A 144,179-nucleotide genomic window follows, 5' to 3' on the forward strand; every position below is an offset into this window, starting at 1 on the left:
GCAGTTAAGCTGAACCCAGTTAACCATGGAGGAAAGGACTTGCCACATAAGTTCCAAGTCCAGTCTTTATTGTAGCCAAACTGACCACTTTCTCTCTCTTGCCCATCACACCCAGAAAAAGAGCTGACTCATCATTAGTGGCAGAAATACTGGAGACCTGAGCACATGGTTCTTCTCCCTTTTGGCTACAACTCGATGTTGCCCTCGTGTGGCACTCTCAATCATTGCCCCTCACATTGTTTCTGGACCTGAAGGGAGTCCTTGCAAATGGTAAACAAGACTGAGCCCCTTGATTCCCTCTTGGAAGCCAAAGCTCTCAGTGGTTTGCTGCTAGCCCTGGTGGATCAAAGGACAGTTCTCAAGAGGTAATCAGTTTTTATTGTACTGACATTCTTCATATGCAGTTGGTGCTTGGTTATGCCTGGCCGAAGACCTACATATCAGCTGGACTTTCGACTCTTGGAGGGTTAGGGTTACTTACTGCCATTCAAACTGTGTGCATTCTGTCCTTGCCCTGTTTTCACTGTGCTACAGCCCCTAATGAAGCCTATGGATCTGTCCTTGTTGCTGGAGATTTATCATGACCTTGCTCAAGTCTTTAGGAAGCTTCATGCCTTGCCTCTGACAACTCATTGCCCTTACAAGTGTACCATCAACCTTGATCCCAGGTTTCCCGACCCAAGCAGGAGGCAATGGAAAGGTACGTACGGGACTTCCTTGGAATCATCCAACACTATTCTTCTCCAGTTGGTGCTGGGTTCTTCTTTGTTGATAAGAAGGATGGGATTAAAACCAAGAACCTGCTGCCTTCTCTATGGAGCCACACTAGTCCACATTCGTGAGGTGGAAAGCAGCTTTTAACATTCCCCTGAGACGCTTTGTTTAAACCTATCGCCATTTTCCAGGCATCGTTCAATGACATCCTCAAGACATGATCAACCAGTTTGATTTCATCTATCTTGATGACCCTGGTATTCTCCCAATTCTTCACATTCCTCATATTGGACACCAGAGGCTGAATCAGCCTTTGTAGAACTCAAGCACTCTTTTGTCTCTGTTCCAGTCCTCATCCAACCAGTTCCAGTCCTTCAGTTCACTGTTTAGGTGGATGACCTACACACTGGGGTAGGTGCTATACTATCTCAATGATACCCATCCGACAGACTTCACCCCTGTGCATCCTTCCCCCAACAGAGAGCTTTGTTTGGGAATGTGACTCCGAGTTACTGTACAAGTTCCCAGTCACCAAAGAGACTGGTTCCAGTCCAGATACTGTCCTGCTGTCCAACTTTTTGTTCCTGACTCTGACCATTCTCATGTCTAAAGGGCTCATTCTGCTCTACTTGGCGGCCATCCTGGTATCAACTGGACTCTCACCTTTCTCCATCAACTGTCCTGGTGGCCTACCATGGATGCCCAGTCCTTCAGTCCCCAGCCATCCTTGAGCTCAGTTTTCCTTGGACTTCATCACCAGTCTCACTCTGTGAAGACAAAATGGACATACTCAGCATCATAGATTGTTCTTCCAAAGCTGTCACTTTCTTGCTCTGCCCAAACTTTCCTCTGCTAAGGAGACTGCAGACCTCCTGGTGGAACACATCTTTTGGTTGCATGGATTACCATTAGTCGTTTTGTTCAGCAGTGGTTCTCAGTTTATCTCCCAGGTGTGGAAGGACCTCTGCACTGGCCTCGAGGCCACTATCAGCCTCTTCTGGATACCATACCCAAACCAATGGCCAAACAGAGAATGCCAATCTGGAGATGAAAGCTGCACTGCATCACCTTTGCAAACCCTTTCACCTCCCTTATTCCCTGCACAGGAGGAGTGTTCTGTCTGTCAAGACCCATATACACTATTGCTCTAGGACTAGCACTCGTGCCCACACTGCCCTGCTCCATGCTCACACAAGAATCCAGAACCAAGCCAACCATTGCCACCAGTACCCCGACACACACCCCCGACCAAAAGATATGGCTATTAGGATCTCCCACTCAAGAATCCAAAAAACTGTCTCCTCACTATGTTTATCCCTTTGAAACAGAATCAATCATAAATCCCTGTCCATTTTAAACTCTCTTATTCCCTTCGTATTCACCCCACATTCCAAGTTAAACCTGTCTCCACCAGTCCACTCCCTGCAGCCCTTTCTGCACTGACTCCATCTCCAGCCCTTCGCCTTGTCAACCCTCCTCCTTTGCCCTGAACCCCGGCTCAGCTCAGCTTTCCATTCACAAGATGCACTGCTCGACTCAGCCCTGGCTTTTCCAGCTGCACAACACATACACAGACTTCAGGTAGTAGGAGATCCCTCAGCCACTCTCTCCCTCCCTCCTTCTTGCTCTGATTCTGTCTGCCTGTTGAGTTTGTTTTTAACAGGGGAGGGGATGATACCATCCTCAATTACAGGGGAAGTGCTTTTTTATGGGCCTCTCTGGCAGCACACATAAAGGCACAATGTGAGTGTGAACTAAGGAATTCAGAACAATGTACATTTCTTTACAGGAGAATTTACAATATACTCCCCCTGTAGACTTTAGTTCTCAGACACCCACTGATGAAGTTAATCTAATTTGCACCTTCCAGTGCTAGGGTTATTATGGGTGTAATGTGGCTTGTTAAAAGAAGGGAAATTATCAGTGATGGGGGTTGCAACTAGTGGTAAAATTTGTGAAAACTCCCACTGAGATTTTCAGTGAGGAAAAGGCTAAGAAGTGTGAAAAACAAAGAAGGGGGGAACTTTACAGCAGCAGATTTGTTGAAAGATGAAGAAAAAGTGGACAAATGTACACTATAAAATGAGATTTTTCCCATTGCTACTGATAGGTGTGAACACTAAAGTCCCCTCCAAGACAAGGGAAATCAGTTTAATTTCTCCTCAGTGCATTTTCCCGCTCTCCACCTTCTCTTATATGTAGGCCTACTGTTCCCCTCCTCCTTTTCCTCAACAGTGGGAGAGTGGAGGAGTGTGGATCCCGTCTGTTCTCAGGGCCAGGGGTGTAAATTCCAGTGCACCCCCAGGGCTCCGGATAGAAGGGGAGATTGAGCTCTGTCTGCCCCCACCTCCGCGCAGCCCTCAGGGGGTTGGAAGGTAATGAAGACTGGGCAGCAGGGGCTCGTCGAAATGGAGACGCTGCAAGAGCGTTTGTGTTTGTGTGTGCAAGGGCTTTTTTAGGGGGCTTTCTTTGCGGACATAAGGGAGGGGATTCCAAGGCCTGCTCTCCTCATCACCTCTAGTGACCAGAGGGCTAATTACACAGCAGGTCACACATACACACATACACTTTCTGACACACACCCCCACACCGCTCTCTCACATATCTATTTTTTTGGACTTATACAGTTTATATTGTTCTTTCATATTTGTCATGTTTTTAAAATATTTTATTAAATGGCTTAATTTTTAGCCATGCTTGCAGCATGGCTCCAGGGATGGCAATGTCAGTCAATCATTTTTTCCACCTCTTTTAAAGTCTCAACAACAATGAGATGGATTGCCCTCAAATTTTGTACAGATATTGATGTTTCTCAGAGGAAGAATCCTAATGACTGATGATTCTCCTAGTGTTCTTCTATGTCTTCTATGTGTGTCATAATTCAAAGAGATCACTGTCTACAGCATACATTGCTTGCAAGAACCGCACTTACAGAGAACTCTGGAAAGGCTAACATTTGCCAATTTTCAACAATCAAACTGAAAGCAAACACTGAATCAAAGCTGGATTACAACAGAACCTTCCTACAATTACAAAGAAGTTCATATGTTTCCTAAGAACCCTCCTTTCAATCATATCCTAAAAGAGACACTTTCTTTTCCTATTTTGTCTGTAAAAATTAAAGTGACTTAGACTTGTAATGTGAACAGGGGGTTAACTCTCAAAAAACACACATGAAAAACACCAGCCTTACTAGTCTGAATCAGGCCTTCTCTCTCTTCCTCGCCCACCACGCACACACACACACACACAGACACACACTAACACCCCTGTCTCCATAAAAACACATTAACACTAATATTGTGTTAACATGCTAGTCTCCAGGGGTGGGCTATTCTTTGTCAGGCGGCGGCAGAGCAGAACCAGCAGCTTTAACTGTATTTAATTACTACCCTCAGAATTGTTTACTAGCAGTCAACTACCTCAGGCTATCCCATTGCACACACACTTAAACATAGTCAGACAGACATACTGCAAACATTTACACATAAATTCATTCTAGTCAAAAAGAAGATACACAAACACACATGACGTGGCTATACCTTGGCTCCATTTCCTGTGCAGTGTGGGCACCCACGTGCAGACAATACCCCACACACAACACCCACAGGTATGGCCCACAAAGCAACAAAACAGCAGGAAGTGTACTTTTATATCTTTTACACCTATCTGATTCGCCTGTGAGACTCTTTGCGGCCTGGGAACACCTACAGATAAAGCTTTGTGGAAAGGAGTTTCACAAGCTCATTGCACTGCTGCAGCACTGGCACAACAACCCTGGGATGAGTTATCTGAAGACTGTGCTGTAGATATTGATATAACCCAGCAGTGACTCAACCTGTGAACTGTTGCCCTTCTAAACATAAAGTGTCAGCTGGGAAAAAAAAATAAAAAATCTGCTTGCGCACATGAACACGTTCTGCATTTGCGTCAGCACTAACACTTCTTTGTTTGGAATAGCTGAAGAGAAGATTGATACAGAGCAGGAGCAGTGATAACCACTATAGATGAAAAAATAAATAAATGAAGACTGCTTCTGACAGCAACAACCTAATCACCAAGAGTCAAACTAATACTTTAAACTCGTGATTGCGACAAGCGATAAAAGTGGAGATGAGCTAGAGCTGACTTGATTTACCAGCTAATTGTGTGGCAGGAAATTAATTGGTAAAAATCTGATGGCTGATTAGTCTGTTAGCAGCTTCTTAGGTGAGAAGATTGTGTGTTTAAAAATTAATTTTTAATAAATTGTTAGTTGGTGAAAAATAAAAGTTGTGGCTTCATTAAATCTATTTTCCAAGTGATCAGTACCACAACAAAATGGATTCTGTAAGCTGTATGTTTGTGGAATATGTGCAAAAGAAGACTGGAAGTCTTTGAGTTTTTACGTCATTAGGAAGAATTATGAAGACAGGAGAAGTGTGTGAGATTTCATAGTGATGGGGGAGGGTTTGTACCAAGAATCCCCACCTGAGACAGTTTCCAGAGTACCAATGTGTGTCACCTCTGTATTCTTCTGAACTGAAGAATTGTTTGGTTGATTAAAAAAAATAAATAAATCAGCAGGTTTGAGTTTTCTTTTTGTTTTTCTCAGGGCAGTTTAGCATTGAACAGTTAAATCTTAAAGAAAAGCTACATCTGTAGTCTATAGAGGTAAATAAAACTAATTTCTGAGCAGGGTAGTCATCCTCCTGTGTGGTGAGGCTGCCCGATGTGAACAGGATGAAGGCAAGGCGATAGGGGGAAGCAGCGGATCTGTGGTTGTGACCACCATGTTAACTCATTTGTCCCTCACAGTTTAGAGCCTGTGGAGGGAATACAGCTCTTCTTTCATGCTGTTACGCATGAACATGCCATATAATGAAATCAAACCTTCTATTTATAAATATATGTGATCATAAGCGCGTTCATGTCTCTGAGTGTCTGCGAGGTCGAGGACTAAACTGCTGTCTATAAAATTTGTTCTGCAGTGATAGTCTGTTTTTCCCTGTGGAGGGGGATGGCAGTTTTACAGACACTGGAGTAATAGCGTGTTCTTGCTTGAGTGTAAGTTTGAGTTGTATACCAGGGAAAGTGTGTGTGTGTGTGTGTATGTGTATGCGTGTGCTGTCATGCCTTCAAAGGCACAGGCCCTGGAGCTGACAGCCGTGCAACGATTGGATGTGATTCTGAAATGGAGGACCTGACTTTTATCTTGGCCAAGAGAAGACGGCTGCTCTTGATTTAACCTTTTAAATTTCTTTAACTTGTTTACCTACTGTAGGCACATGAACAGAGGTTTGCTGTTTACAGCATGAACTACCTTCCAATTTGTCTAAAACATTAGTAGTACAACATTACTGTAAAACATCCCATACTGTAGTATGTTATGTCTGTGATATTAAGTAGAATCAGTTGGAATGGTTTGTCCTTCAGGGATGAAATGTCCATTTTATCTCTGAGTCCTTGGGTGGCTTGGTAAATATCATGTTCTGGCCACACACACACACACACACACACACACACACACACACACACACACACACACACACACACACACACACACACACACACACATTCAAATACACATTCCAAAAAGCACATTAATCTCTGCAAAACCTCCATCATACTTCCACCATATCTCAAAGGGTTAGTGAGTCCTTTGTGGTTATGTTTCTGGAACATGTTAATGTGAGCTGGGTGGCTTCCTGTCCCTTTCTCCGTCTGTGCTGTTCCAGGAGAAAATTTACAGTGACACGATGAACTCTGTCGTGAGTTAACAGATGATGCATCATTGTTGTATTCATGATATTCCCACGGGGGAGATGATGCTGTTGAGTAATTTTAGTTGTTTCATAAGACAATAGCAGCAGTTTAGTGGATATTCTCAAGGGACTGTGTGTGTCAAGCTGGAAACAGACCTGAAGATTTTAGAAACCCGCAAATTCTAGACGCCCAACGTGTAACAATTTCTAGTAACCATTTAAAGCCTGAGTAAAAAAAAAAAAGTGTGCATGCGACTGTAGGAAACAAGAAATGGACATTCATTAAAAAACAATTTACTCAGCTTGCTTACGCTGCAGTTTGAATGGAAAAAGCTAAGAAACAGATGAAAAAGGTAAAATTTGGGTGAAATGGTGGATGGAGAGACGTGGCCAACAAGCACGAAAGTTAGAGGTGAGTGAACTTTGCTCTCCACTGAAACTTAGATTAAGTGGATTTAAGAAATAATCCTCTTTCGTTCATGGCAACAACACTGATCACTGATTTGACTTTTTAGGCAGCTTTTTAAATGTTGGGTTAAAAGTCAAAGACCTTATGAGTTTTAGTTGAAACAATGTCTGTTCTGTCAAAGAACTTTGACTTTTTAGAGCACTTGTTCAGTTTTTCCTTCATTCATCACTGGTCTTTTTCTTGCCATTATAGTATTTCTCTCTCTATCTTTAATTGTCAGTTCTATGGAGCGATGAGGACCAGAGGACCCTGTTTGATGTCACGGAGGCCAGCAGAGAGAAATCCCCTGCCTTCCCACTCTGGTGTTTGTTTTTCTTCAAACATTTGAAGAGGAAACAGGTACCAGGTGCCTTGTGAAAACGTCTGTTTCCTGTGGAGTCCAGGGACCAGACGGGCACAGTGTACAACCAGCCTTCCTGTGATGCTGACACTGACACTTTTAGTTAGACTCATACACACTGACTGCCCACAAACACTCACACCAGACCAGATGAAACAGTGTGTGCCAGACACAGACACAAACACACCGTTTGGATAGGCAAAGTGGACAAACATGTAGCCTATGCAGATTGTTGTACAGGCAAGTGCAAGCTGAGACTCAGATGTATTGATGTGTATGCATGACTGGATGCATGAATGAATGCAAAGATATACAGCCTCATGTAGCTGTTTTCATATTGTAGCTTTCCTCTTACTGCTATAGTCACACAAAAATTATGCTATTGATCGATTCTTACCTACCAAGTCTCCATATGTACTGTTAGACATCAGTATATCAACTGTAATGTGCCAATAAGTACACAGTGCCAAGCTAATAAAGTCTGGTTCCTATTCTGAGAAAACTCAGGTGAATGAGAGAAAATGGAGGTCATGATGGTGATGTCAAGTTTTCAACACCTCTACTTGAAAGGAAAAAAAGGACGATCAGACAGGATATTATCTAAGTGCAAGTAATAAATGTAGCATAAAGAGATGGAGAGAGAAGGAATTTGAGGGGAGGCTGCGGCTGGCGAGGAGCCTTTGAAAGGTGAAGCCGGCAGCTCCTGACCATGCAAGCCACCGATGACAAGGCCAAGATGGCATCTGCTGATAGGGGCTGCTCATCAGCACCTTTATTTCAAGGGCCACAGATGAGGGGAGGAGTTGGTGGGGAGGGCGTTCATGTATGGGTGTGTGTCATATGAGTGCGTGTGAGGCTGGTTACCAAGGAAAGCAGGGATAAACCTGACTTTATCTTCACCATTTCGCAATCAGTCACTGCCAGGTTTATGACATGCAGGGAGTCTTAGTAGCGTTGTGTGGCATCATAAAACAATAGTAAACATATTGCTTACAACATATGATGAAATCAAAGACACCATGGTTTGAAAATGCTCATGTGAAAATGCTCATGCAGAACTTACTCGTCCTTATTGTCTCGAATTTATGGCAAACTTTGTTAATCTCTTCCACCAATAAGGCTGCAGTTCTTTAAGAACTGATCTCTTATTGCACCTGAGTTCACCCAGAGTACCCTCTAACATGATTCTGATCAGATGCAGTGGGTGTGTTTCTGAGTGAGCAGCTTAGGGGGTGTGGAACATGTAAACAAAAGGTAAAGAGACATACATGGACTTGGTATTAATCTGGAGAGGGACACTCTAATCTTATGTACATCAACTCCCCCAGCCAATCTTTTTGCCTTCGACACCCCATTAATACACCACCTTGCACACACATTTTGTCAAAGCAAGTAAATAAACCCTGGGGACTGAGAATGGAGGTAATAAATAACATCAGGATGACGGATGTGGGAGGTAAGGGTTGACATACAGACAGGGGGAGAGGGTGAGAAGGAAAACAGAGATGTTGAGCTGAGAAAACCATCAGTAATGACCTCATGGAGCACTACATCTTCTTTTACCCCTGTTTTTGCCCATTGCTTTTCCTCACATTGCAAAAGGATGCATCTTAAAATTTTAAATTCAAGTATTTTATAATGTGCATTATAATGTGCCAGTCATCAAATGTACAGCGTACATTTATGAAAGACAAATATTTAGATTTAAACTCAACAATCCCATTATTAGAACTGAGAGCTAATTGATCCCATCCCTGCAAGGCGCTAACAACAAACACCCAGCAGAGTTTACCACTGTGCAAAACAGAGCATGTTTTAACTAAATCCAGTGGACACCAGAGAGCTGCCAGCTTTTTTTTTTTCTTGCAGGGAAAGCAGATACACCTCTTTGTTTAGTTTGGCACCAGACTTGACCTCTAGTCACGGCCAAACATGTTCTGTCTTGGACTGAACAAGCACGAAAACCTGCTTGTACATTCGATGACATAGATGTATTTTACACAAGCGCATATGTTCATACATACACAAGGCAGCAGGGGTGGGAGCAAACACACACTCTCTTCTAATTCTGCATTTTGGCACATTGTATCCTAACACCAGCTGCTGGGCAGGTGACATGTTCACTGTCGACCATGTGGACGACCCACAGTGCACAAGGTCTTTCTCCCAAGAGAGTCAGAGAGCTGTGTTTAAAAATGCATTTCTCTCTGAACGGGTTAAAAAAAAAATATCAACAGCATTTTTTTTTTTTTTGGCCGACAATCATCACATGTAAAATGATGGGATACTTACATTTTTGTTGCACCTGTGAGTGTAAAGGTTTCCCTGTTTATCTTTCAGTGTGTTAGTGTGCCACTGTATCCTGCCATTAAACTCCATTCATCTTTCATTTGGTGCGTTTATCTGTCCTCTCTCACATCCATCCGTTGATCCATCATTTCCACATTACTCATCCAGCTCTCCATCCATCCATTCACCCATCGATTTGTCACTTGACTTTGTTGTTGTGTACGAGTCTTCACTTGCCCTCCTGACAGACTTCCCATCCGTTTGTCTGTTTAAGTATCTGTATATCTGTATGTCTGCATGTCTTCCTGGTTGTCTCTCTGTCCGTCTGGCAATTAATTTGTGTGTTTGTCAGTAGCTGCTTCTCTCTACGCCCACATGTCCATCAGCCGTGTCCAAACAGCAGTATCCAAAAAACAAGCACTCTTCCACTGCTTTCACAATATAGTGCAGGACAATGGACAACACTATGGTGCAATAGTTAAGCAGATATTCAGTACAGCTTGTGTCCTTAGCCTGAAACATCAAAACGTGTTTTTGGGAGAAGACAGAGCAATTCTTCCTCCGCTGGTGTTTCCCCACATCACTGCAGTTTGACACAACATGGCAGCAGCAGCCAAAGGCCTGCCAGCTGTGGTCTCAGCCCACTGGGTCCACAGTTTGTTTTCTCATGAGTCATCATTAAACAGCGCTCAGGTGCACCTCTGGCAGTCAGAAATTCACTCCTGTCCCTTCCCTGTGTTCTCCTGCGTGCTTTTTTCTTCTTCTCAGCGCATTTTTTCTGCTCATCTCATCGCTTTCTCTTGGTCACCAAATGCAATAGCTTCCACTCATTTATTTTTACCCTTCTTCTCTCTAGGTTTCACCTTCGCTCCAGCTTAGTGGTATCTTGTGCAACCAAACTTCTGTCTCAAAATCACGCAGGTGGATAATGATACCTCTGGTGATCCTTAGGCAGCTCTTTTTCGACTGGGTATGAGTTGGGAAATGCCAGCCCTCAGAACTGGCACTGCTGGTTGGTTTATGGTTGGTAAAAACAAGTTCTCCACAAAACACAGTATCATTATGAGCAGAAAAAAGAGAGTTATGTTTAACGAATACAAAAATTCACTGCGGTGTTCTAAATGTTCAAGTCCTTAAGTTTTACTACTGCATATTGCATGGTCAAATATCCTGGTGTGCTGCAATAAGGCTGCTTTCTACACGCAGTTTGAACAAACATGACTAATGCTTGTTTTAATGGAAGGCAACCAAAAACATCTCTCACACTCCCGTTGTAGGTGTAGTTCAGGCCAATGTGTTTTCCAAGTGCTGACAAAGCACACATAGTGCAATACACTTAAACACAGAGGGCCAGCACAGGGTCAAATTGAGCGCTGCACCAAGTGTTAAAGCCCGAACGAAGGCATGCGTCCAGCAGTGTGACGGACAGCAGCGTAATGGCTGAGCACATCTCCCAGAGAAGGGAATATAACTGACTCAACTTTAATCAAGCGTATAGCTTAAGGCACCAGTCCAGCAGGTCACAAGTAACTCGAGGCTGGGTTAAACCCAGTTGCTCAGGTGACATGGAAACTTAATTTCATGCAAACATACAAATCTTACGTCTCAACAACATTCCTTTAGTTCTGGAACATGTACTATATGTGCAGAACAACAGACTAAATTCCCATACTCATGTGTGTCTTTTTATCTAGATGTAGAGTTGATGAAATCCAAAAACTTACTCTTGCTGTCTTTCTCTCCCTCCCTCTCCTCAGCCCTCCACTTTCTCTCTCTCTCTTCTCCCTTTTCCCTTAAAAATAGTTTTTTAAACAAGTGGTTCTCTCACACGGCCAACATCAACATCTAATAAAGCCCAAAGATAAACATGGGCCTCGGTCTACGGCAGAGTTGATTTCATCCCCAGGGAGCATCAGCCAACTCCCGTCCATCTGCCCAAACACAAACCTGCTGTTTTTCACGGGGGAAAAAAGAGAACATCAAAACAATGCTGTCAGATCAGCATTACTTGGGCTCTTAAAGAATATGATTATGCAGCGGTTTGTGAATATCAACTACCATGGCTTGTCTACGGCGTTAATACGTCTGCTCTGAACAGTCATCACGTCTGGTTTCTGGAAATCATGTGTTATTTTGCAGCCAAAAAGAGAGAAACGAAGAGATGAGTGGCCAAAAAAAGACAGAAATATGAAAAGAAAAAGGCTTGAGTTTGGTAAACATCATCACTATCGCAGTCTGTCTTTCAGTGTCCTTGACTCTGTAACAGTGAGAAAAAGAAAAATCTTTATGTTGGAATGGAGTTCAGCACAGTGCATGAACAGCAGGTGTTCCGTGTCATCCCGAACAGTGGAAAATGGTTTCAGTCATAGATATACAACGTTCATAAAAGAAAAGCATGGTTTGAAAAGGAAAACATGAGGGGGAGAGGCTTAATAACATCTTTAGTCCTGAGAACAGATGCCAACTGGAACAGTATCACAGTTAAAACAATCACATCTGTGTCCTGGAAATTAGGTGATAACCTTTTTCCTGCTTTTGTGGTCTTTCTAACCTAATTTTGCTTTCACATCGTGAGGTTCTCATTTGAAGGATGTGCTAGCTTTGTAACAGGATTTGTCGTGCTTGGCTTTATTGTTTTCTGTCTAGCTGGCGGTCCCAAGGTGAGCCGAGTGCACGGAAGGTGTGCATGACTCTCAGCATGCCTTTCCAGCCTACACCTCTGTGTTGAAAGCTGACTTATTGAGCACCTGCTAAATACAGTCAATCCTGGAGCGTTTCTGGATGTGATTATGTATGCGTTTTCTGTGTGCGTCTGCGCACAATCATGTACGTGAATATGTGTGTGTCAAGCATTTGTTTGCATAAAGATGTGTGCATGTGAATGTGCCCGCATGTTTTTCCATGCACAATACCAATCTGCTGCAGACCTGTCGCTGCTCGGTGCCAGCGCACAGATGTTTGGCCACTGTCCTTTCAGCAAGAGTTCGTCTGGAATCTGTAAAGATAAACAGAGAGAACAGTTCACACAGAATAACAAGTCTGTGACGGCGGAAAAGTGATACTCGTGTATTGTGCTTTCAAAGTGTGAGCATCTACTTTTATCATTAGAGGACACATCCTGTTCTATTCCAGGAAGATGTGATACTAGGATGGTTATTTAACTACTAAGTAATACCAAACAAAGGGAAATCCTCTTTATAGTTTTTCAAAGTCAGGAGCTGAGAGGAAATGACTGCAGGTATGTAGATTGTTTGTAAACTAAATGTTTTTGTTTAAACATGTTTAATATTCTGTAATGTGGTGATAATATTTTTATGCACAGCTCAGAATGTGAAAGATTTACCTACTTCACTTGAAATAAAGACGGCTTCCCCTGACATCAGAAGACATTTTTTTTAATGAAATATGAGCAGCGATGCTATATCACACAGCTAAGGGCATATACTTGATGAGAAGGGCAACAGTTTAAACCTTTATCGTATTGTATTAATTAATCAAAGCAGCACATTGCAATCTCAAGAAGAAGTTTCTTACAAGTCTGATAAAATGGAGACAGTCCTGTCAGTCAGGCGCTGATGTGTACCCAACAGAGTCTGTACTGAGTTGAAGTGTGTTTACAGTTTGTGTTGACCTGCTGGTCTTACTTCAATCAGGCCAAGACCATTTTCTTTGGGAAAACCCTGGTATATTTCTCACACATTACAAACACACAGACACACACACCCTTAGCACAGCAGCAGTCAGTTTCACTGCAGTTTCACTGATTAAAACTAGAACAAATGGCACACGTTCTTTACACTATCAAAGAAAGACAGTACAATAAAGTTACAAAGTGTATAAAAGATAGCATCTGTGTTTTTGAAGCTAACATCTGCACTGTGTGTGTGTGTGTGTAGGTGGAGGTGTATGGTTGGGAAAGTTATGATAGGAAGCCAAAAGCTGATGAGGGGCCCTTAGAGTCTGAATGATGGATGGATCAACGTGGAGGCATCTCTGGAGATAAACTGCAAAAGAGGAGGCAGGAAAAAAGAGAAGGAGGGGTAAAGAAGAGAAGAGTCATAAGGGAGAGTCCCACAGCAGGAAATAAAGATAAAACACATTGTAACGCACAGACATGGGGGGCTTTAGGGCAGTAAAGGAAAGACAAGTAGCGCACCCTGTTTCAGACCACAAGGCACAGGATGCTCAGCGATTATGCTACAGCCCCTCTTGTACGATTGTCTCTTGTTAAGTCAAAACCGCGGTAGTTCAGCATTAAGCCTGGCAGGGGATGAACAAATAGGAGCAGTGCATCACAGCAGATGCAATGATAAAGAGAGTTCAGTGTACTGGTTTAAGAGGAAAACCCTCACGATTAAAACAGGAAAAACAGTCATGTTCGCAAAGAATCAACAACAATATCAAAAAGTCCTCCACCTGCCAATTCAAAACCAATAATCTTGGTGGCTATCTGGTACAGCCTGTGCTCTCTAATCAAATCCAGCCGAATCGTGCTGCTAATAGTCGTAGTCTGACTTAGAAATGCAGCAGCTGGAGTTACATGATGGCAGGGTTTTTTTGCCCAGGGTCACAACAGCCACTAAACACTTGTTATGCTCATTTTCGTGCAGACGCTTGTTCCCCATCAAAGGAAAAGACTTTCTTTTCTCTATCCAATGATTTAACGTGGTCATTCCGTCTTCCTTTCCACACACACACACACACGCACATAAGCCAGTCACTGTCTCATTCACTCTAGATTCCCTATATCCTTGTCTTTTCTTTCCATCCATCCTCGTATATGTCTATTTGTGTTTCTTTTTTGTCTCTTAGACATTAATGTTGATCTGTGATGAGAGGTAGGATTAAGTGGATATTGACATTATCATACATGCCAGTATTGTCTTAGTGCCAGCCTGGAAGAAAAAAAAAGTACAAAAAAAAAACAAATGGAAACCAAAACACAGTCATAATATTTTGACATCTTGCACAGCAAATAACATGAGGAGGTGACCTCAGAGAGTGCACTACTAACAACTCTAGCTCTGCTAACACATCCTAATTGTTTCATTCCTGAAAAATGTTGTACCTACCTAGAGCCTTTGCAGAAAACTACCTGATTTTTAACTGGCTGCAATGCATTTTTGATTTTAAATACAATTTCTGTAAAGAACTGTTTTTTGTTGTTGCTGTTTTTTCTTTTTTTTTTCACAAAGAAGGGTAAAAAAAAAAAAAAAGAAAAAAATGCACCTGCCAAACAGGCCAAAATATTCAGAGGCAATGTCTCAGACAAAGCTTTTTGCTTTTGCTTCAATTTGTTAGGCACACAGTACAGTATAGTTAGAGCATATGCAATAGATTAAAAAAAAAGCTGCTTAAAATGTAAACAAGTGAATCATGGACAGGAAAGCCTGCACTAGATTAAGTGGCAGTTAATGTCTAAGAATCTGGATTAAATTCTTTTCATTCTATTTTCCATTTTTTTTCCTGCTTAACCACGAGAACTAACTTACCGTAATTTATTTTGTAGATAAGCCTAACAGTTAAATGACATGGAAAGCAGTGTTTCCATATCATGCTGCTGTTATCAATGCTTATGAATTTTTGCAGTGCTTACAGGTTATTCATACACGTAAAGCACAGTCTGCATTTTTTACAGATTTTTTTTTTGTCAGACTGTTTAAGCTCAACAGGCTCAGTGGCATGAGTAGGTGTGGCACCATCAACCTATAGACTGTGAGCACAATAGCCACACACACCCTTAGCGACTACCAGTGAAAAGTTAAGTATGCCATCTCCATTCTTCTTTCTCTTTCCCTCTTCCTTTCCACTTTCTCATTGCCCCTCACAGTGTGAAGTGCATTGTTGTGCTGAGCTCATGCAGTGCCAAGCACCAACCGCACCCCCCCCCCCCCCCTTGTAAAACCCCCATGTCCAATTTCAATTCTCCAGTTCCTTCCACCATTCACCTTATCTAATTAAATCTGCACTCAGTGGGTCCTGGGCACTGGAAACTGCATTGTGGGGTCCCTGGACAAGCAAAACAAATGGAGACCCCAGCATGTGGAGATTAGAAGCAGACCCTCCATGTGGCTTTTGTATGCATGGAGAAAAAGCAAGAGGGAGAGTGAAACTGCACAGGAGGACGAGTGAAGGGTATACAGGGTGAAAAAAATTTGGAAAGGTGGAATGGAGGAGAGAGTTTGAGGTGGACGCGGACATGTGGGCATGGAGATGAGAGAGGGAAGGAGAAAGAATTGAGCGGCAGACCATGGAAAGAATGGTGGGAAGTGGAGAGGGAAAGTGAAGGAATTCAGAGGTAGCAGTGGAGTGAGGGCTGAAAGAAAGAAAGAAAGAAAGAAAATGTGGCAAAAGTTCCCCCTGCCTTCCCTTTTACATTAACATTAAACTGCTTGACCACAAGCGTCTCCCTATCAGTTCGTATCCAGCTGTGTAAATATGTGGATGTGTTAAATGAACCACAAGCTGAGTGCCCTGCATAAAGGCATCTGCTAAGCAAACAAATAAACACAGGCACTCTAACCTCATAACCTGCTGTTATGTTATGGTGAGCGCACAAAGACTTACACGCACACATAATTTACACACACGAGCTGTGTGAACAGTCATAGCAGCACTTGCACGTATTCATAAAATAACGTGCATGGACACATGTACAGAAGCAGATTCAAACACACACACACACACACACACACACACACACACACACACACACACACTGGTGTGTAACCAGATCAGGCATAACAGTGGTTTCTGTGGTCATGTTACTCTCAGCCCATTACCTGTCTAAACAACAGCTCTCTGAGGACTCAGAATGTCTGTCACTCAAGAAATCTTCACAGAGGGTGAACTTTTTTTTTTTTAACAATTTTATTGTTTTTTTTTTTATTTTATTTTTTTTTACCAAAAACAAATTCAACCATAATTTTCTAAAATAATGGAAATAACGGTAGATGGATGTTTTCTTAGATGATAGCAATCAATGTAATCAAAAATATAAAGTAAGATATAGCATAATAACATAAAATTATCTGAATGACATCTATCAACTGATGTTTGTGCTGTCTGATGATGTAAAAAAAAAAACCTACAACCTTTCACTAAATGTAATGAACATTTAGTGAAACACAACATTTTATCTCACTTCATTAGAGTTGGGAAATATTTTGTTTTCTGACTATGTTATTATGATTATTTTTTTCCTTGTACGATTGTTTTGCTGGTGACTGCAGCTAAAATCATTTCTGAAGTGTTGAATGTGCCTCATCATTTCTGGTAATCATGGTAACCATGAATGGGACTTTAACGTCCAATTAAAATGTATAATTGTATCTATGATATCATACAAAGGTTGTGTGGCTTTTAAGAGGGTTTACAACTGAACCTCAGCAGACGTCAAATAAAAAAAAGCAGGAAGGAAATAAATTAAACTTATTAGCAAGAGAATAATTAAACAAACTAATATAAAGTGGGGGTATCCTGTTTTAGTGGCAAGCACAGTGTTCCTGAAGTTTATTGTGTGACTAAGTTGTTGACTTCTAGCCAAAATGTGAAAAAAAAAAAACAAATCTGCAGAATAAAACCTTCCAAATGGCAAAAGAACGGAAAGAAAAGCAGCAAAAACATATGTGTTGGAGTTTGCTGTTTTTGATGAATGTCTTCGGTGATTTGCTGTGCCAAGTCTGGTTAGTTTCACCCAGCTGGTCACTTTTTCATCCGTTTCTCTCTCTCTCTCTTTTTTTTTTTTTTTTTGCATCTCACACTGTGTCTTGCCTTTAACTCTCTGAAAATGCACAAGTCAGGCAGAGACAGAGCCACTTCCTCCTCAAAGTAAAGAGCACACAGATGAATGGCGATCCACGGGACGGGGATGGGGAAGATCTTAGCTGCAGTTATGAATTCCCTTGGCCTTGGATGCAATTATGGGTCATGTTTGTCATGATTTACGGCCACATCTCCTGTCTCTCTCCCTGCTGTTATAAGACACATCACAGCATCATTTGTTATAGTTCCCTTCTTTGTTCAACAAATATATGTCTTCTCTGAAAGCACCGCTTTCAACCTTCCTGAAACAACAGAGATAATAGATGTGATTTGTGTGCTGGAGAGGTAATTGAAAGGGCATTGGTCACTGTAGTTTTTGCAGTATTGCCCTCTACTGGTGAAGTGCAATAGGCTTTTAATTTTAGTATACTATGTTGTAGAATGGTGGAAACCATCTGTCACACAGACAGCAGAAATTAGACTTTGTTGTAAACGAAATTGTTGGACAATAATCTGTGAAAAGGAAGGGAAACGTGGAGTAATTCTGACTAATTATCTTCCATGATACACTCATCTATGTACCTGTAAGGGATCTTCTAAAAAATAAACCTGGGAGTGTGAAGAACTTACTTACTTACTTACTTACTTACACACACACACACACACACACACACACACACACACACACACACACACACACAGAGGGCACACTAGATCAATCCCCTACTGCCCAATTAGGGCTGACAGTAGGATTAAGGAAGGCTGACTCCCCAGGTCACATGAACTCTGTTGTCTGATACAGTTTCCCTCTGGAGACACACACAGGACTGATAGCACACAAAGGAGTGTGGTGGTGTGGATGTAAGTGTGTGTGTGTGTGTGTGTGTGTGTGTATTTGGAAGGGGAGTACAGGGAGAATCATTTGTTCTCCCCATGACATGTGTAAGTGCTAGAGTATGTGTGTGTGCAACTGTGTGTGTCTGTGCAGGCACGCTCGTTCATACATGTGCACTGGTGCAAGTAGAAAACATGCATATGTTACCTTTTCTGCTACATCCTCTGGACCCCTTCGGGTGTATCAAATTACCATATAATCCATCATCATATCATTACAATCTATCATTATAACCTTCTATCATTTGGAACACCGCCCAGAGATATGCTCTCATATGCAAATCGCATACAAGGTATGTCTTTTTCATTAAGCTACAGTGATGTGCTACATTTGCATTACATGCCTACAAATTATCCATTTAAGCTAAATCTATGCAACTGCTGCAAAGTCTGTTACAAATCTACAAAATGTGGTGGTGACTGTGCCTGCAGTCTCTCTGAACCGCAGCCGTGTCCATGTTTCATTAGCAACGCACTATCCATATTTCATTACCATGCCGGTCAGTTATTCAATACCTAATACCTGGTCAGCAAGAAAGGCCTCGATGAACTTTCCTCATTTCAAAACCGCCTTTGCGATCATGCAGAAGATAATGGGCCTCAGTGTTGTCTGTGGTCGAGTGCCAAGTATTTTGTTTTCCACAACTGGAAGAGAGGGGGAGAGAGTCGAGGTGGTTACTCAACCGTGTGTCAGGATATAATGTATTACCCCTGTTAAGTGGCATAAATTGTTTATTAGAAGCTATTAAGTAATAGTGAAATCCAAATACATGAGGGCAGAGAGGGGCTGCCTGTAGATACACAAATCTGATAATGTCTTTGAGAAGGTAATAGTGCATGCACACATACACATGTACATACACCAACATTTCTTGTCTAGACACAGGAGGATACAGGTGTTTGTGACTCTCTTTATCTCTCTGTGGTAGAAAAAAAAATTGTTTGGTTTTGCGCTAGCAGCACTTTTAAACAGCCTCACAGTTATCAGAATCAAGAAAACCTTTATGTGACGTCAAAGTCGACCATCAACCAAACTAAACAGATTGAGATTCAGATCGAAAAGCCCAACTCCAAAAACTGAAGGCATTCAGTCCAACAACTTTTATCAGAGATAAAAGGACTTCACAAACCTCTGGTCAGAGATAAGAGACAGAGATGATGAGTGTCAGGTGTACAGGCTTATAAGCTGATGGAGAATGTGTTTTTATCAGTAAGATTTGTAGCAGGTCATAAATAAAACTACACAAGAAAGGTACTAAGTACAGTAAAAGACATATTTCTGCCACAAAAAATACTTTGCATTTGTGTGTATGGGGATCAACAAGCCGTTGAATGTATGTTTGTGTATGTTCCATAGGTACATCACTGCACCTTTTTAAAGCTGTGTGTTCAGGCAAGAATATTTACATGCAAGCTGTGCGTGTGAGAATAAGTTTTGGGTTTGTGTGTGAGTTTGTCTATGCGTACGTATGCATCTATCTGGGAAATTCTTTGGCCCCAGGAATCACCAGAGACTCCATTACAATCAGCCACAGAATGGGCATGAACACTGTGCATTTCTCAGGCTCTCCAACAAATGTAAAATCATGTTTTTTGTTTCGGATAAAAATCCCTCGTGTGATGAAACGCTCCCAGAGCTCACTGAGATCTCGGCCAGCACCAAAGTTGGACAGCAGCTCAGAGCACGCAGCGTAATCGAACATGAAAAAGGCCTCCTCTCTAAGCATTTCCTTGGCCCTGACAGCTCGCTAATGAGGGTATTGATTGCAGTAACACATGCTGATGAAGGATCAGTGGGCTAGGTGCTGTACAGTGACATGTGTTAACAATGCTGCATGATTAAATTAATATGTTGCTGGGAAACTCAATATCTCTCTCTGGCCAATCACGCTGGAGGTAGCTTCCACCAAAAAGAAGGAAATGCTCAAAGAAGGAAAGAATACAAAAAATACTCTACTTAAATAGAATAGTCACTGCACCCAGCCAAGAAGTAGTCCAGCATGTGAACCCTCATAAAATCACAACTTTTCATTTGTTATTGAACTTTTTTCGTACATATCAAGCAAACAAGATATAATGTGTTGAAAAGTGAGCTTTAGAGTCACTGAAAGGCAGATTTTTTTTTTTTTTTTACATTTGGACAGAGCCAGGCTAGTTAACCATCTCTTGGCTGTAGCTCCATATGTTATCGACCTTCTGATTTAACTCTTGGCAAGAAAGTGAATTAAGTCTATTCCCCAAAATGTCTAATTATTCCTGTGAGCCTTGACATTTTTCATTAAAATATGTAGGAATACTGGTGTGTAAGAGACTGGAAATCCTTTGGTAGTCTGCCTTAATACTATGACAACTAAACTATAAACCAAGCCTTTCATGCTGAACACAAAAATACACACACACACACACACACACACACACACACACACACACACACACACACACACACACACACACACACACACACACACTGCTGGATCTTCCCCCATCTCACCATTCTTTGCCTCCGTCTGGGATTAGACCAGGAAATTGTCTTGTTTTCAGGGTCTCATCCATCTTCCCCTGGCTCATCACAAGTGGCTGACCTGGGGGTCCTCACACAGGAACCACACAGGGTGCAGACCAATACAGATCCACTTGCATTCATGCTTACATGAAGGATTTCTGAATTGATTTTGTCTTTCCACTCATAAAAAAAAAAAAAAAAACTGTTCTCAGGAGCTTGACCATCATGTACGGGAGTGATCATCACTGAGATAATCATAAAAAAGTTCCACGTTATACATTTCAGTTCAATAAAAATCTGACAGATCAAAAAGCTTAGTCATGATGGACATGGATAGAGAAACACAGCAGGTCTTTAAATCATTCATGCTGTATATTATCAAAAATCTCTCGCAGCCAAGATAAAATGCATCCTTGCCCAAAAAGATGAAATGGCATGTAAGATCTTAGTGGTTTTTCTCTGATACCTGTTGTATCTGCTCCCTGCCCTTTCAGCGGTTTTCAATGCTCCAAGTCTCTTTCTCCCTGTTGAAGTTTTTAGACAAAAATTAACAACTTTTCCTCTTTGCTTTGCTGTACATTTTCATTGATCCACCAAATTCAAAGTTCAGTTGACCAGTTCCCCTTCCTTTTTTTTTTTTTTTTTAATTTTTCATTAGCCTTGGAGTTTGTTAGATGGAGTGAATATGTCGATAAAGCCCCAGCATGAGCTGAGGTAAACTTATATAGAGACCTCCCTGTGCCCTGAGCACACACGCACAACCACAGATTGCCCAAATTTGACACTAACTTGGCAACAGTAAATTTGCCAGATATTTATCAAATTGAGCTTTAAGGCTGAGATGTTAGATACTGAAAAAATATGGACAGGTTTACACACACACACACACACACACACACACACACACACACACATTCCCTGTTTTAACACGCTGCAAATGTCCAGAATACCTCTGAACCTCATCCAAGAAAATTTTCCAAACTCTGCTAATGATTTCAATGGAAAGAAAAAACAAACAGGTTTTTCTTGTGTGCCGGCATGATAGCCATTTGGGTGCAATTTTAAGCTATTAATACTTCATTTTCATAATTGTGGGGTCATCTCTGGGGTGTCTGGATATTTCCCCAACAGCTGGCTGCAAAGCAGAGTTTAGTCTGGCCTGGGAGATAATCAAAGCTCAGAGTCTGGTTAGAGTTACACTGTCAAATCAAAGGTGATTTTTTTGGCACTTGTTTTATTAAAGTATACAATGAAGACTGACAGGTGAGAGAGTGACAAGAATAATTGTAATCTACTGAAACAAACCCCAGTGTGTGTAGAGTGCAAGATGAATTTTCTCTTACTCAGGAAAGTGTGACTTTTAAAAAGTGTGGCAGAGAAGTGCCATTAAAAACAGAACAATCAGATTGCATATTCTTACCCGAATCGCCAACAATGAAATGTCCAGTTATCATGTTCAGAACTCAAGCAGAATCCAACAGCAGTGTAACTGGACTGAGTAGAGGGAAAAGTTATCTTCATATTGCTGGTTTTCAGTACACAAACATACTCCTTCCATAACCTGGAGCAATCTGGCTAAATTCACAGAAACAATTTTGGACAAAATCTATGATTTTCTCAAGGTTCTCTTCTGATTTTCCACTAGATAAAGAAGCTTAACATCAAGTAATAAAATGAAATACTCCCCTACAACCACCTAAGCACAGTACTGCTTTCCATTAAAAGCTCTGTTATAAGAGAGCAAACAAGCAAACAGGCCTCAGTAAACTCTCATTAACCTGAGTGTGAATGATGACCTGCAGAGAGAGAAAGGAAGGGCTGAATGCAAAAAAAAAAACCCTGAGAAGCAGACAGACTCTTATTTCCCAAAACTCATCCATTTACTACTCAGCACTTCTCTACTGGTTGTCAGCGTGAGATTGTTAAGTTTGGAGTGTTGAGGTCTAGAAGATCATCTGTCTGTCCACCACTGTCAGTCTCGACTCAACTAGACAGAGGGAAGGCAGGCTGACAGTTTCACGGCTTCCTCTCAGAATGCTGTCAAGTGTTTTCGTGTTCAATCAACCATCAAACGTGGCCAAGGCCATGCCAGTGCAGAGGGAAAACAACACATTGAGCCCAAAGCCACTGCAACCACCCTGAAAGTTCTGCACATATAAACATGGAACAGGCCTCAGCAGCAGGACCCAGATGTAAAGTGTGCTGTAGCAAACTATAGTGTGACATTTGCAGAAGTCAGCACCCTTCCACTCTAAGAGGCCTCCACTGTTTGAATTCTTTTGTGATCACTCTATTCAGTATTTGTAATTTATAAGATGATGCTGAGGAAAATCTGCTTAAGCATTAAAATGGAAATGATTTATTAAGGCAGCTGTAAGCCAATCATGAGAACTGGGGTTAACAGGCAACTGTTTTTGTATCAAAGTCTAAATGAATGACTCTTGAACACTGCATTCATTCTTAAACCCAGTACCATTAAAGGCTTTTTGTGTAATAAAAGAGACATGAACACAAATGCTGGACTGACAGTGCTATAAGACTGGAGTCAGCGGCTATTTGCTGCCACCATTATCCATAAAAGAACATGTTCATACATAGAGTATTAATGGAGGCAGACACATAGCCAGAAACTTGTAACAGAAATGTACACGGGACAGAATAATGGCAAATTTTTACTGCACTTATAATGAACCCCATGACCCCCAGTGTAAAACCTGGAGGCACATAATGTCGACTAACAATGCCAGTTAAATCATGGAAAATATGTTAAAACTTATGGCACCAGAGACTAGATCAAACCAGGAAAGAGTGGGCAGTGTAAAAGAGCAATCGCTGTTTTCCTCTTTTTCTTTCCCTTCCATGACTTTATTGCTGGATTAGGCCCCTGTAAAGCACTGCACCTTGCAGACAGGGTCTCTTTTTACATGCAACAGGGGTCTCCACCTCAAGCCTTATAAAATCCAACCAGCTGGCCCTAGACTGATGAATTTAATTTATTACATTACTCTGAGAGGGAAAGGAAGTAAGAGTAGAAAGAAGCTGCAGATACACAGAGATAAACAATAAACGGAGAAAGCAAAGACCTAACTGAAATCCCAAATGTTTTATTTGCAGAATTAAATCTAAATTACTTCCCAGCAAGCGCTAGGTCAGTCTACTGCAACACAGAAGCAGCATAATAAAACTTTAAAAACCTAAATTCACAATCTATAAACATACAAAACAGGCAGTGCGAGTATTAAAACTAAAAACACAGGATCAGACCTGCTGCTGTCACTCTCAAACTTAGTGACTGGTCTTAATACAAGAGTCATGTTCAGTGATAACTGAACGTGATAAACATTACACCTGTTAAGCATGTTAGCATTGTCTTTGTGGTTATGTTAGCATGCTCTCGTTAGCATTTATCTCAAAGCGCCACTGTGACTAAGTGCAGTTTCACAACCCCAGCCAGCATGGGTGCACACTCTCAGTTTTGTGATGACCCTTTTTCAAACAACCTTCTCATTCTCGTATGTATTGTATGAAAGCTAACCACCAAGGCCACCGAGTACCAGTAAGACAGACTTACCCACAAAAACAACAAAACCCACATTTACCACATTAAAAATATATTTAATGTGTCTCATAACTTGAGTCATTGCTGCCCTTCCCGTCATACAGACTATACGTGCAAAGCACAATAACGCGTCTATAAACCCCCACTGACCTCTCTAAAGGCTGTACAGGGAAACAGACAGCATCTTCTAATTCCTCCTGCAACACAATGGGCCAATAGTTGCAACAGCGTGGAGGAACCAAATGTCAGATTCAGCTTTTACAAAGGGAGAAAATATTTCGCAGAGCACCTGTTTATTACTGTCATTAGCCAGCTATCTGAACAAGAGGCTTTAAGTGCATCTGGCATGCCTTAATATAGCACGCAAACTACTGCAATGGCAAGTAACCATAAAACCACACATGTAGTAGTTAATATCCACCTCACTCTGTGCCATTAAAAACTGATTAAGGACTTCAAACAGCCTCCATTACAGAAGCGGTCTTCTGCTTTGGTTTAGGAGAAAACAGTAAGGTCTCTATAAACAGTTCTGGTTTGGACTGTTCTGGTCTGATTGGTGTTCTACAGTATTAATGTGGTCAAAGTTAGTCATTATGATTGTACTGTACTTTGTCTGGGGCTGGGGGTGTTTGTGTATGCAGCATTTGACTTTAATGTGTTTTTGTACTTGTATAAAAGCACAAAGATGCACTGCCGGATGGATTTAATGACCAATCTCAACCTTTGCAGAGGAGACGTGGTTTTCAGAGCTATAGAGCAGACTGGTGACGCAACATTTAGTCACACAGTGTTTTATACTACTTTTGCAGGCCTCTTCTAATCCCAAAAGCATGGAGTTTAAAAACTGTCTTTAGACCCTGATGGTAACATGTTGATTGCGTTGTGTTGTGTCTCCTTTAAAGATACATGACATACTCATGCAAATCCTGATGTCAGTGTTCCATATCCAAAATACAAAGAACCAGAGTGGGAAGAAAAGCCAGAATGATTCATGGTTGCTTACTTAGATCAGTGCAAATTCTATCTCACACAACCTCAGATGGTACAAGGGAATTCCAGATAGACGTGCACCTGAAAATAAACTAAAACAGACTACACTTTAAAAGCTGCTGCATTTTTCTCTGCTACAAGTAAGTGAGAGGAAAAAAAAAAAGAAAACATTCAGCATATGTTAGGTACCACTACTATTCTTTCACATCCTCTCCCAAAAAACATGAGGTATGTGAAACATCTGCAAAGCATTTGCAGAATTAAAAATAAATTAATAAATAATAATGGGCGTCTGGTGCTGTGCCAGGATTTTGAGTCCAGTTTAATGGCACATGGCTTCATGGTTTGTATTAATTTACCCTGGGCTTTGGCGTTTGGCAGCAGGCTGAAATGAAAGAGACTGGCCCTGGGCAAAATACATCATATTTACCAATAAAAATACATATTGGAACCGGAGGTTTTTTTCTACCTCACTTTTTCCGTCCTCAATTACTAAGCTTGAAGTGCAAATGTGTCCGTGCCTGGTAAGAGGTTAATTTAAGTGTGAATATAATGTTCCAGCTACGCATAACAGCAGCGGATGATAAGAAGCCTGATAAGACATTAATGCTCTTATGGAAACATAACTCAAGCATGACAACTCAAACTTCCAACACTGTTGTTGAGATTTAATGATACGAACACTTGGTACTTATACTGCTTTTAAAGTTATACCTGTATGTTGTAGATCTCATATACAATATGTAATTCGATATGTTATTCAGACATTTAATAAAGATAACAATGGATCCAAAATAAGAGTATTTTGTGCTGTGGACAGATCCCCCATATATGTGACAGTTTCTTTTTTCTGTTGCTTTATATATGGACGCTACTTTTATGAGCAGGCAGAGTAAAGGAACCTGCCCTTTAAAGAAGGCCATTTATATACCACAGATGGTATCACATACCGTATTACTGATGAAAGGTTATGGAAATGTTCAAATATATTTTCTCAGTTTGGTCGAGTCAAGAGGCAGCTTGGTTGCAGCTGCTGTTCGTGTTTTATCTGTAACATAAATCAAATTGTGACTCAAAGCTTTAACAGTAAACTGTGATCCTGAAAATGAAAATTAAGAAAAGATCAAAAACTCTCAGACAAGCCCACATGTTGTTAAGAGATTGTTAGAGTTTAATTCATTCACATTGTATGTGCTTGGACAAACCAAGGAAGCTATTTTAAACTCATTTTGTAGATAACCACTATACAAAAAAGGGTACTTTTGATAATTAGCAAGTCATTTGCTGGCCTCAACACATTTTTCTACTTTCTGCTTTGCAGCGATGGTGGCTTAAGGCTCTGAAAGGCGATCAAAGGCTCTTCATACACCATTAACCAGGAAGTGCTGCCATAACGACTCGAGTCTGTTGCCAGTTTTGACACCCTTTCCTGAATTCTGCTGGAAGTTTGCGCTCACCCAGAATAAATCCTTTCAGTCCAGATACACCTAATCTCTGTCACAGATTTCATAAAAGATAAGAGTAAAACAGTGGAACAAGCTGCCTTGCAGCTATATGCTGCAGATCATAATAATGTTTAATTTATCACGGTAAAAATAAAATCTGTCAATTACTCTATGTTAAATAAACCCCAGAAAGTGAGGACATTTTGTTTGCTATCATAACCGATAGCATAATATGATGAAGCATGGAATAAATACATTCATTTGTACTTAAAATGCTACACATTGGTTGTTATCTTCTTAGGAGTTAGACAACGTAAATTTGTGATATTGTCTGTTATTGTAAAATTCTGTATGTAGGCACAAATTCCAGATCAATACAATAAGATTAAGATGCCTGATACCACCAAAACATTTTTTTTTTCCTTTCATTTTGGAGGCTAAAGGAGCCAACATGAAAGTGTTCATCTGAGAACTGCTGTAACCTTTTGTGTGATTCTGGTTCACCATAACTTAAATATTCAAAAATGTACATGCAGTATGTCTGGACTCAAACAGGATAATGATAATATATGTATGATTCAACTTGAGTTTCAGTGTATCCATTCACACCATACTTCCTCTCCCTCCCTCTCTCACATACTCTCGCTCTCAGGTGTTGAGACCCTTCTGTCTTGACTTTGGGCCTATTGAGGTGAAATGGTTTCCAGTCCTCTGTGAGATGTCTGATTGAGTGCTTCTGGATGTCATTTGGGTCCAAAGGGGGGCAACGTTAGGGCACCACACACACACATACACGCACACACACACATCATAGATTCTGCCTTGCTGGAGGGCTTCACAAACTGATTGGTTAACTATGTGACAAGTGCTGTGTCTACTCCAGTTAGAGGCCTCCATCAGATGAATACAATCTGAGTGCAACTCACTTACTTTCACCTACGATGACCAGAACATATACACACATTCTGACTAAGCACAAAACAACCACCATATCAAACAAACCAAATACACAGCTGTCAACATGTAAATGTGTAATGAATTTTGTTGTTTTAAGTTATTTATATCTCCTTGTTTAGGCAAACTTATATTGGAGTCAGAAGCAGACAGACTGTCTCTCTCTCTAGTGTCTAGTCTCTCCTTTTCTCTCTTACACACAGCCTGTAGGCTAATCCTGACCCTGTGAGAAGGCATCTGTTGACTATTGGACTCTGCAACCTGCTTCGAAAGACCTCCAGAGTTGATAGCTAAGGAACATAAAACAGGTGCATGCAAACACACACACACACACACACTCAAAAAAGAGAGGAAATGCCCCCCAGATTCTGACAGAGAATGTGTGAAGGGGGATTTGTTCCTGGTTCTGCTGAATATCAATGCGTCTTATTCTAAACACCAACGCACATGTGCAGAGGTGTGTGGGCAGTGTCTGAACCACTGTTTGCAAGTGGCAAAGTCGACCAGTGTTGGTGAAGAGCTTTTAGCCTGTGCTAACACAGAGCTTTACATCTAAAGCTTCAGAAATGCTCTTCATTTTGCCCAGATGATGACTTTTTAAAGGTGATAGGTGATTGTGATGTCCCAGTGGATGAGATGAAACACGTTTAGAAAAAACATAAAAGTAACACGGTGCTATAGTAATAATCTATTCAAATAAAATCTGTTTTCTCAGCAGATGGTCAAAATGTAAAGTACACATTATTGTTAGTTCTTTCATTTTATCATCAAATTTCCTTGCGGATATGTCTCAGATCACTTTACAATATACAATACATTACTCCTCAGCCTCTGATTCAAAGTGAGATCAGTCAGTGGCCTTTTATCTTTGTTCTTTTTGCAGCTGGATGAACTTAAAAACTGGCGTTTCATTAATCTTATCTCACAAAGCCTTCAGCATCAGAGAGTCAATTCTCTACCCCCTGCTGAGTATTCATATATGTATTTCTATAGTAGGCACACGCAGGTTATTGCAAATATTAGAAAGAGCAATTTGTCATGGTTTTAGAAACAGCAGGGGGCCAGACAGAAAGTGAGGCTTTTACTGATTTTGCTTGTCTGTTGTTAAAGATGGTTTCTTCAGCTTTCTTATCTATGAGAAAAAAAAGTATTAATGAATGACCAAAACGACAGGGCCTGACTTGAAATGAATACAAGTAGGATATTGGCCACGATGATGATTTAGTGCAGACTTAGCAACAAATCAAGAGTCCAGAGGCACATACCTGTACCCTGAATTTCATGTTATTATTTCTTGCAATCAGCATTGTTATCCTCAAATTACAGATGTGAATGTGCTGCCCATCCAATATCCAATATTATAGCAACATACTTATACTTGTTCAAGTTAAGAATGTGTGCATGAGTCTGTACTGTAATACAGCTAAATACACTTGGCTGAAACACATTTTAAGCCTTGATGAAATTATTTTTCTCACAATAACTAATTTAGACTCACCCGCCTGCTGTCAACAGCCATGCTGTTGGAGTTTATGCAGCAGACCACTAAAAACCACTAAAAAAACATACTTATACATACTTGTTAACATTAATTAAACTAATTAAGAACTAATTAAGTTTGCATGTCTTCATAGTTGTGAGTTGTGATAAAGATGCTGCTTTATTCATGTGAAATGTGGTAGGACTAAATCATTATTCCTCAGTAATTGCTATTTAGAAACTTCCTAAAGGATTTGAAAACACAGTTCCCCTGTGTGTTAAATGTGTGATTTGGTACCATTTCATGTGTTTGTCAACTATGATTTTTTTCTATATAAATCTCCTTTGTAAAAATAAACATGGTAAATGCTTATACATGCAAAGAAATAAGCAGGTAAAAGAACTGGTTCTCATGTACCTATCTAGATCAGACCAGGTCAGTAATTAAAGGAGCGCAACCATGATGAAGATGACAATATTGAGATTATTGATGACAACCATAACATCAAGCTGGCACAGATCAAGAAATCAGATCAAGCTGAAGATGCTGCGTCTAACCTTAAGTTGACATGGAAGTCAATCATCTTGTAGAGGCAGAGAAGAGAAGATGAAGTGTTTGACATCTTCTTACACAGCAACGCTGAGGACCCAGTATCAGTGTCCTCCTCTAGTCAATCACCTGGAGGATCTAGTAAGAGAGCAAGGCAAGAGGAAGATGGAAAACAAAAAGATGTGAGTGGAAGCAAACAATTAAGACACTGGCAGAAGTTTGTTGAGTGACTATTGCACCCCACCTCCAGAGGAGAGATCATTTAAAATGGTTACCCCTTAATCTGATGAGATTTATATTGTTTACCACTGACAAAGGAAATAATCAAACACCTGGTACAAACTTATAGGTTTCCTATAAAGTAATAATGAGTTATACCCGCTTTTTTCTTTTCTACAAATACTAAATAATGAAGTTGAAACATTAAATACATTTTGGGTTACTCTGTAACTAACCTAATTAATCTCCAAAAATTACACAGGCCTGTTTTCAACCCTAGAACTGTAACAAGCACGTTGCCCACGGTGCATACGTGTATGATACTTATGGCTCAATTCAATCTTATGTGTGTTCAAGTCACAGCTTGCATTTACAAACATTAGCACACATGGTTTTTTACAACATCATAAATTCTTCTAAATCAAATTAATCAGTAGTTTACTTATTTGATAAGAGTCTTGAATTACTAACAGGTTTTTGTTTGGTCTTGTAACTTTGTAACAGAGAACTTATGAGGAAATGAGCTCCAAGAAAATGTGTCTGAGAAGAGGTTTGCTGAAAGAGAAAGAGAGCTAGCAAGGGAGTTTGTTTGCATTCCCACATAGTGTTTATATCATCGGTGTGCCTCGCAGTACAGCCCTGCTCTCTAGGACTGTGTGTGCGTTTGTAATAGAGTGTGTGTGTGGATCATGAATCATTCTCTCTAGGATCTGGGACGAGTCTCTGACAGCAAAGTGAAACCATTAGACCTGACAGGATGTGGAACACGGATGTTTCATTCACAAAATTCAACACAGTTTACTTCTCTGTACAACAAATTTCTATTCCCCAGTTGTGGAAAACATATTTACAAAAGAAGTTATAACATAATCTACTTTATTTGATTTTTCTAACTTTTAAGTTTATGTTTTGCAGTAATCAATTTCAACTGTTTGCAGTAGACTCACTCCACATAAAGGACAGATAAATGAAAGTTCTGGGTTGGCCTTGTTAAAAACCTCTACAGATACACTTTTGTTCCGCTTCACTCCTGTTTGCTGTGTTTTGCAGATCATTTCTTTTATATGAAATCAGCTGTTGTCTTAGAATGAAGAATTTTTTTAGTATAAGTATGTTTTGTTGCTTGAAAAATATGTTTGCATGTGTTAACATATGAAATTCAGCAAGGTAGCATTCAATACAACCAGCATTTTGGACAGACAGAGCTGAGTTGATCTTCTCATCTAACTCTCACCAAGAAAGCAAATGAGCATATTTCCCAAAGTGTCAAGTCAGGTCATGTCAAGTAATTTTTTAAATAAAAGAAAAACACAGTAATTGTAGACTAAAATAAGTTTTCATTGCAGGAACCAAAAAAAAAGGTGCAACGTCCAAACTAAAATAAATATTTCCAAAAAGCAATGGCAACCGTTCTTTTTCCTCAGGTGAACCACATTCGTACAAGAATAAATCCACCTTAACTACCAGCCTACAACAACACAGCTGCAATAGCAAAAGCCTGCCAGTCCATTCCTGTGGTGTCAGGGTCCGGCGGTGTCAAGAGAGCTGACCCCCAACACACAGCAAATAAAACTGATTTACTGCTGCTTCGCTGGCTGTACCACACTTTATAAAACTGTCCTGGGCAGAGTTATGACCCCAGGTAACACATATATAGACACACACTCACAGGCACATATAAACACGCACATGCATACATACAGTACTTGAACACACAGACACACTGAAAGATGGATTTTAAAACAGATATGTAGAGACTCTCATACAACCCTTTTAAGGGAAAGAATAGCATACTCATAAAATGATGACTATCATGGGCATTTTTATGACCCAAAATATGATTTAAACACATGAACCCATGTTGCTCTTACTGTTACTCCCCATTTCTAAGATCAGTTTTTCAAGTAATTTTCAAGTAAAGGTGTTTTTTTTTTTAAACAAACAAAAAAAGGTAAGAGGAAGAGTTACACAACACAGTTAGCAAATGCAATGAAATGAGATGTGGAGACAGAGAGAAAATGAAGGAGAGAAAAAGCTGTCAGAGTAGTTGCATGCTTCCATGTGAGTGTGTGAGTTCTGTTCGGCAGCGCCATGCTCCAGGGATGTTGTGCAAGGCAGAGGTCCCACCTTCTGGAAGGGGGAAGAGTGCAGAGACAGGAAGAGTAACATGCGGGAAGATACTTTGTGAAGCTTTTTCTACTTTCTGTGTTTCATCACACTCTGAGAAATCTCACACAGAAACCTGATCTGCTCTTTATCATTCTGATTTACACTGTTACAAAGTAAACAGCTGAAAAAGTAGATAAACCTCTGCACATATGAATGAAACATGGCTGAGTTTTCAGAAACATCTGATGGTTTGATCCATTAAGTCATAATGGACATAAATTACATAAATGTAGTTACTAAACTATATGTGTCACATTGCATCTTCATCTTCATCACAAACTTGACAATATGCTTGTTATAGCCTGTTGTACTGTAATCGTCCAAACTTCATTACGCATTCTGGAGACAGTCCATAGGCCATTTGTCCTCACCGTCTGAAACTGCCCATAGGAGCATCTCCTTAAATAGCACCACTACAGGAGCAGGCGTACCGGACCTTTGACGTCATTGTTACAATAATAAACAGCCAGTTAAGGTTGTGGAAAAGTCACTGATATAAAAGAACAATTATGACCATCAGTTTCACTCAGGAAACAAACAGTAGTCTCCTGTGTGAAAGTTCTGTGTTTTCTGAACTGATCCATCCACCCCAACCTGTACCGCAGCACTGTCACAGACAGCGGTTACTTAGTTATTTTTCAGTAGTGATTCACAACAGTTTAACTGTGGCATAGCTCTTGCCACTATAAGGGTGCTCATTCACTTAGTTGGTGAGCAGTCTGCTCTTTTCTTAGGTCATATGTCAAAATGAAACTCTTTAGCACTTTCTACTGTATGCTATAGCCTACAAGATTTATTCCCACTCACTCACTCACACACACACATACTCATACACACACAGACATGCACACAGCAGAGACTGCTAATTAGGGGATGACTATGTGAAACAACCAGTGGTGAGAAGTACTGATGACACAGTGATAAACCTGAACCTATTAGTCAGAGGATGCAACTCCTCCTTGAGATGATTGTACTTTGCTGTGTCAACCTCCAACCAGCTCATGCAGGACAATGCATATACATGAAGTCGTATTGTAATATGTGTATGAGAGACTATAGGGCCACACAGACACACATACTCAGTGGCACGCATCTGCAAATAACCAGGTCGGTTAAAAATAAATTCTTTAAGTCATTCATTTCTGCTTCATCACTGCACAGTACCCAAAGAATAAACTATTATGCTAATCACAAATACTTCATTACTACACAACCCCTGGATAACAAAAAAAACAAAAACCAAACACACACTCCATTGAATATGGAGCTGTGCATTAAAGCCTCTGTAATTTTAGCTGGCCCCCTTTTCCGAAAGAAGAAAAGCAGAGCCATCAGCTCATGAGTTTAAATCACCCACCACTGCCACACACTCCGCTCGACTAGCTTATCCCTCCAACCCTCTACCGTGGCGGATCGCTGACACTAAGCAGATGTGCTGTGTTTTATCTTGTCATGACACAGAGCTACTGAAGGAAACCCTCAGGACTCAAAGGTTCAACTTGAATTTGATTTTCAATACTTCTTGATGCCTCATTAACTGCAGGATTGTGTGTAATGGAAATATAATAATCTGATGACAAAATGTCAGAGCTTTGACACTGAACAGATAACCACTGGAGGTAGTCTTAAATCGTCAGTTTCATCGTGGGTCTGGTATGCAGAAAAGTCAAACTTGTGTTTTTTGGGTTAACACATTAAAAGAGATACAAAATCCCACCATCTATACACACTCATGCAGTAACGTAAGCCTATTTTCACCTTCAGAAACACAATTAAACAAGTTATTTAGGTGATTAGATTTCTTGATTTCTTGGACAATGAGAAAACGTATGTGAGGCTTGACATTTGAATTATCCTATTAGAGCCTAAAACATTTCAGCATCTTAAAATAATGGTCGATCACGATAAAGTGTGGGTGCTGAGACTAAGCAGACGTGCCGTGTGTTATCTTGTCATGCTACAGTGCTACCAAAGTCAAACCCTCAATTTTCAAAGGGCCCTGCCTGCCTGCCTGCCTGCTGCCCTCCTTTGTGGCCCACGATGGGTCTAACAGTTTCCTGATTAACAGCAGCTGTCAGTGCAAAAGGGGGGATCCACCAGACCCATTATTAACTATTAACTCTTTCTAGTGAAGCCATTTGGAAATAACTGGATTCCTAAATATTGGAAATCTAACAGACACACGCACACAGTGTGTATGCTATTAGATTAGATATAAATGCTATTATGCTGTGTGTGCTATGTCTGTATGTATATTAGTGTGTGTGTGTATATATGTATTTATATACGGAATGTAAATAAATATAAGTATGTGTGAATGTTGAAAAATAGTTGCACATACTGTATGAAATACAGACCATGGAATATGGCCTGTGCTTGACACATGTTAGCCTTTTAAGCGTTTAAGTGTGTCTGATGTGATTCATCTTGTTAAGCTTCAGTATGTTGTGACAGTCTGATCTGCTGTATTACAGTGCATGTGTGAAGTATAGGTCACCATCACAGAGGAGATGATACAGACAGCATGTTAGCTATGAATGAAATGTTGCCACAAGCCTTGTTCACCTTGTAGCCTGAAGGACCAGACTGAAGACAATTACACACACAATACACACAGGCTCAGTTGTGTCAATAAATAGCAGCCACTACTTTCTAATTACATAGACAATATATAACGCATGTGTCGGGGTCTATCTCTGTCATTCCATCAGCCCTCCCCACCCTCCTACCTTTTCCTCTGTGTTGTGTGGTCCAGCCGTGAGAATTGGACTGGAGAATCCTGGAGGTGGGAGGAGGGCTGATCCCATTTGCTGTACCCAGCAATGAGAGGTGATCCTGGGATTAGAGCTCTGTTGGTTCAGGCTGGGCCACTGCAGACAGACTGGGGCTGGCATAGAGACAGCAGTGAGAGGGATGGGGGAAGAAAGAGATGGCGTGAGGAGACAGGAGGGAGATGGGTAAAAAATAAAGTAATATTAAGATGAGGAAGAGGGGGACTGGCTGAAGAAGGGATGGGAGAGAGGAGAAAGATGAGGGCATGTAAACAGAAACAGAACTGAGACTGTCTTTCTGAGAATGGATGAGTGGTTGATTTGAGTTTGTTATGACTATGGCTCAAGTAAAGTCACTTTGCAAGTCCCCACAGTCCACAGTATGAGTGTAGTTGGTTCTCCCATTTGTTTTTCTAACAGGAAGTGGCAAGTGGTAGGCATAAACTTGCACATCTGCTCTTTGTGCATGTGCATGGAAGACTCTACCTTTAAATTCTGTTCGATCGGCATTGCTTAATCTACGTCAAGACTTGTTTTGCAATTATTTGTCTCTCGAAAGAGAAAACTTCTATAATTGTCAATGTAATATATGACATTCAATTCATACTTTACCCTTTTCAGCCTGGCTGATACCCAAACTGATTACATACAGTCAGCCTGGGACCGAAGATCATCTGAGAGGAATGAAAAGGTGCTTCTGTCATGCACAGGGCTTCACACAGGACGACCTGTGATCTATTTTTGTGTTTGAAATGCACTGAGCTGCTTGACACAGATAATGAGGGCAGAAGAAGAAGTGGATCAAACTAGCCTGCACGGAACCTCCTCTCTCCACAGGTGCAGCGCCTATTCTGTTTCAGGCAGAGGTCATTGTCATCCTCTCTGAAGGGTGGACAGATGAAGGGAGGGATGAAGCGACCAGAGGACAGGACCCTTCAGCGCCTTTTTGGTTTGACAATGGGTTACTTCTGCCTGGCTAAACAGTCGGGTTGTGTGGAGGGAGGGGTTAGGGGTGTGTGTGTGTGAGTGAGCGAGAGAGAGAGTGCAAGAGAGAGGGAGGACAAGTTGTTACCACATGGAAGTACTATACTCCACACACACACACACACACACACACACACACACACACACACACACACACACACACACACACACACACACACACACACACACACACACACACACACACACACACACTTCCCTTCTCTCTGTGCTCTGACCTTGTACTGACCTGAGCCCAGTATCTGGTTCACCTGTCCACAGGGGATCTCCTCATCCTACTGTCAAGTCATCACTCTCTGTCCAACCATTGTATCATTGTGGCTGCAGACGTTGCTCAAAACGAACTACTGTTAACTTCTGTTTGCAACAACTGTGAATCAGCAAGAGAAGGAGGGTAATTTACATGATGAATGGACACAGGTAGATAAACATGGAACCACTGATGACGCTAAGATATTTGTCAAGATCAAGAACACTTAGAAACCTTTAAAGCACATGCGATTTTAAATCTAAGAAGAATTCCTTTTTTTTTTTTTAAAAGTGACTTTGCAGGTGTGGTTTTACAAAAACATATCTAAACTGGGACAGAGAAAAAGGGCCAGGAACGGGGTGTGGGGGGTGGTAATGAGAAATGGCCCTTTTGCTCCCTCCTGTGGGCAAAGCAGTCACATGTGACCAGCTGTCAATCTTGTTAAGTTCTCTAGTGCCAATGCAGAAATTGTGTGAATAAATATTGCAGAACAAAGGAAAGGAAAAAATACATGTATAGAGAAGTGCACAACAGTGAAGAATAAGCATTCAACTGCTTTTTTATGGTAATGCACACAACCGTCCTTACAGATACACTGTTCTTTGCCATGATTGCTGTAAAAGTTAGTGGAAATTAAAGTGCAGTGTTCAGATAGATGGAATAGATGAAACATAGAACCTTATTTTTAACCACAAAACCTGACTGCAATTTGTCTGACATCAGGCTCCAACAATCATTCCACAGGATGAATAAGAGAAACACTGCAAATAAACAGAGAGGTAAGAAGAGTATTGTAGAGTGAAATATGGAGAAAAGCAGTGGTCTGGAAGTAATAGTGTTGTCCAGAGTTTTCAGTGGCTCCTACAGCGAGGGCTGAGTGATGGAGAGAGGAGAGCACGGCCTTCACCTCTGCATGACACCCATCCATCCACTGCCGTAACAGGAGCGCATCAGAGCAATGGCCAACAAAGGCAGCTGGACTGGTTTGAGTTGTGCTCTCACCACAATAAAAGGTCATGGAGAATATCTGTGTGTGTGTGTTTCATGACAGAGACATCCATGGTCTGGTCTACTTAGCCTCTGTCCTATCATCAAAGGACACAGGTGAGAGCAGCTTTGTGGGTCCTCAGTTCTCATGTTACCCTTTCAGCTCAGGGAGTGCACATCAAAGACGGGGGCTTACAGAGTACAAAATACATGCACACGTGGGCACGCACAAAATCATAAAAAATGCAAGAACATATGTGCACACATACAATACATCACATACACGCACCAAGTAAGGAACTCAACAACATGTATCATTACCTGCATTGGTAGAGGAAGGCATGCATACACGCAAACATACACAGAAAGGACATACCAGCGCCTGTGGTATAAGCATAAATTATGTAACTCATCCCCTTTCATACCCAGCAGCACTTTTGACAAATTGGTCTTTCTCTGTCACTCAGACCTCATCCTGTCACACGGTGATCCCATTTATACTGTACGTCACTCATTCATTGTTGATCACAGCCTTAAATCTTCCACACAACCAATCACAAACTTGTCCTCACTGGCCGAAATGAATGTTAGAAGAATGAGAATGGAGATTCCTGGTATGCAAGCACCCAAAATAGTTAAGTTCTGCCCTTTCTCATAGCTCATCTGGCTGATAGGAAGCCACTAGGGAGACACTAGTAATGACCTGCCAACTCATCATAATTTAAGATCCATCTTAGAGTGTTTTCCTCTTCTGGACCTCTATGAAGCAGGCCTGTCAGGCTCTGTTAGCAAGACGGTGGGTGTATGCCAGGTGCTTCATAGCAGCAGCCAATGCACGCTTGACACACCGTTTGCAGGCACAACACACACACAAATAGACATATCAAAGCTCACTCACAAGCACAAACACAAGCACGCCGAACCCTTTGATGTATAGCAAAGAAAATGCAATGTTAATGTTAAATAGTTTCATCAACTTGAAGCTGTTCAATAGAAAGAAATATAAGTTGCAAGGCAAAAGAATGGTGCTGGCTTTAATCGGAAAATGAGTAAGTAGATGACATTTTCTAAATGTAGTAGTTTTTCATTTGGTTCTTTCTGGCCCGTGGATGAAGACAGATGATCATAACAATGCTTACCGAGCTTGAAAAGGCAGAGAGCCTGTGTGCTTTTTAGAGATCAGTACGTCAGAGAGATTGAGTGATACAGGTCGTATGTGTTTATGTGCTCGTGATACCTCAGAGTGCGCAAATGAAAACAAACCATGCCTCAACCCACTTTCCCAAAAGCAACTCAGAGCTAACATTATGCTTTGTTCCATTTTAGGTTTTCTCACATTGTATCATAAAGTTGAACCCAGTGAACCATCTGTAACTTGAGACCTGGTGTGAACATCCACACTGAAAACTGAATTTGCTTCCACATTGTGTTCCAACCTCAAACTCACCAACAGCTAGCCTCCAGACCACTTCACTGTCACGGCATTTAGTTGTCAGAGAAGTTGCTGAAATCACAGAGTGTGAGGAGTCGAGTCCAAGACCGTTTTCATGAAAACTGAAAGTTAAAAAAGTAGAAGAGTCATTTCATGATAATTGTCACGTTTCAATAAATGTGGCTTAAAGTAAAAGTTGGAAAACCCATTCTGGTATGTAGGTATACATGTGGGTTTTGCATACATTAAAAGTTGTCAGAAGAGGAGAGGGAAGCCTTAATAACTACCAGCATGTTTCTGCTGTTTGCTTCTATCAGTATGTTACAGGTCGGAAAGCAAACAGGCCTTTTGTAGGCCACACCTACTGATTCAATCAGGACATTTTACAGGTAACTGGACATAAAATAACCAAATGAATGATTATAAAACATCTCTTATTAAAATGATATGTACCCTCTCATTTTTATTTTTTATTTGATTTTACCATCTTGTTGAGGATCATAACATAAGGGAGATTTGTAAGGACTCGCACAGAGAACAAACAGGTATTTCACCATCAGGTAATCATCGGGTATTTTGTGTCCAGTTGAAATGGAAACACTGAACTGAAGCATTGTTGCAGCTGAATTTTTTTTATTTCTTGTTTGTCCTATTTACTAAACACAATTAATAAATATAGCACACTGATTAGGCCAAAATGTATCTCGATGCTCTGAGAAGCCAGAGTCATGGTCTTCCCATTTTTTTTTTTTTTTTTTTTTTTTTTTTTTAGCTTTTTCTGTTTCTCCTACGTGAGTACCTGTGGAGCTGGTTGAGAGCCTGATGTGCTCTTTCTGGTTTGTCTTTTTTAATAAATATTGCTGCTTGCCATGTTGTGAACCACTTAAAGTAACTGAGGTAATGTTTTCCACTTGGTTGTAGAGCAGAGTTGGTCATGACAGCGTCTGGCGCATTAATACAACTTTGAAGTCAGATCCTCATCTGATCCAACGTCTGCTTTAGTTTCTGAGACACTATCTGTGGCATCGTCACGTCTCAAGTATGCATTCAGAATGATATGATTCCTGTCCAAACTGTAGATTCATCCCTGTTGTAGGACATTTGTATTAAAATATGAACAAGGAGCCATTTACTGCTGAAAGATATCAACAGTCCTCCCCTTTGAGAATTTGAAGGTTTATTTTTTCATGCTTCCAAGAGCATGCATGTGGATACACGGATCTACTGAGTGCATCTATGTACTGTACCCTACTAACATGTACAAATATAGATTTTTAAGAATAGAATCCAAGTACAGTACATCATGTCGATCTGATGAGGGCTATGTGGAAAAACAATAACCAGTAGTTTGATGGAAAAGACAAAAGCTAATAATATAGCTAATGAGAATGTAAAATGTCTACTGAAAATGGTTTCTTCTATACATCATAAATGTTATTCAACAGTTATTGTTCTTCTATAAATCTCAGAACAAACATGTCTCAAGATACCATATGTAGGTTCTCTCCCTTATGAAATATGACAGATGTCATATTAGAGGCAAACTAAATCCATATTGGTGCTGATTGCAATCATCTGTGTTTACTTTACTGTGTTGTCCTCAGTCTGGTTCAAATGTGACAGAGCTCACGTCTTTCACAAAGTTCAGAGGTTTCAACAACAGGACAATGAGACACAGAGTGACTGTCCATCCATAAAAAAGACACATTCAACAAACTAAAAACAAACTAAAAACAAACAGGCTTCAGATACCGTTTTCAGTCGATAACTCCTTTTACTAATAAATGATTCAATCCTTCAATCAGACATTATAATAATGTTTGCCAAAACAATCCAGAAACCTAAACAATGTTTTTTGTGAGTGTTTCTTCTCACAGACACCTCCATTGCAAGTCCTTCTTCTGAGCCCAAAAAGTGATGTCATCATCTCTGATTGTTTTTCCTCTAATGAGGTCCACTACACATCAATGACTTGTTGTGGTGTATTTGTGTATCTACAAACACACATGTGATGAAGCTGGTGCCAATGTTGGTGTCTTGGCACAGCTATGACTGTGAAAATTACTCTTCATGACAAAATGACAAAGTTGCTGCCCCAGCTTGGTTCTGCATAGGTATCAGCTTAGATACATCACCACCAAATGTACTGCACACTAGATTAGGGATGGCTGCTGAAATGATCCAGGATCTGCTGCTTGAAGGGAACCATAACCAACCCCCGAGTCTGTTACACAGCAGCACTCTTGCAGTCTCACACATTCTCTCAAGTCGTAGCAGAGCAAGAGAGGAGAGGGAAAAACATAAGGAAAGAAGCAGGAAAATACTCAGAGACAAAATGAGACACACTGGCCGGACAAAGTGACTGCAAGTAGAAAAGAAAGTTACTGTCCTCTGCAAGCTGGAACATAAAATTAAACAAGGGAAGTTTAGAAGTTATGGATGATTTGTTGTATGTCCTCCACATACAAGTGTATGTTTCATGATAGACTCTGTAACAAAAGCTGTCACACACTAGCCAGAGATGGCCTGTTTGTTGTCTAGAATCAGATCACAGGAGCTGAAGAGAAAGAAAGCCAATAACAAACAGATTTCTTACACTGCACCTCACACTTGACAAAAACAGATCCTTCCAAAAAAAAAAGAAATGTTTTCCTCTTTTCTCCCTAACCAGTAATTCAATAGCCTTGCCTGAGTTCAACTTGTTGTTCAACCGTGCAGTGTACATTAAGTGTGTGTGTGTGTGTGTTTCTGTCTAATAAGCATTACCTCTCTGCAAGCACACTCATGGGTCAGCGCCCTCTGCAGAGATAGTTAGGATAACAAGGTGTGGCTGAATTTGTAAACTGTAAATTTGTTATGCTTTATGAAAAACGTGAATGATCAATTACCGACCATTACCATCAGTTAACTGGATGTTAAATCACAGAGCTTTGATTGCCGGCACATGTGCTGGATCTGATTCCCTGCTAAAGAGGGTGTCAAGAAGAAATACAGCACAGTAGTCCATTACCTCATGGCTTCAAAGCTTTTGCTGTATAATAATAAGCACAATGTGGATTTTAGAGGCTGCTTTATGCCAATTACTGTATTTCACAAAGCCAACTTTGTTTAGCTGCCAGGATGAATGGAAACAGGTGAAAATGATAAATTTACTATATGTGTTGACAAAAGATTAATATTTGAACAGGGTTTATTCAACCGTTTCATCTTAACCCCTACATTGTCTCATTTTTAAACAAAACATACTGTAGTCTATTATAGGGGTCCCTGTATAAATAGGACCATGATCCCCTGTGGCTGCTGCTCAAACTGAGCAACACTTAAAGAGAACCCACTGCTCACCTGTTCAGGATTATCCAAGGTAACAGAGTTAAAAGTCCATATAGGACAAAGACACTTCCGCACATCTGCTTGCATTGACCTGACTGCGTGTAAGTCACTTTTATGTGAATGACCTGCTCTTCCATTCCTGCCTTCACTTCACATCCCTGACCAGCACTCCTCAGTTTTTTTATTCCAAATTTCACACCTCTGCACCATACAAGATGCAAGCATAACAAGCATTACATGCATGTCTGCAACATTATGGATGGACAACACTGGAATGTCGGCAATTCCCTCAAGGAATGTTTTTTTTTTCTCCAAAGACACAATTAACAAAACTGAACAGTGCAAAATAGAAAGGATATTCCACTTCCTAACAGCCCTACACGCATGCCAGTTTTATTATGATTAAAAAAAATGTATATTAAGAGTGATAAACCATTTCTAAAATGTAATAGCAGCTATTTGCTTGTGCCCTAAACATTTCAACCTGCTTAACATGAGCCTTCATAGAAAAAAAGACTCAGAATACTAATCTGTCCAAATCTGCAAAATTTAAATATAGTTAATTTCTACCCTCATCTCTGTGATCTCAGCACAAACACTGTTTCCTTGCAGATGTTCCATCACCAACCCTTTCTGCCTCTTCTTAACGTTCTTTCCAGAGACATCTGCCTTGTGCTGGGCGTACATTCTCCACATTTGTTTGGTGACATCTTAACAGCGGAAAAATGTACCTCAGTTCTGGGAACATGGCAGTCAGTGGTGATGGCTATTATGAGCCAGCTCAGCACCAGTATGCTTGGTTCTGCTTGCAGCCTCATAAAAGCGAAGAGCATCTAAAACTCCCTCTTTGCATCCAAGCCTTAAATCATTCCTTATAATGTAATGTTTCCCCCCCACCACCATCACCACCGTGGGGAGTGTTGGCAGCAAATGAGACGTCACCTCTTTGCCTCCTACATGGCATGTCTGTTTTTTATTACAGGTTAAAAAAAATTTTTTTTGTCAAATTTTTCCATTTTTTTCCCTTCTGAGCTTTGATTACACAAATGGTTCTTTTTTGGAAATAACTATACGATGATAAATGACTGTTGGAGGCAAATACGGTGTTATGCTGCGGGCACATGTACCTTTGATGACGAATGGATGGAGGGATAAGAGGTGTGAGGCTGGTGAGGTGGAAGAGGGATGAAGTCCTATTTTTCCCCCTTAAAAATAAAGGTTCCCTCAAGACCATTTCAATTAGTCACCGAAAGGTAAATTAGTCAGTTTATTTGACTGAATGCAGTCAAGAAAAATGACTTCAATGCTTATGAAGTCAGCGAGGAATTTCTCGCCCAGCTCCCTCCCATTAATGCAATTGTATGCTTCTCATGTGGTGTTGGTCTTAATGTGTGGAGCAGTGTGGTGCAGACCTGGACTGATTAGCTTTGTTTCTACGAGTTTCTCAGACAAACTTCAAATGTCTGATAACTTAAAAGACAAAAATGGAGCATGGCTGCCATCATTATTACAACCTGCTTTACCTCATGAAAGCACCAAATGTTCAAAATGCCTTTGTGTTGACCGCTCTGATCATGGTTTAGCAGCTTTTAAAACAAGCACAGCCTGTTCCCAGTGTGGTGTGGACCATACCAGGAAACGCCACCGGTGGAAACACCCACAAACACCTGCCGGTCATGCTCACCATGGCTGCAGGTTGGCAAGCTTCCAATCAACTTATTTTTTTATTTTTTTTTTTTCAACAATTGTGTTTGGAAAGTTCTGATGAGGTGCTAAGTGTCTAGTAAAGGGAGAGATAAAACTTCTTAAATCAGGACAGGACTCCTTTAACAATCTCTTTATCATTTGCCAAGGAATGTACCCAATTCTAACTGTTTCAAGCAACCAAACCAAGCAACTAAATGTCAGGTTTGTTATTTGCTCCCTAATGACTATGGTCAACTGCATTGCCAGAACAGTCCACAAAGTACAAGTGAGGAAAGTCATTCACCTCCTGTTGTTTGCACTGCTGGATCCTGTGCTTGTGAGAGCTCAATGGTGGTCCAATTTCAAGATTTAATGGAGGGAGTGCATTTGTTACTAAAGGCAGCACGCTTTTCTCTCTGTGACACACGCGCACATAACCACAAAACTAAACTTATTTAAGTTGAGAGAAGAAATATATTTTATCTGGCAATCGTTCCAAGAACCCGTCACAGTGACATCCCTTACCCGTGAACACCCGTCACTTCAGAGCAACTTCATGATGTCTCTCTCAACATCCCACTGTGTTGCTGGAATCCAGAACCATCTGGCTCAGTTCTCAGAGAAACCATCATCAACTCTGAAGTGTGGAGATCACTGAAGCCTGCCTAAAGAACTATTTGAGGGCTCTAAATAAATGTCAGCTTGTATCACAGTACACAGGTCAAACAGAACTCAACCCTGAACTGGTATGGTCAAACAAAGCAGCACAAAATGAAAAGCCTGAGAGTTTTTTTTTTTTTCAAGCATTTATAGCCATATGGGAACATCTGAAGAGAAAAACAGATTTTTGAGGAAAATTCAAAGCAGGTATAGAAGCAAAAGGTAAATGTCCAAGCCTTTTCTACTGGCATGTGCAAGAAGAATGTTTAGCAATTACAGAATAAAGAAATGGACCATTTGAATTTAAACTCAAGATTTGAAAAGGAATCATGGTAAGAGACCTGATTCGTGCCATGCAATGATCCACTGTGTAAAAAGATCTTTTAAAAAATCTGAAACATTTGTGCTTTGCATGTGGAAAAACCCTGGACCACAAAGAACGACCATGTTACACCTTGATTCAAATCAAATCCAAATAAAACAGAGTGGTGGTTTTAGACTACCGGGGCTGGTTGCTATTTTATGGCAGATGCTGAATCATTGCATGAGTCTGGCAGGTGGGAGTTAAAAAGCATGAGAGGGGGGAGAGAACGAGAAGAGTGCAGATTTCAATGGGGGCAGCTGGAAGGAAAAACTGCAAGCAAAGAGAGAGATGTTCTGGAAAGCCCCCATGATACAAACTGTACTGATAGTCGAAATCACTCACACACACGCGTACAAACACTGTCGTGGGTGTGCAGACACCTACACACACTAACATGCTCCTGCATGCACACGCAGGAGCTTACACAAACACACATTTTATTTATTTAGATTCATAAGACCTCAAAATGTTCAACAAAAGCTATGCAAGAATGAAACACTAAAAAAAACAGCAACAAACTTTTTCATCATGCAATATCCAAACACACAAAGTAAACAATTGTAACCAACTTCCCACCAGCCTCACGTTACATACTATAGATTGTAACATGCAACCTACATTCACATCAAAGCCCATTTTTTTGGTTTCCAGGTTGAAGCGTGAGTTAGGCTTCGCTCGTAAGGTTTTCTGTTTTTCTCTTTCCACTCCAAGTCACCAACCACAGTGTGTAGAATCAGAAACACGAGAGAGCGGAAGAAAAAAAAAAACATACTCATTTTACATGTTCTGGATATCCCAGCAACCTGGCAGCCCAACAAGCAAGCCCTGAGCTACCAGCAGGGTCTTTTGTGGTCTGCAAATTGTTTATGGTGATACAGCAATAAGAGGTAGCATAGCAACATTGTTTAAAAACAGTAAGGAAAGAAAAGAAACCAAAATAAACAGCATTTCTTGTGGCTTGTTTGAGAATGTTATGTTTTTGTGTTAATCTACCCATAACACTTAATTTTATATCAACCATTTAAAATACCTCAAGAATCCTACTCTTCCTCCAGAACTCGGCCTGTTGTTGCTCAGAGGGGAAAATAAAGAACTTCATTTCACATAATACTTAAGTAGGATTTAAGTATCTCTCTGTTAAAACTTTACAGACAGCTGAAGCTCATAAGATGCCTTTTCTTAGCTACTATCTGCATGGAAAGACAGCTTAGACACATTTTACCAGCATTATAGTTTTCCTCGCTGCCTTGCAATTTAAAACAAAGTTGTTACAGCTCTGGGCAGTGCTGAATGCTACATGGATGAAAGTCAGTGTTGGTCCTGGCCTGCGCCAAGCCAAAAAGCTGTAACAACAAGAACAAGCACTAACTCAAATCTACAGGGTTTATTTGGTTTGAGTTCCACACTGTCAGATACTGGCGAGGCCGCTTTTGGCCACACAGCAGAGTAGAAAGAAAAATGAAGTTAGAAAAGGGTCTCATCCAGGCACTTTTACATGTACTGATTTATCAGAACAGAAAAACTGCTGGATGGAAAAATTTGTAAGTTGTCTAATTACTAAGGACTAAGTTGTTATTTTTGCCTTGTTTGAGTAGAAAATGTTTTTCTAGGTCATTATAAGATGCTGGATATGAGGTTATTTGTACAAATTTGTTATATTTCCTGTTTTTGCTTTTACAAAGCATATTACTGACTACATGAATATTCTTTTTTAAGGGTGCCTTTCCTGTTGTGCCTACTTTCTTCCTTCAGAATATTAAGTTAAAGGAAAGTTCGACATTTTGTGAAATTTGCTTTCTTATATATTTCTTGTGTTATATATTTCAAATATCCCTACAATTTAAGGTGAGAAAGGCTCAAGATGTACACAGATCAATGCAAGAGAAAAAGGAAAGAGTCAAACTGACAGAGAAAGTGCAGCTAGACAAAGGCAAAGCAAGGAAGATGTACAAACAGAGATACATCGGCTCACAGAGAAGCACAGGCAGACGCAGGCCGGCATGCAGGTGAGCTGGGCTCAGCCAGTCCTCAGCAGGCCCACCTGTGCAGGAAGGACAGGTGTGAGTGAGCTAGTAGCCAGGAGGCACCTCACAGATTGACCCAGCAGTGATAGGGGTGTGATGGTCTCCGTGGGTCCCAGAGTAGAAAACATTTGAGCATCATGCGTGTATCCTGGCCCCAACTAACACAAACCCCCATGGATAACACATTCCACTCAGCTAAACAACCGTGAGAGTGGCCGGTGTGATCGGCAAAGTACAAATCTACTCAGCCAGGGATGTTCACAGACACACAACTGCCCGTAGTACACATACATACACACACACAGCACCCCTACACCTTAGACAGACCCTCCCAAAAGGCACTGAGGTGCATCGCTGAAATTCAAGCCCTGCCTCGACAGCACTCTTCACTGCTGAGAGGCAGAGCAGCTCATCCTGAAAGATGTAATTTCTTAGGGAGATGGGTGATGTGGGGGATGCAGGGACCATGCAAAGCAGGGTGGAGGTGGAAGAGATAAAGAGAGGACCTCAGGAATAAAAAAAAAAGGAAAAAAAAGGAGGGAACGGGCGTCTGCTGGTACTTTAACATATCAGAGTGTGGACGATATAGTCTTACGATGCAGAAGGGAGGTTCCAGAAAGAAATAAAGAACTTGGCCATGAAGCTCTTGAAAAAGTCTTATTTAAAACGGCTGCACATATATCATGTAAAACACAGAGAATATTAATATTTCCTCTCTGTGGTGTTCTTCCTGCGTTCACAGTTATTTCCTTTGGCAGCTCCAGTTTCCTCCCACTTTGCAAATACATGCAAGTCTGGTGAGAGTGGAGACTCAAATTTGCTCATTAGTGTGAATGTCAGTGTGAGGGTGTGTGTCTGTACTTGCCCTGTGCGGACTAGTGACCTGTCCAGGCTATTTCCATGCATTGAGCCCAATGCACACTGGGATTGGCTAATAGTATCCCTGAATAGGTAGCTATGGAAAATGTATGAATGAATGAAAATGGTTAAATCCTCAATGGTGTCTTATATTAGGCCCAGTTAGAGACATTAGTGCTTTATGATCTTTGCTAGAGCAGAAGAGGAAATGTGTCAGAGCCACCATGTTTGCCATCTTGGCCGTGTGCATGTGGGTGAATGTGTGTGTACCCACTTGGCAGTTAAGAATCATTAAAAAAGGGCGTGAGGGAGCCATCCAGCGGTTTCTTGTCATTAATGAAGAACAGCAATGACAACCACAAGGACCCACAAATACACACAAACACTATAAACACAAAATGAAGCACATGTGCACACATCCAAATAGACCCATTGACTGTTTGTCTTTGGCTCATTGCTCCCTGCTGCTCTCTGCTACAAACACTTTTTTCTCTTCTTCTTTCCGGTCATAATAAGTGTGATGACCCCCATAAACACACATAGAGACATGCACACGCAAACAAACGTCATCTTACAAAAACAACAATGCATGTGTGAATTACTTTGGAGGACTTTAAGATCACAAAAGGAACACAAGGAGCTGCTTAAATACAAAGTGGGGTTTCTGGTGGTTTATTTGAAAAATATGAGTTGTAGTATAGTTTCCTTTAGCTCCACTCTGTGATAAAACCTTGCATAAGGATTATCTAACAGTCAAATATGGTCATTGTGGGTGGGCCGGGAATAGGTGAAGAATGGATGAGGAAGTTGTGTGACAAGCCGTTCAGTCACCCCCTTTACTTCCTGGGGCAACAACCTTCATCACTTCCAGGCGAGTATCTTAAAGAGGATGTTGTGTGCTCAGAGCTGCTCTGCACTTTCTCAACCACAGCTCTATCACTTCAAAAACTTAGCCCCTGAACTGTTTGTTTACAAGCTGCACAGCTTTGATTGTATGGCAAACAGTCTGTAGGCTGGAGTACAGCACATACAGCACACAAAGAACCTCTGCCTATCAGTTGGGGAAGTATCTGAATGCTTCCTCTGCTCAAGGCTGTCATCTAGTGGCACTAAATTCAATGGTGTTAGGAAAAAAAATGCACTGAAGTTGCTGAATCGATTATAAAATAACCGAAAGGCCTTTAATCACAAGATGTACTCCTTGCGCTTCTCTGACTGCCCCCTTTTCATTCCTCGTCTCCCTCTTCTGCTTTCTCCTGAGCATGGTTTGAGTTTCACACAGCTGTGTGAGATGGGACCCCTGTGGTGATTTGTAGCACTATAATGGCTCATTCTCTGCTGTGCTTCTCCTCCCAGACATTGAGATAACAGATCTCACCTTACCTCAATCAACAACTACTAAAGGGGCTGCGGAGGGTTTCCAGGGGTAGATGAGGGTGTCAGGGTGACCTGAGGGCGGGGGAGGCAAGGAGAGAAGGGGTGGAGGACTTGCAGGTGTCCAGACTCCCCTGGCTATGGGCAGGTGCACCGCACCTGTGCCCCATATGTTTAGTTACTCACATGTGTGTGAGAAACCTGGACACTCCTGAATACCAGCTGTGCACTATGAAGTTTCTCTCTCTCACCTCCACACACTTACCACCCTGCCTCCTAAAACACACACACACACTCACAAAGTTTTCCTTCACATACAGTCGTCCTGTGAAACACACACTTACGTATACATTCCATCATGCACCCAACACACTTACAAAAAGATCAGTTCATGTATAGACGAGTATTACAGGTCAGTAGGTGTGTAATCATTTACTATCCATCAATGGCTAACAGATGTGTGGAGCATCTATCCATCAAAGCTAACCAGGACTGATAAGGACATCATGACAGTCACACCACTCCCTCTGACTGCAGGGATCCTCCCACAGGTTTTGAGTGGGGTGTGCTATGTGTTTCCTTTTACTAGTAATAGTAGTTTCTAGTAGTTATATTTGTATTTTAACACTTTGAGAAGCGGACTTATTGACTCTGTTGCATAGAGTTTAAGAAGACTGACACCACTCTTGCAATATACAGAAAATATGACAATCATAGGAAAGGAGCTGGTACGCCCAGCTAAGCATAAAGACTGCCCTGTCTAGCCTGGCACAGTCTGAAGGAACAGTTCTAACTACCTGCACCTATCATTCACTTATTAGCATGCTATATCTTTTTCGTTTAATCTGTACAAAACCAGTGTAAAAACAAAATAAAAAATTAATGTTCTTATGCTGACTCCCCATTTCTTCATATTTAGCATGCAGACATGAGAGTGGTGTTGATCTTCCTGGCTAGTGCTCTGCAAGAAAGGGTATAAGCTCACTTCCACAATTTATAGATAACTTCTGGTTTTGTGCTCATTTGGCCCATAAAATATAATGATGTGTGTGCATATTGTGTTTTAATCTGAAAACAAATTAAACAAAAAAGTTGCTCTATGTACAAATGTTTTGGCAAAGTTCTGGCATTTTGGGTGGTTCTCTTCTTCAAAGGACTGTATTTGAACTAATTTAGAAGTTCAAGTTGTTAAACCTAAGTTAAACCTAGGTGTCTTGTATATGTAGGTTGTGTATATGTGCATGGGTGCGCACTAATTCTTTTTGTACACATGCTGATTAAGCAGTCTGAAGGTCTCTTTCAGACTTCAGACAGAGGGGAGTTTAATCAGGAGCCATGGTTCCAAACCAGCGGCCTTCTCCTCCTAAAGGGAGTTCCTCTTTGAGAGAAGGAGTGAGGAGTTAAGGGCGAAGGTGAAATGGGTGAGGAGGTGAAGTGGATGCTGGGAGAAGTGGTGGAGAGGGATAAAGGATTTGGGAGAAAGGAAGAATGGAGGAATAACTGAACCAGATTTAAATCCCACTGAATGAATGTAAAATAAATAAGTAGAATATATATGCAATGTTTGGATGCACATCTTTACACAAAGTATTAAAAGAAATATGGAAACAACAAAAGTAAAGGATGAAGAACAAAATAAAGAAGGAGCTACTTCTGTAATTACGAAGCTAACCGGTGGCTGTGGTATCACTATTATGTCCAGTTTAGGTCTCAAATCATTTTATTGTCACTGAATTACATCAGGAAACGGCTCTGCTGCAGTTAGCATCCAACATAAACCAAAACCAGATCTCACAAGTACACACATGTGCGCACACACACAAACAGAATTTCCTCAACGTCTGGACAGCATTACATGGTGTAGAGAGGAACACTCCCCCTCCCCCTCCTCCCCCTTCCCCTTCCCTAATTATAGTCTGCATCATTGGAGACTGAGGGCTCTCGAGAACACATTTTATCACTGTGCTGTGGCAGAGCCAACACACACGCACACACGGAGCACTCCTTGATCACAATAATAGACAGCGTCTGCATTAAAACTACTATTGTCAACATAGAAGGGTCTTCTGTTGTGGCAAACATAGTACTCATTTACATGTGACAAGAAAGGAAATGCAGAGAGAGACAAGACAGAAGTGATAAGTAAGGAAAGACGAGGCCTCTAACTGTCTTGCGGCATGATTTGATTTTGCTCGATGATGATAGACAACAAAAGGGCACTGTGGGAACTGTAAACAACACGCACCACAAACGATGGCGAGCCCCGGTATCATGTGATGGTGCCTGGAACTCTCTGCCTGTGAAGCAGGGCAAACAGGGAAGTGTGGTGGAAAGGCAGAGGCCCAACTGATAAACAGAGCGAAGGGGTAATGTACATAAAGGCCTGCTGCGTCGCTCTCAGGAGATGAATAATGAGCCAGGCTGCATGTAAACTGTGGTTGGAAAACAACAAAAGCTGCTGACTAACTGTAGTGGTGTGTGGTGAGGTGGGGACGCCCTGTCATTTGGGCTCTCGCCTGGACAGGGAGGCCTCACTCGCTTAAACATGTTTCCTTTGTCTGAATAAAGCATGACCGTGGCTCGAAATGTAGTTTTAGATTCTATTTTTAGAATATTTAGGCTCTACGACTGAGTAGCACCCTCCTTAAAAAAAAAAAAAAAAAGGATTAAAAATTGAGTCAAAAATAGCACTGTAAAATGTGACAAAATACTCTTTATGATTTCATCAGGATTATCTCGGGCTTGGAAACCTAAATTTTACCAGAAAGACTGAGAGAAAGACTTGGTGTTTTAATCTTTTGCAAGTCTTCCATCCCAACCTTATGGAAGTGTACACCCCTAAATCACTAGTCAGCACTAAGGAGAGACACATTTTATCCATTTATTTGCAAAGAAATAGGTACAAACATAAAAAACTATTAAAATATTGAGGAAGATTTAAAAAGAAAAAAGTATATATATACATATATACATATATATACATATATATACATACATATATATATATATATATATATATATATATATATATAAAAGAGTTATATAAGAGTTTTTTCCCTCTCTTGAATCCACTGCCAACCATGTCCCGATTCTTACGTGCGGTTGTTTTCTCTTTTCAATAGAGTTTTCTTCTGACCTTCATCTTGAGGCACTGATTTGTTTACACTCCATTTAAATCAGATTTGTTGTCCGCCTTACCACACCTCTTGTTAAGTCCGCTGAAATACTTCTCTCTGAAGGCGTTGTGTCCCTGGTAAGGACTGAAGCGTGGGTCTGCAAGATGAGCCAGGCTGTCTAACTCCTGTAAAGAAGTAAACATAGATCATTGTACTGAACTTACTTAACCTGACTGCCTGAAACTTTGTACAGCAGGCCGAACTGGAATACACATATTTATTTTTCACCCTTCAGTGTTTTAAAACTTCCTCATACAAAATGCTATTCAAGTTTATAGCTTGTTACAGAAAAATAAAAGAAATAAAAATAAACCTGGATAAGATACAGCTGCCAGTTACACTGTTTTCCTCAGGAGGAGCATGTGCTCAGACTAAAAATGTGATAACACTATATTTAATATAACAGTCATCAGGATGTAAATGTTGAAACAGTTCTTCTTTTTCCCAGTCAATGAAGCTCCTCCCACTAAATGTCAGTATCATATTGGCATCCCAAGGTTTGCATACCTTTTCCATGTTTGCATGTAGGAACAGGACTGCGCTCGTGTATCTGAACAATGTATATGAACTGTTATGAATCCCTACAACTAAACAGTTTGTCTTGGCTGTAAGGTAGCCGCTGGTCAACAGAGGGAAGAGGGGAGGAAAAGAGATGCTGGGAAGAGAAATAATGAGGTGAGTTGAGTTGGAAGTGATGACTCCAATGCTTGGGCCTGTAATTTGTCAGCAACACCTCTCTTTTTGCTTGCTGATACTGCCAAGCAACCTAAAAAGGTTTCCATGACCACTCTGAGGGAAAACTCCGGGTAACAAGACTGACAACCTAACCGTGACCCCAAATTAATAAGGACAGAGGGATATGGCTACAAGCGACTGAAAAACAGTGGAAATTACCACTCCATAACCACAACCATTCAGGTGGAGGGATACATATATTTAGTGTTAAATTAGGCAAGTAAAGAGTTATTTATGGCCACCAAACACATTATGCCACACCCCATAAATAAGAAAATGTGAGGTTTCAGAGAGGTTTCTCTGCACTAGTTTAACACAAAACATTACCATGCAAACACATTTAAGTGCTCGCACACATCGAGCTGTGAACCCTGGTGAACGAGTGCAGATAGGTGTGAACTGAGGCATATTTGGAAAAGAAAAACCTGAGAAAGATACCCGTCAGATAAGATCAAACAACTGTGTGTTTGTGTGTGCGTGTCATACGGGGCCCATTTATGGGAGCAATTTGGGGTTTTGAAGTGGAATGGATGACAGATCCAAAGATGGATTGTTTTCCATACGACGTGTGATTAAGCCATTTAGGGTTCCAGTATAAAAGAAATGAGCCAATCACAGCCAGATGGTGAGGATTAACCCCAGACAGACAGAGAGACACCATCACTTCCATTGAGATGGCATGTAAAAAACATACATAAGCATGTGCTACATACATGTACATGACACGTACTTATGTGGTTTCGTATACAAACAAGTATATGAAATACACATAAAAAACACGAAAGAACAGGCGGGTACACACATGCTCTCATTTTACCAAGTCATAACTGTGTTGCTGTTCATGCTCACACATACAAAACAGTAAACAAATTCTGCAGCAGACACAGGTTGTGCAGATCTGTTGTCATTTATAACTATGCAACCACAATAACTTAAAACAACATATTGCTTTCAATGGACAAACGATGGACAGAATTAGATTATATGGTCAACTTTTAAGTCACACACACATCAGAGGAAAAATGTGTTTTAAATCCTTTGAAATAACTTTTTTCCCCTGCACAATAACTGAACAACAATGACAGTAAATGTTTATACTACTTTATGTACCAAACAGTGACAATACTGTACAAAAATATCGACACATGCATTCCAAATAGGCCTTCACGCAAAGTACGACTGCAAATAATGATTATTTTCATGATTGATTAATCTCTTGGATTAGTGTCTCACTGTCCATTAAGTTAAATTGCTTGTTTTATCCAACACTCAAAAAGTCTATATTCCATTTACTATCATATGACAGAGAAGCAGCAAATCCTCAAATAGGAGAAACTGGAACTGGAAAATGTCTGGCATTAATCATTAGATGCCGATTAATTTGCTGTCCACCGCCTTACCATTTAAATGACTAATAATTCCAGCTCTAATGCAAACACACTCAGAAGAATATGTACACACCTCTGGCTCCTTGATCTTCTCCATGGTGATCAGGCGACGTGAAGTGTGGCTGGAGAGTGTCTGCTCACAGTTACTGATGAGCCGGAGACATGGATTAAGAGGAACCATCTCCTCACAGTATCTGGAAGGGACACACACACACAGACACAGACACACACACCGATTAGCCTCAACATTAAAACCAGTTACTGGTTGACATGATGCATTCTCTAGCCCCTTACCCTAACCTTAACCAACACAACCAATGCCTAACCCCGACCTTTAACCTAACCCTCAAACAGCCCTTTGAAGCCGTGATGGAAAGTGAGGACCGGTCACAATGTCCTCACTTTCCCAAAATGTCCTCACAAATATATAAGTACACACACACACACAGTTATTAATCAGTCTCCAAAACAAAAAAGCAAAGAGAGATAGAAAAACACAGGCAGACCACTTTATCTGGGTGTGATAAACTAACACACACTTAAAGGACTAGATGAGGGGAATTTCTAAGGCCCTGGTGACAGTTCGCTTTTTGTAAGGAGGCCATACAAAGGCTGTTGGGACTAACTTTTGCCAGCTTTCTCTGCCACCCACGCCGGCGTCCTTCTCTGTGCATGCCTCTTTCTGATTTCCTTTCACAGATCACTAATCATTCACCTGGTGTCATGGAACGACAGCTGATGAAGCTAAGTTTTAGCGCACTGTGTGCAAAGACGAAGCTGGAAAAAGTGACTGTGACCTGACAGGTCGACTGCTGTCTCTGTCGTCACCAGCCAGGCCAGGTTAGGGCCTATTAACAGAAGATGATGTAAGTGTTTGCATATTAGTGTCAGTAGCACTTTCTCCTTCTAACCACCATCACAGTAGCAATAGTCCCAACTCAAAGCCAGATTTGCACGTCACTGTTTGTCAGCCCTGTTGCCATAGCCACATGTGAGCTCCTGTGGTGACGGGATGTTTGGTCGTCACGGTGACTAGCAGAGATGCAGCCAGGCGATAATTCTATCCTGCCAATCAGGAGTCATTAGAGGTTAGACCGACCTGTTGAGGTGGTGTTAAAGTCTGAGCGGAGGCAGTTGTTGTCTTTCATCCTCAGAGCTTATTTTTCTAAGTCTATGACTTTATAAAGGGCACCTTCACATAAACTGCTACTGCTCACAAGCTCTTTTGTGTCGCACTAGTTTAAACGTCTTCTTTTTCGTGATAAGGATGAGCCATGAGGATGCTCTTACACTTGACACTTAAAACAGTCACATGTAAGATCAGTTTGATGATTACACAAGATTTTAGGATTTAAACTGTATTTATACAAAGACATAAGAAAGTGTATCAAAAAACCTTCCTAAATTCTTTTATTTGTTCCATAGTAGTTTAATAGATAGCCAATTAAATGTACTCAGTTTAACAGCATGCAGAATTGAATGCTGAAGCAGTGGATAATGGCCTCTCGTAAAAGTTCCAGTGCTAAATGAGTGATTGGCCAAAATGTCTGAAAATGTATATTCAAGTAAAAAAATTATAACCTGAAAATGAAAACCTGGCTCATTTATACTCTATTAGTGATACAAGTATCACCTTACTTCTGACAATACAGTCACTTTATGTCTTTGCTTCACTTGTTTATGTTGTAATTAGGTCACTTTATGGCTGCGATGACTGATGTTCTATCATCTGTCTTGATACTTTTTCTTCTGTCATTTATTATTTAAGGGGAGAAGGGGTCTGACCTGATCTAGATGCTGACAGGACTTTGTGTCACCTGTCATCACACACATGCAAACACACAGACACACAAGCGCACACACACTAACTCTCCTTTCTCATGAGGCAGACAGACACACACAATCCCCACTGTTTCTATCACATCCATGACCGCAGATACACATATATGTGGGGGTGACAGAAACCTGATATCTCGCCTATAGAGCCCCAGATTAGGCCCAGGAGACAGGCTACGTCTGGGCTTACACACACAGACACGCACATCCAAAAACACACATGCGACTGTGCACAGAGACACACACAAAGAGGTCAGCCTGCAGACCACAGGGACAGATAGTTCACATATCTGACTTGGCTGGCCTCAGACGTTTATTTTGGCACGGTTCTCTGATAGGCACAGAGTCAAGCACCGGTAGATGAGTAGCAAAGACAAATGTGTGAACATGACGACACATATGTATGAATGTGCTCATACGCAAGACCACACACATTCATGCATATGTACGGATACGTACACGTAAATACACAAATGAAAAGGCCTGTAAACACAACTCATTGGTTTGCAAGGTGTGTTTGTACATGTGTTCTTTTGTCTCTCTCACACACATAATCTCCTACTAAAAATCAGAGGATGCATCATTATCTCATCGCCTTCCTGGTCTTATAATCAGTGACCAAAGGGAGTTCCTGCCCTGAAGGGCTTTTCTTCCCCAAATGTTGGTTGCTGTCGCTGTCTGTTGTGGTTCATACCTTTACAGGCAACCACCTGCAATTCCAGTCAGCACTTCACTTTCTGCTAATGCACAGAACATTTAACAATGCACAACTTTGTTTCAGGAGAACCCTCTTATATGTGGTCAACGAGTTCCCTGCTGTCAGTTGTGGTTTACTGAGACCCAGCTGTATGGGTGGGAAAACCTCAACACACCTGTATACTACTGTGTATAAGCACTGTCATTCACACAGGTGGTTACACATGGAGGACAATGTTTTATAGGAGCGGGAATGGAATAGTGAAAAAGGGAAATGCTGGAAGGTAAAAATCCCAAGTGGAAAAGTGGGTTGGAAATTCCTTTGTGTGCCAGTCTCCTGTACTGAAAGAGAAGCTAATACCCCTCACGATTTTAACAGCATTTAGCAGCTTGTAAACTAATTGGTCAAAACCGATAAACAGTCATTACTACAGTCTCTGTTTTGTTAATATGTCCCCAAACTCATTTACAAAGCCTAGTTTAATTATATACGGTCATTAGATTTTATAAAATGTAACCACATTTACATTACAACCCCCCTCTGCTTCATGTTGTTTGGTTACTTAGGGAATTTATTAGGTCAACAATAGATTTAAATTTTGAAGGCTGTGCTCTGTATTGTAAGTGTGTATTGTGCAGTTCTGGTTTTTGGTATCAGTCTGCCCCCTATTGATAGAAATTATTATTTGGAGAATAGTGTCATTTCAGCAAACAGTTCTCCATCTAAACCTAATCTATTAGGAAATGTACACTTTAAATATAGTTTCAAAATAAAAAGCTTCATGCAACAAGGCATGTTTTTAAAAAAGATTATTAGTCACAACTGCAGGGTTCAAATGACAGTAATAGAAATCAGAGATGCTGAAGATATACTACAGAAAACAATGAATCTGTCTGCAGGCTCAGCATAAGTCTGTATACTCACTCTGGCCTGTAGACAGGCAGCCAATACACGAGCCTCCCACCCATGACCAGGTGGTGGGCAGAGAAGTTTAACAGGTCTGTGAAGATGTCACTTAGGTGGTACGCCTGTGAGACAGGGACGTGAGACTCTACATAGCTGGGCAGAAGATTAAAAGAAATATGAACAGGGTTAGAACAGAGAAGTGATTTAAAAAAAAAAATTAAGTTCAAATGATTTTCTCAAGTTTTACATTTGTCTAACTGGATGAAGTTGCTGAGATTATTTTGTTCTTTTATTAGAAAGTGATACAACAGAAAAGCCTAAAATCCATTCTAGGATCTAACAGAAATTTGTTGCTGTAGTTAATTGATGTTTTAGACATTTAGAAATTACAGCCAGCTAATCCATCTCAGAGACATTGGCCCAGATACTGATACCGTACAATACTGGTGTTGGTAAAATATCAGGCGAACATACGTGCCGTCAGGGGGTTTAGTGTTGGATTTGTGGGAGCCTGTGCGCCTTGTGGACTCGCGGATGCCGTATGGAGCTGATGACAAGAAGACCACATGGGAAAAAAGAAAACAAGAATAGAAAGAAAAAGAAAAAAAAGACAAAGTTTATCCTATGATGAGATTAACTCAAAGCCTGCACAGATGTAGCTTGAGAACCGGATGGTTGCAATACTGTGGAAAAAGAAAAACCCGGTGTTTGTTAAACACCAGAAATATAATGTGTACAAGTCAAGCTGACTATAGTCTAAAATACTTTAAGGTGGTTGTTTGGCCAAGCTTCAGGTTTAGAGACCAACACATGGTTCCTGATGTGGCTAAATGCATTTTTTCAGAACATAGCTATATATTTCTGCCAGCTGAAAATAGCAGGAATTACCCACAGCTGACAACACATGTATCAGAAACTTTCATACTCAGCATGCCTAAAGTCTTAATGACGGTCTGTTAAGAAAATACTCGGGACCTACGGTCAGTGATGATGGCATCAAACAGAGCAGCTTCCCTCCACACAGACTTGGATGCATCACACACCATTACATCCAAATACATCCTCTCTGTTCCATACTGCCGCAGGTTGGCTCTGATATTCTCATCAGGTCCTCGCCACTTCTGGTTTTTACGGCTCGACCGACCTGAAAGACAAAGGCACTTTGATAATAATAAATTCAGAGCACTAAGAGCAGGGTCCTGCTTCTGTTTCCAGCTGGAATTAAAATAACTTAAAGGGACTACAGTTGATGTGTCATGTAAGCTCTGAGTAGACAAAACTTACCTTTGCCATGAATAGTGTTATAATCAATATCTGTTCCGCAGACATAGGCTCCAAAATGAGAACATGCAACCAACAAGCTCCCTGAAACAGACAAAGACAAAGAACTGAAAGAATTCACTGATGATTCCCAAGTGTGTAGGTGTAGGAATACGTACATGTCTGAGAGGCAGTGACATATATAACTCACCTGTGCCAACAAATGGGTCAAACACAAAGTCATTCTCTTTGACCTTAGCATGGTTGGCCATGATGAATGAGAGGCCAGCATCCATACTGGTGTTTCCAATGAAGTGTCTGTTCTTCACACTGTGGGAGCGAATCAGTTCACGCTGACCGTCCGCTATCTGGTGCAGGAGTGTGAAAGGACGAAAAATTCAGTTGGGGATTACTTTTTTTTAGTCTCATGCAAACAAAGAATGGCATGTATCTCACCCATCGGCCAAAGTAGATGTAGTTTGGATGCTCGGGGATGTTGTTGGGGTCTGTGCCGTAATCCTCCAGCAAACAGAAGATGTGCTGGGGGCTTTTTAGGCTCACTGCTCCCTCAAAAGGAAGATACTCCAAAGCCTGACATGAAGGTACAGAACATGATATTCTGAGCATATGTACAGGCTCACAGAGATGAAAATACGCTACGCACATTTCTGAGCATATCATACCCATCTAAACACTCACATCAATCCTTTTGATTCTGTCTGAAAACTCCAGAGTCTTGTTGAAAGTGTAGACGTTGATTCTGTACGTGGAGTCTTTGTGCATGTAAGGTGACTGTAGAGGAGTGTATAGGAAGAGCACAAACACAAATTAAAACATATAAGTTTATATCCCATATGTTTCATATATAAAACGTTTCCTAAATTTGCATGGAATGCATGAATTTGTCTGTCCAACACAATATTACTATAAACTGTAGCATCACAAACCATGTTCTCTGATGGGTAGCTCAAGAGGGATGTTCTGAGTTCACTGTGTGTTTTTCCACAGCCCCATAATTCAAAGGCAGACCTGGAAGGGTAATGCAAATGAAACTGCATCTACATTACTGCCAGTATATCACGGAAAATACTGCCAAGGCAACAAAGCCACAGATTAACGGATGGACAGCAATATGTGCAGCATGTTAATGTCATTCCATTACCACAGGTGCCGGACCATCACTTACTTTGCACAAACGGATCTTGACATGATGCCGTGGACATCCTCCTCAGACAAACCATCTAAACACCAGAAAGGAGACTAGAGAGAGGAAGCAATAACATGAGAGGCTTTGAGGAAAGGGGGTCTACAGGGAAAAATCTGATCTCATGTTGCCATTGTCACATCATCTCTCTGGAGTCAAACGATTTGTTAGAAACAACGGGGAGGGGGGATAAGAATTAAAACAGGTGCATTAGATTTGCAAACCTTTTCTTTGAAGTTTTCACCAGGTTGGAACAGTTTTCCTCTGATAGCCAACAGGGCCTTAATCTCCTGCAAGAGGGGGCAGAAAAAAAAACCCAAATACAGATATACTGCGTAGCGACTTCGCAGTCCTAAAAATCGCTGAGAGACAGACCCTACAAAAAAAATCCACTGAGACTTCGAACCTAAATTTAACAGGCAACAAACAAAAGATAATATAACCCATGATAATATGCTCTAAAATATAACCAACAATAACCTCTGGGATCAAGGAAAATTATTGTCAACAAAAAATACGGCGTCCCACCCGCTCTCTCTCTCTCTCAAACAAAAAAAAAAAAAAAAAGACCAACAGGTGATATCAACTAATATACACGCCCATCAATCACATAAACAATATCCTTCCTGTGGTAGGCAGATCTTTGTTATTGGTCGGTCAAGGAAACTGCTCTTTGTTTTAATCCGGACCTGACGCACAAATCCTCTTCTGTCTGGAAAAGTTTGTAAAACTCTCCCCATGACCCAGGAATTTCGAGGTGCTGTGTTGTCCATGACAAGCACAATATCCCCTGGGATAATGTTCTGCTTCACTCCAGACCATCTCTGACGCTCCTGCAGCTGAGGTAAGTATTCTTTTACTCATTTTTTCCAGAATAACCCTGACATGTATTGCACCTGCTTCCATCGTCGCCGAGCATACACATCAGCCTCCTGAAAGTCTCCTGGTGGTAAAGATGGCACAGTTTTCAACAGCAGCAGATGGTTTGGTGTTAGTTCTTCCAGGTCATTAGGATCTGTGGAAGCTTTGGTAATTGGTTGGCTGCTGATGATGGATTCCTCTTCACATAGAACAGTGTGAAGACCCTCTTCATCTAGATGTTGAACATTCAGAGTGGAATTCAGAACTTTCCGAACAGATCAGATTAACCTCTCCCAAGGTCCTCCATGGTGTGAGCCAGCTGGAGAGTTAAAGCTCCATTTGATTCCCTTCTGAAGAAGTACATCATTAATCTGTGACTGATTCCACTGCTCAATGGCTGTTCTCAACTCACGCTCTGCTCCTACGAAGTTCGTCCCATTATGAGAGCGCAGTTTCAGGACTTGGCCCCGTGAGTGCATTTATGAAAGAGTCAGTATCCAGTGAAGACGCCACCTCGATGTGAATTGCACGTATGGCCATGCAGGTAAAGATCACACCATACCTCTTCACTACACTCCTTCTGCTCTGGACTTCAAACGGTCCAAAGTAATCTACTCCAACCCGAGTAAATGGGGGTTCATCCAGAGTAACTCTCTCAACAGGCAAGTCTGCCATCTGCTGGTACGCCGGCTGAGCATTCAGTCTTCGAAGGACCACACACTTGGACAAAACTCTCCTTATGGCTGTGCTGGCACCAATGATCCAATACCTCGCCCTCAGTTCGGATAACATGTGGTTATGACCACCATGCCCCACTTCACGATGAATATGCCTTAGAAGAATGTCTGAGATATGGAAATCATTTGCCAGTATCAAGGGATGTTTAGCCTCTGCTGGCATAGCTTACCTGATCAGTCGACCACCAACATTCAGAACACCATCTTCCACTAGTGAGCAGAGTTTATAAATGTGGCTGCAACCTTTCACAGCTTTGCCACTTTGCAGCCTGGCGAGTTCTTCCTCTGACAGAACCTTCAAATTTCCAGCTCAGCCTTCTCCAGCTCCACTTACAGACAACTTGAAACTGTCTGTCCTTTGACAGTGTCCATATCCTTCTCCAACAAACATCTTTCCTGCAAATCCAGACCAGACTGTGTCGAATCCATACTTAACTTTCTCTTCCTCTGGCAACGAGCCAAGAGCCACTTCTTAAATCTCAAGATCCAAGCAACAGATTTCCTCAAACCAGTCCAAGACGAGAAGTAATTGATCATGTGACTCACAGCATCAACCTCCTCTGCAACTTGTACAACATTCACTGCCACAGTTTCCTTGACCTCCGGGTCTTCTGCTGGAAGTTCAAGAACATCATCAGGATTAACAGGCCACACACTCTCAGGTTGAATGAGAAACTGGAGACCTGACACCCATGTCACATTCTTCAGAAATGCATCTACTTTAAAACCTCTGGAGGCCACATCAGCTGGATTACGTGTGGTGTCTACATACCTCCACTGAGAAACTTGTGAAACCCTGAGAATTTCTGAGACTCGGTTGGTAACAGAGACTTTGAACCTGGAGGTCTCATTCCTGAGGTACTTAAGTACAGAGGCACTGTCTGTCCAAAACACTGAATCCTGAAGATCCATGTGTCATGATAGAGAGATACTGCCTTTTCCTCCGAAGCCACTGACACCAGACAGTCATCAACGTAAAGGCAATGGAGAACCATGTCCACCACATCTTGACTGAACAAATTTCCTGAGAGCAAAATTGACACAGCTGGGAGAGGAAGTTGCCCCAAAGATATGCACCAGCATCCTGAAGTCAGCGAGATCCTGATTTAAATCACCATTAGGCCACCAGAGAAACCTCAACAGATCTGCATCTCCTGCTGGGATTTTACCTGGTGAAACATGGATTTAACGTCTGCCATGATCACGACTGGTTCCTTCCTGAATCAGGTTACCACTCCACTTAGCAAACTGGTCAGATCAGGTCCTTGTAGGAGCTAAGCATTGAGAGATGTTCCTTTGAAACTCGCTTCACAATCAAAGACAACTCTGATCTTCCCTTTTATTGGATGGTAGACACCATGGTGCGGGATATACCAGATTTTACCATCGCAGCGTTCCAGCTCCTCCTCAGGTACCCTCTCTGCATAACCTTTAGTGACCAGATCATTCATGAAGGCTACGTAGTCTGCATGGAATGCAGAGTCTCTCTGCAGCCTCCTCTTCAAGTATGAAGCACGCTGCTCAATAATTTTCCTGTTGTTTGGCATGTTGAGTTTCATGTTTCTTAATGGTAAACTAATCTAATAATGACCATTCACATTTTTTTTTTGTTTTTTTGACCAGTTCAACAAACTTTTGCTTTTGCTGCTGCAGCAGTTTTGCTTACTGCTGCAGCCAAAGTTCCTCCAAATTCACAACTGAAACTCTGTTTACCAATAACTCTGGTCGCTCACAAGCCAGTCATCTCAAATGAGGCCATCCATGAAGATCCCTTTCTGTTGCAATATTCCTCCTGTGGACAGGCATACGTTCCTGAGTATAAGTCTTGGGCAGTTCACAAAAGTTGTCACCTTCTAAACCAGCAACATCCAGTCCTGAAACAATGTGGTTTCTTACAACTTTCTCTTGACCCATAGTCTGCAAGAGAATGTGTCATCTCTTTCCTGTGAGGCCTAGTTTGCACATCAGTGCCTCAGTGCAGAAAACTGCTGTACTTCCTTGATCAAGAAACGCATGTGTTGATGATCATGTTGCCTTTCCTGGACTTAACCTGCACAGGAACAATAGGGAGTTTAGAATCATCATCACCCACCCCGGTGAGCCCACTTGACACCAAGGTGCTGTCCACTACCACCTCTGGTTCCATTTTGGCTTGACTGGAGTTATTTTCCTTTTTTGGAGGAATGTGAAGTATGAATGGATGTTGGAGACCACATTTTACACAGAAAATCTGTTTTCTGCAATCTTTGCTGATGTGTCCAATACACAAACAGACACCCCTTTCTCTTAAGAAGCCTATCTTCTGTTTGTGGGTTCTTTTCTCCAACTGGGGGCACGAATCCAAAGTGTGTCCTCCTCCACAGCAAAGACATGTCCTCCTGGGTGTATTTGCTGGCTGAATTTACCCCTTTTCTTTAATCCATGGTTGTGTCTTGTTCTCCATAAAAGCCACAGTGGTGGCAAAACTTGTTCCTTTGACTCCAGAACGAGATTGTGATTTGAATTTGTTCATGCCTTTATTAGTTGTCACTAACGGTGCATCCTGTATGTTCCCAAAGACTGGATCAGTTAAAATTCTCACTTGTCCTTCAATAAAATTGGTGATGTCACTGAATGTAGCTCTCTGGTTGCGCCTCTCTTTCAGTTCACAGGCTACAGTTCTCCATTTGTCTCTGAACTTGTAAGGCAATTTCTTTATAATGGTAAGCATGTTGGCAGGCAGATCAAGCTCATGCAGATATTCAATTCAATCCAATTCAATTTTATTTATATAGCGCCTTCCACAATCAAAATTGTCTCAAAGCGCTTTACAGAGACCCAGAGCCTGACCCCAGAGCAAGCACTTAAGGCGACAGTGGCAAGGAAAACTCCCTTTTAACAGGAAGAAACCTTGAGCAGAACCTGGCTCAGATGGGGGACCCATCCTTTGCCCAGCCTTTGGCTGTGAGTTTGCTTTGTCTCTTCCCACACTCCATTTCAGCAGGATTTAATTCACTCATTTTCCTTGATTTCCTTTTGATTTTCCATCCATGTATTGTTTGTGCATTTACAACACATCCACAGACAAAAGCTAAATTTATCCAACACAGATCATCCACACTGAACGCAGCAGCGGAGCAACATCAACTTCGGAGACAGAGCGCAGATTCATATTTACAGCTCGAAGATAATTTCAGCATCGGAATACACTGCGCCTAAGAATCCAATCCTCTATCAACCCGACAATCGTTCCCAATGAACAATCAGCAGTCAACATACAGGCCGCAATCCCTCCATTGACACGCGGCCTCCACGCGCACATCCACAGGTGAGCTCACCTGGCAGTAGTTCGCTTTGACAGCTGCTCCTTAAACTTCACTTTCACAACCAGCGCCTACCTCCATCCTTTGTCTCCGATGTCTGTATTTCATCATCTTCCTCTTTTCGTCCTCTTGATTTCGGCTCCCTTGCTCCGTCAGGTGCTTATGATTGTGACTGAGATTAATGCCTTTTTTGTTGACAAAATGTAGCGACTTCGCAGTCCTAAGAGTCGCTGAGAGACAGAAGGATGGGCCCTAATGTCTGACGCGCTACAAAAAAAAATCCACTGAGACTTCGAACCTAAATTTGAGAGTTTGTTAACAAACGAAAGATAATCAACTCATGATAACGTGCTCTAAAATATAACCAAAAATAATCTCAGTGATCAAAGAAAATTAGCGGTCAACAAAAAATACGGCGTCCCACCCGCCCGCTCTCTCTCTCTCTCAAAAAAAAAAGACCAACAGGTGATATCAACTAATATACACGCCCATAATCATGTGACCCTCTAACCCCCCAATCAACATGATCACATAAACAATATCCTAATAAACAAACAAAAAAACAAAAAAAACAAACAAACAAAGAATATCCCTTAACCTTACTACTAATAGAAGAAATACATAATACATTCATGGCTCCTACATACTGTATGCATTAAACTGTCTTGAAAAACATTATACATACAGGTAGATTAAAGGGGAGCAGTGGGGACTTAATGCTCTCATAAAGTACTGGGACTCAAGAGAGACATGAAAGAGAGGTCCAGTTTGTTGCAGCACAGGATGAAATATAACTTTAGTAATGCGGGACCATACAATTCCCATAATGCAATGAGGTAGCCTCTTTTTGTAAGACCCATCCTGTGTGCTATATGCCCATGTCTTTCATTATTTCCACCCTGAGTTGATCCTTTTCCATTTATTAATGTTAAGCTTCAAACCCAGTCTAAAATTATTTTAGAAGATATCAGAAAGCTCCTTCAGAGCCACAGAATTCATATTAGAACTGTTTTCACAGGCTGAGTAGTGCTCCTTGTGACCAGTCAACTGATCATTGTGTAAAATCAGAGGCATACCCCTTTAAGGTTTACTTTAACAAGTTATCACAGGAGCACAGCACAATACATTCAAAAACTAGTAAAGACACCAAAAGTGAACATGAACAAGCACGTGTGCTCTCATAAATACTGGTCCACCAGGTCTTGTTCAAGACTCACAGGTGGAGATATTATGGCTAGAAATGAACTATGAACATATATACGAGTGTGAAACACAAGTTTATATCCATGTAGATACTCAGTATCGTGACAAAACAACGAGTTTTCGCAGTTTGACTTAGCAAGTGCGTTAGCTAACACAGCACACCAAGGCAGGTGGGACCGTGGTCTGTCAAATCCTGCTCTTTCCACCCAACGAATTAAACTGACATTCACATAACAAGCCAGATAGAAGCGGAGAGTAGTTTATGGAGATTACCGGCAGCCTGAAGTCCAGATTATCTTGGGCAAGATGTAAAAGATGCTGGAGGCATGATCGGCTTTTGGGCGCCGCCATCGTTGTTGCGGATTCAAAATACGTCCGGCTTGAAACCGGGCTCTGAAACAAAGTGCCCCGTTTAGGTAAAACTTCCATAAATGGTAGAAGAATGAGGTCTTCTCTTTCGGCCTTCTCAGTTCATTATAATTAATTGCTTGAAGCTGAATTTGTTGTAGTGTTTACACAAGTTGCTGTGAGCTGAGAATCTGTATCACCGGCGTTTAACTGGCCAATCTATCGCTATTTTACATATACTACAATATTATTTGTTTTTAACCGAATTAATGACATGTCACTGATAAACAACTTTTTTTTTTTGTCATCAATACATTTTTGTATACATGTTCTTTGCGTGTATAGATAAAGTCCTCTCCTCTCCAAGGCTGTAATCTGCTTTATTTCAGAGGCACCTTGTTATCCCCGCCCTCTCTGCTCGGTGAATGGCTGTCAGGATCTTCTCTAACAGACACTGGCCGGGACAGATGTCCGTCACGGTGGTTTTGTCTCAGGGACGGAGAGGCATCCGCACTCTTGCTACAGTCAGCACTGCTGCAGTACTGATAAGTTGTATTTGACAGTTACGGTTTAACCACAGGATTGTTTTTTTTTTTACTCTTTGTCTACAATGAGACATCATTGCAGGTGAAGTGAGGATCGAGTCTGTGTGACATGTAAGTTGAATCATGTTTGATATCTGTTTGCTCCAAATCTCTGAAAGGTTGTAGGCTACTTTAAAAAGCAAGATATTTTTTCTTTAGCTTTTATGAACTGTCAGTTGAATTTGTTCAGGTTGTGGGCAATAACTGCTAATCATCACTAAACTCAGCCATCATAGATTCATATACAGATTTACGCAGCTGAATCACAAAAATCACTCAAATACATAACAGGATAACAACAATTAGGTGAATAATGTTATGCTTGTAATCCAAAGATTATTCAGATGGTTTTAGATAGCTGTTTTTAAATAACACATCAATAACAGTAACAGGCTATACAATATTGTATTCCTTTATATACAAATGACCAATTACAGTTATGTCATCTTCTCCTCAACAGAGCTAGTGATGGGGACGAACAGCCAGGGCACCACCAACATGGAAACGGGAGATGGCGTCTCAGCTCCTGCTCAGTTCAGCGACAACACTGCAGAGTGCATTGTTTCTGTGAAAGGCCTAAAGGAGAACTGGCAGAAGTGGTCTGACGAGCACCAGGAGTACCAGAAGCACAATCCCTTCAGTCACGACACCAGGCCCAATGTGGTGGTCCCTCAGAAGGGGCAGGATGACTATGGGAGGCCCCTGCAGGGCTCCATGACGGAACAACGGGGGAAGGATGCTCACACACATATAAGCAAAGAGGTGCAGGAGCTGTGTGAGGTGATAAGGAACATTGGAGAGCCGAGAGACGGCGATGGAGGTGGAAGCGATGGGAAAGTGATCACTGTAGAATTTGGCAAACTGTTTGAGCATTATGTGACTATCTCTAATAAACTGGTGGGGGTTCTGCTACGAGCCAGGAAGCAGAGGCTGGTTAACTTTGAAGGGGAGATGCTGTGGCAGGGAAAGGATGACCATGTAGTTATCACTCTGTTACAGTGAGCAGACACTTGGGTTAGTGTTGATGCCTTGAGTCATATCACATCTCCAGTAGCAGGCTCAGAGCTTCTTCATGGCAGCACTCACTGTAGTGAACAGATAGGTTGGTGATGACACTTTTTTTAGGAAACAAACCTTTTTCTTGCTTACACAACTAAAAACCTCAGTGGCTGATAATTCACACTGCCTCCCTGAGGAATGTACGTTGGACATACAAGTGCATTTTCCCTTCATGCTACAAACATAAAAACTACTGTCTAGGGAGTAGAAACATGCAAGAGGCTGATAAAATCCTGTAAAGACCTGAAAGAATTGGATTGGACTGAACGTAAGTTAATCACCATTATCTTTGTAGCATTATTTAAATGGGTAACATTTTCATCTATTAATTAATCTTCTAGATTTCACTCAAATTTTGCTCAACTACATCTGGTCTAAATAACAATGGGAAACATTCACAGCTTTTAATGTGGGGAAAGTGGAGGAGTGAACAGCTGAAAAGAAGTCAGAGTGGTTAATGAGCCAAAGCCAAAGAGAACATGAGGCTACCCTGTGACAGACAATATGGTGCTATAGGATGAACCTGATCCGTCTTGGCTTCGGGTGCCTCTGAGGATTCATCTATTACAAGTGTGCTTGTAATTTAGGGAACCTTGTTATAGTTTGAAACTCAGAATACCTGGACCACACTGAGACAGATGTACAATAAACTAAAATGCTGCTTTAATGGAATGAGCACATAGTAAAGAACTATGCACTTAGTGATTGATGCCATAATACATGGTCCTGCTGTTGAAGTGCAGTAAAAGCCATGCAAATTAACAAGCTTTCTTAACATGAGCAATAGTAGATATAGATTAGCAAATACTACTTTGTTCATATATTAAAGAAATAAAAGACCCATTACCCTGTTTGTTATTCTGTTACTGTAGGCTCTTTGTGACCCATAAGCACTGACTGGTGTAGTTAAACTACTGAATGCCAGAGAGAGAGAGAGAGACTGTAACCTGACAGTATTATCAGGACTCACTACATTAGAGAAGTCAACATATCTAAGCTAAAGTCACAGTGAGAAGCAGCAATATATTATTTATTCTAAATGAACATTTCTGAAATTCCATAAACATTTGTACAGTACGATTTGTTTACACTCCATTAATATGGTATAGTATAACAGTAGTAGTAATCACTACATGCACCATTCAGTTAGTTCATATAAGTTCATATAACAGTCATAAGATTCATTCAATCAAACATGAGAAGAGCAGATACCCTGTTGTATTTCAGTGCTTGTTGAGATCATCAAGCATACCGCACTTTACTTTCAGTGTCGGAGGCTTACTCAGTTGCTTCCGCTGTAACGGAACCTCATAAATTATTAATGAAGATGTCAGTCAGTGCTTAGATCCATCAGTAAAGAGGTACCTCACCACAGATGAGGAACCTGTGGCATAAACTGCTGTGGAATGTATTATCTCAGTGTATGTATTGCACAAATCCATTTTTCTTACAGCCTTTTAAATACATTTCAGTTTATACATGTATAAAGTCAGACCTGACAAAGAACCAAGGCAGCTCTGCATGACAGGAAACGTGTTTATGAATCATTTCTCTAGATGTGAAATGATCATTTTCATTATCATAAAGTCACTCCAGCAAATTTATAGTTTCATACAACTCACCTTTCCTTTCAGTAAAGACAGAAAATGGCCTCAACATTTTCTATGATGATTCAAAGCTCTGAATCACGCTGTATTTCACTTGGTCCATAAAGTGAATACGTGTTTTTTATTATGGCAGATTAATGGAGATTTAATTCACTTCTTCTGTAAAAACATTAACCAAAAAAACATATGTTCCTAGAATATCAAGCAGCAAGAAACAAGATTTGGCTTCATTCAAGCTTTTACTTGGCTTCAAGTCTGAAAAGTTTTCATAAAACTAAAAACCTAGGTGGTCGCTTGTAACGAATATCATAGTAATACAGTTGTCATTTGCTGTGATCAAACAGACAGCAAGTTATCATGTACCATCCAACACAGCCAAGTACTGCAAGAACTGGATTCTAAGTGATCAGTTGGTCTCTCCTTTAGAGTCGAGAAGCTCAATCAGCTGGTCTGCCTGCAATACATTAACAAATGTGGACAGAACAGACATTAGACTGACAGCAGAACTGCTTGATCTTAAAACTCCATCTGAATTAATTAATATATGGTGGCACCACTGGGTCGGTGTGAGTGAAAGAACTTCTAAACTACATATAAGTTTTATGTGTTGACTGTGTAGATATACAGCCCACTGCCTTCCAGCACATACTCCACCTTGTACTGGCTGAGTAGCTTAAAACTAATTTCAGGGTGAGAGTAAGAAATGTGCAGGAATAGTAAAAACAATGGGAGTGTTCATTCATCAGATAAAAAAAATTATTATTACACCAGTCTCTACACTTCTAAACTGTGGTAGCTGCAAGACACTTAAAAGCATTTTCTGTACTTTCTTTACTACAGTTTTCACATAGTAAGACAATGGCAGTGGATCTTCTTTGCTTACATGTCAGCCTGTTGGGGTACAAACTTAAGATTGTACCCCAACATTTCATTTATCTTTGCTAATCCTCAAAATATATAAAGTATCACAGTATTGGTGCAAAGTGCAAACATGAAAAGGGGGCTCACCGTGATAAACCAGTAGGAGTTGAGTCTGTAGAAGAGGCGGGACATGAAGCCCATTTGACTGGCAGGTGCCAGGACATGAAGGTGTAGGTGTGTAACAGAACAGAATGGGGGCCAGTGGAAACCAAACCTGCAGACAAAATAAAGGGTGTTAGCACAGGCTCACTGTTTTCAGATATGACAAGTTTTAAAGACTCTACAGCAAGGATGTTTACTCAGGCTACGCTGCTCAGCTGTTACGTCAACAAAGCAACAGGCATGTTACTAAAGCTGAATAATCAGTAACAATTACACAACAGTTACACAAGATTATCTGCTACAGTTTCCATTAGATTAAGTTCTGCTGCTGACTTGGTAAATACAGTTCATAGTTTACAGTATACCACAGTAGATACTGTGTTAAAGTGCATTGATACCTACAATGATTATCAATATGTGGCACCACAATATAGCCCACCTGACATCACTGAGATCTGTGACGTTGTTTTTCTGGAGGATCTCTTTCCCTGTCTCCACCATCCGCTTCACTGCATATGACAGCAAAAGAACATATGATACTTATTAAACAATTTGTCATTATAATAATACGGTTTGTGGTACAGAGTATTGAGTTTTACTCTGCAACTACATTTTATTCAGTTGCTGAATAGTTAGAACATGAGACACAACCAATGCATTGTCAGTGAAATTGTGTCTGTCGACATAAATTCAAAACAGAAAGATGGACTACCCAAAACCTTTTCAAAGTAGCAAACATTTCCACAAGCATCAGCCATAAGTCTAGTTGTTTAAACCTTACCTAAAGGAACATGCTCTTTGCTGAGTGATTTACAGTTCCCAACATGTCTGGTTGGGACGACCAGGTAATGGTGGGGGGCTCCAGGTTTGATGTCTCTGAAACATGTGATTTCTTCATCCTGCAGCAGAGATAAATGAAATCCGCAAATACAAATTAACTAATGAACTTCAAGACTAGGAGCACAAACTATAGTGTTTACTTCATGTTAGCTACCCTTTTGCTATCAGTCAATTCTGCAGTCTGTTTTCTTTTTTTTTTATTGTCACAGCTGTGGTTTCCAAGCTGGTGCCTACGATCAGAGAGGGAATCTCCACTAAAATAAATGGGGCTGAATTTGTTTAGGGTGGTTAATGAAAAAAATACGAAGCACACTTTGCAATACAACTACAAATGTCTATCAATACAACTACTAATATCTACAACTATGACAGTAAATAAAAATGTGATGGTTCAATCACGTGTTCAAAACGAAAATAAAACGTAGGTTACATATTAAAGTCAGTGTTTGTTAGAGAAAGCACAGATATTTGTTACCATGCTTATAAACACAGGCGCTCATAGCAGGAACCGGCTAACGCCGGACTAGCTAAAGGTGCTAAATATTATTAAATTATAACAGTATTCTCACACAGTGAAGAAGCTCCGTGCCCATTTCATTGTTTACAATCTTGCAGAAAATACATTTCTTGTCATATCCTTCAGCTGGCACGCTGCTAGTTTTGGAAATATCAACCTGTACAGGTTGCGTGCCGTCGACTCCTGCCATCGTTGTACACCGGACTGTCAACAGTGAGACCACCTCAGTCGATTCCAGAGGTCATCGAGCTCACAAGGGGAAATGGAAAGATTGTCGATTCTCACTGATCGCGTAAGGAAAGGAAACTGCCACAAGAGAGCGATGTGCTTCAGCATACTTAATTGATGTCATTGTACCTGGATGGCCAGCTGTTTAACATTAAGAAAATCTTTCAAAATCCTTGTCTTCATTTTTCCACCTTCCACTCATGTCATAATGTTCCTGCCTATGCTTCATGTAAAATAACCTTAAAGTAAACAGGTGAACAACCTTCGCCATGAGGAATGAGGTCTGAAGCCAACGGCATTAAGGATGGAAAATAGAAATTATGTCACATGTAATTTGTTAACAATCGTTAATGTTAGAGTACAATAACTTTGACCTTTTGATAGAAAGAGCATGAGAAAATAAGCCTCATTGGACTGATTAAAAAAATCCCCTCCTCCGGTGGAGTACAGTATCTGCAATAGCACCCACACCCATACGTCATTCACTGCGGTTTTGCATCTTTTTTTCCGTGGTATTTTGCAGGTAAACCTCCAAAGATCTGATATTGTTTTGTTCTTGCTGGAAATGAAAAGGGGTTGTACATGTTCTAATTCAAAGCTTCCTGCCACCATAGATTTGTCAACTCCACAGATGTCATACAAAATATACTATACAAAAAAAGAAGAGAAAACCTGTGATGCACATCTATTCTGCTGTCAAACACATTAAAATTACCTTACTAATTTTAATGTGGTCCTCTTGTACTCTTGCACTGTACAGAGATATTTGAGAAAAATAATTGCAATTACAACAAAACAACTGTCAGATCAGATCTGGAATCAGTAGATCAGGATCTAAAAAACCTGACCAGGGCACCTCTACTTTCGACGAATCGACTAGCATTTTGCTTGGTTCTGCTCCTGAGCCAGTTTGCTTGGTCCTGGTCCTGAGCCAGTTTGCCAAGTCTACCAGCTGCCTGTCGGATCCGGACCCCGAAGACCTTTAGCAGTCCCCTTTTTGGGGACTTTTCTGGCTATTGCCCCAAGTTAAGGGTCAGAGGGCCTAGACGGACGCTTAGGTCACAAAGACATCGATCCCTCAAGCTACCCAGCACAACGGAACCTCAGCTGCCTGGAACCATGATTGACATCCTGTCTGTTCCTTTCTTTGGTGGTTCTATTTATCATAATATATGCTTGTGTTTGTTATGTTTGCACTTATTGTAGCATGAGTATAGTAGCGTCAGTGAGACACTGATGCAGCTTGATTTGCAGTTAAACAAATATAATGTCTCACATTTATGATCTGCTTCCATTTCATTATTTGGAGCATAAAAAACTAATTTTTTCCCTCAGTGGAAAAGGTCATGTTATTTTATCTATATATATAAAATATTACCATTTTATTCAGTGTCACCTGGAAAGACAATTTTAATGTGTTCCACAAAAAAGCACACTGGCAGTGCCAGCACCGCCTGGCAGACTGATTTTCACAAAAACAAAGAAATGTGAAACAGACACACAGGAACAAGAAAATGTGTTTACAAATTTTCTTAAAAATACATTTAAATACATAGACAGTAAAACATTAAAAAGGTTTCCTTAAAATATTCCTTAAAATATTATCTATCAATAACATTTTGAGGCAGGTGTCTTACATTCAAAAAACAGAAGTGACAGTTAACAGTTGAGGTCCCTTCCAACACAAAGGGCATACACCACTGATGATAAGTTGATTATAGTGCAACTCTGTGCTTATACTTTCGAACCTGAGTCGTTAGGCCTTCATCCACTGATGTTGGAGAACATTAAAATCAGACCTTGCTGTACAAATGTACAAAAAACTCAAAAGTACAATTAGAGTCCAGATAGGGCACTTTGGGTCCTATCATGTTACAGTGTTTTGTTGTTTTAACCATAAATGAATGAATGAATGAATGAACCATAAATATGTAACTTGTCTTAACAGAACATATTCTCACTTGCGCATACAGAAACACATATGGTAAACACATATCTTTAAATTTCACAACTTTTTATACAACAGTGTTACTACAAACTTTGTATTATATTGCTCACCAAAGGAGGGCATGGTGGGCTTAAAGCTTCGGATACCAGTTACTTACTGGGCTTACCACAGGGCTACTGATGAATAGCCAGTAGTTTAAAGCAGGATCCTGGATCACAGGATTTCATCTAACCACTTCTCTTCAACAGGCACAGATCAGACCAGAAAGTCCAACCCAAGAACCACTAGAGCAGGCTTCATCCTGTGTTAGGGCCAATCTCAGCCAGGTACACAGATGATACAGTAGCAACTGCTCTATCAGGTTTTGTACAGTAGTGACTAAACCCCATGTACTCCTTTAAGTCTTGAAGTTCTGTAACTCCAGACAGTACCGTGGGCTCTACTTTGTTTTTATCTCGCCTTTTTAGATGTTCTTCATCATTTCTGCACAGTCCAGACCTCGAGGTCTTGTACAATAAAGTCTTCCTGTGTGGAGAGAGGCGCATTGTGGAAAGTGGGGCAGGAAAAACTTGCACCACGGTACAGGTCAGAATCCAGCCACAAAGCGAAGCCACCCCTACAGACCAAGAAAAAAAAGCACTTTATCACCAAATCTTTTCTTGCATATAACTGGCACTGTAATCTCTTTTAACTCAAAGATAGCAGGTAAAGCAATTACTTTATGGTCGTTTTATTATTTTATGACACTGGTAGGTGTAACTGCTGCTTTTTCCTTCGCTAAGCATGTCTATATTTTATGGGAGAAATCAGTAAACACAGAACTTACCCTCCTCCACCAATTTGCAAAGAGTCCAAGCTGCCGCTCACAAAGTAGGAGTTCTCCCCACTCCACCTGTATGCCTGGATAAATGCCAAATACAACACATTAGAAACTTATTCTCAAGCTCAGTGGACACGTTTCTAAATAAGTGAAACCTTAGCTAACAAAAATTTATTTTTTTATCAATTAATTGTTACTTTCTTGAGATTATGTTTAGTTTCCTAAACTAGAGAAGTTCTTTTCAGTGCTTCCTTTTCTTGTAATAAAAACGTGTTATCAGATTTACTGGTAGACTGACAAGAGGTAACAAATGATCAGTTACACTCTTACCTGAAAGTCAGGGCTGAAGCTGAATAGGAAGGTTTCTCCAGTGCCATAGCAGTATTTACTGACTCTGAATGGATGTGAAGAAAAAGCGCCAAACACCTGAAAAGACCGAGGCAACAGGTCATTAAAGGAGTACCAACAGACAGAACATTAATTTTGGTATCATTTTGACTATTAATTCATTCATTTATTTATTCATTCATGTTGAAAAGCCTTGGAGGGTAAAAATGAAGGTACAGACCTTTTTGTGCATGTCTTTGATGACCAGCAGCACAGGACTGTCCAGATCAGCCATATTCCTGTACAGGGTCTTCAGGTTGCTCCCATGGATGGCGGTGCTGTAGACCAGTTGCCATGGATAGCCCTGGGTCCTTGGTGGCATTTGAGCAGCAAGCTGTTGGAAAAAGAGTTGTTAATCAAAAGATGTCATACTGACAAGTATAATTAAAAAAAAGCGCAATTCATCAAGGCAAAACCTTCTGTAAACAAGCTGTGATCACCACAAAATCATCCACGTGTATAACTTACTTGCTCCAGGTGGTGGTCATCCAGCAGCTGGCTGTGGTCACTCAGGACAAGGAGAGCATCGTCCTGGTACTCAGGCTCCTCCGCTTCTGAGTCCTCTGAGCTACAAAGACTGAGGCGCCGTTTGGGGTCTTTCACACTGATAATCTGGAAGAAGGCACGAGATGCAAGGAGTCCGTTAGACAACACTTGTTGTCAAACATTTTGATACTCTCACTCTTCTCGCTTGTCTCTTCTGAAAATTACTCTCAGACTTGTGGTTAACTGACTCATGTAGTGAAAGGGCACATGTGCATTGTTATCATATTTGTACTGTCAACCTGCTAATGTTAACCTGTCAAGATGAAAGTGTAACAGTCTTGTGAACTCAGTTTCTGATTGTTGATGGCAAGCCCGCTTGTAAGAATAAATGGATGGATGCATGGATGGATGGATGATGAGAAAACAACCACTTTAACCCTCAAAGTAAAGGAGGCTCTTTACTGCACAAATACACAGAATTAGTTGGCATAGTAATCCTACCTCCACATACGGCTCCACACAATGACTGGCAAAATAGAGCACTTTGATGTTTTCTGGCAGCAGCTTCATATCTCCAGATTTCTCAGTCAAATTCACTCTAGACAGCCCGGGGTAACATCCACCCCTTTTATAGTGTTTGGGGTTACTCTCACCTCCTGTCTTTGAATGCCATTGGTTGGAAACATGAGTAATGTGGCTTCTCATTGGCCAGCTCTGATACGGAGCAGTTTCATTTTCCACAGAACAGGAAAGTGAAGCATGGTTGTGAATTGCTGCAAGGGGGTTGAGGAAAGGATGTCCATATATAGAGACGGTGGGATTTCCCACAAGCTCTGGGACAACAGCCAAGCATTGAAGTGCCTCAGTTACTGTAATTCGGGAATGTTTAGTGTGTTTTCATCTCAATCTGTTTAAACGGTAGAATACTTATTGCCTTGACCTAATGCTAACCCGCCGTTAAAGGGCCACAGAGGGCTTTTGTTTCACATAGGCTATGTGTCTGTGCATTAGTGCAGCCTTTACCTCCCAGTTTTTAGCAGCTGAGTTGACAGGGTTACTGAGGAGCTTGTTGATCACAGCCACCTTGTTCTTCTCTACGACTAGATAGCGGTTCTGATGTTTCTCTCTAATGAGTAGATGGGGCTGGTTGTGCTTCTTGTTGCCTTTAGTGTAGATGTCTGGTGACCACTGCACAAAGAAGGTGTAGAGGTGGTCAACCCTGCGGGAGCAAAGGGACAAAGTGCAATTTTTAAGTTAAAAAACAAATAAACATGAAATATTTTATACCGTAATAGTGTTTATTAATAGTTAATAGTGCTTAACAGAGTGTTCATTCACATGGTCTGCTATGGCTAAAAAAGGGCAACTTTTAATATGAAAACAGCCTTTAGTATAAAACACTACTACGAAGTTGCAATGTCATAATGTTATTAGAAAATGAATAATAAAAGAAAAGCAGAACACTGTACGTAACATCATCTTAACTGCAGTACAGTAAATAAATCTTTGACTTATACTGAACATGTGGTGTTTATGCAGCTTCAAAGCATTAATGACAGTTGGCCCTACCTACAAACTGTAAGTGGATTTACTGACATTAGACAATACACAAGTATCTGTGGAAACGTGCCTTGACATGAATGGCAGGAAAGTGACGCATGTTTTGAATGGTTTAAGCTCTAAAGCATGCTGCATTCTTCTTTACAAGTCAAAATTAGGAACCCCGGTTTGGAGTTACTGTTTCATTTGTGTCTCCTCCATTTACATTTCATGACAGAAGTTGTTCAGGAAATCATTTCACAAACCTGTTTTGAATTTAGGGATGTTTAACTTCTCTTTCTCTATCTTTCCTTCTCTTTCCGTCACCATCTCACTTTCTTCCTTTCACAAACACAGTCTCCAACTGCTTGGCCTCCATTTATCAGTCTGCCTTCTACCATTGAATGACAGTCTTTCAATCAATCTTTCCATAGATCTGATTTGGCTTTAAAAGTAATTTGCAAGATTGGAAAATATTGTCTGAATTAAATGGTCTTTGCAATACTAAGTTCATGTTGTCTTGCAGCTAAATTAGTGGAAACAAGCAGACCAAAATATCATTTGATTCAAATCCAGATAACTCCACCATACTCAAGACCCAGCATAACTACGTTTACAGTTGTAAGTTTTTCACTTACTCTCCAACGCTGTAGGCAACTCCCATGGCTGACTGAAGATGAAGGTGTTGAAACTGTAAGGAGAGAGTATTTGGTTTGGAGGCTCAGTGCTGAAGTTGCATGTCCTCTGGGAGTCTCTGCCATCAGCAGCATTTTATAACAGCAGCTTAGTTGCCGAGATAAGCCCCTTTGACCAAACCCTCCCTTTCTCCCCCTGACAGTTCTACACGTATTCACACAAGGATTTCACAATGGTGCTTGAAAGCCAAAGTTGGTGACACATTAACTTGACCTGCCCTGGGTCCCTGTCCTTAAGTTTGGCTGTAATTCAGACAGTTACTGTGTCAAGGCAGTGGCTCAGTGACTGAATAAAGTGACTTGATAGAAAGATAAAGACCTGTATGTTTGTGTGTCTGTCAGACTGACTGATTGACATTGTGCTATGTCTGTGCTTTCTCTCTTCAGTGGTGAAAATTTGATTAATTACACTTCCATTTAAGTGAATCCTGAGGTAATTGCACTTCACTTGTGTGTCCCCATCTCCTGTGACTCAACTACATTTCAAGGTGAAATAATGTCTATTTAACTCAATCCACCACATAGCTACAGTCACTGGTTACTTTGCATGTTATGATTTAAAAAACCTCTAATCAGCATAATCCAAAACATTGTCCTAAAGAACATCAACATACCTAACAATATTGTTAAAATTCTCTCCACCTCAACCAGATATAACATTAAAATTCACTCAAATATATATAGTGTAATAATTAGGGCTCTTTATGAATAAAGAGCGCTATTACTTTTGACACTGAAAAAGAATGGTTCAACATTTTGGGAAACACGCTTAACTACTGTCTTGCTGCTGGGTAGATGGGAAGATTCATAACACTCGTCTGTAAAGTAAATATCAAGCAAGTGCCAGAAATCATTTAGCTTATTGGCCTACCATAAAGACTTGGTACGTACCAAAACTGAAGTGTAAAAATAACAGGTTATGGTTTACTCGAGGCTTACCAGGGGTTATGTTATGGTTCAGAATGTCACCACGTGTAGCCTAGAAATGGTCTTGGCCTTGGCTTTTGTACAGATTAAACTAATCTTAGCCAGGCCTGAGCCAGGCTTGCTGCCCCTTCAGGCAGGCTTGTTTAGCTTAGTTTAGCTAAACTAAACTAAACTAAACTAAACTAATATTTTACATTGTGGTATTTCTCCTTTTACTTAGATAAAAGTTCTGGATACTTGTTCCACCATTGTGTCCCATCATATTTATTTCTCTCTCACTTTCTCTTATTTTGTCTTTCTCTTTCCTCTAGCATATTGTCTTTTTTTTCATCTTTCTCTCATAGTTCCCTAAGGGGTAATGAGTATAGTTTATTTGACCAGCCTAAAATGGCAGTTTCTCAGATTAGGCTAAAGAGTGCACAAAGGAATAACTGTGGTATGTGGTTCCTGGATATTGAGTAATCCCAAAATCTTGGGATATCTTGGAGCAAGCCTGTCCTGAGATTACTTAACCAATATCCAGGAACTGCATCACTCAGTGGAAGAATAACTATTGTTCATGCTCAACCGTGTATACATGGTATATACACATTGTTTTTGGATTTATTCTTTTTATTTGTTTTTCGATTAGTTTTATTTATTTATTTATTATATTATAGGTTTGAATACACACAATGAAGTGGATAGTTATCTCATTGCATTTATCATTTGAGGGCTTTATCTTAACAGTCTTCAGTCTTTCGGCATTAGTATCAGGCTCAAGCCATAATATCAAGATTCAATCAAAGCAGCAAACCTTGATTGGAGTGTTGACCATTTATAAATGATCAGTATTCAATACTAACCATTCAGACTTGATCAGTTTCGAGTGAAGGCTATTATCTCTCTGCCCAAACAGAATCACAGAGTTGTTTGTTTATTCTGTCTGTCGTCACTGGGGTTGCTGGGTAAACACCAACAAACAGACTTCTCAGTGATTTTGGATCATCTGAACGTGCTGAGCTGTTGAAGCGGTAATCCTATTTGGGAGAGCTGCTTTAAGGGCTTTATTTCCAAATATCTTCATTTTTATGACTGAGTCTTCTCTCTACTTCTGCAAATAATACTTTGTATTCTTAATAGGATTTTTGACTAATTCAAATAGCATGCAGTAACGAGGGTACAACATCTTCTATAAAGTTAAAACAATTAAGGCGCTACATTGGCAGTGACAGGACTGCATTCAGGTAAATTCAGGTAAATGATTGCTTATGATAATGGCTCCAGTACTCAAACACAGAGTTGTTCATATTCAGATATCAGGTCAGGAGATTACAATAAGGATATTCTGGGGTCAGCAATCAGCTGTGATGTTCTTACACAAGAGTAATAGAAAAAGATCAATTTGAGACAGTGTCCAGTCTGACAGACAAGATCAATAGGTAAACACACAGACACACAGATATGCAGATGTATGTCCTTACAAAGAAATATAGATATACGCATGCCTGTGTTCAAACACGAGCAGGCGTGCATGCTCCCATGGTCATGCCTGATGCATGCATACGTGCATGCATACGTGTCAGCACCACAAGTACAGACACATCCATTGTGCAGAGAAGTCACAGCTGAGATTTATAATTATGTGATTCATTTTTTGGCTGGTGATTACTTTATTTTGAGGATGTGGGCTTGGCCTGTTGGAAGTCATCTGTGAACAGTAGTGATGGGCACCTGCATGCCTATTAAAAGGTTTTAGTATTGAGAGAGGTCTTTATTGAGTTCCATTTCCATTGTCAATTCTCTATTCCTCAAATATTGCAGTAGGCGTGCATGGTCTTCTTCCATTAAAGACCATGTTTTCAAAAGGCCATGCGTTTTGAAAGCAAGAAAGAAAATATCTTGCTGCTGAAACCTGCAAGTAAACTTACAGAAGATGAGAAATATTGGACAATTAATGAAGAAATGAGTATACAGTAAATAAAAAAAGTGGCTTAGAATAATATTCTACACAAAGATATGTCTGGTAATTGTAAATGTAAGATAAATACTCAGTCTGCCCTCTTTTTTCTTGTCTGTCATTATAAGGAACACTGTCTTCATTTGTAAATTATGGAGGGAAAACAAATGTACATATTGATAGGTGTGATTGCATTTTTTGTTGTTACTCGTGCAAGGCGTACTTTTGCTAATGTCAGGTGTGATTTGTTTTAAAGGGAGAATGCAGAAACTAGGTATTGCAGGCACTGTGATTAGGGACAAAATGATTAGGAGTTACAATTCCACTGTAACTGCAAACAACTGTGTCCAAGAAAATGAAATGAATGTACACTGATTATCACATACTATTTGGGTCTTGTCCCAGGGGCTGTGTGTCTTCCAGAAATCATGCGTATACTGTACATTCACTCACCCTCATACACGCACACATTTGCTCACACACTCACAACCACACACGTATAGCCAAAGCATGCCTTCCTCGGTTTTTTGGCAGTAAGTCATGACAGCAGTTGCCGCAGAGCTGTTATTGCTTAACCTCTCCTCCAATTCCTGTAAATCCTTTCTGTTCGCTTCAAACTTGCTTCCCACCAGACATAGAAGAACCTCTATGAACCAGCATGCTCAATTCTCAGGGTTCACTATAAACACATGGACAAAAACAAGCCACTCAGGATCGCAGATACACATACACACAAACTGACATTACTCTGCAAGACGACACATTATGTTGTATTTACTCCTGCAAGCATTTTGGTTTTGCAGCCAACAATGCAAACACTTTAAACAGTGAGCATGCCATTTGTCCAAGTGATTCATTGTATTTGGCTTGTTGAATGCATTGTGTGTTTGTCTATACTGACCACTCCACAACATGGGAGGCAAAAAGGTCATAAAATAGGACAACATGATAGAGTTTAAGCAACATCAAGCTTCTTTTTTGTCAGTTGGATAACTGACAACATGTTTACCTCGTCTGTGGTTTCAGAGATTCAGAGAAACCATATGAACAGGAGAGCTTGTGGTTTCTGTTGGTGGCTAATGCCTACTCTTATTGGCTTTTACAGAGCAAAAAAAACAAACTTTTTTTTTCAGACACATTGCATGCACATTCTCTTGAAAAAAAAAAAAAACTGTTGTTGAAAATTAGCCAAAGGTTCATGTGAAATACTTTAAGGTATCTCATGGAGTTTTGGAAAACCAGTAGCAGCACGGAGCAATGCCTTTACGACCTGGACAAATTTCACTGATTAACAGCTGCTAACACACAAAGATGTGTAGTAATGTGCCTGCAAATGCAGTGAAAAAGAGGAACACTGGCAAGTAAACATGGATGAACATGACTTTTCACTTCATAATAAATCATATTGGTATAATAATCACAAAGTACGTCTTTATGACATTCAGTAATTCCATGCTAGAAAAGCGCAATGAATGTTTTTTTTTTATGTTTTACAAAATCCAAAGGATTTTATTTCTGAGCCAGTGCTTTAATTATATTTGATCAAATAATTTTCCATCTTCACTGCAATAGTTTGTGTGTTTCTGGTGTCCATATGAAGTTAAAATGAAGCAGTGCAGAGGTCATTTAAAGTAACATGACCACAAGTTGAACCTTGCATGGGCATTGATTTTCAGCCATCCAAAAGTCCATTACAGGTTACTGCGAAAACTCACCGAGTGTATGCATGTGCATAGGCACAGGATGTGTGCATACGTGTGTGTTGTCGAGCAATGTCTCCTTATGTTGCTGTTTGTGAGTGTATATTTATGCATAAAATAGCCTCACCTAATTGTGTGAAGGTGTACATACATGCAAGTCAACAGTATACGTGTCTAAATGATAATAAAACAGGACTGAACATTTGTCAATCAATTCAGAGAGCATGGCCACAGTTCACAGAAAGGTTACAGGTGAAAGTGTATCGGCTTGGGTGTCCCGCTGGTTCAGTTTCACATGTGAATATCTATACATACATAAAACTGTAATCTTAACAAAGATGATTCCGATGGAATAACCAAAACAATACAGTCAGTTCAAATCAGTCTTTTCCCTCAGGATACTCTTCATTGCTATTTTTTGTGTGATTATGTTTTGTGTTAAATAATAATAATGAAATAATAATAATAATGCTTCAGACAGGTTTCTGATGGCCTTCATCATGCATTTAGCTGAAGTTGTAGAGGGTAAAGCAATTTCTATCCCTACCTATCCAGCAAACTGGTGGCTTTGTTTCTTTCAGTGTAAAAAGGGCAGTTTTGGTTCAAGCTGTTATTGAGTCTAAGGACGACTCTAACATGTTTGGTTCTAGATATCCACATTGTGTGTTGATTATGTCCTCCTCCTATAGTTCAGAGTTTTCCTTTCCCTTCTCTGTTTGGTCGTCTATAGTCAATGACATTTTCCAAATGGCAGGTCATTGGAAAGTCTTAGTGCACAAAAGCAGGTTAATGCAGTTGTGCTTTTTTTTCTTTTTTTTCTTTTGGCCTGCATGATGAGAAGCCAAAGCTCACAGAGCTCCCAGAACTGGTTTGGACTGGAAACAGCACTGCTTTCATACTTGCTTTGTGCATCTATGCATGCTAATCTGTTTTTCAACGAGAAAATACAGTAGCAATACAAAGCTTTAGCATACAGTATATGCTATACCTGGGGATTGTAACACCACATGACCATATATGGAACCAATATTCTTTCTGTCTCTTCATGTCTTACGCTCTGTCCCTTCTTCTTCTCTCTCACCCGGCTGTAACACCCATGGAGGAAAACTGCTTACCTAGCACTCTGTTCCCAGGGACATTTAACTTTAAATGTCATTTAGTGACACACTTATGCAAGTAGGTAGCAGCAGGTAGTAAAGGACAGATTTGAGCCTGATGATGGTGTAATAGCTCTCAGTCTGCTGTGTCAGGAAGGGTTAATCAGTGATGTTTCAGAGAGAGTGAGGTTTCCATTGACCCACAAACAGGAAAAGATGCATTGTGGGACACAGACGTTAAGAAAGACCACAAGTTTTAAAGACACAGTCAAAATGGGACTTCCTCTGCAACTGTGGCCTTTAAGGGAAAAGTTCACTTGGTATCTACGGAAAAAAAAAAGCTAAAAATACAACGACTATAATACTACTAAATACACTACTACTACTACAACTACAAATACTAATACTACTTCTGCTACTGTACCACTACTACTAAAAGCAATAATAAAAGTTGTTTTATTGTAGAATTAAACTGAAACCTGTTAATATGATTTGAAAATGTCGCATAGGAAAAAGAGTGTAACCTACAGTTGACGAAACTTTTTGACGTAATTTAACAGTGATTTAATTAATTTCTCTCTAAACTGTTGAATGTTATCTGATTGAAACCTCCGTGACCAGTCATTGCTCGTATTTACTGTGATGATAATTAATATTCCAATCTTAGCAATGGACTAAAATTAGTGAGAAGCCTGTTTGTAAATCTATTTATATAACTATTCTTAGTCTTGCTCGCAAAGGTGGCTCTATGTTCTTTGGTCCACCACCGTCCAGCTCACCAGACTGAAATATCTTAACTACTGGATGAATTGCCGTGAAATTTTTTAATTTTAAATGTTTTATTGGTGTGCAGGAGATGTCACACACACACACACACACACACACACACACACACACATATATATATATATATAAAATATTTTTTTTTGTAAAGGATGTTGTACCTGTGTCAGCATCTCAGATTAAATGACTCTGGTGGCCTGCCAAAACCAACCTGACTTTCAGCAAACTGAACAGCAGTCACTTCTGCACTTTAGACCAGACTGGGCTTTACATAGCAAATAGCATATGCCAGCATTATGTTCACTGTCCATTTTGCTGTAGCTGTGCAGCCTTTTATGAAGTGGACTGCCATAAAACTAGATGGGTCTTTATATAAAGAAAAGGTCCAGTGGTAAAATATTACATCAGTTTACATTGTTATGTGAAACTGAGGTAAATTTATTTATTTATTTATTTATTTATTTAATTTTACATAAGGTAACAAAGCTATTATCTTTGTCTAAGTCCCTCAGTTACTGCAGCAGAAACATAGAAAAATCTAGAAAAATCTGTACAATTAATAGCATGTAACATATTTCTATCTAAACCATCAAAGGTTGTCTGATTGAGACCTCCATGACAAAGCATAATTCTATTGGTGATTAATATCCAATCTTAACAAAGAACAAAAAGAAACGTATTCCACTAAAAAGTGGAATACGTTTCTTTTTCCCTTTCAGTGGGAGTGAGGTGGGTGTGTTGTCATTTGTCTGGAAAAAGTGTAGGAGGGGATTGAAATGACAGTCAATATAGATGCACTTCCACTGGAGGAACTTTCCCCAGGGAAACACTGCCATTTACTCCACTAATTTTCCCTTCCTGCATTTTTACTCGAGGAGCAAGGGTCTGAATTTAAGCTCTGGAGAGTTTTATCCATCCAAAAAGGTCTTAGTGGTACTTTCTGAAGGTTCAGGAATTTTAAATAAATATATAGCACGCTGACTGCTCAAGCGTGCTATATAAATGACACCATAGGTCATTTGTGCAAGCAGCTTATTACGAGCCATAGTTACGTTTTAATTGTTAGGTGACCCTTGATTGCAATAGTAATTACGATGGAAGCAAAGGAGGAAGCCAGGCAATGTAGTATACAGAGCAAGAAAATCCACATTAGGAGGAGGCTGGGGGGGTTGACTTCACACTGGAGACCACTGTTTGTCTATGAACTTGAAAATTGTATTCTTCTTTTTTTTTTTTTTTTTTTTTTTTTACTGTAACTTTTGTTTATCTAGTCAGACATTTGAAAACGTGCAGGTTCACTCATCCTAATTTGATTTCCACGCTTGAGGGTAAAAGTCAGTGTTTTCAGTGTCCTGCCAGCTCTTTCTGGTCTGCTGCCATCTCATGTGTTTCACGTACAGGGCATGATTGCAGAAGTCAGTGGCAGTGACCTATTTCTGGTCCCCACACAATAATGACTTTGACTGCATGCAGGCTGTAGTTCTTGCTCTGAGTTTAAACTCATAAATGCTTATCAGAAGTATAGTATGTTTGTCTAAAACCTATTAAGAGACAGTATCATTATGCTTACATCACTGCTGATCTACTGCTGATCTATGCGTTGAAATTGAACCTTGGTCATTCTTGCTTGAGTTTCAGCTCTGCATAGAATCTTTTCAGGAGACCATAATATGCATATGTGCTATACATACAACTGTACAGTACCTCTGTTTGTTAATGAAGATTTAGATCCTCTGCAGATTGTGCTATTTCATCTGGCAGAAAGACTCATCGTGGGCCTCATCAGCCTGTGAAAAAAAAAATAAAAAAAAGTCAAATAGAAAAAGTTAATATCCATGTCAAAAGATGCTAGTGCTTGCATTTATAGCATTTTTTTTGGTCTTTTTGCACCGCATTTTTATCATTTGGTCTATTAGTACTGTAATTTTGTCACTGTTTAAAAGTGCTATATATATATTGTTGTCTTTACAAATATAGAACACTAACAGATATGTTGTTAGAAACAGTACTGACTGCAGAAACACTTTCTCTTTGTTAAGAAACACAGAGAAACCATTACGAAACCATTATGAAACCCATGCTCACTACTAAGACTTGGTATTTACTCAGAAATTCACACAGATTAAACATGGATGCTGTTTCCTAACAAAGTAACAGATTCAGGGCATATCAACAAGTTTGCTAATGTGATTACCTGAACAGCTGTGATGATGCCAGTTCAGAGCACAGCTAAAATCGAGGGGGATTTTAGCATTTGTTTGCGGATTAATGAACTACATTTTAATGAACAAACAAAAAACTGAATAAATGAATATAAAATGTAGTAAATAAATATAGTATATATATAGTATAATATATAGCAAATAAACATTCTATGATACAGGTTTTACATATACAGAACTATTTCATGTGTGATGGTTTTCTTTGCAGTAGCACACAGAAACATCTAAAGCAACAGGATGCAAAAACAACGATTTTCCCATGAGATCTCACTTCAAGATGTACGTTTTTTCTAAGTTAAAGATATTACCTAAGAGTTTCAGGAAGTATTTCACTCTGTTTCCTTTGGTTTAAAAAAAAAAAAAAAAAAAAGTTGTTCGCAACAGGCAACCCAGTATGAGGAGTAAATATCCCAAGGCTGCAGCATATCAGCCAGCAGATCTTCTTCTGTTTTTTGTCAGGGGAAACGTAGCTGCAAATAAATAAAATGAATGATGGCTGAATTCAATTTAGCTGCTTCAGCTTCAGGGTCCTGGTATTGTCATGACCTACTGGGACACTTGAATAGAACAGAACCATAATTTATGTTATTAGTAACACCTGTGTTTTTCCTACCATGACAAGTCAGAATACCTGTTGTGAGTGTGTTTCAGGTAGCTCTTGAAGTGATGTTGCCACTGGCCACAGGGATTTTCAGTTTTACTGAACAATTACTATACAAATGTGCGTGTGCCTTAATAGATAGGTTCACAATGTCAGGTCTCATCTTAAGATACTACATCAACTAATTAGATGATTTAATTTTTCACAGAAAATTTAATTTTAGATTTGTTATTACTAAAAAAAGAGTGTTATTCTACTGCAACATCTTTTATCATTGCTGTTTTATTTTCTGGAGTGTGTGTTCAGGAAGCTTGGAAATTCCCACCATCAGCAGACCCTGTGGATTATGGTTGTGTCTTCTTGAAATGATGTCCCACATGTTAGATTTCTGTAAACAGGGGCACAAAAAATATATTTAATGAGGTTTGAAGATCTGTGTTTTACTGGAAAATTCAGCAGAAGTTCATGACAGATAGTGGTAGACAAATAGGTCACTTCCTGTCACAATTGTGGCCTAGATTCAGATGCCAAAGAAGATCCCTTTCTCAAGGTGTAAATTAAAAACCCCTTTACTTTCTTAATTTAGGCTTTAAGATGATGTTGTGCCACCAATTCACTGCATTAATAGATCAGCAACTAATGAGTAATGATAGTGAAAAAATACGTCAGAGACAAAACTATGGAGTGAAACTGCTCTCTGCTGTAATATACTGTATACTGCGTACAAGGATAGATGAGTGGATGAGGAGCTGTTCACAGAGGTTAGATAATCTTTGGAAGCTCAGTGACGCCATCTACTGGCGAGACGATGTATGACATGACACAGTGAGTGAAGTAGCACACCAGTCACCTTTCACCATTCCTCAAAATGAAACATCTTGCAGCCAAACACTCTATGACAACGGACAATACATCCTGCGCAGACGATCGGGGCAAATATGTGGTGTCAAGCAGTGTTTGCAAAATGTATCTTTAACTGTAAAGCTTATGTCACTGTCCCACTTCAAATAAATGTCTCTCTTTCAATTGTGTCTCTACCTGATTGCACAGACATTAACCCAAGCAAATAAATTAATTAGAGCAGTATTAAGGGGTGACTATGCTTGACTAAGGCCCCCAACACCTCTCCAGTGTCAGAATTCATGCAAACCCATTTCATGCAGGTGGGCTGGGCAGGTGTGTGGAGGTGAGAGGGGTGCTAGGGTCTGAATTTTTCTCTCTAGTTCTTTTTTGTCACTCTTGTGACTCAGTGTAGCTATAAACAGTTCAGTGTATACAACAGCACAATGTATTCACTGGTTCTTTTCAAGCATACCTGGACCCCTCCAGGCACCCTTAAAATCATGGGCAAAATGTGAGTTTCTGTAACATCTCATGTTTTACAAAGCAGAGTCTGTGTGTGTCAAGATGATCACGCTGAGGTTATTTTTCACTGTTTTAGTTCATTTAAATGGGTGAATCACGTTCAGTCCATTGAATGTGACCTTACTGGTTTGGAGTGGTGTCATACACAAGATTTTATTAATTGTTTGTGGTTGTATCTTAACTGCCCAACCCAGTCTTCTACCAACTAGTCCAGTCTATTACCAACAAGGAAATGACACAAAAGTGAAAACATAATAATAATAATAATAATAATAATAATAATAATAATAATAATAATAATAATAATAATAATAATAATAAATTGCATACAGTTACAAGATCAACTTCATTCAAAAAGTTTTGCAGAGCCCCATGGCAGTTGCTAATTTTTCCCATGGTTGCAGCTGGTCCCAGTGGCACCACATGTCTTCAGATTGAATGTGAGTCCAAGGTGGAAATGGACGAACTGTGAGAGTTACGTACGTATGTTTCTCCAGTCATCACAACCAAGAAGTAAACCTAAGTAAGTTACAGTGACCTTCACTCAAATGTCTTGGGCAGTGCTGCTCTTTAATGAGACATGTATTTCATTTGCACATTGTACATTTGGGTTTTTGATTCCAGCCAGAGTCATAAATCAGGAGAAACAAATCTAACAGTATTATCAATCACTGGATCACTGACTGATGTAGAGGCACTGTGCTTGTGTGTGTGTGTAATTGTGTGACTGTGCCATAGGCTACCCTTGCAAACAAGAAAGTCCAGTTCACCACTAGTTGTGACTATATTTGTCTCGCTTACGGGAATCCAGGACCCATGTTTTCAGAAAGCCTCATTTCTGCTTCACTAACAGTAAATCAATTAATTTCATGGTTCTTTCTTTCTCTCTTTCTTTCTTTTTCTTTCTTTCTGTCTTACTTACTTTATTTATTCATTCATTCATTCATTCAATCAATCAGTAAATAACAACTACACAACTACTACTGATACATAGAAGTATTTGCCAAGTATTAAAAATGCTTTGCTGTTGTTAATCAGTGTTTTTACATCTCGGCTGGAATGAGTGCTGTTGAAGGGGAAGTACCGTGCTATTGAAGAAATTGATGCCCACACATCAAAAGAAAACAAGATCTAATGATTTATATCTGCTTGACTGAACTTTTATCACAAGTCAAATCTATGATTTTATCTAACATATAAGATTATATCATAATATATTATATTGATGAATGTGTGAAGACTATGGTAGTAGTAATCGTGGTGGTGGCTGCATTAGTATATATTTATTTGTTCATGTACTTATTTTCTTCTTACTTTTACTCCTTCTTTCCCATTGCTCACCACCTCCTTTCCTCTAACTCCCCTCCACCTCAGATACTTCTTTCCAGTCTGACAGTGCATGCCATGAACACAAGAATCAACACACACAGCATGTTGTTTTCATGAATGCACTAGATCATCAGCTTTTTTGTGTTTCATGTGCCTGTCCATGACCAAGTCCAAAAACCAGGAAGTTGTGTTATTGAGAAATGTTCCCACGTGAGTGCTAAGGAGACATGATACATGTATGCAATAAGAATGGTTATACCAGTAGAACCAGTTGAAACAATGCTGTGGAATTTTTCTTTCATGTTATTTCCTGGTTTTCTGTGGCACTGAAGAATGTAACATGTTCGGGGCATGTCCCGTTCCATCAGCTCAGAAGAATGACTTTATCAATCTCTTCTGTCAGCAGAAGGTTGTTAAACTCTTGAGTGAGCTTTATTATTAGCAGGTTACTTCCTGGTTTGACAAACATTTAAATGAATGATTGAAATGAGTTTAAATCAAACATGTGAATGTATTTAAATCAAATGATATGAAGGACTGTGTCATGCACAAGTGAAAGGTCATTTTAAAAAATTAGCATTCTTCCTGACAAATACTCACCAACACATTGTCTCAGCACATGTGACGCCACTGCACGCAAAAAGACGGCATTTCATCATTTCAGTCTTTACCCTTATTTTTAAATGGCTTTGAGTACATTGGAGAAAGTCGCCCCAGAACAAAACTAATTGTTTTGTGGAAAAAAACTTAAGACCTTATTTGTGCACTTCTCTCAGACAGTTTGGATTCAGAACCAGAAAAGGAAGCTGCAAATTTGTATTTTGGAAATGAGCAAATTTATTACTGTTCACCAGTTTATCTGATAATAATGCATTAAGCAGAACTGTGATAAACAAAAGAACATCCTTAATTCTGTTGTCTTAATATTTTTGCTTGTTTCTTTTATTAAAAAAATTTACTTTTGTAGGGAATTTGTATAAGCTGCACAGAAGCAGCAAGAAAATTGAAATTCTGGGTCAACTTCATCTGAAGGCTTTGACGTGAGTTTGCCTACTTTTCCAAGATCAAGAATAAATTTTTGAAATTCTGTTATAGTGACCTAAATTGATTCAGAACGATGTTGCATTGATTTTAGATGCAAACAATTAATTTATTATATATTATGTATTGCAGCTCTAGTTATTTTAAATCGATGTGGTAAATTAAGATAAGATTTTGTCTTTTGTACAAAAGTACAACAAAATTGAGGTACTGTCCCACATCAGTGCAAAAGAAGGCATACGAATCATAGTACAGCAAAAAAGAAAAAATAAAATAAAATAAAATAAATATATCCAGGACAGGCACACAGCTAAGGTACACAGCTTAATAAGAGGTGGAGTTATCAAAGTGTTTTAAATCAGACTGCATGATGGTTCACTTTCAAATTCCCAGAAGTGTAGGCTTGTCACTAAAATAAAAACAAGTGTGCTATTGTTCAGCTGTCTGAGGCTGTCAGGTGGGAATGTATGAGCGTATGTGTGTGTGTGTGTGTGTGTGTGTGTGTGTGTGTGTGTGTGTGTGTGTGTGTGTGTGTGTGTGTGTGAATGTGCATGTGCATGTGTGTGCATGTGCGTGTGGTGAGGGAGGGAGGTATAGATATATAAGTGGCGGTGTCACTGTGTCTGATCACCCTTTGCTCAGATTACTCAAGCTGGTTTCGGAAGGTGAGTCTGAATCTGTATCTGCAGGTTTTAACTCTGTGGGTTGCAGCTCTTTTACAATGGATCAACTGTAATAGCATCATACAACAGATACTAAACCCAATTATTTAAATTGTGATGATTGTATGAATATTTACACTGGTCTTACTACTTAAAAAAAAAAAAAAAGCAAATATAAGATTGGTTTGAGGTCTAAAACTGTTTCAACAGATGATTATGATTATATGATGATAATATTAATGATGTTTAATGAATTGATCTCTCATTTCAGTGTTGTTTCTGGACGCCTTCACACACCAGAATGTTTTCGTTCCTGTTCTTTGCTGTGCTCTGCGCCAGCTGCCTGGCAAAACGTAAGATGTTAACCCTAAGATCTTTTTGGAAGGCTGAGTCAAGACCTAGTAGTTTCCTCTTGTCCTTCACATAATTCTTTTTTTTTCCCTTTCCAGCCACCTTGGTGCACTACTCCTACTCTCGTGCAGTTGGAGGTGGTAGTGGCACTTCCTTCTCCTCAGACGGACAGGGAAGGGTCACAGCGATTAGAGTCTGGGAGATCAGCAATTCTTACATCACTGGGTCAGTCTCTCCTCCTTATTGTCCGTGTGTTAAGGGCTGTATGGATATTATAAGGGGGAGAGTTGGGATGATGTATTTTTTTCTTTTAGCTGAAGGATTATGGATTTTTTTTCCTTTTTTTTTTTTTAGAGTGAACCATAAGATTCAGCTAGCCTCTGCTCCCCAATAATTTTTATAATCCCTTTTTGCTTCAGATGGATTCAGTGTTTGTCACTACTTTCTATGTATTTTCTACTGTCTACTTGTTCCTGTTTGATTCATTACAATATCCAGCTACATTATGACTGTACCTAATCTTCAGTTTTTCGTTCATTCATTTCATCACCTCTTCTTATGTATGTCATCTTCTGTATTTAACAGTGTGTTTCCTCTCTCTCTCTCTCTCTCGTCTGCCTTTGTAGTATCCAACTACGTTATGATTACATTTGGTCTCAAAGACTTGGACGCACATTTGGAAGTACACATGAGCTGGAACTATTTGATGGAGAAACCATTGTTCAGGTAAGTGATTTCACTGATACAAAAATACAAATATGGTATTGTTTCATGTCTTTTTTTCATAATGTAAACATTTTAATGTACATTTATTCTCTAATCATTTAAATCTAATTGTAATGTGTATAGACATTAACAGGTGCTAAATTATTAGTTTTAGATCATCATACACAGATTTTATCATATAATCGCAGAAAATACACTGTTGTTCATAAAGTTGGAGTAAAATATAGTTTACCTCTTCTCATGAAATGATTGTGACAATGTGATTTTCTCAAAACATTATTGATCAATCTCTTCCAATGTGATTACTGATGTGCATAAACAGGAAAAAAAGGGGAATGTGTCTGAAAGCAAAATTATATTTCTCTACTTACTGAGGACTAACTACATCTACTGTGTTAATGTGCTGACATTGTCCTGCACTTTTCAGGTCTCTGGTAAATACCACACCAACTACATCTATCAGCTGATTTTTGTGACCTCCAGAGGGCGCTCTCTGATCGTCGGCCAGCCTACACAGGTCTTCAACCTTTTCTGTTTGTTACAATTCTCAATATCAATACTCACTGTTACGTGGTAACATTTGATGCTGTGTTGCAGGCCTCCTTCAACTTCTACCCGATCCACCCGGACGCTGAGCTCAGACTGCTGAGTGGCCGCTATAATGGCAATGGGATTACTTCCCTGGGAGCTCACTGGGGAGTGGTCTTCATGGAACAAGGCAACAGCACTGACACTAGCTCAGAATGAATAACTAAAAAATGAAGTAATGCTCTACTATTGGTAACTGATCAAAGACTGTCACTGATTATCTTACACGTTTCTAACATGTTAAAAAATGTGCACTTGGTAATCTTATACCGTTTTTTAGTCAATACCTCTGAAAATTGTGTCAGTGGAATGATGTTTTATTAACTATGAAAAAAATGTGTATCAAATGAAGGACCATTGATGGCATTTTACATATCTGCATCACTGCAGGAAATAATGTCGTAATGCATTGCACTTTTAATCAAAATCACATGTATTTTGAGAAATTCTAACTGCAAGGATAACAAGAGATTATTCAAAAGACTGCATGTTTCGTATTTCTGCATATTTCTAATGGTTGGGAAAATTTGTAAAATGTTCAGTCTGAGCCTCATTAAATTTTTTGCACGCTGCATACAAACCTTTGTGAAAGGTATGAATCAGACTTTTTTCCTCTTGTTAAAACAAAATAAAAACCAACTTGGTTGAATGTAATGGTAATGGAGAAAAAAAGATTACATGGTAAAAATCAAAAAACCAAAAAACTAGGGACACTAGGGACAAAATGCACTGAAAGCTAGTGGGTCCAAAAGTACAGGCACCTGACAGCACTGTTCTTGTGAGTGTGACACCACTACAGTTACAAAATATGCAACCTCAAATCTAAAACAGCAAACATTTTTATAACAAGTTTTTGGTTTGAATCTATCAGATTCCAGTGTTTTCAGACTGATTTGTGTTCTCAGTGAACCAGTCTGAAGTTAGATCTCTCTCCTTCAGACATTTTCCTCATACTGTAGAAAGTCTGAACAATGTTGCCATAAAACAGGAGTCTGGAGGAGTCAGGAGTGAGACTACTGCTCATCTTCTGTGGTTTTCCAGGCACGGTAGCTCAGGAAACTGCTTCCTGCATAGCACAGTGTGGTCAGAAAAGCAAAGAACTGAAAGAGTGAAAGGTGGAGAAGAAGGGAAGAAAAAAGAACATGTGAAAATACAGAACAAAATGTGAACAACAATAAAAAAAAAAAAGCAGCAGCACACACCTACTCCCCTCAGAAGTTTGGACTAATCACCACAAGGTTTTTCTGATTTATCTTCACATTAGATTTATATTTTCAAACAGTGGTTCTGGTGGCAAAATAATGCTAATAATTACAGTATTAATATTAATTTATATTTAAAAAACCATCATTTATAATGCAAACTGCAGAATTTGAACTACTTGGCAAGTCATTAAAATCTCTTACTGAGGACATGACCTTGGTGTCCTCTGTGGTAGCTCTGTACAGCTGCACTATGCTGCAGAAACCCTGGATCACACTGCACATGTTGTTGTTTTTTTGGGGCTTTTGTTTGGTTTTTTTTTGGAAATCCCTGGTCGAGAGATCCCACTGTTGTTTTTCCAACACTGGGCTGCCCTTGTTATGTGTAATGTGGACATACAAACCTCAGTGAAAAAATGAAATATATAACAAAAGCTTCCTTTTTTTTTTTTTTTTTTACATTAGCGTATCTATTGACTGGAGTGCTCTTACTGCAGATGCTGCCCAGCAGTTGTAGTTGTGTCGCCCCCTAATGGCCTGGTTGACTGTCAGAGCATCTACTACTGCTGTCACCAGATACAGAGCTGCAGCACTACAGTTCAGACACAGCGACTGGAGGAGACAAAGACACAAACAGAAATTACATTCACACACTACTAAACTATTCTCCAAATAATAGTAAGGTGACAACATAATCACTGGCTGGAATATGTCCAGGGGCAATGTTTTTCTTTTGTTTGTGTGTGCGTGTGTGTGTGTATGTGTGCACCCATTACCAGTGTAGTCCAGGGGACCTGTGGTATCCTCTTGTGAGCTCCAGTGAGGTAAATTATAAAGAGGCAAACAGTCAGCACCCAGCACAAGATGGCAACAAACATCACCCAGCAAAGAGCAGGCAGATGAAAATACTCTGTACCCCCAACCAGAATCCACACTAACATACCACACACCTGGAGGAGAGGAGAGGAGACTGATTTACTTCAGTGTTCACGCCTGCATTTGGTAGTGCAGGATTACATTGTCACAGTGTAAATAAAGCTTATTGAGAAACAAAGTGAAAGAAAGCAAGACAAAACTGGAAACAACAGAGAGATTCAATTGAAACAAACAATAAAAGTAAGGCTTCTTGTCACTTCCAACTTCATTCATTTAGTTATTTATTTGTTGTTCCAAGAGTAATTTCCAAAAGTCATTACACCCAAAATTCTCAGAAGTTAAAGCTGCTTTCCTCCCAACACTTCCAAACCAACCCTTCCTGTTTCAAAACAAAAGATTCCTGCTGGATATTTCATATCACAGGAAGAAAGTGTTTTCTGTTGTAAAGCATGATTGTGAGCCGGTTTCAGAGTGCCCACAATTCCATCGTACATATTTAAACCTGCTGTAATCATCTGCAGTCAGATTCCTCCAAATGTGACCTGCCCAGAATCTGCATGGCAGCCAGCCAGGCTGTATTTAGAGAAAGGCTATCCTGACTTTTTCCCTCTGTTGATTTGTAAAGGAAGAGAGACAATGAGGGAGAGAAAGGAGGAAGAGTTGATTTGCTCGCTGTGTTTTTGGTTAACTTCCTATTTTCATAGATACAAAGTTTTTAGTTTTTCTAGTATTTCTTTGAGTCAGCTGAATACAGTCTGAGGAATACCACAAAAATCCATTTTTTGAATTTCGAACCCAAAATCTGCCTTTATATGTTTCTCTACAGCTCTACAGGATAATACTGTAAACCAGAAACAACCCAAACAAAGATCTCTGGTCTCTGTGTGTACTTCCTCCTGCATTATCTGGTAAGAACGTGCACTTTTAACATAAGTGTGACATACTTTTCTGATAAAAATCAGAATTATTGCCACTCCCTGACAGTGATCAAACACAGAATAATCAGATGTTAAAATGGTAACTTCTTGTCATCAGCTCTATTGTGAGTTTGTCATTTCAGAACTGCTGAGTATTTTCTAATGATACAATCTTCAGACACAGGCTTTAAAACTTAAAATCCATATTCACACTTACTATCTCAGCCATGAGGAGAATTCCTTTGCCAGTCCTGGTGAAATCCTGGTCGAAGGCCAAGGTGGAGGTCGAGACGTTGTATTCTGGCCCTGAGGGACTCCTGCGGCCCGACACCACAGCAGCTCTGTCCATGGTGCACTGCCGAAGACGCTGGGTGTGCTTTCAGTGAGGTTGTCGCTGCAGCAGAGGAAGTTGTGTTCCTGTCCCGGAATCCAACAAGGACACCCTTGTATGAACTGATAAATACAGGAGATCAGTTGGTACATTTACAGCAGTTACATGAACACGGCCTGTCTCATTTGTTTTGATTTAAAAACTCAATAAAAATTACTTTTCTCTCTTTTGGAAATGTAAAAAGTCAATAAATTTACACTGTAGAGCATATTTGGTCCAAAAAAATAATATTAAATCGAGAGAATTTGCTGGATAGTCACATACTACATTTATAGTTCTGTTTTTAATTTTTTCTTTTTTAATTCTTTTATTGTGTGGTCAGTTAATAGAAGCCATGTAGCTGCCATGAGGATACATTACACATTTGAACTGACTGAAACATGACACTAAATAGGAGAAAATGGAGACTAAAATCCCCTTACAAGTATTTACAGCTTAAATCAAGTAGAGCAGCACTGTGTGAAATCTACTTCAGGACACACACTGATAATGAGAGTTCTGCTGTTGATGATAAATGAGGCTGATAGGCAAGAGGAAGAGGTGGTGTCTGCATAAGGGACCAAAGTGACGCCACTTATAGTTTTGCATATTTTAGCCCATTCACTGCAGCTATTCAGTAGGTTGATATGCTACATTCCAGACTGTCAGTGTTTTCAGAAATACTAAGGAAATCATCACTTTGCAGAGATTTAATCTTGCTTGAGTTAATCCAACGTGATGAACAATTTATTTTTGTGATGCACTTAAAAACATGTCGATGTCCAAGAATTGTTAGAGTTGATAAAAAATGAATGGCACCATTGGGAAAATAAAAACCCCAGAAGACAAATCAGGAACAGGATATGAGGATAAGGTAATGTGGATATACTCCATATTCCATTAAAACAAGCATGTGTTTATTAGATCAGAAAAGGCAGTCTGATCTTGTAAGTAAGATAGTGGATGGTGAAGGATCCTTGAAGCCACCACTAGGGAACATCTCACCTGTATTACCATTTACAGCAATGTGACTTTAACATGACAATAAGGGCAACAAATAATGTATTACACCAAGATATGTATCTCAAGTTTTAATCTGCAAATTGATCGGTTTCAGTGAAATGAACTGAAACCAGTGGAGCTCAATTTAAATACCTCATCCCCGTTTTGATAAATGGAAATATTCTGCCTTGAATAATAATTCATGTCTGATATTATTAATCCACCAAAAAGTTCAATTACCTAAGCTCAGGATTCATAAAACTACCCCTACTTCTTCACTGACATTGAAAAAGCCAGTATCTACAAATATGCTAATATTGTTCATTTCAACACCACATGAACAGTGTGACTTGGATATTGAACCACAATTGGCTGCAAACCTGTTGTGGTTACATACAGTTACAAAATCCTAATGTGTACACATGCTAAACTCAGGCTTAAGGTGAGCGCAGAGAAACTTCCCCCTTCAGCAGATTAATGTGAAAACAGTTCTCTGGTGTCAAGACCTGCACATTCATCATTTTACACAGTGAAGGTCAAACATTCAAGTGAAGTTACCGTGAACACGACACATTTTTGAAAAGAGGGGGTCTTTAAGGAGGAAATCTGTCGAGACCTTGTTGCTGCATTAAGATTTCTGGACAAATTAAAAATTAAAACCACGAGTCCTGTAAAAAAAACTGCTGTGGTGCAGATGTGGAGGCAGTGCTTTGACCACTGGGGGGCAGTAGTTACACATGGATGAAAAATAAACCTGACCAGAGGAAACAGAGGAGCACAGGGACAAAAGATGCAAGGCTGAGGCGGACAAGACTCACAGGGCTGGTTAACTGTGGGTCTAAATTGCTGTTTTCATTCATTTATTATTATTGTTGCTGTTAATAACTAGAAGGAAACACTAATTCGTCACTTGAATGCCTACTCCCTACAGAAGTGGGTGTGCCTTAGGCCCGACTGCACTGAAGCATAAACTTGGGTCACTGAACGCCTCATGCTGCTGTGACCATTGCATGGACATTATAACTGTGCATGTGATGGCTTATGATGTTTTTTCACAAAGGATATACAAAAGAATATACTGATTAGCAAATATCACCTTTATTTTAAAAGGATAAAATTGGATTTCCATTAAATGTGTATTTTGTATGGATTTTATCAGAGGGGTTTATGGCAGCAGTTTCCCTAGGAGGCAGTTCCAGTTGTAACTCAGATTGGATGGAACTGATTGAAGAAAGCAGGTGACTATAGATTCAGTCTTCTGAATTACTAAAATTCATTTGGTAATGAAGCCATCGAGGGTTTTGAGTACACTCAGAAATAAGGGATTCATTGGGTTGGACCCCAAGTTCTCATTCCTCTTTAACAAATGCAAACGAATAGACCAATAACCTTCACATTAATATGCTTTGTGTTGTTACGCTGCAGTCAATATCCTGGACCCGGCATTATCTGACTGGATAGTTTACATGCTTTATCTTATGGCACTTGATAGACTGATTCTGCCCCGCTGAGCACATTCTGCTCTGTACAGCAATATATCCACTGCATCAATCTATACTCTGCATTACTCTCTCTCTCTCTTTCTCCATTTACTGAACCATTTGGCCTGCTGGTGAGTGGCTACATCTAGCCAATACAATAAAAAAACAAATGGCCGACCAAGGCATTTCTGTGTACAGGATTGGCAGCCTGTACCCAGGGACATGCATCTTTCCTTGAGACCAATAGATTGTCTATATGAGCTGTCCAACAGCTAATTATCACAGCAGGACCGGGGTCATTTCACTTTCAGTCTATTAATTAAAAATGAAAAAAGAAAAACAATCTCAATGTCATTTACTAATGTCGGAGCACATTCTTAATTATTTCTTGACAGACTGAATGTGACCACCCTCTAAAAGTTTCAGGTTGTAGAGAAAATCCTTCTTTTTGTAGATTTTTGTGTGGAATACTGTGGTGTGGATGATCGAAAGCTTTCCTGAACTAAATTATTAGTATTATTATTATTTTTAGATATGTATTTATCTATATTTTACGTATTATACTTTTTGGTCCAACATGTTATTACTTGTCCATCCAATTATCTGAAAGTATTTGTGTTTATATTCAGAATAATGAATTGTTGTGGGTGTCCAATAAAGTCCACTTAGAGTCCTACACTCTTATCATTTGTACACACATTAAACAAGCTTTTTAGCTGGTGTAGCTATGTGTGCTTTACAGCAGAGTATCTATACAGAGCGTATTAATAATGGAAGCCATTGTCAATATGCTCACATCACAGCGGACTTTCTCCTCAGCCACACACACAGGAAAACTGTGATTGATGACACGGTCAACTGGAGTTGCTCTAAAGTTATTTGAGAGCTTTCTTACTCATTGAATGTCTCTCCATCTTCCTCTACCAGTCATTTCTCTTCCTGCTACACATACCGTGACACATCTCCTCATGACTGGTCTTTCTATAGCTCTAATCATCTGGTGCCATTATTTATCCCCACACTAACTCCCACATAACTCCCCAACAATGTGAGATTTCAGTTTATCATTAATAACTTGCGGCTTGTATTCAGCTGCATGAATGAGAGTTTGATGCTGAGTGAATTTAAATGTTCATGTTTAAAGATTTGTCAAAATGGATTAAGTTTGAAAAAAAACATTTAAATAAAAACTTTGACGATCTATTAGATCTATTAGAAGTAGGAACACGTACAGAAGATTAAAAAAAATGTACCAGTGAATTGGAGGAAAACCTTTTAATACCAGAAAATTCTCTCATCACTCATCAAGTATCATATCAATGAATGTGTGAGCGTGATCTTGCATGGTCCTTGTCACAATCAGTCACCTTTTCTGCTTGCCAGTGACCTAATGCCTCATGTGGTTGCCACTTTCTTAGATTATCTAAAGTAATTATGCTGTACCATTGTCTCAGCAGCTCAATTAAAATTGGGTTTAGCAAATTAGGAAACAGCAGCCAACATAAATATGATGATAAACTGTCAAAGCATAGGAGTAAGATCAATTTAATGGACCAACTATAATCAAACTTCAGAATCACACTTACAATAAACTCAGCATTGGGACAAGAACTGCAGTTTTTAGACTTAGGTAGCATAACATAAAATAACAAAAAAAATTGTTCTTTCACTTCTGTGAATTGATTGTATTTGGCCATAAATTTTACTAATGTCGCAGTATTTCACTTCCATTGCTGATTCAATTCATTTAGATGAAATTAAAGTGAGTCCAGGCCTGGCAGTGGCTCACCATCACCCACTTTGTCAGACAGCAAAGTAATCTTCATCTCAGACTGATTCAATTGAAAGAGAGAAAATAAAACAAATAGGATTAGTTTTCCATAGACTCCAGGGGGAATTATGCAATAGACTAAATTGTTGTACCTTTTGTTGCTGGGGTTGTGCTCTCGCTCTGTACCTTCTTTTCTGAGAGTGTGGAGAGAAAGACAGCAAGGTATCACATCTCTGCTGGAAATGACAGGGCTTTTATTTAGTTTTCCTCCTCTCCCCTCCCTTCCTTAAACTGTCTTTCCCATTCTCACCATTGTCTTCATTGCTTCGCTGTATTTACTCTCCTGTCTCTCTAATTCTCTCTCCCCTGTTCTGTCTTCGTCCTCATGGTGCTGCAGTGACACAAAGCCTCGCCACTGCCACACACACACACACACACACACACTCACACAAGCTCACACGCGCTGCACTGTTTACTGAAACTCTACATGCTAAGATGTAAATAACCTGAACTCCGCCTGAACCTCCCCATCCCCATCCCCTTCACACACGCACACCCGCACACGCACACACACACACTAATAAATGTGTGCTAGCCCAGATGCTGCACTGTAATTGGCCACTGTGGCTTCCTGCTGTGGCAAAGATATTTTTAATACACACACTTAAAGACACGCACGCACACACACCAATCCTTGCCTCTGCAACATCTGCCACATCCCCCTGCACATGTGCTGGTTAAATGCAACCACACACTCATGCACATGCACACACACACATACATGAATCATGCACGCCCTCAGTGTAACCATACAGGCAGCCCCTCCCTGTTTAACCACCAGCCCTCAGACATCAGTTCTAAATAAAATGATGCAGTCGTTCACTGAAAGGCACAGCCTCGCCCTCTGAGACTGCAACTGCTGTTTTCTCATCTTCAGCAGTGTTTCCTTTGGACTGATTCCTTGACTGTGTGGAAAGGATTTTGGATCACTGTTTGGATCATGTGACACTAAACATTTCTACTGGAACTTTTAGTGAGAGTGAATAAAAAGTATTCAAAAAAAGTACATTTGTCACGTGGCACCAGCATCTACCTGAGCCACGTAACTACAATGTTTTCCGCCTTGACACCTTTGAATTCCTCTGTCTTCAGTGTTCTTACACTTATTTTTACTTTATTATTTTCTTCTATCCTTGGCTTCAGTTTAATTTTCACCATCAGCTGTTTTCATTTTCGCTTTACCGTGATTGTTGCTGCTCTTATGTGTTTGGCTTCAGCAAGAAATATTTTGACAGTAATTCTTCAGCAATTAACTGTGAAGAGATGCTAAACTTGCCAGTAGCTATTTGAGGCTGGAGTTCAGCACAAAATAATAAAGACATGCCGCTAACTAGGAAATAATTGAAGTGAGCCGTGGCTGCTGTTCACCTTGTTGAGTCTAGAGTTAATTGCTACAGAGAGAGTATTGAGGTGAGGTGATATTGTTTTAAATGAAATTTTCACTTTTGTTCCAGCAAATATTGTTTGAAATTTGATAATATTAAACTGACAACTGGTAGGAGTGGGTCACATGGATAAAATCCTCTGTCAGGAGTGACAGATTTTTTTTATATGTATATGTATACAATTCTATATTGTAATGCCGATGTCAGCCTATGTCATAGTACATTTTCTACTGGGAAACTTTCTATGGATAAAATAACCAGATTGGGTTGTCTGTTTCCATCTAATACAGTGAATTAAATACCTGCCAAATCAAGAAACGTCATCACTTTGATGCAAAAATCATGTAAACAGTGAGTAGTAGCACACAGCAGTTTGGTATCCACCCAAAAATATTTAAGTCATCGCCGCTGCAGTATAAACGGTGTGGAAAAATCACTGCTGGAGGACAAATTCATATCATCTTCTGCTGTATGTATATCATATTGTCTAAATGATGGTCATTTTGGTGATACTTTTCACTAAGACAACTAATTAGTCTGCAATGGAGATAAGGGTTTGCAGGCTTTGATTTCACTTTTCATTGTCTCCCACAGTTTTGCTAACATTAAGAAACATAAGAAAACCTTGTTTTTAATTTTAGAAGTTCTTCTGTTTTTCTTTTATTTTTCACCAAGGCAGGGCTGCCAGTGTGGAGGAGAGATTGGCCCTCTGTTTCTCGATGAGCATTTACTATCTACTAACCTTACTAGTTAAGAGAGACAGAGAGAGAGAGAGAGAGAGAGAGAGAGAGAGAGAGAGAGAGAGAGAGAGAGAGGGAGGGGAGACAGGGCGAGAAAAAAGAGAGGGAGCGAGCGATGGATGTATCAAACAGCAGCCTCCTGCTGAGCGGGGAATGGAAAAGCTGCTGGCACCAACATGAATATTTCAGCAGAAAGCTACAGCTCTCTGTGCCTCTCTCTCTCTCTCCCTCTGTCTGTCTGTCTGTCTCACTGTCTCTCTGTCTCTCACCTTTTCCTCCTCTCCCTCTTAACCCTCCGCCACCACCCCCACCCCCAACCCCTGCTTCCCTCCCTTTACTCTCTTTTGGAGTGGACAGTGATAATGAAGGGAGCGATAGAGATGGAGAGAGCGAGACAGGGAGACACGTACAGAAAGAGGGAGAGAGAGAGAGTGAGAGAGAGTGAGTGAGAGAGAGAGAGAGAGAGAGAGAGAGAGAGAGAGAGAGAGAGAGAGAGAGAGAGAGAAAGCGAACGAGCGAGACCGGCTCGGACTGAATTCTGGGTAGCCGGATCAGAAAATGGCTCCTAAATGTAAATCTGGGAAGGCAGCAGCAGAGTGTTGCCTCAACTTGGCTGCTTCCCCAACCCCCCTGCTAGACACTTGTGATGGTTTGGCCCGGGGTAGTTAGACAATAAAAACAGAACGAATGGAACAAAACAAATATCAGCAGGCAGGGAGTTTCTCTGGAGACCTAAATAGATTTTTAACAGTCTGCTGTTTTGTTTTGTGTTGAGTTGTGTTTTGTTTTGTTTTGGATGGGTTTTTTTTTTCAATACTTTAACAACTCCTTTCCTTATCTGCTTTCTATTTTTAGCAGTCTTGTTATCTTTTCAATTTAGAATATGTGCATATTTATAAGAGAGTCTGTTGTGTATTGGGGCAATGATAAAGACTGATCAATAGAAATCCCTTGATCAGTAAAAACCAATGTTTCTGATAATTACATACACCTAAGATGCAACATTTTGGATGCAGAACACACAATAAAGGTGAGCTGTTGCCTGGAGGAGCAGGCTGTGTGATCTGAACTTGTTTTTTTCCAGAAAATGAAAATAAAGCGCTGTTGTAAATTTGTCTAGAAAGTGTACGTTTTGAGCTTGAGTAAAACAAGTCACTTGAGATTGGGAAATTTATTTGAATAACATTCAGACTCCCTTGTATTTTTGGCATCACACCCAAAATAAACAAAGCCCTTGGGTTGCCAGGAGTTTGTCATCAGAAACATTTAGAGAATAGGGAATTCAGTGTATGTCATGCATCCCATTTAAAAAGCTGCTGCCATTTATTCATTCAGTCATTCAAAAAAGAAAAAAAACTGAAACTGAATAATAAAACTGATTCTAAAAGGCACTATCATGATTTACTAGTAAGAAAGAAAAAAAATGTTTTTCCATTTGTTTGTACGGGTTTCTGTACACAGTTATATGGTTGATGTGAGAAGAGGAATTATTCAAATTTAAAATCTCCATCTGTTTCATTTTCAAGTGTCAAGTGGGGAGAGATGTGACATCTACAGAGCCTTGAACCTATAAAGGAAAGTGAAACATCACTTTAGGCCATATCGGCTTTTGATGAATGTTGGATCTCTCGCCCTGCTTAGCTTGTTTTGTTGTATCAGCCTAATGGATGGGCTAATTCAGTCTGTTTCTGCTGGGATTATAACTGAGGCGTTGCTGATACTGCCAATATAAGAAGCCAGCCAAATAGCCTCCAACCTAGATATACTGTACAGATACAGCCTCATTGTTTGTATTTGTTTATTTCCCTCCATCGGTATTTGGCCTCTGCAGCTGGCTGGCACTTATCTGGATAGGAATATTAATCACATTATTTTAGGACAGAAATTCTTATTCTTGTTTTCCATGTGCCAGATTCATGGTAAAACACTGAAGAAAAACATGGGACGACATGATTTTACAGTGCAGTAAAATGGTGACATCATCAAATCACAAAGGAGAACTTGTTACTGAAGGTGATTACAGGAAGCTTTGCAAAAACCCACTCACGTCCTGCCTCAGAGCACAGCATGAGATGTAAGTGATAATGGACAGCTAGCTACATGGGCTGGGTCAAATTTGACGTAACTAAAGGTTTGTATGAGTATGACAGCTTCACATTCAGTGGAAATTGGTGAAAACAGTGGACATTTGCTTGAATTTTTCAAAACTCTCACGAAAAATGATTTAACAAGCCTTGTATAAGTCCGATTTTTTCGCGCAACATGCCCTATCTCGCTCTCTCTTTCTGTCTGTTTACACACACATGCACACAAAATGGCTTCAGATTTTAGCAGCATGCAAGCCTTTTCGCGGCCATGCTGGCCTTGTTTTTTTTGTTTGAATCATGTGCCAGTTTTAATGAATATCATTCAGTCTGTTCTTGCTCGTGCTCCCACTGCGATTCTCTGATTCATAGTTAATAACATGTTGAGCTTGCATCATGCAAAATGAAGAGGCCCACATTGCTTCGCGCATTAATACTGAACAAAAACACTCAAAGGAATCTGCAGATGTGCTGCAGAACTCACACTTAGTTTAAATAATGAGTGCAAAGGGAGTAATTAAGTTTTGATAGAAACTGCTCCAAAATGAAGACGAAATGACAACTAATGGTGGAACTGGTTAAAACTTGATGAACTGATGAAGGGATAAACATATGGCTCTATAAATATCAGAATATCAGTTGAATCCTTTTTTTTTTTTTAAATCTGACACAGACTACAACTTCACAATGCTGTCTGCAGTTGACCCTGCTCCTGACCCGTCTGTTGATGGGTGCAAGCTGAAAGTGAGTTTCTTCACAGGGATCCATCACTGGGGCCCAACCCAGTATTAGTAAAGTGCCATGTTAGAGTGTGTGCTGTAAGATTGAGTGGTGGGCCACTGGCTGTTTAGTTTTCTATCTGCTGATATGCCTGTCATCATACAGGGCCAAGTGGTTGCCTCTGGCCAAGATATGGCCCAATAGTGAACTCTGATAACACTAACGCTGCTACTGCTAAATGTGTGTGTGTGTGTGTGTGTGTTTTTTTTTAATAGTCTGCTTAGTGTTTCATGGTGGTAAATTGTTCGTTCTGTCTCATCTCACACACTGCTGGACAGCAGAGTCTGCACTACCCTGATAACACACACATGCACGCATACACCACATCACCTACAAGCACAAGCTTTCTTTCACACTCTCTTAGACACACACACACATATACACACACATATACATACACACACACCAAGGCTACACACGGCTCCCCTCTCCCACCTTGACTTTACAGTCCAGTAAATACTGCAGCCTGTAGAATATCAGCCAGTCTATTTGTCTGTCTGCCTGGTTACTGCCCTGCCGCTCTATCCCCTGCTGCCAAGGTCAGTACTGCTCGGAAAAGCTTCTACATCTATGAGCCAGTGAAGCCCTGTGCTGCAGCGGGATCGGGGTTATGCACATATAATGTAAAGGCTAAAACATGGCTAACCTGCTTTAATCCAGCACAGGCTGTTTTCTGAACATTTAGCAAAACATTCACAAACAGAAGGATAAAAGTCCTGTAGAAATGTATTTCTATCACACTGTATTTCTATCACACACTAAATCAGATACAGGATAAGAATCTGCGATGTCCAGCAAGTAATACAAAATAAGATGTCAAACTTAATATTGTTGATAAGTTAATCAATAAAAACAAGTTAAGAAGTGATTTAAAGGAATATGATGCACTTCCAACAGGTTAGGGGGGACTAACTGAAACATAAACTGGACATGGAAAACCTTAAAACAATACATTCCTAAAATAATCCTAAAACAAACTGGTAACCTGTGTAGTGATGCTAACAGTGGAGTAATATGATTTCTTTTCCAGTATTGTATGACAACCTCTGTTTCTTTAAAACTCAAAATTGATCTAATCTGGATGAAAGGTCATTTTGGATACATTTATAAATGGTAAAAGCAAACTGTTCAGGGGTTCATATACGTTTGGTATTACTTTCTTAAAAAGGTAAAAATTTTCCTTTAGAGAAAAAAAATAATTTCAAAGACTCATATGTGTAGGGTCCACATTGTGCTGGAGTGAGACCTTTACTCAAATACTAACTCCATCTAAGTGGACAACTTGGACAACAAGGAGAGGTCTGCGGCAGGAAAAAAGGAGAAAGAGATAGTAATGGAAATACACAGACACTCAGATCAGCCACAACATTAAAACCATTTATCAGTCTTAATTGTTGTGGCTGATTGGTGTATAGGGCCATGGGAAGAGAGGAAACAAACAAACACACAAAAAATAGGTGGAGATGGGATAGATGAGGGAAGAGGGAGTTGGGAGGAATGATTAAAGAGAGGTGGAGATGGAGGTAGAGATGGAGACGACAGCTGCTGGAAGGAGAAAATGGAGGCAGGAACAGATGAGAGAGGGACAGATACAGGTGAGCGGGGGAGAAAGAGAGAGCAATCAAATCTTTCCAACACAGAGGTTATTAAGCTATTGAACTCACATAGAGTAGTTATAGATGGCAATGAACCGTGTGTGTCCGCGTGTGTGGTGTATGTATAATGGCGGGTTAATGCTGCTGGCTCTTAATGGTAATTTTGGCCTGTCACTCTTCTAAAGGCCATCGCTGTGGGCCATCAGCCAGCCGCACACAACCACCGGCACGCTGCAAATGTCACCATTATCACAGTAGCCTGTGCATGTGTGTGTGTGTGTACCCCAGTATATACATGTTGAATTATCTTCCTATTTTCTTTCAAATCAGTCCTATTTTCTTGTTTTGTTTTGCTTCGTTTTTTCGCTGTATGTATTTTTTGCCTTTCTCTTTGTCCTTAACATTCGCTTTCTCCTCCTCTCTCCGTATTGACCAGTCAGGCTGTAAATATTTACATGTTCTGAAACCCCATCGATCGGTCTCTGTCCATTCCTGTCTCACACTGACACCGATCAGTTACATTCCCAGCTCTCTCTGTAATTGGCTCTTTTTTTTTCCCAGCCATTGTTCATTATTTATATTATCTGTGTCTCAAAGAACCGTAGCTCCACTTTTAACATTTCTTTTAACTAACTGACAGCCAACATTGTCTCTCATGTGTAGAAAATGTTTTATCACCATGGGGCCGAGCTAAAACCATTGATAATGCATGGGAACATGCTTGTCAAGAGAGAATTCAGTTTTTCTCTCTGGAAGAACGTTGTTGTTTTAGGATATTTTTGGAAGCCCATGGTTACTGCAAAAAATGTATGTTACACAGCTGTTTTAGATGTCTTTTTTGCTACTACAGATATGTATTTTGGCATTTTATGAGGCCTTTTCAGTCATCTGGTACCAGATAATAAAAATATTCACATGGCAGACTTCAGTCTGGAGGTTTTGTTCCCTTTAGCCCACTTGATTTTGTTCCATTTATCATTCATCACACAGCCTTGCCATGTGTCACGAACCTTGAACACGCAAATAAAACATTTAAAACAGTGTGTATGCTTTGTGTGTTGTGAGGTCTGTGGGTCTTCTTAAAAGAAGTCATTTTTGAGGCTTTCTGGCTTGGCTGAACCATAATTTTTTTTTTGTCAGTTTGTATTCAAGAACACACTCCCACACTCCCACAAGTGTCAAGATATACAGTATCGCTGGACCTTAGCACAAAGCTTTTAATCAGTAGTAAAGTAACAAGTTTGTACAGACCAGCAACAAGTGTCTTATGCAATATGTTCAGTTTCAGTATCAGAGTTTATAGAGGATTTCTTTGCCACAGACAGTTGGAAAATGAATTTAACGTTGAGTCAGCATTTACTCAATGTAGATGACTGAGAAAGGTTAAAAGGGTTTTAAGGCCTAAAACTCTGATTGTACATGTAAACAATTTAACTTTTACTCTATTTTCTCCATATATTGCATTTTGGTCTAGAATTTGTTGAAGTGAATAATGTGGACCCTTTACACATCTTTTGACTGCCTTCAAGATAAGTACTCCTCCCCCGTGGTAAAATGTAATAATTGCACATGGAGTGGATGCTGACATCTTTGAAATATGCAGTTTATGTTATGAAATAGTCATGAAAGTTTTGGCTTTTAAAAGCCAAAGGAATGCATGGAGGTTGTGTAGCCTGATGTGTTGTGTGGCATGCTGGGTAATGTTTCCTGACAATGACTCTCTATAGACTTAGACAGCTTCCAACTGACTGAATAGGAATTAGACTCCATTCACCACCACACCCAAAAGGTCTGACCCCTGTGTGTGTGTGTGGGTGTGCGAAGGGCTGGTGGTAACATTGCACTGAGGGCGCGGTATTGTATTGTCCTCTGGGAGATCAATGACATTCCCCTCCTTTGAGTCCGCAGATTATCTGTCTGTCAGTCTGCCTGTCTGAAAGTCTGTCTGTCTCTCTGCCAGCTAAGCTTTCTCTCTTCTACATTCCGGTCCTCTGCCCTTCATTCTGTTCCTCTGGTTTTTTTTGAGTTGCAAAATTTTTCTTCCTGTGTGTCTCAGAGACAACATGACTATATTTTCAGAACACCTGCTGATTTTATAAGAACCTTCAAGAAGCTGTTGAAGGTAATCCCTAAAGACTAGTTTTACATGCGATGCTGATGCAAAAGTTGAATAGCTGTAAGCACATAATGTGTTTACAAGCCGCAAGCACTGTTGTATCTCCTGTGCATCTGCATGATTTTTATTGTCTCTGAATTAAAGGTGCTCCATCTGACTTTGGCCAAGATGCACCGTGGTGAGAATTTCCCCCTTGTGACTCTAATGTAATGAATAAAAAGCAGACAAACCTGACTCTACCTCCATGGAATGTATCCAAATATGATCCAAATAAGATCCAAAAACCTTACAGACCTCAAGTCAGATAGGAGGACTACACCTACATCTACCATTTTACAGGGCAGAGAATCATGGGTGAAAGAGAACTGAAGTGATTCTTTTTTTCTTTCTTTCTTTCTGAGATGTTTTTTGCTGGCACAGGTTCAGCAAGTGATTGTAAAAGTTACTGACATGGGTGCTAAAAGATAGAAGAGTGGTTATGACCCCTGCTTCTGCAACCACATGTGTTCTCTTTCTGCCCTGAGGATCAAATCGCTCTTGCCCACCCCCTCGACTCTCTTCCTGTGTAAGTAAAGAACTAAAATACTAATAGTGACAAGATAACCCAGTGTTTAAAAAAAAGATGGTGAAAAGGATGTTTACATATATTTGTTTTTCACATTCTGATTTGAAATGAAGCTGAAACGAATGAATGTTCACATCTGAGCTGTATTTTTTTAATAAAATTAGTGTATCATCATGTTATAATACACAGTGTATACTAAACATTGCACACTTCACTTATTGTAGATGAAGCAAGGTCAAGAAACATCTGTCATCTGTCTTCTTTAATGTGCATTTCTGTGCAGTGTGTGTGTGTGTGTGTATGAATTGTGTTTGTACATGTACAGGGGCACCTGATTTCGCTGGGAGGTGGAGAGGACTGTGAAAATGTTCAGCAGGCTACAACTGATGTCAGTCCTGCAGGTGACACACACATTTAACCATCATCAAACATGCAAGACTCATACTCAGAATGGTTTGTAATGAAAAGCGATGACAGTGAAAAGACCTACCAGTCATGTGTGTTTGTGGCCTCTACCCACATTTTGGACAAACTGGAGATTAACTGAAAATGAAGAGCAGTTTAAATTAGTCTAAATGCTGATTTCATCTTTCTGTCCCTAGTGTTCTTAGATACAGAAAGAAAAAACATCCTCACCTTTCACCTTTTGGTAATGAAGGAATGGATCTGTCCTTTTATAAAGGTCATTTCATGGTATATCTTCTTTATTAGACACCGCTGTGGAGAAATAAAAGAAGGACAAGGCAAGAAAGTGGAAGTGACAGTGAGTTAAGAATTACAGTGGATGAAACATGATGTCCATAGAGCATGTACTGTTGATTTTTAATGACTTTTCACCATTAAATCATCACGTGTGAACAGGGAGGTGGCACTACAACTGTAACACATAATCTAATAATAACAGTTTGACTGCTCGAGATGTATTTACCACTATTGTGTAAACAAAAAAGCCATATTAATGCTATGGACACGCAAAATGCCAGGACACTCATGGCTATAATTCTGGCCAACAAAGACTTCTCGGTATTAGTGGTGATGATTTGACCTCAGAGGGGAAGTTTGTATTTTATGTTTTTGTTCCAGAAAAAAATACAAAAATATCTAAATAAACCATAATATTTTCAACAATATTTGCATTAAACAGTAACAGTCAAATCTAATTGCTCTCTAATCAGTGTGACTGTGACACAGAACAGACTTCAATAGAAGACAACAATAGTGCCACAATCATTTCAATCAAGTGCAGAAATATATCTTGTCCTGCACCTTGGATTACTTATCAGTCCAGCCACTAGGTGAACTAGGTAAACAGAGAAGCTTAGCTTTAGCAATTTTTCAAAAGCTTAAAATGATCTTTCAAAGTCAAGCTCATCTGTAACTTTAAGATGTTGTTTTCAGAACAAGGTTGTTCACATTTGCAAAAATGAGTGTAAAATGGCCGCTCTCCCAGAGCCTCGAAGGCCAAAAGAAAATTGTTTTCTTTCCTTCAAAAATGAAAATGCTAACAATAATTTTGATATTCTTTTAATGGCAAAAAATAGATGTCATTTCTGTTGGACTTTAAAAAATAATTCTGGTGACATTGTATATTTTTTACTGCCACCAAATCCAATGAAAATACCCAAACCAACACTGACTGACCATACTAACAAGTGACATCTGAGTATCTAGAGCGTGATATAGCGTATTCCTCCGTGCCATAGAGCTCCACTGCTGTTTAAAAACACATCATCAAGCCACATTTTTGCAGTGGTTGACATTTCTCCTTTATTACAATGTATTTAACTCAGTCACTGTTCTGCTGCCATAAATATTCACCTGCACACCATATATGTAGCCGAGTCTCCAACAAATAGATCATTTACTCTTTGTTGAGTAATATTTGCTAAACACTACAGTGGCCAGCTGTTTCATAAAATCATTTAGTCTTTTTTGAAAATTAAATGATATATTTGTGACCTGTATTTAAACATTTCTATTTCGAGTCGTAAAATTGGGCCGAGAGTTAATGTGTCACTTGTGTAAACAATAGAAACGAATGGCTTGTCTGAAACAAGCAATTCAGTCTGTTAACATTGTGGAATATGAGTGTGTGAAAGGGCCTGAAATTAGAAAAAAGTAAGGATGGAGGGATGTAGGCTGAGAGAGAGAGAGAGGTGAGCTGAAAAGAAAAAGATGGAGAAGGAAATTCAGGAGAAGACGAGAAGGAGGAAAGGGAGGAACGAGAGAGAGCATCTCCACAGCTGATACTACACTCAGCCAGAGGGATCCAAAAAAAAGTAGCCTTCGCTAAGCACATGTGCGCACACACACACGCACACTCATGCTCATATTAGCCTGTATTCCACACAAACACACACATAAGCACACAAACACACGCAGGTGGGACCAAGGAGTATAGTGTGCCAATTTGTTGTGCCCCTGGTCCCCTCTCAGGAGACGCACAGACAGGCATCCAGCCATGCCAAGACTGGCACTGGTCCCGCTAACACACACAAACACAGACACACACACACACACACCTCCACTCTTACTACACTGTGGCTGCAGGCACTGCAGTATCAGGATGTGTGTGTGTGCGTGCGTGCGTGCGTGCGTGCGTGCGTGCGTGCATGTGTTTGCCTCCACTTTTACATTTCTCCAAGAGACAAATGCTGAAGAATTAGGAGCATGTGAGGCACAGCAGCCATTTTCACACATGGAAGATAGTACAGTGCTTACTGAAATATCTGTGTAAGGTTGTGGTTCACACTTAAGTTTCTCATCCCATCCATTTGGACTTTTTTCACACATAAATGTTGTGGATTTAGTAGATTTATTTCCTCCTGTCCTCAGTGGTAGCACTGCCAGAGAACAGCACTGAGCTGGACAATAATGACTTGGTGAAAGTAGACTCTCAGTCTCGGTTCTTTCACATTACCTCAGGGATGAATTTCTAGAAATCATTTAGCATTTGAATTATTGTTTATGTTCATTCCTTCATCAGCTTCGAGATGAGGCTCATCTTTGATTCAGCAGATAGGCCCTGAAACAGAAAACCGTCCTGCATTGAAAAAATGTAAATGGCTGTGTTGGTAGGATATCAGTGAGACAGTAAAATATGATCCAGGAAGTCAAACCCAAAATCACTTCACAGAGGTTTATGACACAGGAGTTTACAATATTTTTGGTTTTTGTCACGATGATCATCTGGTAAATGGTAAAAAACATGGCCTTCACATTATAGAAGAATTTACCAGAAATGTGTGCTCATTATTTTGATTCTGCACCACTTGACAGAGCTTCAGCGGATTAACACAGCTGGAAGATAATTTTTCCATGTTCCAGCTACTGGTTCACCTCCATACCAAACGTCATCATCACTTTCTTCTTCAGGGACACTTCAACCTCTGAGGACGTAGCTTGCTGATCCAACAAGACAAGGTTTTTTTTGCTGCTCAAATCTAATTTCTAAAACAAAAACCATGAGTCCTGCTATTCTGGTCTGTTCTTTCTCACTGCGCTCTGTGCTGCTAATGTCATTGTCACTGTCCTCTGGGCCAATTATGCAGCATGTATTGTCTGATTGGGCAACATATTGTTTCAGCAATCAGTGCCACTGTGTGACTGTATGTGTAAGGCATTGTGTCTATGTGGGTAAGTGTGTATGTGTTTTAATTTATTATCAGATGCGATAAGTATCTTTGCAGAGGAGGGTGGAGAGGATAGCATAAATTGAAAGATAAAGCAGAAAGAAAGAAAGGCCTGACTCCTGTCTTTCTGTCTTTTCAGGGGCCCAGTCTGGCTCTAATCAGGGAGACGAAGGGCCGACTGCACTCAATTATTCACTCATTAGTCAGCAAACAGGAGAGGCCACGAAAAGCTGTGTTCCCTGAATGCTGCTGTTCATACAGTACGTCTCTCTCTTTGTCTTTTCATCGGTCCATCACTTTTTAGACATCCAGTGTACTTGTTACATTTTTCTAGCTTTAGGTTCCAACACTTCGGCTCAGGAACCTCAGTGATTCTGAATGTCAAAATTGTAATGGATAATAGATGAAACTGTAATCTGAAAAACGTAGTGTTCCCTTTCCACAAAGATTTTTTTACAAGGACTGGTAGACTGCCAAAATCATGTCCCATTTGTCTGTGTTTTTGTTTGTTTGTTTATTTGTTTTGTTTTTCTTTTTGCTTTGACACCATCACAGCTATTCAAGGGAATATAGCTAGACAGTACTGCCCTCAGCAAGTATGGGATTGGCAACTCAGACAAAATCAATGTCTATAACACAGTGGGCTGCAAGGGAGCAAAGTATCACAGAACAATACTCTTGGTCATAATGGTTGGCTAAATTGCCCGTCTACTTTGGCTCCAAATGTTGTCTGGGTGCCATAGCCTTGACTTACTGCCTGTGGAAATAGTTGCTATTAAGTTGGCACCCCCTTTGAGCGTGCCACTCATTTCACTGGCATGGTTTACTGAACCCCACAGAATTCAGATTCAATGGATAGATGGACAGACAGGAATGAGTGCCGAGCCCTCAGGAGTAAGGCCTCTTGTTCTGTGGGCCGGGAAAATGTGTCGGTGCTCTGATTATTAATTCCTGAACCTAGAGACACATTCAAAGAGACAGATAAACAGAACAGAAATGTTGAACACTAATTTTGTCAGAAGACATGTTATCCAACCACACCTAAAGTTAAATGTTGACCTGTTATCACAGGGGTGAAAAGCCTGCTGTCACAGCCTCATGCTAAAGCTTATCCAATCTCTCCAAGAATTTCTTATATTTGGCCTGTGTGGTTTTGACACATTTAAAGGGGGATAACACATACAATCTTACGGACAATGTTCATGGTACTGCATTCAGTTATACTATGGATCTATTAAGAACTGAATACCGGGAAACACACCCATTCATTCATTTGAAAATTGTTAAATATGCTAAAACAGTTTTCTTGTTTTCTGGTTTGGCCTGTTTGGACCAGTGGGAAAAGAAATGACTGTTTTGCCCACTGGCCCCACTCATGCAGTCCTGCTCAGCTCATAAAGTTTTCATTGAAATCACATCACAAACACCAAAATAGCTTTTCTCGAGGTGCACTTGTTGCTTAGATGTTAAAACGCCAACCATGAACCGAAACATCCCAGGTTCGAGTTCGACTGAGGACCTTTGTTTTATCTCTCTCTCCCTCATTCCCTGTCATCTCTGTACTGGCCCTATCCAATAAAGCTATAAAAAAATATATAATTTTAACAGATGTCTCTTTTATAATAGTGGTCTATGGGTAACATGCTTTTTAGGCTGCAGGAGATTTTTTTTAGTACAAAGCATACTGGCAGCAGGGCTGACTGGCCACATCCAGCTCTCTTAACTCATCCACGGGTTTTACACATGAAGAGCAACGGAAATAGTTGTGTGAAGAATGAAGAAAGAAATTGTGAAGATACTACAGCTCAGTGAAAGTAAGAGTACTTTTCATTTATAAACTGACTCAATTTGTGTGTGTGTGTGTGTGTGTTGGTGTTGGGAGTAATGTATGGAAACTATGTATGTAACTAATATATCAAACTATTCATATTATACCTTTAAAGTGCTTAAAAAATCAAATGAAGGTAGGTATGGCTGTTTTCTTATTCCTGACTTCACTGAGGTCTCAATGACATTATGAATTAATATCAAATCTCACCGTCAAGACTCACAAACTCACTGTCTTTGTCTTTCTTGGTTTCCTGTCTCTCCATCCAACACTCTCTCTCCATTCTACTCACTCTCCCTCTGTCTCTCGCTCCCTCCTCTGCATTCACCTGAACACCCTTCACAACAGAGCTGTCAGCAAGGTTTGTTTGTGTGTTTCTCTACATGTGAGTGTGTGTGTGTGTGTGTGTTAATGAAACTGACAAATCTACTCCTGCTACTCCTCCTACTCCAAACCAGACCTGACAAACGAATGAAATATGCATGCTCAGCAATTTGTTTCATATTCTCCCGACAGTGGCCTTCTGCAGAAGCTTTTCCAGAAAAGTACACTTCAACACTGCATGATTTTTACATTGCGTAGTGCAGTGTACATGTTATTAATGCATTACCTTTAGAATGAAAGTAAACCTCTAGGAGGACACGTTTGTGTTATTGTTGGAATTTTACTGCTCGAAGCCTGAGCTCGAAACGAGATGAGATGCCACTAGTTGTGCTGTGGCAAGTCCAGTTCAAAACTGACAGCTACTTTTCACTGGCATTGCATTTTTATACCTCTACCAGACACATGTCAAATGTTACAAACTTCTCCACAGTTCATCACAGTTGTTGTCTTTTGCCCATGGTGCATCCCTGTCAGGTTTGATGGCTTTCAGCTGTTTTTCATTCCCTTGTTTTTTATGCAAATGCAGTGAGTTTAACATTTAAACTGTTAAACATTTAAACTGTTTGCATGCAGTGTATGAAAAACAGTAATATATTGGAGAAAAGAAAAGAGGAGCAGGTTCAGGTGTACACAGAGAATGTTTGGAAGAAGTAAACAATGTCATATAGACAAATACATTCACACACAGCAAACCACACACATGCTCCCTATATTGCACCATAGATTTCATGGCCTAACCAATATTTAACAAATGCATCAACAAGTAACAAGTGATCTCTTATGAAAGAGCTTTTCAACTTTTGTTTTATAATGAATCTCCCAATTTCATATTTTGTATCATAAATATTCCGAACACATACACATACAGATGCACCACACACAGTTGTGCGCACAGTCAGAACCCTTGTCTGTATCCAAACACAAACACACGCTTTCTCCCTTCAGCTATGCGCTGTCAAACACCTGTGTGTTTGAGTGTGTGTGTGCGTGTGTGTGTGTGTGTGTGTGTTTGTGTGTGTGTGTGCGTGCATGGAGGCAATGCGGAGGTCATGTCTAGCCCCACGGCAGTTTATTAAAATGCATGTGTTTTGGGGAACGTGTGTGTGTGTGTTACTACTCTGTTCACATAACTGTTTACATAATTGATGAATATGATAATGACACAAGCTGGCACTGTGCTCATCTGGGCATTTGTGTGCACGCTCCAGTGTAGATGTGTGTGCGAGTGAGTGTGTGTGCAAGTGTGTGTGTTTGTACTGGATGTTCAGAGCTAAGACAGAGGATGCCCCAATCGCATCACATGCCCATCATCGCTGCACCGACAGTTTGACCATTGACAGCACTTTGTTCTGTTGGCAGAGAGACAGGGAGGCAGACAGACAGGTAGACAGACATGCTGACAGCATATGGTGCGAGACAGGAGACCTGTGGACCCATGTGGTCGTTAGAAAAACACATTCCTCTTTCTCTCTCACACTGTTTCTCTCTCTCTCCCTCTCTCTTCTCCCCCTTGGCATATGTTGTGTGTGGTTGGCTGTGCGCCACATGCCGATCCGATGCCCTCGGCACTGCCGGGGCTCCGTGCCACCTGTGCCACTCTCTCTCACAGCAGCCCCCCAGCTCCCCATACACACACACACAGATACACACAAACACACACGCCCAAACACTAGCTCTCAGTTTGCACCTGTGTCTGTGGGAGAGAATTTCAGACGAGAGAAACACAGACATCAGATTGTCCTCTTGGTGAGTTCAGCGACCTATCTGATGGATTTTTTGACACAAAGTTATCTTAAAAGGTCTCAGATGGGCCAGGTTCACCACTGAACACTTTTCTTTTCACTTTTCTTTTCATATTCTGTATAAAGTTGACACAGACATGGAAGTTTTTTGTAAAATAAAGTTAGAAAATCGCACTGACTATGACTGGAATATTCCATATACTGTACAGCACTTTCTGCTCTCAAGTTGAGTAAGTTATCCATGTTTTTCTTCAATAATAAGAAACAATTGGTGCCTGGAAAATTTAGATTAAATTTGCAAAAATAGTATTTGCAATAAGGTCATTTAATTTGCATTTTTTCCCCCATTGTTCTTTTCGCTTACTGTTGTTGGACGTGAGCACCGAGGACTGAAAATCACCTTTAAATTAAATTGTTAAAAATCTGGGAATTTTACAAGATGCTTTGAAGGTATCCACAGATCTACCTGAACACAACATGCATCAACACCAGAAATTTATTTGAAATTTATCATCTTAGTATTGATTTCTTCTCTGGACCAGCATCGTCAATCAAATGAAGGCTGTATAAGTGTACTGAGCCTGGTGTTGTAGCTCAGCTTTGAATTCCCCATCCAATTTCCCGTATTCTGCAGTTTTAACATATTATCATTCTTCATTCAATGGAAAAAAAAATAGTGCAACTCCGCACTACAACCTGTGGGTCTTTTGTTGTAGTCATGCATTGTAGCAATGTTTATGTCAAGTACTGTACGTGTGTGATGTGTTGTGTGTGCATGTGTAACTGCAGGAGAGGCTCAGAGTTTCAGGGTGGATTGTCCCTTGAGTTTGTGTGTCAGTCCAGATGTGCTGCCAACAGCACAGCGAGAGAGTACAGTCAGATTATCGAGGATTTAGAACACACAAATCCACACACAAACACACATAGAAACTCACACATGCTGAGAAATACACACATAGTAGCGGGCTAAATTATGATGCTGTTTCTTATCAGGCCATGATTTTTCATTTCATATGGAATAAGGCTGGTAATATTTCTGGTGCTCGTTTTTTGGTTTTGGAAAGAGGACAACATGAGAGAGATTTATAAAGATATTTGAGTGTGTGTGTGTGTGTGTGTGTGTGTGTGTGAAAGACAAAGAGAGAGACACTGAAAGAGAAAGAAAGGAAAAGATAAAGAGATAAAGCAACAGAGCTGCAGGTTGCGTGCAAACTGGGCAGCTAAACAGAAAGAGGAACAAAAAGCCTGTTATCTGAACGGGCACTGCAGTCGGTCAGACACACACACATGCACATGTACACAGAATAACTGCAGGCTACACCTTTGTTCAGTCACTGTGTTGTGGAGCAAACTCTGGTGGGCCCACATGCAGCATCACGCAGTAGTCATGTATTCGGTATTCAGTGGAAACATGATTCATCTGCTGAGCCTCAAGCAGCCACAGACTGTAAAGACACACAGAATATGGTTATGATCATCAGCCTCACCTTCATTGTCATCCATTGCCATTCTGTCTGAACAGCCATTTTGTCCCCCCCCCCCCCCCGCAAACAGTGAGCGTTCCAGATAAATCCGAGCTAATCCCCAAATTGTCAGGTCAGCTACCACAGCTGACCCACACACACAGACACACATTCCCAGCCAGGTTAGCTAGCAAGGCAGGAAGTAGCACACCTGACCCCACTCTGCTATTTTCCAGGCCCTGCCATGCCAAGACTAAAGGTGACCTACTTACATGCGCTTGACCACACACACACACACAAACATATTTTTTCCCTCTCGGATTCATTCAGAATCTAACAAACCGGTTTGGCTAAGCTGGCACTACCACACCTGACACACTCAAACACACTCAGGTGTCCCTGTGACAGTCTCAGTTGGCTGTAGGATTCTGTGGAGAGTTAATTGGATCAGCTGTTAGGTGAGGAGCCTGACTGTAAGATGGACACAAGCCAGAATACACTGAGTGAGGGCTAAATAAAAAGTGAAGTTGTTGAGAGAAACAAGTTAATGAGAGAAACACAGTGGAAATGGCCATACATACTAAATAATTTGGGTAGGCGCTGTTGCTATTGTTGATATTTGACCTTTCAGATGTTGGCAACCAAATTTATGTTGAGTTGATGAGAAAGTTTTAATTATTTCTTCAACTATACACGTCAAAACAATTTCACCTTAGACAAATACAAACAGATAACCAAACTACCACCAACCAAGTAAAATTAATATCAAAGAAAATAATCAGCACACAAAATCAATCAAGAGACACAGAGTCAGGCTACACATATTCACAAGGGACCTCACATACACACCTTTGATGCTGTCCCACCCACTTTATGATTTCCCCACTGGTGCTCACAATCACTTGTGCATGCCCAAACCCCAGATCTCTATCTATCTGCTTATTGCAAAAATAAAATTGTCAGTTAAATGAATTAACATCAGTCTAGTGAAACATGCATTTGTTGGAACATGAATTGAATATTTAGCCAATATTCCCACAGGTCAAACAGAATCATCTCATTTTGTGGGTCAGTTGTTCCATAGATTTACCTGAACGTGATGCGTCATTACAACTGTTGAAGTACGAGTACAAAGCATGGAAAACCATAATTCACCTCAGCAGGGGTGAAAAATCCCCCACCTTTCAGAAGACATCATTTCAAGTGTTGTCAACACATGGCTCACTCAGTCTTTGGTGAGTTACCTGCAATTACCTTGTGTAGAGGACCTCCATTTTTCTACTGATGTTTAATTTCACACTTGCTTGTTCATATTTCTCATGCCCTCGGGCCGTAGTGCTTTCTTTTTACAGTTCATGTAATGGACAATGGAGAATTAGTCAGTTTAACCCTGATGTGTACTTGAGTGTGTGTACTTGTGTGAATACACACATGCATGAAAGTACATGTTATGCATGAATGCATGTTAGATTTTGAATATAAACAAAACACACACTTTCAAGACCCCAAACCTGAAGCATCTAAATGGTATCAGCCATTGTTAATTTTATTATTTGAACCTGTGTGTTTCCTACATGTCTATGATTTTCTGCTATTGTGTAACAGAACCACCTCCTTCCTCTGGTCTTGCCCTGTTGTCTCTCTCATATTGTTTTTTTCTCACTTCAGTCTTGCCCTTTCTCTCTGCGTCAAACTTCTATGCTGTCTTTAAAGTACAATGGAGTGTAAAATCCTCCAACATGCACACGCATTTAAATACACATAAACAAAAGTGGACATGCATGGAGAAGCATTACAGCTCAAAGGCATTGTTTGGCCCCTGTGAGTCACAATCCAATTAAATCACCCCGTCCCTGCAGCTGTGATTTATCAGCCAATCAGACAAGTGGAAAGGAAAAACATTACACTCATAAATAAAAAGCTGAAAGTCTATTAAATTTGATCAATATTAAAAAAAATAACAATTTTACAGTCAACTACTTTAACTTTATAGATGGGGTAAACTTTATAGATGAAACAAATCTGTAGGCTGCTCTAGGCTAAGAAAGCAAATTGAAAATAGGAAATAGAAAAGACCTGCACTGCTAAAAAATGTCCATATTCACAGCTACATTAATAATATTTGAACTAATAATGGAAGACTCCAGAAACAGACTATAGATATTCCACTGATGGTGTGGTCTTTATGGTTTGCATGTTTGCAAATAACTCCATATGCTTCCACTAAGATTAAATAAGAGCACATTATTAATCTCAGTGGGAAACTGCAGTGTTACAGCAGCCAGGTTACACACCTCCATATCAGTACAATGCCTGGTGATGTTCTGTACAAGTCAAGTAGATACTCTATGTTGTCTTGCACTAACATGCCAAGGTATGTCATTTGAATCGCAGGCTCTTTGGGACTAACTCTACAGTATAAATATAAAGTGATCATACAGTAGTTACAGAGCAATACTGGAGTCTTCTTATCACTTCTTAAATGAAAGTCTAGTACTTGCTTTTTAGCTCAGTGTTTGGTTTGCTGTGTGCTTAACTTTAACAGTCCACTGTCTACATTGGCTTTCTTCCATTTTTGCACCTCAAGTAACGAACAAATCATGGCTTTATCAAGAGAACTGTTCCTAGATTGTGCCATATTATGTTAATGGATTTTCTTGCTGATTTTCTTACTTTTTAGTGGACCTAAAGGCTTAATTTGTGATATTAAAAAGAATAGTTTCTTTCTTTTCCCAGTCATTCAGTTTGACTATGGCCACTTTGGCCATGCTTTTATACTGGAGGGATTGTGAGAAGTGAAAAAAAATAAAATCAATTTCTCACTACAAGAAATCATTACAGTCATTTTCAAAAACACTGCTGAATGAGGCATTAAAAGAATAACTAAAGCAAATAAAAGCTGAATACGGTAGGTTATTTTCTTATTTCTAAAGTGATAAATAACTTTGCCATCGAATAATGTCAGCTTGTTATGTTTGCAAGCTAGATAAATGCAGCTAATGCTACTTTTTTTTTTTTCTGGTTTCTCTTGTTAGCAAACTGCTAACTGCTAAAGATGTGACAACTGGCTCAATTTCCCCTTTTCTAGTGTGACTAAAAGGCTAACAACAAGGAGTAAACAACCTTGGAATAATGCATGAACGCTCCCAGTCTAGAATATAATATAATACCATCCTCCTCTTCTCAGTCTGCCACAATGGTGTGAATGCAGCATTTGTCTGGTAATTGTCATTTCTTGTAAACACAGGAGCTTTCTACTCATTGTTAATACAAGAGGTGACTCAAAGGCTAGTTAGATAATACCTGCCTGCTTAAGCTAACGCATCAGACTCTTCTCACGCTACAGCTTGTCAGCAGAGACAGGAGAAACACAGGTGTAGCTAATAATGTTAATGAGGGCTCATTTAGGTGGCACAGTAAGCCATATTTTTGAGCCTGCATGAACAATACCAAAGACCCTGGAAGTGGAACAAGAAAACGTACTACGGCCTTAATAATGCTGTGGTTGAACAGTCTAAATGACTCCCATAAGGAAAGTCTGTTTCACCAAGTTCCTGAATAGATCTCTGTACAGAAAACTGCATGCACGCATTTTACTCAGCTGTGTAGTGAACATTTATTTGGAGATGGAATTATTTGTTCAGGTGGACAGTTATTACGGTGCAGTCCCCTGAAGGAAAGAGTAGATTGAAGATCAAAAGAATAAACGGGCTGGAAAGTGTTTGGGCAGAATTTTTTAGGTTGTACCATTTTTCTAGAAAATAAAAGCAAGTGATATGGAGAGAAAGCTGTATCACACACAAGCAAATCATCTACACCTCTGCTTAGAAAATGTGCTGAATCATGAACATGAAAAGAGCAGCACAGGTTTTCTTACCAATCACTGGCTGACTTCCATGGATGCAAACAATACAAAGAAATGTGTCTGGAATAAGTAAGAGAGAACCGAAAACATGTTACTCCACTCACATGTATTTGTAACAGGGCAGTATCAGTCCAGCTGGTGCTGTGACCCGCATTTTCCAGTATTTGTTTTAGGAGGCACTGAGCCAAAAAACAGGTCTGTGTTTAAAAAAAAAAAAAAAAAAAAAACCCAAGGAGCTGTGTAAATGAGAGTAAAAAAAAATCAATGTTATGTAAAGCATGACAAAAGAAACATCGAAAATAAATACTGATAGTGATTAGATTAGATTAAATTAGATTAAATCTTGAGTGTGTCACATAGTATTGGTATTATGTCACATACTGTAACAGCAGGTATCCGATAAGGCCCAGACTTACCATGATGTTCTTGTTACTCACACATATTTCACACTCCAGAGCACTCATTGCCCTCTCAACATGCCTTTCTGTCTGCTCATAAGGCATCTGTATGTTTGCACTCTTCACAGTTACATTTTTTCCCCTCTCTCTCTCTCTCCCTCCCTCTCCTTACAACATACCAGTGGAGTCACCTCAGCTAAGGCACACTAAAGTCACACACACGGCAAAGCACAAACACATGCACACACACACAAAACACTTTTTTTTTTTTCCAAGTTTGTAATGGCTCTTTCGTCTGAACAGCCAACCACTAGACTTTAAATAGCCACACCTCTTAGCATATCAGCTGACAGTGAGCCAAGCTGATACTGAGCAGTTACTCACCATGACTATATGCTTCTTGCTTCTCTGTTGTAGAAGCACTAAGAAGAGGCTGTCAATATTTGTCATTTTGTTTGCTATGAATTTAAATTTTGTCTCTTTTCTGTGTAGTCTGAAATCTGTATGGGCTCAATAATAATGCCAACATTTAGCTCTTAGGAGATACTGCCACATACGTCAGATGCATTCTGACTTTAGATCAGTTTTTGCTAACTAAAGGTAATCATCAGAGCAGTGATAGCACTCATGCATTGCTTTGATGCGGAGAAGCGTTGCTTCTCATCTCATCCTGGCTTTGTTGTTCATAATCAGATTTATAAAGATTCGTTGTTCATGAATACATGAATTGCTTTCTTTCTATTAGCTGTTTGTTAGTGCTATCATGACTGCTGAATTGCTGAATTTGTTATTTATCCAGGAGAACAACCATTGTTGTTCCCTCTTCCTCAGTGTTTCCTTGGCAACACAACCCTTGCTACACAAAGGAATTAACCACATCAGCCACCTGTTTGATTTTTCTGCCTTTTCTCCAAGTGTGCGTGTGTAACTATTAAAAAAACAAGGGTTTTCTCTTGCAAGATGCCTACTCAGTTCAACAACTGTGAAAAAGCCACAGGCAGAAGTAATTTTAAAAAAGTAATAATGTTGTAATATGGATATTTCTGGATTCTGACTTGTATTTGTCCAACTCTCCTGTGTGAAAATGACAGGAAATCAATCTGTTTCTAAATAAGAACATTTTCCAAACCAGGGTTTATAATAAAACATGATGGCCAGGAAGAAACAAAAGCTGCTCAATTAAACTGTATATGAAGAAAATTGTCCATTTCATTGATTTTTATCAGATGTCTTAGTGAAGCAGATCAGCATCTTAATTTAGTCAACTGCTTCTGTGCTTTTTTGTCTTTTGTAACTTGTGTGAATTACAAAAATAGGACAATATGTAGCGCTCCGTAAACACTCTGACAGCAGCATAAACAGCAGCAGCAAGTGTAACTTTCAAACACTGCATGGAAAACTGCGAGTGCCATTAATGTGGTGTTTCAGTAGCATTTCATAGACCATATGCTTCCTTAATAATAATGAAACTTCTCTTTAACATCAGAACACAGGCGGTGCTGTGCATTTATCACATGTCCATTTATTTTGTAATAGAGAGCAACAGTTGGCGAGAAGCTTTACACTGCAGATGACTTTGCAAGATCACAAACGGCTTATTTTTCTAACATCAATGAACATTACTGATCTTCATAATCAACAAACTCTTCAGACATCAGATATGTGAAGGAAACCAGCAGCCCAGAAATGTCCAAACAGACCAGTCACTGTTCTTGCAGCCTCCACCCTTAGCCTCTGTGTGCAGTTTCTTTTTTTCTGAGGAGGAGCCACTGTGTGTGTGGGCCACAACATCTTAATGCAATTTAGAAAAAATAGCTGTCTAAGTAAGTATGGAGGTAACCTGTATCTATGCGGCCCCACCAGCCCTATGACACTAACAACAATAGCAACTGATATACTGGAATGTACAAAGTTTCACCAGGTTCGTCTGACCGGGCCTCGAACTCTGTGTCAGAGCTTTCTTTTAGTCACAACCCTGCCACTTTGCCTGCAGACCAAATGTGATGTTGTTTGGAGTGTGCTGCCAGCCTGAGCAGACTGTGTTTGTGCTTACAACAATCTAAAGCTCCTGTCTCTGGAAAGTTGCCTGTTTACAGGTTAAACTGTGGAATTAGCACAATGCTACAAGCTGCACACAACAGGGTAATCCGCCTAGAATGTGTGAATGTGTACATGCTTGAATTTGATTGGCTAACGCAGTGTGTTGCTGGAAGATGTTGCATTGCGATGAGGCAAAGGTTGAGCAACTAGTTTGTGAGGAGCCCTGAGCAGCTTCGCCCCTGCTGCACCAGTGCATTGGTCTCATAGAAATGAATGAGGAGGCTGCGTTTTGTGACGCAGTGCTGCTGCCGGTCTACAGCAGAACAGAGCGGATAGTTTGTGTTTAACCTTGGTCTCAATGTCACTCACAAGCCTCATGCTTCTCAACAACCCAACAGCCCTCCCCTCTTTGCCTACCCCACAGCACCACCACCACCCCCCACCCTCAGCTGGCGTGTTTGAGCTTCTCAGCAGGGGGCCTGCAGTTCCACAGATATGTGGGGGTGGTGTGTGTGTGTGTGTGTGTGCGTGTGTACGTGCATACGTGTGTGCTTGTTCATAGGCATGTGTGTGTAGCCTTTCGGCTTCTCCCTGGATGTGCTAATGTGATAATTGAGTATTCCAAGTTCTGCCTGCAACTGTGTCACACATACATACACACACACACACACAAACATCACACAGCTCATTTGTCTCAGAATAGCTTCCTCACTTCTTGATGACATTCTTCAGCCTGAGCTGTGTTGAATAGTTAGTGCTAACACATGCTGAGATTAATCTTTTTTTTTTTTTTTGGTGCTAAATTGCATATACGTCTGCTTGCATGACGTGTTGAATCTCAGACATGTAGATTTAGTAATGTAATGTTTTACATTGCGTCTCTTAACTCTTGTGAAAACCCTACAGCCAAAAAATGCTAATAAATTAATGATTTAACGGCCATTTTGATCAATTTCCACTGAACTTCTTTTAATAAAACAGTGAGAATGTGTATTTTTGATCCGTTATTCCTGTGTAATTTCTGCATTATGAAATGTAATCATTAAGTCTAGAGAAACACAAAAGATGTGAGAGGCAGCGCACAGCAGACAAAGTTTGAAGGAAACTGCTTTCCTACAAATAGAACAAAATGTGATCTCTCTCTCTTCCATCTTCATGTGCTGTCTCACTGCAGGAAGATAAAGCAGAAAGATGTCTCCAGAATCCCTTTAAAGGAGCCACCAGGGCGCTCAGGGACCAGTGAGCAGCACCCAGAGACCAGCAGTCGTCCTCCTGCCCAGAGTCAGAGGAGCAGTGAACTGAGTTGATGCATTCAGAAGCCAGTAGGTCATAGCTGCACTTCGAGGCTCCAGGCAAACACATCACAGACAGACCAGAAAGGCACTCTCTGGCTTTCAATATTGATCACTTCTCACACATTCACCAACACACACACATGTCAGAGAAATCAATGAACAGACAAATTTACACTGGCTCTGAACCAAGTAATTCTAGTAGTATTTGTGTTTTTTTGAGTTTGTGTGAGCTCGAGTGTATATGCATGACTGAGAAACAAGGGGAGAGAGTTGAAAAGTTGAATCCAGAAAGTTGTGTGAAGATTTTTAACAAACGACCGGTGGTGGTGGGGGGACTTTATAGAGAGGAGGAGAGGAGGCGTTGACGAGGCGTTGTCGGAAGGAGAAGAGAGGAGGGGATTAGGGTTGGCGGTTCGCTGTCGAACCAGCATCGATACAACGGCAGCATTTGCCTAATCCCCTGGTAATGGGAGCTTAGCAGCCTCCTCGGACACACAAACACTCCCACTGCCTCCTCCTCCACTCTGCTCCTCTCTTCTCCTTTCCTGCCCTCTTCCCTCCTCATTTACATAACATTAGAAACATTAAGGCGGCTCCAACAAGGCCCCATTATGTGCGTGTTGGTTTTGGGTCCCAGTGCGTCGGCCCCAAGGCTTTGGAGAGAAGAGGAGCAGAATGAGTCAGGACATCACAGAGGCTTGTCCACTGTTTTGTCTGCTGGAGATGGTTTGTGTGCTTCTAAAGGACTTATTGAAAGGAGAGAGAGAGAGAGCGAAAGAGACACAGAAATAGTGATAAATGGTTTTCTGAGAGTCCAGAGCTAGTGATCTGATTGCAGATGTGCGCCTAAAAAGTCAGCTGCCACATCCTGAAAATACACGGGCTTCAGTTGAGATAGGTGTTGTTTTCCTGATAATTAATTAGACTAAACTAACATGAAAAGCACCATGGCAATGATGTTTCATGGACGGTTCCTAGCCCAAGACTTGTTTTTCAGAGCTGAAGTTCAGACATCAAGGTGACAGAAAAGAAAGATAGAATTTAGATTTTCACCTAACAAGCCAGTGTTTACTCAGTCTGCCACACAGACCCGTCTTTATTACTATGAAACTATTCAATTTGTCAATTTGAAACAGAAGCTATTCAACCATAACAATCTGGCTTCAAGTCTGATATCGATAAATTTGATAATATATTGTGCAAAAGTGCTGCGAAAACACTGTCTTTGAAATAATAAAAAAAAAAATCTTACAGCTGGCAGTCGATGCAAAAATGTCAACATGCGGTGAGAAAAAAAAAACAAAGCAAAGCAATACAATTTGTATTTATGGCTGGAAAAATGAAATCTTTACAATCTCTGTACCCAATAAAGACACTTTCATTATTTCTAAAAGAGCAAGACAAGATAAAAATGTATGCCATCATAATAGAGATATATCTGGAAATAAAATAAATGAACAATATATGAAAATGTTTTATTTCTAAATTAATTATGATCCTATTTCTTACAATGTATACTATATTTATTATGTTTTCTTTAACAAATCATTAAGACCCTACATAGGAAAAGATGTGGTCTTGCTATTCCCGGAATTAAGAGCCAATATTGTGTTTATTAAATAGGCTAAATGTGCAGGGTAATCCGTCTGTGAAGGCCATATATCCATGCCATGTAACACCAATAACATAATACAGAAATAAACTGTAAATAGGAAACTTGACCAAGGCCACTAACATTAGCACTAACATTACGCACAACAGCATTTCCCCACTATCTTTTAGTTCTCTGTTCAGCCTATAAATGCAGATTTTTATACAGACTAAAATCAGCCATTTAGATTATAAAATGGTGCTAATTCTCTATAGTAAATCATGGTCAAGGGAGAGCAAGAAAAGAAAATGCTGATATTGCAGACATTTTTACCCCTGGAAAACAATTCAACAACAATAGACTGTTTTTTTCTGCCAAATGTTAACAAATTAGTACTTTCAACAGCAAATGATTTGTGACTGCACTACAATTTGTTTTTGGAAATTTTTAAATAGACCTTGTTTTAATTAACTAAATGTCACTTCTTGATTAATACTATTAATTAAGAAATGGGACATAAAAGCAAGCCATTGTGTCTGAGATTACAAATATATTATAACACTAACCAACAAACTGCAGTGTCACAGTCCCCACTGACACATGTGATACCACAGACCTCACATATATTTGCAAAAGTGACAAACATAGCCTCCGATTAATCATCAAACTACACACAAACTCGCTACCATGAACCAGCAGAGAAAAATAGCAACAGTGCTCAGTGTTTCTCAGCTTTTTATAACTTTCCCCTTTTCTTCGCTTTCATTTAGTCCCATAAAGCAGAGTTTTCAGTTGGCTTCAAAGCCCTGTGCCGAGCTCAGTTGGGGGCCTTCAAAGCCCCCTGTCTGTCGGCAGGTTTAGGCACAGAGAAAGCTTCTTGTTCTTTAAGGATTTGGCTCACAAATAACACCCAGCCAGGGCCAAGGCAACTAGCTTGCACCCTGACAGGATAGTAGACAGACTTCTGCATGTTAGTGATGTGTTTTGGGGGCTATTCCTACATCTATCTGAGTGAGTACCTGCTCTGTTTGGTTTTGTTCTGCTCTGTTTTGATGTTTATTTACAAGAAATGTGGATATTTGCAGTAACTATAAGATGTTTGCTGGAGACTAAAGACACTCATCTAAAACAAGCTTGTAATTACTAAATGTAATTTTCGTGCAGTATTATTTCACATTAGCAACAACAAAAAATGCATTTTGAATAACAGATCTATATTTGAGGTTGTCTTTTGATCATCTCGATAAATCTCAATTCAAAAACATTTAATTTGCCATTTTGTGCAGTGTGGTGTCTGTAAGTAATTACAATCCTAAGGAGACCTTTTCTTACAGCCTTAACATTATGTTTTTAATATTACTGCTCCATTAATACATTATATGGCACTATGACGATAGTTGAAATTAGACTTTTGACATCAGATAACTGAAAAGACAGATAACACTTTACTGAGCCGTGGGTCAGAGTGTTTCTGTCTTTGCTTATGTTCACCTTTCTTGCTTCAAGTCTTGGTTAAATGGAACCTTACACCAAAACAAAACAAAACAACAGGTTTCTTAGCTATATACCATGAAAAAGGGAGGAGACACACACCTCCTCTGGCCAATCATTGTCGCATTCAAGTTTGGTTAGAAACAACGTTTTTAACAGGATGTTTTTCTGCCAGATAAACAGGTAAAATCAAACTGTTGATGCAGAAAAGAAGAAAGAGAAGAAGTGTTTATTGATGTGAGCTCCGTGTGTGCTGGACTAATTACGCCTGGCAAAGTATTTGCAATTATAAGGTTGATATTATTCAGTTGCATTGGCATATTGCTTTAAACTGTTTTCTATTACAGGATTTGTACATTTATGTCTCTTAATGAATGTGTTGGTTATAACAAAATGTTCCTCATATAGAAAATAATAACCAACCACATGTAAGTGATAATTTCTTTCATTTTTTTTTATCATTTCTTTATCTGCAGATATAAGAGTATTTCTGTGTGTGTGTGCATGATGCAGTAGAGGTTTAGCGGGGTTATTGTTGTGTGTTAAGTGGCTCATATGTGTATTAGTGGGTTGTGCGAGTTGTTACTGCACATAATACGACAGGATCTGATCAGTTTTGTTTTCAAGCAGCATACTGAGTATGTTATACAGGGGACTAGCAGTTGTTAGGTTATGAATGATTTCAGCTGCCGTGAAGAGCTGCAAGTTTGTACTGCAGCACAGACTTTTAGCAAAAGCAACAGGTTTGTCCCTGAACAGCTTCATATTAAGACTTTCCTACTGTTGCGTCCCTGGAGGTCAGACTCTCAGTGGTGTGTTGATGAGCGCCAATTCTTGTGAGTAATCAGTGTTAATGCAGCTTGACTTTGAAGTAACCTCAAGCATCAATGTCATTATTTTATCATAGCTAGCTTGAGGTTGGTATCCTTTGGCCTTCTGTGGACTACTTCTCATGTCACCTTATTTCTTGGACCAGTTGGACTACTCTAAACTACTAAATAGAAAAGGTTGTTGCAATACAGATACCACTAATACTGCATATGTTGATACATTTAGTCTAAACCTACATATGAGTGTGTATCACACTGTAAACAAGGACTCGAGGTTTCAGAGGCCAAGGCTGGACTTATTTCTTTTTTTTTCTTATGTAAACACATTGGTAAAAGATACAGTTTAAAACAGCATTATGTAAAAAACAAAAACAGCACAGCCCCAATTGTCAACCTGAGCTGGAAGATTGCCTTTGCCTGGTTGAGGTGTTTATAAGGTCAGTTCATTTGGAATTAAAATAAAGTAAAAGCAGCCCTGTTCTCGCAGTGTGTAAACAGAATATAACCTTGGTTGTCTTATTCATGAGGCATGTTGATACATACTTTTGTATTGTACTGTGGTCTTGCTGTCTTCTCTGTTACTACTTTCACTTGTTTGGCTCTGCACCTGTTCTTAAGGTCTTCACATTGTGTTGTTGTCCCTAACTCTTGCTCTTTACCAGACTGCTGAGGATCACAGGATTCACAGACACTGTAGCCTTTTCTACTGCTGCTCTTATTGTTAGTCGCTTTGGATAAGGGCGTCAGCTAAATGCCTTAATTGTAATTGTAAATTGTAGGCCTGCCCACATGTTAGCCCACTAGTCACAGCCCCCTTAAGAAAGCAGTGCTGAGAGGCTGACAGGACGAGATCGAAACAGGCAGCCATTATAATCAGTCATTCAGCCTTTTGGAGTAGACATTCAGTGTTTGTGGTTTGTTCTAAATTTAAAGGGAACCTCTGTGACCTGCTGGCTTTCACATCGGCCTAAAACCACTCCGCTTTCCCTCCCTCCCTCCCCTCTCGTCTTTTCCTGTATTCCCTCATTCTCTCAAACTCTGCTTCTCTCCTTCACTCCCCTCTAATCTTTCTGCCCTTTTTCTTCCACTAAAAACAGACTTAAAACAGAAAGTTATATAGAAGTTATTTGAAGTTATGACTTGTGATTGCGTTATCAGTTTATAATTGTCTTGGTCAATATTTGTTTTCTTTCATAGCCAATATAGATTCTGAGTTTTCCTTTGTCAAAGATTCTGCAGTATGGTGAGCAGTCCTCCAATTATTTTTAATTTAACATTGTTCTCGGTGGTCACTGAACTGTTGATTAGATTTCAAGCCTTTTCCATCATTTTGTTACATCACTTGCAATACTAATAACTTGCTGTTATTTTTTTCCTTTTGGGTGAAGGATCTAACTTTGTTAATCTGTTGTTTGTGTTGCTCCTTTTGTTTTTTTACTGCAGTGCGTAACTTTTGTTAAAGACTCTGAGATGGAAATCGTAGCTCAGCTCACAATGTGTTCCCTTGTTCAAATATAAATATGGACAGGGGTTATGTGAGGAGAATTGTGGGAGTGTGCATTGCATGAATGATAACCAATGAACGATGCCTGGAACTACGTTCACAGTATTTTGGGAGGAGCCATAAAAACTGTAACGATGACACTCTGATGAAATGATCCTGCAGTATTTACTGTAGAAGAGAAATTACAAACATTGCTGTTAGTTATTGTCTTAGTGTGTTTCTCACTTTATGTGGCAATATATAACCGTGGTTACTGACTCTTTTGGTCTTTGCTGAGTTATTCTACTGTTCGGTCACAGCGGAGAGTGGCAGAGACCAGAGCTTCTCCAAGCATGCAGGTCGGCAGAGCATCATATGGAGAATACAGACAGACAAACAGTCACACTCGGGGGCAATTCAGACTCTCCGATCTCCCTGACTTGTGTGTGTTTGGGCTGTGGGAGGAAACCCAGGCAAACATGGGGGATCACTTAAACTCCATACAGAAACCAACTAATTTAACTAACAAGTGGTGCTGCTGTGTTGCCCTGGTACATTATTATCTGTCACACCCTGTCTCTCTGTCTTAACTTTCCTCTCTCTCCCATTTCTTTCTCTCTCAGCACTGCACAGTTGGGGAATATTGCCTGTATGTGTGTCTGTGTGTGTCACTTCTCCAGCAAACTGTGGTTCTCAGCTCTCCGCTGTGCTAATCATATTTCTCCTGGCAAGTTCTTAGCAGGGAGGGAGTGGGGTGGGGGTAATGTAGTGGGGGAACGAATAAAAACAGTAGAGGAGAGAGAGGAGAAAGCACCTGGGAAATGGAGAGAAATAGACACAGAGGAAGAGAGGGAGTGAGTGGAGTAATTAGTTAAGTTTTGCGGTGGTTTATAACTCAGAGACGTAGAGACACTTTTGAAGGATACCTGAATCTCTTTCTCCCTCCCTTTATCTCTCCTCGTCCCCTCTCCCTCTCCTCCCGTCTGTGTCTCCCTCTCAACCTTTAAATAATGCAGTGTGAGAGATGGTTCTTACATACTGAGGAGGTGTCAGCACGCAGTTATGGGAACGTCAGCACCATTGCACCTAGCCGCATGGCACACACACACGAGCACATACACACCTGAACACATTTCTGTCATCTCTGTTTAGTGTGTCACCAAACTCTGCCACACTGAGCAGATAATTAGACAGGCTTACACTGCTAATGTACTGCATTATGGCTCAATAACATATAACAATAAGATGTAATGCCACATATTTATACGCAAACACACAGAAAAACGTACAGGAACTGCCAAATTAATTTAAAGACACTGCATAAAAAACTAGGCCTTTACAATAACAAATAATATTTGCATTATTTGACAATTTGAAACATTTTACTGTAAAATGCATTATGATTAATGGTGACAGTAATGTATTATAACGAGAATATATAATAAGAAGATTTTCCACAATGGAAAACAAACCATAAGCAGCGGTTTATTGACTAAAACAATGTTTTAATGAATAAAGCTGACAAGCTGACATATTAAATACACTATAGTGTGTAGTATATACTGTGCTTTAAATGTGGTACGTATCCCACAACACTAATTATCATGGTAAAACAATTGTTTTATAAAATAGTATCCTTATGATATTAATTTTTTCAAGGTGTATTTTATCAGCAATTTACAATGTAACTGTATTTACAGCTATTGGATAATATGAACAGTTTACCATCAATTCATTTTCTATTTGAGAACTGTTTCTGTGTTTGCTGTCAGTATGAAGCATTCAGACGGGCCATTTTCTTTTTGATTCAAAGTCTACAAAAGCTTTTGGTATGAAAAGTTTTTATTCCTGTGGAGAACTGACTGAAAATCTCACCAGCACTTTATGGTGATACTGATGAGACATCAGCAACATTTTGATGAGCATTACAAGCTCAAAAAATATTTTTGCATAATTGCAAGAATGGTGACCACAATAGCAAGATAATTTAGAAGACAATGTGAATAATAATAATTACATTTGATAATGCGTGATGAGGGGGATGAGGTGTAGTAAAGCAGAAAGCAGAGATTATTCAATTCATTCTTTTGTTTGATTAACAAAGATGAACTCAGAGTAAAATGGTCATTTCTCTTTGCCTGCAGGGTGCCTGGGATGAAAATGTTCACATCAGCCAAAATTTAATGTGATTTATATTATGCCATTTTAATATGGCTGGATGCTGCCAAATAAAATAGAACAGCTTTTGTTTATTTATTTTGTGTTCCAGTCATTTTCAGCCATTTATCTACACCATTTTATGTCTCACAGACTACTCTACCCATTGGCTCACCTAACACCTACTATATAGAAATTGCAGAGAGCCATAATGTAACCCTCCAGTCAACCATGTATATCTTGTCATACAGTGCAGATTCCCCATGTTTCAGAGCCTCCGTGGGCCTCTTCTGTTTTATTTTCACTTCCAGGAACTGGATTTTTTTTTCTTGGCAAATATAGCCAGGTACTTTTTTTGTCTGCCTGTCAACACTGGATCTGTTGCTACTTCAATGATCTCAATGTCAAATTTGTATTAGACAAATACCTAATAATAGCCAGTCTGTTAGAGAGATGGCTCTTGCCAGCGTTTAGACGCAGAGAGCTGTTTCATACTGTCACACTGTCAGGATCCCTTGAATGTTGAGCTGATGAAATGGTTGCCTAAATTACAATTTGGACTCGATCTAATAAACAATAGACAACATGGTGACAATGTATTGCATTTCTGCATGCCCATTATGCACTTCCTTTGTGGGGATGTTTAATTGCACTGTGACCTTGAAATGACACAATGAGGAACATTTAGAAAAGCAAAGTCAGCAAAATATAATTACATTCACCCCCCCAGCTCCAACAGTTTATAAAAGGGCAGTACTGGAATGACTGTTTCTGTGATCAGACCTGGAATACGAATATAATGTTTCATCTTTCATGCTAAATTTAATGTTAAGCCCACAATCCACACATGTTTTATGAATTAAGTTTGTTAATGGCTCCATGTTCGGTGTGTATGGGGGTATTAAATGTGTGGAACACCTGACAAATCACAAATCTATGAGACAGTAACACAGCAGAGAATAATGTGGTAGAATAGATTGTTATATTATTAATACTAAGGGGATATTTCCCATATCATTTGAAAGGAGAATATCACCCACACGGCTTTGTACCCACAGCCGAAGCGAGGCTGTCTTTATGCATAATTCATATTTCCATATCGTCATGGTGATCATGTGCGATGAGTGTTTGCTCTCACAGCAGGGGAGCTGGTTGGTGGTGGAGGAAGAGTGTGTGTGTGTGTGTGTGTGTGTGTGCGTGTGTGCGTGCGTGTGTGTGTGTGTGTGTGTGTGTGTGTGTGTGTGTGTGTGTGTGTGTGTGTGCAAGGGGAGAGCAAAGTGTCAGGAGGGACAGAAAACGCCCTGGAAAAGAGGAGGGGGGAGGAAAGAAGAAGAAGAAAAAGTGTGACAGGTAAAAAAAGCTGGTTCCATATTTGCCTTAATTATCCCTCATCTTAAAGCGGCCCATTTTCAGATTTTTCTAACTAGTTATTTTTACACAGTGGAGACAGCAGCGATGGGATGAGGAGGCTTCGAAACAGCTCGTAAATAGCTTGTGAGTCACACTTAAACTCACAGAGCTACACACCTCTGCCCTGTGATCCCCCAGGATTTTTAGTAGGCATATTAATTGACTGCAACCTACTGCTTTCTAATTATATCTGAAAAATAATTTTTCCATCTTAATTTTTTTAGCAAATGTTAGCCTGCAAGGGATTTGCTGTTTTATAAATGCAAAGGCCAAAATAGTGTGTGACAATTAAATGACCTTTAACCTAAAACATTTTTAAAAAATACACAGTACTGTGAAATCAAATATATGATATATAAGATGTGTCCACACACGTATTATTAAATCTTAATTATTCAGTATCTAATTAATCAAAATGAAACATCCTTAAAAATATATTGACAAATTATATGCATACCAACAGGTATGCCATTTAGATAATATTTTTGATGGCACTAACTGTTATCACTTGTCAAACTTGAACACGTGGTCAGTCGTCTATTCTTGGAGATTATCTGCGTTTGAAAAAATGTTTTGTAACACCACCGCATCCTGTGGTGTCACTAAATACTCTCCAGCTGATATTATGAAAAATGGGGATGCTACAGTCTCATAAAAATGTTGATCAGCAGACAAAGACCTCAGTTTTGGATACAAATGAACCGCAGTACTCACAAGACAGAGAAAACATAAGCAGAAGCAGAAAGAAATAGTGGTAAGGCTTGACTTCCTATTTGGTTTGTGGTGTTTCCTATCCAAAACCAGCTCATGACCCTTGTTGCACAACGGACACTGCTCTTTCTCGTGATTCTTATTGCATGACACTGGACAAAAAAGGCAGAAATACCAAACAACTGAAACTGTTCAGTGACCTTAACATTAACCTCCTGGTTCCTGTGGGCTTTTTAATTTAAATGCACCAAATAACAGCATGAGACTTCAGTTCTTCGTTATCACTTCAAGCATATTATCTTTTAGCAATGTTCAATCAAGTTTTTCAAGATTTATTGGGAATTGAGGTTCAAATTTCTACAGACGGAAGCAGCAGCCTGGGGTTTAGCTGTTTTCACTCCCAGGACTGGCTGGGAGAATGTAGGTGAGGCTCAGCAACCACTGTCCAGGTGCATTTGACCAATCCATTTAACCTTCAACTCTCTCCCCAAAGTCAGACATCAAAAGTAGTGGCTTTTTAACTTCCACAAATTAAATTAAGGTTAAAATAAAATCCGAATAATTATAATTCTAAAAACGAAACTAGTGAAAAGGTGAAAACAAATGTTGATTGTTATTAAGACAATGATCAAAATGTGTTATTCTCATTGGTTTCATTGTCTTTTACTTCGGTTCACCCCCCTTTTCTCTCCATCCTGGGTGAACTTGAATCGATCCAGTTGCTCTGAATCTTCTCAAGAAGCTTTCCTACACACACACACACACACACACACACACACACACACACACACACACACACACACACCTCTTTCAATCTTGATATTCCACTCTCCCAGTGGACAAGATGGACTAGAATTAATTAGCCCCACCCGTTATGGACACACACATACCACAAATCCACAAAAAAAGCACACAAGTATATACACACATTCACCTTTATGTGTGTATGTGTGTGTGTGTGTGTGTGAGTACGGTTTATACACTGAGGAGAAGTGTGAAGTTGCTCATACTTAGTATTCCCTTGGTGTCTTACAGGAAAGATATTGCAAAGTCTGTGTGTGTGTGTGTGTGTGTGTGTGTGTATACGTGTGTACTTGTGCATGTGTGCAAGTATGAAGGCTGAAATTCAGAATGGTATTGATTAAACACAGCAGGGGGCGAGTGTGTGAGCACTGCAGATAGCTCACTCACCTGCCACTCTGCCGACACACACACAAACATCAAACTGTCCGCTGGCTTCATTAGAAAGAGGCTGCCTGGCTTTCGATATGATGAATAAAATAAATCAAGGAATTTTAATTCAGCTTTGAGGTGCGAAATATCAAATTTGTATAGAAACTGTGTTCATGAACCATTTTGCGTCCTCCTTTGTGCCAAACGTGGTTACATTTCAAGACAAACGATGGAGAATACAGCTGCAAACACTGACAAAGCGCACGTTTTCCTTCACATAATCAATCCACACAATAAGCATTTTACCTACTAATGTCCAAGTGATCTTTTAAAGGGTCAGAGAACAAGGAACTGAATTCTGCTCTCTCAGCTGTAAGACATATCTGTAAAACAGGTCTTAAGGAAAACCTCGTAGCTTTGTTTTGTTTTTTCACTTCCCTGAGGATTACAAGGCCTATTTTAGGGGCAATCAACTTTTCTGTTCTCTAACACTTATCAAATCATACACAGTTAAAATTAAAGGGCTTTTCAAACAGAATGAACATGTTCAAGATAAGAAAAGGCTTTTACCCAACAGCAACAGTGACATAACCTGTAACTTAACCTGGATTTAGCAGCCAACCATGCAAATATTAGAAGACTCATAATGTATTAAGTAGTTATTTGAGTTTCAGATTGTTAAAATTATTTTTGAGTATCCGTCAGTAATCCAGTCAAGTTTGGTCAGAGCACCTAATCTTGATGGATGAATTAGCTTTCCACCTAGCTCAAATGTTCAATCAATCAATGTGGCAATATGAACAGAGGTGCACATAACTTTTCTTGTGAGTTACTCAGGTGAGTACCAGGAGATGGTGTTTGGTACTCACCCCATATGTAGCGTGGTCTCAATAAGTGCAGTCTTCCTCACTGTCCTCCTCGGTGTCGCCCCCACTGTCTTGTTCACTGTTTTGTGATGTCCTCAGAGCCATCATAAAGCAGCCCCAAAAATTCAGCAGACTGCAACTTGGCTCGTAACTCCATGCTGATGGTGTGAGCGATGCTCTGCACGATCCGTGTGGCCCCTTCACGTGAATGATATGCACCTCCGACATTTAGCCTACTCCTAGCCGCTTCAAGAAGACATGGGACGTGCGCCATCTGATAAGTGGACGACTGGACATTTCTTCTCGGCTAGCTTGTTTATTAGCAACGACTAGCACTACATTCATGTGCTCCTTGCTCTTTTCGTGTTTGTCAGATAAAGGATGGTTGCAATTCTTTGAGCCTTAATAAAACGCACCTGTTTTGTCTGCTAGATGTGGATGCGAACAGCAAATCTTGCACCACATTTCAGTGCGCTCATCGTTAGCTTCACGCCAGGGCGCATCTTGGAGCCACTTTTCTGAAAAAAGTCTTTTCTTCGGCTCTGGCTCCGGTTGGAGTTTCTTTGCAGGTGGCGAAACGCCAAAGAAGCTGCTTAATGTCTGTTGTTGTTGTTGGATACCTCCCACAGTAGTTGACAAGCAACACGTGTAGCGTAAGATGAGAGTGATGTCGTGACGGTCAGGTACGCAGAGGCGCGTAGTAACGCAAGTGCGCATTACGCATTCCTGATTTTGTCGCGCATGCGTACCTGTTATGTGCACCCCTGAATATGAATATACTCTGAATTGCATGTGTCCATACAATAAAATAAAAGTATGTTGACATCAAACAGTTGAACATATGATTTTTATGTTTGTTGATACAGGTTTACATATACATGTAAAATATTGTTCTCAGAATTTAAATAACATGTTGAACTTGTACTATCTATTTTTTTTTTATTTGGTAAATTTAATATCATTAATATTTAATATTTAATATCAAAGCAGCAGCTGTTCTCCCTTTTTGTCATTTTATTTTCTTACTGTTTATGCAGACTAGTAGTTTTAGTCCCTGTACTGTCAACATTAGCGGTGTTTGCAGCCCATGTCAACATATTTTCAACTTGTGATGCAAAGAGATTTCTAAGCCTGCAAAAATACCACGTTTCTTGCTTGTAAGTACAGCAGGAGGCTGGCATGAATGGCTCCCCTCAGTGGGGAGCATGTATTTATGGTAAATCTGACATGACACAAATGCAGCACATGACTTCACGTCACGAGTCGAGCAGAAGCAGTAGTTATATCTGTTCAACCCTGCATAGAGCAAACTGGTGATTGATTTGTTCCATCTGAGTGTTTTAGCCAGCAGCATCTTTAAGTGTGACACCACTGTGACTTTATAATTTATAGGTTGGGCGAGGTCGTAGGCGTATTTTGAGTCACCTGACATCACACTGTTAGAGGAAAAATAAATCAATCATTAGATTAATTCTTTTACTACATGTGAACTCAAATCAGACCTCTTAACACTGGAAGAAAAAGATTATTTCCTCTAACCTGAGTCGTCCCTGAGAGAAGTCTTTACCATTACTCCTGATAATGAACCATTGCATCGTATTTGTGTCATCCACAGAAGCATGCACCAACACTTCTCTGATACTTGTGAGTGCTGTGCAAGATACATCATTTCTATAGCATTTGCTATGATTAAAATGTTATTAACACCCATAACAAGTGTAACACGAGCAGACAATCAGAATCTGATCATCTAAGCATTACTGCTGTGTGCATGTCCTATCTTTGCCTCATTCACTTGCTTTTTTTCTTCATTTCCTCAACCTCATCATCATTTTCTCTGTCTCTTTCTTTGCAATGTATGAGCCGTATGAAGCTGATCTCCCATGTTTAAGGCGGGTGGGGAGGTCAGAGGTAAATGGGTGAATGGGTTGAAGGGTGAAATTTGTACTAGCTGATTTAGAGGCTGAGCTCACACCCACTTTCTTATTCTATGAACTGTCACAGCAAAGGAGGACACGCATTTCCAAGGAGGAGAGACTCAAAATTCATTTTGATCCAATGTCATGTCTGTCTCTCCATAACTCTGTACAAGGCTTCACATTCAAAATGTATAATGTTGTGGCACAACTTTTTCATCAGATAAAGGACCAGCAGGGCTGGCTGGTGGCTTGTGTAGCCAGAGTGGCCTTCAATGGACATTTTTTTCTGAGGAAATGCACTTTGGTTATGATTATCTGGTATTATCCTACTTACAATAATGATGCTGGTTATTTTGACACAAATGTGTTCATGTTTACAGAGATTCTACTTGGGATTCACACAGTAAATTACCGAAGCCCATTTCCTCAAATTTTGACTTGGACTGTCCACAAATATCACAACTACTATTCAGAGCATTTATGGAAAAGGCTGCATGTGGAGGAACACTTTTGTGTCCTTGTTCATTGTATCTGTCCGTCCGTCTGTCTGTCTGTCCATATCCCTTTCTTTTTTCTCTCTCTCCCTCTCTCTCCCTCTCTCTTTCCACACTACTGGGTTTTAATCACTGCTGTAATTGGCAACACCCTGCTGTGCATGTGCACACACACACATACAGACACAAGCACTCTGCCTAGCTGCTGCAAATCCCTTTGGCAATGTATATGTGTGCGTGTGTGCGTGCGTGCGTGCGTGCGTGTGTGTGTGTGTGTGTGTGTGTGTGTGTGTTGTGGGGGCAGGAGAGAGATATGGAGAGATAAGGATAATGAAAGAAGGAGAGTTTCAGAACTGCAGGCCAACTCACCAACTCAACAATCTGTCTGCTGCGAAGCACTGAGAGGAAGTGGAGCTGTGCAGCCAAATTGTAATTATCTGAGAGAAAAAAGACATGGCTCAAGATTTATTACAGAACACAACATTGTGTTGGAATTACTGGAGAACCTGATGCTGCCTCAACTTAGTCAAATTAATTATTAGCTTTGTCATACTGAAAGTGTGCCACATACTGTGTATACAGCATAAGCATGGATACATGTATTAAGAGCTCACTGTAAGCATGACAATCCAGCAAAGATAAACAAATAAACAGAATACTGGGGACAAACTGAGTTTCCTATCAGACTGTCTCAAACATTTGTATCTAACATCCTGCACCAGGTAAAATCTTCAACCACTATTTCTGCATTGGAGCACTTACACGACACAAGTTGGTTCAAGTTGCACTTGAGCCTCGGTGAACAACAGATCAAGCCTAGATATAACAATTTCATAACTGTGTACGGATAGGGTTTGTAGACAATCATGGAAGGTTCATTATTAATAATCTGATTTTTTTTTTTTTTTTTTTTTTTGGTGCCAAAACAATTTCATCTAAGGTTGATAAAGGGAAGTAGACCCATTTACACCACACTGACACCTCTGATGTCCTCTGAGCTAATGCAGTCATTAGTGTAGCATTTAAGATATTGAAGTGCTGCTGTTATGAATTTGCCAGCCAATTTTCCATTCTATAATCAAGTGAAAAACAAATAAATAATCAAAACGACATGTAATGTTTTTCCAGTTACAGCGCATGGGGTTGCAGCTTTGGATTATGTGTTATTTGTAGCAGCATTTGGTAAACACTTACCAAGGTCCATCTTTTATATCTTTGGACATTTCTAAGAATCTAAGACACACAGAAAAATCTCATGTGGTATACACTGCAATTACATCAGATGTAACTGCAATATACTATTGATTGCATAGATCATGTTCTGTGGTTCCAGATTTTCTTCTAGCAGGGATGTTTGTTTATGCTTGTTGTAGCAGGACCCATCATAGATCTTGAAGAAAGGTTTTGGTTAATTTTCCCATCATTGCTTGTCACATGGAGCCCTGTTGTATCTTTGTACAGTTTAGGCTGTCCAGCCAGTTATAATGCTACCTTGAAAATATACATTTGAAGTCAGTTTGCAGTGACAGCTGTAATTATTTGGAGGGAAATTAGAAGCCTTGGGCAGACTGTGTCGTTGCAGCTGAGCATGTGCAGCGCGTAGGAAGATTACAGGAGAGGTGGTATGGAAAACATGACTGAAAGCAATTATTGGCCATAAAATGTAAAAAAAAAAAAAAGGAAGATGGCCTTCCTGCTTGCCATACTTAATATACAGAAACCTTGAGATGAGTATGTGTATGGGCGTGAACACAATAACAGGAACACCTGTACAATATTCAGTGATGTAATCCAAAACAAAATCTCTGCAAGAGAAAACTTATCTTGTGAATTTTATGAATCCATTTTCAGTTAAGACACTGTCAGAAAGGGAGGCCTTGATTAGTGATTTTGAGGCTGTAGTTTGTTGTGTAGTTGCCAGTTGCACGTGTTGGAACGAAGTTCATATTCCCAGCCCGCCACAAAGTGTTCCCTCCCATCCCATCACCACAAATCAGTCAGTGCTGACAGAATCACAACCTTTCACAGTAAATGCACATGCAGTTTGTGTTGAGACTTAATGCACAGTGCAGCAGAACACATGCACTGTGAGAAATTTTCTCTCAGAAAATTGAGCAGGGAGAATGTGTTTGATCACTGAAAAGAGTTTGTTGGATTTCCACTGAATATACTGAGGCTTATTGGACCAGCAGTTGCCTACCAGATCCTACACTGTGAGAACCATGTGACAATGGCCATGCTAAACCCCATGCCAAAGAATCGTGGCTTTATGGTTATCATGGCACATTGGCTGCAAAAAGGAAAGTTTCATGCTTGTGTGTGTGTGTGTGTGTGTGTGTGTGTGTGTGTGTGTGTGTGTGTGTGTGTGTGTGTGTGTGTGTGTGTGTGTGTGTGTGTGTGTGTGTGTGTGTGTGTGTCTTTTATGTGGGTCACCCCACCATGTCTAATGGCCCCTTGCTGCGTGCAGCGTCCTGTGCTGAGCTGCTCCCTGCTGTCACCCTCACACACACAAACAAATGCATACACGCAGTGGGGGAGATTTTGGTGTGTCCCTCATCCTAATACCCTCCACAATGCACCACCACTGCATCTGTTGCTCCTGTTCTCAAACTTGAAAGTTGATCAGTGAAGTGCTAGCATGTCTCTGCTTTCTGTCTTTTTTCAGATCTTGTCCTCTCCTCATCACCTCTTACTGTCTCTACTTACTGTTACTTTTTCATCTAGCACCAAAGATGGGTGACTATTTTTTTCACCATTTTTCTTTACATTTAGGTTTCTTTTTTTCACCCTTAGTTGACAAGGACAGGATTTTAAGGGTTAGCTGATGGCCCATTGTTTGCATTTTGTTTGTGTAAAACAGAAGCAAAGCCTTGGCAGTCTGCAGGCCCCCATCACACAGACAGCTGTTTAACCTGCCAGCAACGGC

At 40.1% G+C, this 144,179-nt stretch overlaps 6 protein-coding genes across 7 annotated transcripts; 2 read left to right on the forward strand and 4 right to left on the reverse strand.

The window, feature by feature from the left end:
- Positions 1–51,756: 51,756 nt before the first annotated feature.
- On the reverse strand, positions 51,757–66,491 carry trmt11 (tRNA methyltransferase 11 homolog). Its single transcript, XM_041043434.1, has 13 exons — positions 66,399–66,491; positions 60,247–60,312; positions 60,005–60,078; positions 59,766–59,847; positions 59,518–59,610; positions 59,275–59,409; positions 59,030–59,186; positions 58,843–58,923; positions 58,538–58,702; positions 58,033–58,105; positions 57,577–57,711; positions 54,193–54,313; positions 51,757–52,121 (listed from the first exon to the last, which is right to left on the reverse strand). Exons 1-13 carry the CDS (start codon positions 66,474–66,476, stop codon positions 51,981–51,983), a joined length of 1,401 nt encoding a protein of 466 aa, XP_040899368.1. The 5' UTR covers positions 66,477–66,491; the 3' UTR covers positions 51,757–51,980.
- Positions 66,492–67,553: 1,062 nt separating this feature from the next.
- On the forward strand, positions 67,554–69,050 carry si:dkey-29b11.3 (actin-binding Rho-activating protein-like). Its single transcript, XM_041044702.1, has one exon. The coding sequence runs from the start codon at positions 67,556–67,558 to the stop codon at positions 68,057–68,059; it is 504 nt and encodes a 167-aa protein (XP_040900636.1). The 5' UTR covers positions 67,554–67,555; the 3' UTR covers positions 68,060–69,050.
- A 588-nt stretch (positions 69,051–69,638) lies between these two features.
- On the reverse strand, positions 69,639–72,316 carry hint3 (histidine triad nucleotide binding protein 3). Its single transcript, XM_041044703.1, has 5 exons — positions 72,156–72,316; positions 71,528–71,645; positions 71,186–71,255; positions 70,732–70,858; positions 69,639–70,177 (listed from the first exon to the last, which is right to left on the reverse strand). The coding sequence occupies exons 1-5, from the start codon at positions 72,291–72,293 to the stop codon at positions 70,130–70,132; spliced, it is 501 nt and encodes a 166-aa protein (XP_040900637.1). The 5' UTR covers positions 72,294–72,316; the 3' UTR covers positions 69,639–70,129.
- Positions 72,317–73,723: 1,407 nt separating this feature from the next.
- On the reverse strand, positions 73,724–78,273 carry LOC121186524 (nuclear receptor coactivator 7). 2 transcript variants are annotated; one of them, XM_041045276.1, is made up of 7 exons: positions 78,150–78,273; positions 76,996–77,191; positions 75,955–76,098; positions 75,668–75,820; positions 75,430–75,525; positions 75,106–75,179; positions 73,724–74,895 (listed from the first exon to the last, which is right to left on the reverse strand). In XM_041045276.1, the coding sequence occupies exons 1-7, from the start codon at positions 78,173–78,175 to the stop codon at positions 74,757–74,759; spliced, it is 828 nt and encodes a 275-aa protein (XP_040901210.1). In that variant the 5' UTR covers positions 78,176–78,273; the 3' UTR covers positions 73,724–74,756. The 2 variants fall into 2 exon arrangements, with proteins under 2 accessions (XP_040901210.1, XP_040901211.1); XM_041045277.1 differs by lacking the exons at positions 76,996–77,191; positions 78,150–78,273 and adding an exon at positions 76,474–76,633.
- LOC121186526 (zymogen granule membrane protein 16-like) lies at positions 76,206–94,111 on the forward strand. Its single transcript, XM_041045278.1, has 8 exons — positions 76,206–76,210; positions 86,012–86,020; positions 91,853–91,875; positions 92,144–92,225; positions 92,322–92,448; positions 92,850–92,949; positions 93,377–93,466; positions 93,547–94,111. Exons 4-8 carry the CDS (start codon positions 92,174–92,176, stop codon positions 93,694–93,696), a joined length of 519 nt encoding a protein of 172 aa, XP_040901212.1. The 5' UTR covers positions 76,206–76,210; positions 86,012–86,020; positions 91,853–91,875; positions 92,144–92,173; the 3' UTR covers positions 93,697–94,111.
- On the reverse strand, positions 93,932–96,881 carry cmtm8b (CKLF-like MARVEL transmembrane domain containing 8b). The gene is made up of 4 exons (XM_041045279.1): positions 96,750–96,881; positions 95,516–95,689; positions 95,232–95,351; positions 93,932–94,637 (listed from the first exon to the last, which is right to left on the reverse strand). Exons 1-4 carry the CDS (start codon positions 96,879–96,881, stop codon positions 94,551–94,553), a joined length of 513 nt encoding a protein of 170 aa, XP_040901213.1. The 3' UTR covers positions 93,932–94,550.
- Between the last annotated feature and the right edge of the window lie 47,298 nt (positions 96,882–144,179).

The sequence above is a fragment of the Toxotes jaculatrix genome, chromosome 8 (assembly GCF_017976425.1).
Source record: "Toxotes jaculatrix isolate fToxJac2 chromosome 8, fToxJac2.pri, whole genome shotgun sequence".
NCBI lineage: Eukaryota > Metazoa > Chordata > Actinopteri > Toxotidae > Toxotes > Toxotes jaculatrix.

Coding starts and splice junctions, on each gene's coding strand:
- trmt11 (XM_041043434.1), bottom strand. CDS start 66,476: ATGGCGGCGCCCAAAAGCCGATCATGCCTCCAGCATCTTTTACATCTT. Junction 59,187..59,274: donor ACATCTACTTTGGCCGATGG/GTGAGATACATG, acceptor CTCCTGCACCAG/ATAGCGGACGGTCAGCGTGA. Junction 58,106..58,537: donor TGATGCCATCATCACTGACC/GTAGGTCCCGAG, acceptor TCTTGTCATCAG/CTCCATACGGCATCCGCGAG.
- si:dkey-29b11.3 (XM_041044702.1), top strand. CDS start 67,556: ATGGAAACGGGAGATGGCGTCTCAGCTCCTGCTCAGTTCAGCGACAAC.
- hint3 (XM_041044703.1), bottom strand. CDS start 72,293: ATGGCAGGAGTCGACGGCACGCAACCTGTACAGGTTGATATTTCCAAA. Junction 71,256..71,527: donor CAAAGAGCATGTTCCTTTAG/GTAAGGTTTAAA, acceptor TGTCATATGCAG/TGAAGCGGATGGTGGAGACA. Junction 70,178..70,731: donor ACTCCTACTGGTTTATCACG/GTGAGCCCCCTT, acceptor AATGTATTGCAG/GCAGACCAGCTGATTGAGCT.
- LOC121186524 (XM_041045276.1), bottom strand. CDS start 78,175: ATGGGAGTTGCCTACAGCGTTGGAGA. Junction 75,821..75,954: donor ATGACCACCACCTGGAGCAA/GTAAGTTATACA, acceptor TTTTTCCAACAG/CTTGCTGCTCAAATGCCACC. Junction 74,896..75,105: donor TTGCAAATTGGTGGAGGAGG/GTAAGTTCTGTG, acceptor CTTGGTCTGTAG/GGGTGGCTTCGCTTTGTGGC.
- LOC121186526 (XM_041045278.1), top strand. CDS start 92,174: ATGTTTTCGTTCCTGTTCTTTGCTGTGCTCTGCGCCAGCTGCCTGGCA. Junction 92,226..92,321: donor CGCCAGCTGCCTGGCAAAAC/GTAAGATGTTAA, acceptor TTCCCTTTCCAG/CCACCTTGGTGCACTACTCC. Junction 92,950..93,376: donor ATGGAGAAACCATTGTTCAG/GTAAGTGATTTC, acceptor TGCACTTTTCAG/GTCTCTGGTAAATACCACAC.
- cmtm8b (XM_041045279.1), bottom strand. CDS start 96,881: ATGGACAGAGCTGCTGTGGTGTCGGGCCGCAGGAGTCCCTCAGGGCCA. Junction 95,352..95,515: donor AGGTCCCCTGGACTACACTG/GTAATGGGTGCA, acceptor TGTCTCCTCCAG/TCGCTGTGTCTGAACTGTAG. Junction 94,638..95,231: donor ACTGCTGGGCAGCATCTGCA/GTAAGAGCACTC, acceptor TCACTCTTTCAG/TTCTTTGCTTTTCTGACCAC.